Source organism: Martes martes (assembly GCF_963455335.1).
Source record: "Martes martes genome assembly, chromosome: 1".
In the NCBI taxonomy this organism is placed as follows: Eukaryota; Metazoa; Chordata; class Mammalia; order Carnivora; family Mustelidae; genus Martes; species Martes martes.
The window spans coordinates 1,201,180-1,342,088 of NC_137888.1; the positions used below are offsets into that span (position 1 = coordinate 1,201,180).

At 59.5% G+C, this 140,909-nt stretch overlaps 2 protein-coding genes across 2 annotated transcripts in view; one reads left to right on the plus strand and one right to left on the minus strand.

The window, feature by feature from the left end:
- POFUT2 (protein O-fucosyltransferase 2) overlaps positions 1 to 8,185 on the plus strand; it is a 9,554-nt gene extending 1,369 nt beyond the window's left edge. The window contains exons 2-9 of the mRNA XM_080824509.1: positions 1 to 151; positions 2,142 to 2,286; positions 2,831 to 2,941; positions 4,311 to 4,377; positions 5,172 to 5,297; positions 6,010 to 6,190; positions 6,358 to 6,481; positions 7,117 to 8,185. The exon at positions 1 to 151 is cut by the window's left edge and continues 100 nt beyond it. Of these exons, the coding sequence (XP_080680635.1) occupies positions 1 to 151; positions 2,142 to 2,286; positions 2,831 to 2,941; positions 4,311 to 4,377; positions 5,172 to 5,297; positions 6,010 to 6,190; positions 6,358 to 6,481; positions 7,117 to 7,270 (1,059 nt within the window). The 3' untranslated portion in view covers positions 7,271 to 8,185. The remainder of the gene's footprint in view (positions 152 to 2,141; positions 2,287 to 2,830; positions 2,942 to 4,310; positions 4,378 to 5,171; positions 5,298 to 6,009; positions 6,191 to 6,357; positions 6,482 to 7,116) is intronic.
- Positions 8,186 to 34,130: 25,945 nt separating this feature from the next.
- Positions 34,131 to 116,444, minus strand: ADARB1 (adenosine deaminase RNA specific B1). Its single transcript, XM_080828416.1, has 10 exons — positions 116,321 to 116,444; positions 79,364 to 79,438; positions 75,238 to 76,172; positions 71,537 to 71,651; positions 69,400 to 69,568; positions 68,439 to 68,587; positions 67,305 to 67,473; positions 57,779 to 57,960; positions 35,584 to 35,762; positions 34,131 to 34,727 (listed from the first exon to the last, which is right to left on the minus strand). Exons 2-10 carry the CDS (start codon positions 79,389 to 79,391, stop codon positions 34,548 to 34,550), a joined length of 2,106 nt encoding a protein of 701 aa, XP_080684542.1. The 5' UTR covers positions 79,392 to 79,438; positions 116,321 to 116,444; the 3' UTR covers positions 34,131 to 34,547.
- Between the last annotated feature and the right edge of the window lie 24,465 nt (positions 116,445 to 140,909).

The window sequence follows — 140,909 nt, forward strand, 5'->3', positions numbered from 1 at the left end:
GAGTGGGTGCTGGTGCTGCCCCCCTGGGGCCGCCTCTACCACTGGCAGAGCCCGGACATCCACCAGGTGCGCATTCCCTGGTCCGACTTCTTCGACCTTCCGAGTCTCAACAGAAACATCCCGGTCATCGAGTACGAGCAGTTCATTGCAGGTGAGGCGGTGGTCGCGGGCCGTCAGCCGGCTGTCTGCGGCCTGGACGCGCTGACCCTGTGTGCGAGGGGGCCCCGCTGCTGTCTCGCACTCACAGCTCCCCGCCATCCTGCTCTTTCCAGAATTGGTCTAGGGACGCAGATCTGAGGTGTGCGAGCGCGTGCCCTCTGCCTCTGAAGCCTGGGGCGGCGGGTGAGCCCACGCCGGGCGCTCGTAGCGGCGGTGGGGAGGCTGCCCGTGCGGGGGCCAGGCCGTGCGGGGGTCGGGCATGTCCCAGCAGGACGTGCTCCCGTGCGGAGACAGCCTCGCGTCCCCAAGGGAGGGCTGTCCGTGCCCCAGGGGGCGCTGACCTCCCGGCACCTCTCTGCACCGCTGGCCAAGATTCTCGTCATAGTGTGTCTCGTTCCACTCAGTCCTGCTCAGTCTCAGCTTTTTAGAGAGAAGTTGACGATCTTCTTAGAGCGAGGGTGCGCAGAGTTCAGCGTTGTGTTGTTCAGAAGACACACGCTTAAAAGGCCGCGACACGCTTCTGCTGCCCCCTTAGCCTGGAGGAGGGAGGCGGCGACGCGATGCGGAGCTCAGGCCGCAGCCGCGTATCTGCATTTTCCACGTCCTGCTCTCACCGCCCCTTAGTCCCCGTCCCTTTGGGCCGTTCCTGTGGTGGGGTCAGTCCCGTGACGGCTGCAGGCATGGGACGATACGGACAGTACTTCCTAAAACCTCCGTTCGTGGGGAAGAAGCAAACCCTGAGATTTGTGAGAGGCACGTGTGGAGTGCGTCCTTCTGTGACCCGCGGGGAGAGCCGTTGCCGGGCGCCCGGTCTGACCGAGTCTGGGCATCGGCCTCAGCCTTGTCTGAGCCACGGGTCACGGAGCCTCCCGGGGAAACAGCCCTTCACCTCCGCGAGGGGCTGTGGCCAGGGCATTTCCTGACAGGCAGATACGGGGACAAGTGTGAGCCTCAGCCACCGGAGGTGCTCAGCGGCGCACACGGGGTATGCGGCGGGGGGAGCCCGGTCCCCTCCCTGCTGCTCCTGAAGCCTCAAGCCTGTGGCCAGAGCAGCAGCGGCAGAGAAGACGGCCGTCCTGGGTGACATGCTGCGGCGGGCGGACCCGCTTGGCCTCCGCCTGCCCAGCGGTCTCCCTCTACAGAGGGGGAGGGAAGGGAGCCTGTCCTGGGACGGGCTGTCCGGACACGTGCATCAGGGCACCGGGCCTCTTGGCCTTCCTGCGACAGGGGCCTCTGGAGCTCCAGGACCAGACCCCACCCGCAGTGCAGCCCCCGAGGGGGGAGGGGGGAGGAGACACCAGACTTGCACGCGCGGCGGCTTTCGTGGCTGGGCTCTGCTCACCCATCATCATGAACACTGTGCGCGTGGCCGGCAGGTTCTTAGGGGAGGGGGTGCCGTGGGCAGGACGGATGCGGACTGCTGCTCTCTTGGGGCTCCTGTGGGGAGCGGGGAGGCAGAAGCCACGTGACAGGAAGGAGGACCCGGATGGTGAGGAGTGGCTCGGAGAGAATGAGCGTGGGAAGGGGAACGGGCTGGGGGGGTGTCCCGGGAGGTGCGGTTTAAATGGCCTCCTGAGGGGTCAGGGTCAGCCCTGAAGGGAGCAGTCCCCACGAGGCTGGTCCCTGCAGGCAGGGGAGCGTGTGCTGGAGGGCCAGCATGGGGGACGGCGCGTGTGGGGCCCGTGGCGGTCGTGAGGACTGGGGAGTGCGGGGTGGCGAGGGCAGGCCCAGCGGCTGGAGGGGGGGTGCCGGTGAGGAGCCCCTCGGAGCAGCAGGGCCCGGTCGAGCTCTGCCGCCCCAGGCAGCGCCTCTCCGCCTTTTGGGACCTCGTGCCCTGATGTCGCCTGTTGCGTCCCGCGTCTGCCTCCGTGAGCTCTCTGCGGCCCCGCGGGAAGGAGGGTGGTGGCAAACAGAGCGACGGCTCTCGTGCCCGCGCGTCCGTTTCTGGTTCTCGTCACGCGGTCGTCCTTGGCCTCTTCCAGAGTCGGGCGGGCCCTTCATCGACCAGGTGTACGTCCTGCAGAGCTACGCGGAGGGGTGGAAGGAGGGCACTTGGGAAGAGAAGGTGGACGAGCGGCCGTGCCTCGACCCGCTGCTGTACTCGCCGGACAAGCACGAGTACTACAGGTGCGGCTGGGGCGGGCGCCCGGGGGGGGCGGCGGGAGCGCGGGCCTCGCTGCGACAGCCACGGCGCATTCGAGGCTCGTGGACGTGGCCGCGGCCATGGTGGTCAGGTCGCCCGGACCCATCTGCCACCAGGAGACCTGCCCGCGGCGGGCTCTCCCCTTAGCAGCACCCGTGGACCAAGCATCAGGATGACCGGGTTCTCGAAACTCCGTGCTCCGGGAGGTCGTTGACGGGGCGCGGCTGTTTTCGGGCCGTTACTGTCTGGGCTCTGGCCAAGAGGCCGGTTTGTGTCCCGTTCCCGCCCCTCTGCGCGCTCTGCCGGCCAGAGTTCCCCGAGCGGCCCCCCGGCCCCGTGGAATCAGACGGGAGTCGTGGTTTCTTCACAGGATCTCAGGAGAACGTCACCTGCCGGAGTCCCGAGCGGTCACTCTTCCCTGAGAGCAGGGCTGGCTTGTCGGGGCGAAGCCGTCCGCATGCACGCCCGGGCTTAGGTGTCGCGCGGCTGGGAACGGGCTGACGGAGGCGCTGGGCTCTTGTTTTCCAGGGGATGGTTTTGGGGCTACGAAGAAACGAGAGCGTTAAACGTCTCGTGTCTGTCCGTCCAGGGGTCGGCTTCCATCATGGCCCCTGTGCTCCTGAAGAACACGTCGGCGAGGTGAGCGCCGCCGGCTCCGTTGGTGACTGGCCGGCGAGGCAGCGCGTGTGTGCGCGTGCCTGTGTGTGCGCGTGCGCCGTCCTGCTGGCGTCGGGATTCCTCCTGGCTGTGGCCTGTGTGGCAGGCACGGGAGAGGTAAACCTCGTCCCCACCCCACACTCGGGCCACAGTGAGGCGGGGCTGGGAGAGAGGAGGAGGCTGCCCGTGTCCCTGGGGAGAGCCCGGGTTTCGGGGGCTGTCCCCACACTCCGGTCTGTGCAGCGAGGGCCGCTTCCCATGGGGCCGTCCCGCCACTGCTGGGCGGGAATTTACCGGCCGGGGTCTCGTTCTGCTTGTGGGCCGAGGAGTCTGACTCACACCGGGATAGCACGGGGCCCTGTCCGAGGGGGCGGTGGGGCAGGTGTGGAGTCCTGGGGGCGGGGGGTAGTGAGGGCTCAGGCCAGACTGGAAGGGAGCAGCGATCGGAGCTTCCTCGTTCACCGGACCCGGTGATTGCCCCGGTGGCTGACACGGGGTGAGGAGGTGGCCCACTGCAGCCCCCAGCCGCATCACCCCAGGTCCCACCTGCGCTCGCCTCTGCAGGTGGGTCTCTCACTCAGCCTCCTCAGAGCTGGACTTCGGAGTGGTCAGAGGGGTGGCCACGGCCTCCTGCCCGCGCCGTCCCCTCCCTGGCTCCCTGTCCCACTCGGGACACAGGGACAAGGGCAGAGTAGGAGGCCACACACCTCCCCCAGACTCGTGCCCCTGCATCCTACAGGTTTGAGTGGACATGGCCCCTGCTGGTGGGTCCCCTCTGCCCATTCTGATGCTTCGGGCTGTTTGGTCGCCCTGGACGGGGCCTGGCCTGGCCTCGCTTTGCAGGGAAGCGGTTGAGTGCTCTCGAAAGGGGCGAGCCTGCGCCTTGAGCAGCACAGACGGGCTGAGTTCACTTGGGTGATTGCGTGCAGATGGGAAGCAGGTGTCCTCCTGTGTGGTTTTGCGCTTGGGCTCGAGTCTACAAAGTAACGGATCTTCTAGAAAACCGCGTCTGCGCTCCTGCTGGGAGCCCCCTCTGGTGCGGTCTGGCATGCTCCGTATGCTGCCGGGGCCATCTTACTTGTTCGCCTCGTTTTATCTGTTTTTTGTCTGGTGCGGGTTGCCACGGGGCCTTACTGACCCCAGGTCAGTGGCTGGGACGGGAGAGGACCCCCGTCCCCGGATGCTGAGAACTTGCAGCCCCCCCCGGGAGTGTGTTCGGAGCCTCCTCCCTGAGGGGTCCCAGCACCAGCCCGCGTGCGCTCGGGAGGCGCTCAGCTCCGTTCCCAGCACGCCTGCGGCAGCCGATAGCAGCCGTACCGGCAGTTAGACACTCTGTGTTGTTTGAAAACAGGTCGGTGATGCTGGACAGAGCCGAGAACCTTCTGCACGACCACTACGGGGGGAAGGAGTACTGGAACGTGAGTGCCCCACGAGTCTCCCCGGCACGGCTCGGCGCGTCTGTGAACGTCTGAGATGGCGCTGGCTGACCCGCAGTGCGGGGGGGTGCGGCGGGGGGGAAGGGGGGCCACAGCCGCCAGGGTCCACGTGGTCGGCTGGTTGGCATCTCTCGTGGTAGGGCTATTTGTGGCAGCCAATCACTGAAAGAAACGCAGTCTGCTGTGAGCTCCAGCCCCACGCCGCTGCTTGTTGTGGGCGACCGGCTCGTCTGCGTCCCAGGATGCGTGCTTGGCACTGTGGGTCGGGCAGGAGCCTATGGAATCGGGCTTCATGCTCCCTCCTTGCGGCCGCTGGCTTCTGCTTTGGGAGGTCTGCCCTGTCTGAGGGGTGTGGTGCTCTCGTGGGCAGCTGGGCGGGAGGACCCGGGAGAGACCCCGCTCCCTGGACACGTGACATGGGGGCCTCCCGAGTAGGTCATTCCCGAAGCACGGAGGGGCCTTGTCATCACCGCCCGCAGGGCCTGCGCCTCTCACGGGCACTGTGGCCCTGAGCGAGCGGTGAGGACAGTGGCTTCCTTCAGTGGGGATCCTGTCCTTGCGTGTGGGGACCGTCCTGGCGGATCGTTCTGGCAGCTTTCCGGTTGCTGAGCTGTCGCCAGCAGACTGTCAGGAGCGCGTCCGTGTCCAGGCTCCGCGAGTGCCGGGGCGTCCTCCTCGGGATCCCTGTGGCAGTCAGCGGCGCGGGCTGCGGGGCTCCCGTGCAGGGCTGGGGGTGGGGTGGGGTTGCTCAGCAGCGCGGCTCTCTGCGCCCGCAGACCCGGCGGAGCATGGTGTTCGCCAAGCACCTGCGGGCCGTGGGAGACGAGTTCCGAAGCAAGTACCTGAACTCCACGGACGAGGCCGACAGGATCCCCTTCGAGGAGGACTGGACCAAGATGAAGGTAGCGCCTCTTGCTGCTCACAACGCGCACGCGCCCACCCAGGCGCACAGTCGCCGAGTCGGTCTCTGGGCAGCCGCGGACGCCCCTCGGGAGGGTCCCCTTGTGCCCCCCGCAAGCTCAGGGCGACGGCTCGGCTCTGTTTCCCCTCGGCGAGCTGGAGGCGCCGCTCTGGGAGTGAAAGCGGCCGCGGACCCGGGGCTTCCCGTCGGCGCCGTCTGCCCGGTGGCGCGGGAGCCGCAGAGAGTGAGGGAAGGCGGCGATTGCCCAGGCGGACACGGGGTCATCTGTGTCCGTAGAAGTCCCTTCTGAAGGGTCGGGTTTGCACATAACCCCAGCCGGTAACACGCTGCTGTCCCGAGCGGGCGATGTTTCACGACGTTTCCAGTGTCACGGGCGTCCCGGTGAGCCTCCGGGCGCTGGTCCCCTGGGCGCCTTCCAGCACAGCGGAGGGATCCCGCAGCGGTTACGGGGGTGTTCGGATCGCATTTCTGGGGAAAACGCAGAAATAGGTGATTTTTGTCATCTAATTTGCATTTTTTCTAGAGTTGTGTTTACTTGTTGGCACTCAGATAAAGGGTCCACGTGATTAGCCAGTTTTCGGCTCCAAGAGTCCCTGAGATGGGCCCGTGGGCGGGCGCTGCCGTGAGGGAGCTCGCGTTGTCCCGAGGGCCAGCGGCGGTCTGGACACTCAGAGCCGGTCCTCCTCTGCCAGGTCACACTGGGCTCTGCGCTGGGGGGCCCGTACCTCGCGGTTCACCTGAGGAGAAAAGATTTCATCTGGGGCCACAGAGAGGATGTGCCCAGCCTGGATGGGGCCGTGAAGAAGATTCGCAGCCTCATGAAGACCCACCAGCTGGACAGGGTGTTCGTGGCCACGGACGCCATCAGGACGGGTATGCGGCTCCGGCTCTGCCGGCCCCGTCACATCCCGGGCGGGCCCAGGTGCACCTGCGAGCTCGCAGCGTGGCCGGGAGGCAGTGCCGGGTTCCGTGCCCGTGCCTCGGACCTGAGCCGTGGATCCCACGGAGCCCCCAGTCACCGTCTCTCCGTCGCTCTGCAGAGCACGAGGAGCTGAGGAGGCTGCTGCCCGAGATGGTGAGGTTCGAGCCCACGTGGGAGGAGCTGGAGCTGTACAGGGACGGCGGCGTGGCCATCATCGACCAGTGGATCTGCGCGCATGCCAGGTGCCTCTGCCTGTGGTCGGCCCCGCCGTGGTCCGTCCGCCTCCGTGGCAGTTGGTCCCCCGTTGGCTGGGCTGACACGCAACGTCGTCTCAAGGCTGTGCTTCCCACCCGCAGCGTTCTCCCCAGTGCTGCCATGGGGGCGTCCCAGCCGCCCCCGTAGGGACCCCACCCAGGACCCTGCTCCCCTGAGCCCGGCCACAGCCTCCCATCAACGGGTGTCCCCGCGGAGCACAGCTGTGGTCTCCCTCTGTGTGTCATTGTCGCGGGAGGCAGGCCCACCCCAGAGGAGGGCGGGGGGACCAGGCCCAGGAGGAGGCCAGCACGCTTCAAGTGTGGGGACTGGTTCTCCGCATCTGTAGGGTCCCCCAGAGCCCCTGAGCCCGTGCGTGCAGGCTATGGGGCTGGGGTCCTCTCGTCTGATCTCTCTGTCCCCCGATCTCAGCCTGGCTCTCAGCACCCGCCCCTGAGCCCCAGACTTCCAGAATCTGGCAGCGTTCTCAAGCCTCCCCGTGCGGGATCCGCGGCCACTGCTCCCCGCATGTCCGGCCTGGCCTCAGGGCTGCGGGCTGAGGGGTCAGGCCAGTGGGTGCTGGGCCCCTTGCAGCGGCTCTCGTGACCCCTGCTTTCCTTGGCAGGTTCTTCATAGGAACCTCGGTCTCTACGTTCTCTTTTCGGATCCACGAGGAGAGAGAGATCCTCGGGCTCGACCCGCGGACGACGTACAACCGGTTCTGCGGGGACCGGGAGGAGGCGTGCGAGCAGCCCACGCACTGGAGGGTGGCCTACTGAGCCACCGGCTCCTCGTGTGCCCCGTGCCCAGGACGCCCGCACGCGTGGCCTCGTCTTCCTCTGAGCGCCCGTGTGGCCTTGGGGTTATGTTAGCCCCGGCCGGCAGGCAAGACTGCCCCACCATCGCCCTGCAGGGTCACAGTCACCGCTCACAGCCACGTGAGCCATGGCGCATGTCCATTGTCGGTGTTTCCCCGCCGTGGGCTGCCTGGGGCTCCGCTGCTGGCCAGGCCGGTGTGACGTGAGGAGGTGCAGGGGCTCGGTCTCCTGGAGGGCGTCCGGGTGCCCACGGGCCTGCTGCATTTCAGCCTGCCGGTCCCGCTTGTCCTGCACTTTGACCTGCGGGAGGCGCCCCGTGAGTTGGCGGGAAGGCGAACCCCCACCTTGCAGAGCTGGGCCTGAGGCCTGTGTTGGCCGGTGAGGGGCTCTCCGCTCCCCGGCTCGGACACCAGAAGGTTCCTCAGCAGGTCTTTGGGGCTTTGTCGGGTCCGCACAGAGAGGAACCCTGTGGCTGGCTGAGGGGCTGCGGGCGGGCTGCCGGTGAGTGTGGCAGCATCGGGGGTCGGACACCCTGGGCCCTGCCTCGTGGTGGGCGCAGTGGGCTGAGGGGCGAGGGGGCCAGGAGGACGGTCACTCCGGCGTCCGGAGGGCTCGTGCAGCTGCCCGGAAGCCCCTTCTGGGCCTCAGGCGTGGCCACCACCCACCCCTTCTGACCAGGAGCCCCAACTCCGCACGGACTCCCTGGGTGACCTGGGGACGGCTTCTGTCCTTTCCCGAGCTTTGAAAATCCGCCCCAGACCGCGCTCGGCTCCCGTGGTGTCACCGCAGTGTGCGGGGAGATGATGAAGTATTTATTCTCTGCTTATTTGTACCTTCAAATACTATTAATAAAATACGTTTTCTAGAAAACTGAAATTCTAGAAAGTGTGTTTTTCTTACGCCCTTGAATTTTTTTCCAGCTGAAAACGACACAAACGGTCCGGACTGTGATCCTCACTTTGTGTTTCAAGGAGAACGAATGCTTTGTCCTCCGCGTGTGGCCTCCCTTGGGGACCGTGGGGGCAGGGACGGGGAGCGCGCCTTCTCCCATCGTCCGCTGGACGGCTGCTGCCCGGCTGGCGTTGGGAAGAGCTGGGCACGGGGAGAGCAGCAGGTCAGGCACCGGGACGGCCGGTCGTGCCGGGTCCGTTCCCCGCAGCGCCATCCGTGCTAGCGGGCGGCTCAGCTGTGGGTGGCCCTGGGACAGCACGTCCCTGAGCCGCTGTGTGGCCAGAGCTGCTGTGACCACGGCCCGGCCCAGCACCCAGGAGGAGGAGCGTGGGGGGAGGGGTGGAAGGCGTCTCCCGGGACCCCCTGGAGGGACTGAGCAGAGAAGGGGGTGGACAGCCCACAAGCCGCAGGCCAGGTGATGGGACGGGGCCGTCAGCGAGGGCAGGACTCCGGCGGGGACGTGGCAGGTGGGAGGATATGGGGCGGGGTGGGGGGTTAGTGTGGGCGCAAGGAGGAAGCACGGGAGTCGTCCGTCTTCGTGGCCTCGGCCCACCAGGTGGACCATCAGGGCAGCTTGTCTGGTGGAGGCCCCCCGTCGGCGCAGCCGCTGTCGTCCTGCCCCCCGACCTGCGCGCCCACCTCCGAGACGGGCCGGGTCAGCCCCGCACGCGGGAGCGGGGGAGCCGTGCACACGCCTGGAGCCCAGTGGAAACCTGGTGCCTCCCTGGGCCTGGCCGTGCCCCCGATGGGGCAGCTCGGCGTCCCAGCCAGGGCACGCGGGCCGGTGCTCCACGGGGCAGACGGCAGGTGCGCGGCGAGGACCGTGTTCGCAGACTCGTGTGCGTCTGTGCGTTGGCGCCGCTCTGATGGGAGAGGGGGTGCGGCGGCAGACGGGCCCCTTGTGATGCCCTGGCCTCCCGCTCCCGAAGCCCAGGGAGGCCTCCAAGGCCTGCGTTTCACAGACGACCTTTCCTCGCCGTGAAGGTGAACGAAAACCACCCTTCTGTTCAGTAATGACCGAAGTGCCGTTTGCTTCTGGCGAGCCGCGGGTGGGAAGTGATCATGCGGCTGTGTGGCGTGTCCCCCGCACGCAGGTCAGCTGAGGCCATGTGGGGAGTGGGGGGGGTGGGCTGAGCTTACCGGCCCGGCCTGGAGCAGAGGGACCAGGAGGGCTCGTGGGCACGCCCTGCTCCCGGGTTGGAGGCCCCGAGCCCGCTGGCGCTCCCCACGCGGAAAGCACCTGCTGACTCAGAACCGGACACCTGGCCAGTCCCCGCGCCGCACCTGGTGTCCCCGCACCCGTCTCGCCCACGTGCCTCACAGTCGGGACACTGGCTACCACACACCCTTTGTGGCTTGCTGGACAGGATGGGCCCCGGGTCAGAGAGCCGCTCTGCTCCAGCCCGACGGGATCCCTGCCGGCTCGCGAGGCCACGGTGCTGCCCTCTCCGTGAGCCTCTGCCCCAGTCCTTGCCTCCAACAAGGGAGACCCGGGGACACGGCCAGCCCCAGTCCCCACATCTCCTGGCTTTCTTTGTGGGTTTCAACAAGACTGTTCCCTTTGAGCAGGTCGGCAGTTTCCCACGGCACATCCAACTCCCCACTGGGGCCCTGGGTGCGGGGGGTGTCGCTGAGGGCCCAAGGGGCCACGGTGGGGGGACCACTGCTGCCCTCCCTGTGCTGGCGGTGTGCCGGGCACCGCAGGGGGGCAGGGCACTTGAAGAGGCTACGGCTGGGCCTGGGGATCTGGCTGACCTTGCCTCTGACCCCAGCCTGGAGAACCGGAAGCTTCCGGGCACCTCGAAGCCACAGACAGCCATGCCGGAAGGGCTGGGGACGCGGGGCGACTCTGACTGTGGGCTGGGCACTGAGCGAGAGTAGAGGGGCCGGGTCCCCTGGCGACCCAGGCATGCCCCCCACCCTGGCCACAGACCCCGTAGGCCACAGACCCTGACTCCTGACGGCCTCAGGCCTGACTCTGCGTGCCCAGCCGCTGACTGGGCCGGGGGCTGACCTGCCCCAGCCTGTCACCCTTTGCCCCCTGCCCCAGCAGGACAGGCTGTCCGTGGAGAATGGCAGAACAGTGTGGACCATGGAGTATGTCTGCTCGCTCTCACCTTCTCCCCCATTTACAGATGGGGAAACTGAGGCCACTCAGGGCAAAATAAATGGCCAAGGCCACTGCAGGACCGGAAGCCTGAACCAGGCCCAGCCTCTGCGACCTTCCTCCGTGTGGGTCGTGTCTCGGGGGCGGGAAGGGGCTGACGGAGCGCCTGGTCAGGGCACCTCGTGGGTACCCCCCAGCCGACTCTCTTGAGCGACCTCGCACCCCACCCTCTGCCCCCCAGGCTGGGGCTCAGGCACGTGACCTGGGGAAACCCTGTACCACAGGAGCGTTTGGCCCTGGGGCACGGCATCTCCCTGAACCGGGCCTCCCTCGGACCCGGGCCCTGGGGCCGCCAGCCTCTGCGGGCAGGAGTCGCAGTCTGTGCACCCCTCATCCGGCCACAGGGTGCCCTCGCCCTCTCCCCACCTGCTTGGCCAGGGGGAGCCCGGCTCCCCTCGGCAGCAGGGTCGCCCCTGCCGGCTGAAGGCTCGAGTGTGCGCAGGACAAAGTAAACCGTCGGAAGCTCCCTGGTGGACAAAGCAGGAGCCGCGGTCAGAGCCCGTGGGTGAGCCTTGCGAGGTCCCTGTCCCTGCCGTGGAGCGTTCCCGTCACAGGGTTTCCGCCGTGCGCTCCACAGCGAAGCCACGCGCTGCCCGGAAGGTCTGTGTGGCCTGAGCGGGACGCTGGCCGGGGCCACTGCCGGCGACCTGAGTGCAGACAGAGCCCCCCGCCCTGGCCACGGGCTCAGGAGGAGCCTCAGCAGAGCGGAGTGTCATGGGCCCGCGGCCGCGCCCCCTACCCCAACCTCGCCGTCCAGCCCCTCCCGTCGGGGACACTGTTCCCTCAGATACCTTATCCTGTGGGCCCTGTTCCAGGCCTGAGCCCCAGGGAGGAGCCGAGCGTGTCCTTGAAGACACCATCAGGGACACGTGCGGCAAGCAGCCTTTGAACGTCCAAGGGCAGGTCACGATGTGGCCACCACGTGCAGACGCGGCCACGAGATGGGGTTTCAGCTCGCTGGTTTCGAGACCGCTGTAGACGCCCACGAGGTCCCAGTGACAGCTCCAGCCCGTGTGCCCCCTGCGGACGCCCTGACCGGCTCGGCTGCCCACGGAGATGGGTCCCAGGTCTGAGCCTGCACTGGCGTGTGTGTGTGTGAGCACACGTGTGTGTCCGTGTGTGTGCCCATGTGTGCCTGTCCACGTGTATCTGCAGGTGTGTGTCAGCGCGTCTTCACGTGTGCCGTGTGTGCCTGTCCACGCGTGTGTCTGCAGGTGTGTGTGTCAGTGTGTGTCTTCATGTGTGTGTGCACGTGTGTGAGTCTCCACAGTCGAGACAGTCCCTTCTCGAGGGCCCCTACCTGGTTCCCCTGTGCTGCCCCCGTCCATGCCCGGCGGCCACCCCCCAATCCCCGTAGCTGCCATCTGTCACCTTGTGAGGGCAGCGGAGGTGAATCGTGCCATCTGTAGCCTTTGGCGGTTGGCTTTGCTCCCCCAGAGGCCGTCGACCCCTTCGTGTTCGGGGCATTAGCGTCATTTAATGAGCAGCTCGGAACTGACGGAACATTCCAGTCCGCGCAGCTTCTGCGGGCGGGGCCCGTGTCTGCGTGGCGTGTGGGCCGACTCACAGCGGGGCTACTGTGTAAAGCGGGCACGTATTTGTACAGTGTGCACCGTGTTCAGCCTGAGATGCCCTCTGGGCGCACAAGCCCCGCCGCGACCCCGCGCGCCGGAGCAGCCCGGACACCGGGCAGGGGCTGGGACAGCTGCCAGGAACAGCGTTCTCTGGGGTGGACACACAAGAATGCCGTTCAACGGAATCGAGAGCTCGGGGTCCTCTGTGCTAGAAATGGGGCCAGGGAGAGCCGTCCTTTGCCGGGGGGTCAGGGAGCAGCCTTTAGGCGAGCAGGACAACCCCGACCCATAGGGCTGCGTCCAAAATGCGCTTGGAGGCCGCAGATCTAAGGTCAGTGAGGACTCCAGCAGGGGGACTGAGGCACCTGCACCGGGAGGTCTGCCTGACAGGAGAGAGCTGGGCCCCAGCGGGTGGGAGAGCACTGGAGAAGGCGCGCATGCAAAGGCCCTGAGGTGAGCTCAAGTCTGACTTGTTGGAGAAACACAAAGCGGGTTCCAGCCCCAGTACAGTGGTGCTGGGGCACGGCACGGTGCGGGACAGGAAGGCAAGAGCCCCACGGTCGCGGAGCCCCGAGGCCAGTGGCAAAGGGCCTGGGGAGGGAGGCACTGTGCTGTGGTTTCCAGCTGTGGAGAGGGTCCGGGCTGTGGCAGGACGGGGCCCGGAAGGAGCCCCCGCAGTTGGCCAGCTGGGAGCACGAGGAGCAGAACCAGATGCCCGTCGGTCCCTGGTGGGACAGTGGGCAAAGTCCTGAGCCCGGGGGGTCCGATGGGGACGTGATCAGAGCTAGACTGTTGCCCCGAGATGCCCGGGCTGGGTGCCCCTTCTCCTGGGGCCTGGAGGCTATACCTGGCGAATGAGAAGAGGCGTCCCCAGAGCCAAGCCCTTCCCTGGAGGACGGCGGCTTCTCCAGCTGCTTCTGAGGAACACAGGGACCCTCATTCTTCGCCTTTCCTGTTCCAGCCCACGGCCGGAGCGGGACAGCGCGTGCGGACACGGGAGCGTGCAAGGGCTCATGTCCTCACCTGGTGCTGGAGCTGCTGCGGGGACCGGAGAGCGTCTGGAGGGTCACGGAGAGGAGCGCGCGCGAGGACGCGGTTTGCGTTGAGTCCCCAGAGGCGCGAGGCATGACCTGCGCAGTGACCATGTCCACCGCCCTGCTGGGCAGCCGCACCTTCCTGCCTGCGCACATCTCTGTGGGCTCTGGTTCCGCAGGTGGTGCCACGGGCCGTGGACACTCGCTGCTCTGTGGCCGGCACTAGAAAAGCCGCGGACCGTCCTGTGGTCCTTTACAGCCAGAAAGAAAGGTAAATCGTAAGAAATTCAAGGTGTTATTTCAAGACAGACTTTCAGAAATTCTTCTTTTGTTGCTTGTGTGCGTCTCTCTGACCACAGGCCCCTTGGGGTCAACACTGCTGAGGTTTTTGGTGATTTCAAGAAAGTAAGGCATCTCCTCCGTGTGGGACACAGGGCTCGGGGAGGGACTCCCCAACCGAGGGTCCGAGGCCTCCTTGAGGAGATGGATGTGGGTGTCAGAAAGGGGCTGGGCCGTTCTCCGGGGGCCCGGTGGGTCCTGGCCCAGAAGAGCTCCCAGGGGAGATGGGACAGCTGCTGGCCCAGGCCTGTGGCAGCTCTGCCTGGCCCTCTCCGACGGGGCTCCTGCTGCGGGCCGTGTATCCATCAAGACGGCAGAGACCCGCCCAAGCTGCTCCACGGTCAACAAGTACAACTGCGCCACTCAGAGGCCAGGAGTGGCCGCCTTCAGGCACAGCTGGATCCAGGGCACCCATGGGCCCAGCCCCAGGTATGGGTACGGCCCCTCCCAGGCCAGGTGGTGGGGGGAAGGGAAGCCAGCCCCCTCTACCTGAGCACAGCCGCTCTGCCCCTCAGGCCTCGGCCCCCAGTCCCACACGGTAATCTGGGAAACCCTTGTCCGCACTCCCCGTGCACATTTGGGCACTAAACAGGCTGGGGAGACTTGAGGACAGAAGTCGTGCCTTACCTCGTTTCCTTCCTCCTAAGATCACTCTCGTTCTCATTGTGTCTGTCTGCGTCTGCGTCTCAGTCCCTGAGCCTGGGAGCGGAGGGAGCGGAGCCAGCCTCCCCTGCCTGACTCGGCGGCTCTGCGCTGGGTGTCGGGGGGGGGGGGCACCATCCTCCCAGCAGGCGGCGATGCCCAAGCCCCTCAGGAGGCCGCCCACACCACCCCCGTGCCTCTCCCAGGGCCCCCACCCCGCCGCCGTCTGCTGTGCCCCTCCCGCCCCAGGCCGCACCCCACTCGCTGCCACTCTAGGGACAGGCCACCTGTGTTGGGACCAGGCCATGGGTGCTCCCGCCGTGCGGTGGGTCTCACCCTGGAGCGTGAGGTGCCCCAGCTGCCCCCCACACTGGATTTTGCTGCGGGAGTTGATGCCCCCCGCCAGCTGAGGAGCGGGTCTGCCCGCAGGCGCCGCGAGGGAAGTTGAGACGCCAGACAGAAGATGCACACGCGTCTCAGCAGGGACACTGGTGACCATGGCTTCTGGACCGTCCAGGGCAGGCTCAGCTGGGGCCACAGGTAGGCCCTCCCTGACCTGCCCGAGTGCCAGGAGGGAGAGACACGGGGAGCCACACACCTGAGCCTCCCCCAGGACACACCTGAGCCTCCCCCAGGCACACCTGACCCTCCCCCAGGACACACCTGAGCCTCCCCCAGGCACACCTGAGCTCTTGCCTGAGGTTCCCAGGTCTGTGGGGCACAGGAAGAAGCCCCTGGATCCTCGGATGACCGCCGTCCCCAGGGGCCCTGTTGGGGGTTGGCCGTCCAGAACCTCCACGTTCCCCCCAGGCTCTGAGTCTGCTCAGGGCACCAGGCACCAGGACCCTCTCTGCTTCCCCAGGGCCCACCATACATATGTTTATAACCCGGCCTGCAGCCCACCCGGCAGATGGCCATGGACGCCCATCAGGGCTCGGAGAACCAGGAAGGATCAGGAGCGGCACGGCCCCCCCCCCGACGGGCACCGACGGGCACCCGCGGGCAGGTGCCTGGCCTTGCGGCAGAGCCCCTCCTTCAGCGCCCTGGGCCAGGCTCTGAGTCCACCACAGCGTGGGGGGTCAGTGGCCACCTTTCCGTGGCTCCCAGGAAATGCCCTCTGGCCCCTTCTTCCTCCCAGCACTGCAGGGATGGGCTTGTGTCGTCCACCCTGTCGTCCTGCCCGGGGCTCCTGCCAGGACGGCCCAGTGAACTTGGAAACACAGGCCCCAACCCCAGGTGTCCCAGGACCCCAAGACGGCAGGATGAGGAGCCAAGAGGGCCGGGGGAGGGCCTGGGTCCCACTGTCCTGCCTGGACGCATCCCTGACGGGCCCGCACAGGCCCCGCTCCTTCCCCTGCCCAGCCTGATGCTGCCTCCACTCTCTGGCTGAGCCCCATCTCCTCAGGGCGGGGACACTGGTGATGGCCCCCGTGCACTGCTTGACCCCGGCCCACCCTCTGACACCTCACACCCCTGCAGGCCTTGTCAGGGGCTTTGAGCCTATCGGGTGCCGGCCCCACCCCCACCTCCTCCCTGGGAACCTGTGGGTTGACGTCACCACAGGCCCCCCCTTCCCAGGAGTTCCACAGGCTCACCGGCTCCTCCCTCCACCTACAGCCCTGGCCTCGGGCACCCAGAGCTCTCCAGGTTCTCTTGCTCTCAGGGACCCGCCTTGCACCCCTGCAGAGAACCCCCCCCCCCAGCCCACTTCTCTTCCTCTAGCCTCTCTGGGCCTCCCACCACCTGCCTCCGTCCATACCGTATTTGCTCTCACAAGTCGCTGTTAATCCTTCCCGAGGAGGCAGAGGACAAGCTCACTTCCCGGCCCGGGCTCGACCTGCTCTCCCACCTCGTATCTGCGCTGGGTCCCGAGCCCCGTCGGGGGCTCCGCACTGTCGTCCTCGCTGCCGGTCCGGGGGCCCCGCCTCTCGGCCCCCAGCCCCGGGCAGCGGGCCGGCGCTCGGCTGACCTCGCCGAGGGCACTCACAGAAGGTGTGACAGTCGCCGTCCTCTGAGCCGCAGCCCGGGCCGGACTCGCTCACCCACTCCCCTGTTCGGGACCCGAGGCTGTCCACACCCCTCCACGGCCCACGGGGGTGGAAGCCTTCGAGCCGACCCCAGCCCCGTCCCTCCAGGGCTGACCGCTGGCCGGCCTTGCACTTCTGTCTCTGCGGACACTGGCTGTTCGGACTCGCGCCTCTGCCGGGCCGTCCACGTGTCCGGCCCTTGGGCCCGTGGGTCTGAACGGCTCCCCCTCCTCACGTCAGAGACTCCAGTGCAGGGAACACGGCTGCGGAGCGAAGCCCGGGTCCCCACAGGCCCCTGCCGCCAACCCTGCTGTCCCCACCCCAATCCCCCGAGCAGGGAAGCCTCGCCCCTGGCATCTTCGGGCCCCCCGGGGACGGTGGTGCACCCTCCCCTGGCGGACTGGCGCCCAGTGGCCGTCTCCCCACTGCGTCCTGGGGGCGAGCGCCGGCCTCAGGGGGCACAGTGGGGGTGGGGGGCGGGAGGGCCACATGCCCACTGGCGTGGAGGCCCGGCCCTCCCTGGGCGGCTGTAGGTCTCTGCCGGCCATCGTCTTCAGACTGGGCAACCTCCTGACCCTGACCTCTAACCGTGGGCTGACCACCCCCTCACGGGCACCCCGTCCAGCAGCTCCTCCCCTCTCTAAAGCCATCCCAGGCCTTGCGTCTGAGTCTGAGCCCCGTCCACGCGGGTGGCACGGCGGCTGGGGGACCCCAGGACAGGGACCCCAGGACAGGGACCCTGTGGGACGAGTGGCCGAGCTCTCTCTCACCCCGGGACTCCGAACCACCTTGTGCTGGGGCCCCCCCGCCCCGTGGCCAGAGCCAGCGTCTCCCAGCTCCATCCAGTCCTCACCCTGGGCCCCCTGGCTCGGCCTCCGCTCTGACCTGGGCCCCTGGTGCCCACCGCCCGCCGCTGGGGGAACAGAAGCAGGAGACCTCGGGGCCTGGCTTCTTCGAACAGCCCCACCCGTGGAGGCCGCCCACCACCTGCAGAAGGAACCAACCGTCCCGACACCTGCCCCGGCGGCCCCGAAACCCTCGCCGCACCCCCAGGCCGGTCCCAAGCGCCCGAACCTCCCCTTGAACGGCTTCGGATCCTCCAAGAACGCAAGCGGCCTCCTTGTCTCCAGGCGGGCTCGGAGCCTCCACAGGGGACATCAAGGGGTGCAGAGCCCTCGGCCCCTCCCGTTGGGGGCGACAGCTAGGAAGAGGCGTTCCGAACCCTCCCCTGCCCTTGGCCTGCCCTCCGAGGCCGCAGGCCCCAGCCCCCACCCCTGCTCGGCCGCCCGGCCTCGCTTCCTCCACCAGCCCCCTCGCCGCCCCGTGGGAAGGAGAACGTGAAAATGTCACTCTTGGCTCTGGGGACACGGCGATGTTCGCGTGCCGGTCCTGTTTGGGTCCCACCGCCTACAAAGACCCCGCGTCACACACAGAAAGGCCCGGAAGCCCCGGGGACGGCGGCACGTTTGGGACACAGCTTAGCCCCGCAGACCCCTAGCCCCGCGGGAGGCGTGGCCCCGAGAAGCAGAGTGGGTGCCGGGGGCCCCGGGGAGGCCGCAGACGTGCACTCGGAGGTGCGAAGGGATTGGGCTGTGTCCCCAGCAAGGCCCCGGGACGGGTGGAGGAGGCGAGACACACCCTCACCCGGGGGCGTCCAAGCCGCCCTGAGGGGCCCCGGAGGGGGGGGTCTGGCTCCAGCCCGGGGGACCTGGGGTCCCAGCCTTGGCCCAGGGCCTCCGTTCAGAGATTAGAAACGCCGGTGGGCAGGTTGCCTCGTTCAGGTGGGCAATGGGGCCATGGTGCTCCCCCAGACCCGGGGGGGTGGCTACGGGGCCTCCTACACACTCAGCTCCGCAAATCCAGTGAGTCCAAGCCCCACCCCCAGGCCTGAGCCGAGGTCACTTCGCAGTGTTGAAACTCCGGACCTTGCCCTGCACCCGCAGCCCTCACTGGGCCCTGCCGGGACCCTGGGGAGCTGCTCAGGCTCTAGCAAGGGGGCCCGGCTGTCGGCTCTGGGGACGCAAGGGTGACTGATATCGGTGCCCCCACTGAGCTGCACCCACGGAGGGCCGGGGAGAGTAGCAGAGCAGGACAGGACCCAGGGAGCAGGGAGACCCCACCTGCCCGAGCAGGACGGCAGCCCCCACAGGGAGCCAAGGGACAGGAGGCAGCTTGGAGGGCGGGCGAGCTGGCCCTGAGAGAGGGCAAGCCCCGGGCCCGCGGTCACCAGAGGGCCACAGAAACACCGACCCGGGGTCTCAAGTACATTCCGCAGCCCCCCGAGCGCTCCCTCTGCTCCCGACCACACGGCTCCTCGGGGCCCCGGGAAGGGCCCTCCTCCAGCTTCGGGAGCTGCGGCCCTCACCCAAGGCTCCGTCTCGGGGGCCACACGGCCTGTCCCCTGCTGCCGCCCGACCCCACCCCCGCCATCGCCTCCCTCTTGTAGGGCCCCCTGGAGGCGTCAGGGCCCCCGGGAGAAGCCACGGGACAAGCGACGGGACAAGCCACTTCTGCACCCGACTTCCAGCTGCAAAGATCCTTTCCCTTACAAGGTCACCTTCTCAGGCTCCAGGATTGGGGCCTGGTGTTTGGGGCCGGGTCTAACCTCCGCGACCTCCAGTTCAAGACTCGTGGGGTGAAGAGCACCCAGGAAGGCGCCTGAGCCGTCGACCAGAGATGGCGCCCTCTGCACGCGGGGCCCGGACCGCCCGGGGCAGAGGGGACACTGCGGCCCAGGGGGTGGCCTGTCCCACGGGGTTGGAGAGTCACCAGGCTGCAGCCAGGTGACTGGGGACTTCTTCTGGGGACGCAGCAGCCCGACCCCGGCGCACCCCTCCCTGAGGAAACTAACGGAGAGAGACACGTGGCCGCGAGGGGGCTGGAGGGTGGCTGCCTCTCGGCACTGGCAGCCGTCCCCTGGCGCGGGGAGCCCGAGTCACCAGCGGCGAGGAGCACACGGGGCTCCGCCCAAAGCCACGGGCCACAGATGGGCTCCGGGGACCCTCCCAGGGCTGGCATCCTGGGTCCAGGAGGGAGGCAGCCAGGGGGCAAGTGGTGGCCTCGGTCCTGCCCGGCCTCCCCAGCGCCGCCGGGACGGCCTTCGGAGAACTCGAGCCACAGGTGGAGGGAAAAATCCCCTCGTGTCCTTCACCGAATTCAGTTCAAATCAATATTCACGTCCACGTGCAGTGTGACAGCAGGATAACCCAAGAAAGCAGCAGACAGGCGTCCCCGGGCTTGTTTCCACCGGCCACGGCGGGCGGAGCCGTGCCCTCCTCCCGGGACCACAGAAAGTCGCTTCATGTGTGAAATGTCCTCGCGGGTGAGCCTCAGTGATGGGTCTCAGGAGGGCATCGTCCCGGGGTACATCCGGTCCGGGGGTCCCACATCCAGTCCGGGGGCCCCACAGGGAGGAGAGGACGGGAGCCACAGAGAGGGCCACACCACAACCGGGCAGAGACCACGGAGACGCGGCCGCAACCAAGGGCCGCCGCAGCCACCAGGAGCCCAGCTTGGCCGTCCCCCCCGCGGCCGCCAGGAGCAGGGGCTGCGGGCTGGGGCTTCAGGCCTCCGTCTGTGGGCTCTGCTGCGGCGGCCTCAGGACACGCACGGGTCTCGGGCTAACTGCCCGATGTCACTGGACCGTGACCCCGGCTGGCTGTGCCTGGGACGCTCGGGGTGCCGCAGGGCGTCAGCCTTGAGTGTGTGGGCGTGATTACATCTCTGCTGGTCCGCACACTCCAGAGGCAAATCCGGGACCTGCAGGGAGTGGTGGACCAGGCAGGGGGGGACATGGTAAGGAGAGCCGCAGAGGCCCGCCCCTGCTTGGGAGGAAAGTCCTGGAGCCCCCTTCCCCCAGGGCTGGGCCAGACTTCGGGTTTGGGATGGGCCTCCCTGCTCCCACCAGCAAAGCAGGTGCACAGCCCCCGGGGGTGCTGTCCTGCCCACACCTGCCCTCGGCCCGCTCCAACCCTGCCGAGGGGACGGCCAGCTCTACCAGACTTGTCACGAGCCCAGAGCGGGGCGCGCCGGCCAGCCCCTCCGGCTTGGGGTCGTTTGCTCCCTGCCCCACCCACTGCCTTTAAACCCGGCCCCACCGTTGGGGGGGCTACTGACCACGTAACCAGAGCCTGGCTTGTTTACCTGTGACCCCACGAAGCGCCTGGCCTGGCCATTGGGACGGGGACACTCACAAAGCATTATTGTGGCACTCACTGGCCCTCGGCGAGGACAGCAAGCCCCGTAGGGACCCCCGTGCAGGAGGTGAGCCGCAGGCCCGGGCCTTGGTCCCGGCAGAGTTGGGCACGGCCACCGACCCGTCCGCTGCTGCCGAGGCCCAGCTCCCCGGACCCCGGCCAGGTCTCCCCGTGGGCGGCCCCTCCCCCTCCTTCCCGGACGCTCGCCAGCCGCCCCCCAAGCCCCTGGGAGGAAAGCAGGAGACGCCCGGGCTTTCCTCCTGCTTGGAGCTTGCCGCCGTCTGAGAAGAGATCGGTGCTCTGGGCCCATAAAGACCCCGCTGGCCGCACGGTTGGCCACATTGCGTTTGACCCCGGAGCGTCTCCAGGGCTCCGGACACGCACGCAGTCTCCACGTGATGCCCGTGCGGCGGCTGCCACGGGCTGCTCAGCAGGGGACAGGGCACCGCGCGGGGGCGGGGGTGGTACAGAGCATCGAGTGCATCCGACGTCCCCAGACTGAGCTGTTGGAGGGACGGCATGCTCCCGAGAGCAGATGACCGGAAGGGAGGCCCAATTCATGGCACAGTGAGATCCCCGGGGACGCGGGTTTCCTTTCCTTCTTATTTCTGATGATGCGCGTGCCCTCCGCCTCTCTCCCCGTCTCTCCCCGTCTCTCCCTGTGTCCCTCTGTCCCTCCCCATCTCTCATTTCTCACTGTCCCCCCCGCTTCTCCCCTGCTCACCCAGGAGCCGCCCCTGATCACCCCTGAGAGGCGCCCGTGGCGAATTCCTCCAACACCCACTGAGAGAGCCCGAAATCAGATCCAGCTCAGGGGACACCAAGGGGACACAGCCCTGGCCCAGCGGACACTCAGGTCCCAACCCACAAATTCTGGAGGACAAAGGCTGGTGTGGCCAAGTTTGGGGGTGATTTGCTGTGCAACAGGTGTTCATGAGCTCACAGAGGGAGCCAAGAGCACAGAGGAGATTTGAAGGTGACGACCAGGTCACTCCGGGGCTCAGACCCGTGGGCACGTGGCCCAGGCAGCCGGCTTCCGGGCTTTTCTCCGGCGCCGGCCTGCAGCTTTGGTGGCCTTCGCTCTACGGCTGTGGAGCGGGTCGCTGTGGCCTGGGGCCCGTGGCCTGACCTCCCAGAAAACACGAGGCAAGTGGAGATTCGGGCTCGTTGGAGAGAAACGTCCCTCTGGTGGTGGTGACAGGGGCTGCCCATCTTGCACAGCAGTGTCTTCTGCCCTGAGGCCCAGAACATTCTCAGCAGCCCTCCCAGCATGGGCAGCCGTGAGTCCCCAGAAGCAGCCTTCCGCCCCCGTGGCCGGCCTGCCTGTCAGTCCTGCGCCCGAGCCTGGCTCCTGGAGCCCCACGGACGGCTGACCGGGGTCCCTCGCGGGGAGCAGACCCCGCAGGAGGGAGCACTGGGTGGGCGGGGAGGAGGCCGACCAGGAAGGCGCCCGTGTCCGGATCCCAGGCCGAGGCTGCAGGGAGGGGGGCTGGCCGGAGCCGGGCTGTGGGGCTCTCTAGCCAGGTGCTAGTGGGGTTGGCCTGACGCACACTCCTCTGGGCCCTGAGCCATCTGTGCCCGCAGCTGGCTGGCCCAGGGCCCTCGCGCCACGTGAGTTAACTGATGAGGCCTGGACATACATGAAACAGCCCGTCGCAGACTCAGTGTCCTGTTTCTGTTAAAAGGTCTTTTCAGGACAAACTAGGGCGGCTCCATGTCCCCGAGGCCTCTCTCCCCTGTGCTGTGCCATGGACGAGCCCGTGGCGGGGTGGGGGGTAGCGATGTCATCTGTGCGTGTCCCGGAACAGGCAGGACCAGGTCCTCTGCCCCCTATGGCCCCTGCCCGCCGACACTCCTGTGCACAAACCGGCTGCAGGCAGGGGCCCTCCCCACGGCTGCCTCCACCCTGCCCCAGCCAGCCGGCCGTCACCGCTGTCCCCAACCTGTTGGGGCCCCAAGCACGATGCAGGAGGAAAACAATCAGTGGGCCAAATTCAAAGAAAACTTGCCTGAAAACAAAGAAATTGCAAGATGCCAAACAGGGAACTCAAGAACCCCAGGAGACAAGCCGGTGAAACCCTCTTCCGTACCTGGGGTTTCCACAGAGTCTGACAGACCTGGGCAGCGCTGACAAGCACAAGGGCTGGGTGAGAGGGTCTCCCGAGGCAGGGCACACGGACAGGGACCCTTCGTGAAGCCAGGACTTCACGGGATGAACAAAAACCTGCATGCGGAAACGTGCGGAGACCCCAGTGTTCCCGTCTCAGCCCTGACACTGAGGAAGGAAAGGGACTCGCCTGAGTGCTCAGGATCTCCAGACAGACCTCAGCACAGAGGGTGGTCCGAACGCAGGCAGACGCCGTGGCCCACATTTCAAGCTGATTATTTGCAAAAGCGTCCCACTGGGGCATTCCCCCAGGTGACAGAAGCAAACACAAATCTTTTGGGGGAGAATGAAGTCAAGAACTCAAAGCATTACAACCCAATATACTTCCGAGTCAAACAAGACGTTGGTGATCAAAAGTCCTAAGAACAAAGGAAACAAGTCACCATGCGATTCGATGTCGAAGCAACAGGTTAGATGCAGCTGAAGAGGGGAACAGTGACCCAGAAGACAGAGCCAGCGGAGCTCCAGCAGAATCCGTCCAGAGGAGCAGAGACGGGAAACTACGAAAGGTACGGAAGGTGGAGCAGAGGCGTTTGATGGATCTAGTGAGGTCACATCTAATAAGGTTTCTGGAAGGAAACGGTGGGACAAAGAAGAGGCAGTATTTCAAGAGATGACGGCTGAGTGGTTTTCAGGTCATTTTCAGGGAGCCAGAAGATTCAGGGCGCCCAAAACGTCCAAAGGAGAATGAATCAAAACACATTTATATCTAAATACGTCATAGGGAAACTTCAGAAACCGAGAAAAAAGAAAAGATATTTAAAAGCAGGCAAAACCATAGATTATTTACAAAGGAACGAAAATCAGATTTTTGATTTCCCATCCGTGTCATCGGCAGCCAGAAAACAGTATAATAACTTAGTCTTCAATGTACCACGAGACAGTAACAACCCAGAGTTGTAGAAACAACCATACTATAATGAGGGTTAATTTTTTTCAAACAAAAAGGAAATGTGAGAGTTTACTACCAAAAATACTGTTAACAATGAAAAAAAAAAACCACTGTTAACAATGAAAGCATTCTGGCTGCGTTGTCTAATATTGTGGCCCTTACTTGCACGGGGCTCTTTAAACGTAAATCAAATACAAGTTCAGCCCCTCCTCCCGGTGTGTTGTTTCGGCAGCACCCGAGGGCAGGGGTGTGGTGCAGCCGTGCCGTGTGCCCCGCCAGGCCACAGGCCTGTCCCCCCCCCCCCGCCGGTGCCCTGGGACCGTCTCCACGCAGGTCCGTGCAGGACACCCCACAGGAGCCGCAAGACCTCCGGGCCGGCCCCAGCTCAGCACCGCATCCTCGCAGCTTCTCCACCGGGGCTCCTCCCACGGTGCGGGCTGGCCCGATGCCCGTCCCCCGCACGCGCCCGTCTCTTCGGATCCCAGGCTCCTGGTTGGCCTGTGACCGCGGCATTCCCAGGGGCCCGGGAGAGCTGGCTCTTGTTGCAAGGGGACAGTGACATCGCTGTAGCTGCCTCGGTCCCTGGGCAGAAGCGGTCACCTCGCTGCCTCTCCCGGGCACCTAGGACTTCGGGGCACGGGTCTGCAGCTCGTCTCTGTCCACGGCTGCTGGAAGTGACACAGTCGGGTTTTTGCTCGTGTTACGCCTGTGTCCGAAAGTCACAGGCTCTGCTTCGACGGCTCTGGGACCTCCCTAACGTCACTGAGATGCCGTCTTGACGTGGCCCCTCTGGGCTTCTGGAGAAGAGGGTGCGTGGCAGCCGCGCTGTCTACGCCTGCGTCTGGGACCCCAGACTGTCGACGGCGGGTGTCAGCAGCAGTGGTTTCGGCCTCACGGGCTTCTGGGCTCACGGCTGTCCCTCGACCCTGCACCTTCCATGTCGCTGGGCTCGCCCGTCCTGCTCGGCGCTGTCGGAAGCTCCGGAGATCTTCGTGCCTGTTTCCAAGGCTTTATGCTTCTGAAAAGGTGTTCAGGCATTCGTCCACTTTTTCCTTCTTCTGTCCTTGCATTTTCAAAAAACGCTGTCTCACCCACGTGCTGCCTCACTTCTGCTGGAACCTGTGCGTGGTCTCCCGCAAGGAGCTCCTGGCCGTCCCGGCTCTCGGAAGGGGGTCATTTCTGCATCCGCTGTTTCTGAAAACAGTGTGGGCCGCAGGGCCCTCTGCCTGCCTCGGCCTCCCCACTGGGCGCCCCTGCCCCAGCACACACTCCCGTCCAGGAAGGGGAGCCGCCAGCCGAGCACCCACGGGGCCCCCTGCTCCTATCTGCTGTCCCAGCTCTGCAGCCCCCTCCCCCCCACTGCACGCTGCCATCCTGCCCCTTCGCTCCAGCCACACACAGACGGGAGGTGTTGGCCGCGCCGCCGCTGCCCCCGTTTGCCCAAGGGCAGGCTGAAGGGGAGACAGGATCCTGGGACCAGAGGTTCCCCCCGAGGCCTCCGATCCCAGACCAGGTCCCTCCAGCGCCACCTGCTTCCCCTGGTGCAGGGTCCCTCTGGAAGGTCCCTCCCTTCCCACCACATTGTCCCCGTCCCTGAAGCTCGTTGCCTCTCAAGAGCCCTGGGTCCTGGTGGTGTCCCCCCCCCCCCCCCGCCGCTTGTCCAGGCACAGGCTAGCCCCAAGGGACTCAGGAGGTCCCCGGGACCACCAGGGGGCTGGGAGAGACAGTGACGAGGCAGGGAGAATGGGTGGCCCCTTGTGGCTGCAGACACGCCGGCCACTTGTGCGCTGTGTGACCACGTCGCCCAGAGAATTTTGATCTGGATTCGAATGAATTCCTCTGTTCTTTAAACCACGGCCAGCCCGGCCCAGCTCCCAGCGTCTGCGGCGACCCCCACCTGCTTTCCCCTTGGTCCTGCTGTGGGAGGGGCACGGAGGCCGGGGCAGCGAACGGTGACAACAATGGATTTGGAAATGCAGCCTCGTCCCTTTTATTGTCAGGATCCAGGCCACCTCTGTCCCCAGGAATCGGCTGTGCCCCGGTGACGGCTCCTGTTTGAACAGACGGGGACTGTCTGGCGCTCGCTCTCTCCCGACTGCCGAAGCCCGTGGCCGGCCGCCGACGGGAAGCCACTCGCAGACCCCAGACGGCGGATGGAAGGGACCAGGCCGGCCGCTCTCTGCCCGGCGGGTGACAACATTCAGCGGCAGTTAGCATTTCTGCGGAGAACAGTTAAGAACAGGCGATTTGACCAACTCCAGGACGGAGACCCTCCCTGCTTTGCCCCTTTCAGGACCAAGCACGAGCCTCAGCGGGAGAAGCTTCGAGACACGCTCCGGGTTCTGCGGGCAGATGGTGTTTGCCTCGCACAGAAGGTCAGCCCTGACGGCAGCAGGTCCCGTCCCCGGGGGGGCGCGGGCTGCCCCGGGAGCTGATGAGTTCTGGGCGAAGGGAGAAAGACAGACACTGGTTGGAGGGCGGCCCTCCTCTCACTTGGCTTAGAAACACTCCGGGTCCAAACCAGCCTTCTCCGTCACGCTCTGTCCAAATGCACGGTCTGCTCTCTCCCCAGAAGGAGGCTCGGGACACACAGCAGGACACCCCGCTGACCCCGACTCCAACCCCTGCCCGAGGGCAGCCCAGGGAGGGGGCCTGCATGCCTGGGAACCGAGGGCCGGCGCAGCAGACTGTGCCGGGAGCCGACCCAGGGACCCCGGGGGTGGGCTGACCACGTCTCTGCGGACAGGCCGGAGCGAAGGGCGCCCAGCATGCAAGGCTGGGCTGGGAGGGGCTGGTAGAGAAGACCCGAGGCTTGGGGTTGGCTCCCATGCTGGGAAAACCTACACCCCCCCTTTTTTTTTTTTTTAAAGATTTTATTTATTTATTTGACAGACAGAGATCACAAGTAGGCAGAGAGGCAGGCAGAGAGAGAGGAGGAAGCAGGTTCCCTGCCGAGCAGAGAGCCCGATGCAGGGCTCGATCCCAGGACCCTGGGATCATGACCTGAGCCGAAGGCAGAGGCTTTAACTCACTGAGCCACCCAGGTTCCCAACCTACACCCTTTTAAAATACTTTTACTCCATAGCTTAATCTTTCAATTGCGAGTTTTTACAAAAGGTGGTTTCTGGCCTATTGTAAATATTAACGTGTTAAAGTAAACCCTTCCACTCCTCCCTCACGTGGAGGCACTTGCAACCCAGCAACCTTGGCTCCAGCCCTACTATGCGCCCAGCTCATGCACCCCTGCGCTTGTGGGCCCCACCCCCCGCCCCGTGTCCCTGCTGCACCTTGATTCAAACCTCCTGAACCCCGCTCTAGCCTACAGCCACGTCCCGTCACCAGCTCCCCGGGTCCTCGGCACCCCCGTTGCCTCTACTGCCCAAACACCCCAGAGACAGCGAGACCCTCAACAGGACGGCCAGGACCCGGGACCCACGTTTAATATCCTTCCCCCTTCCACCGTGAACTGTCCACCTCCCGCCTCCACCGTCTACGCCCGCATAACACTTCGGGATCAGAAGGTCGTCTGGAAAAGACGTTCATAGAAATTATGTAATTATCAACTGTCGATTCGACTAGGCTTTTGTTAGTGTTTGGAAAGCAAAGGGTGTAAACCACCCGGCCTGTGAAAGCCGTCGCTATCTGTCACTGTGAGTTCCGGGGCACCGGCAGCTCTGCCCACACACATCAAGGGACTGTCGTTGGTCCGTGGCCCCCCCGTCAGGGGTCACGAGTACTACCTAGTTTCTTTCCTCCTAGACATGCCAAGGGGAGCTGCGGACGTCGAAGCGTTAATTTCATTGCTTTTATGCCAACTCGACATTTTAAAATAAAAGTCTTCTGTCATTCCGTTATCTTAAGTGTTTTTTCACCCAAACTCAGAGCTGCCGATTGAATTCGTTCTATTCATGGCCCACGTCCTGCCTGTGATCTCATTCTTCTTGTCAAACCATCGAACCAAATTAGACTGATTTTCTGTCAAGAAAGGTCTGACCCACTTTTTCAATTGCAATAAGGGAATTAACACACTTTCCCAAGGATGTTCCAAAAGAAAAACACTGAGAAATGAAACTGTAGAAGACACGCTATGAAGTAAGTTCCCGGAGGCGGTAAACATTGACACAAAACCCACGTTACAACAGGCCATGAAAAGAGGAAGTGCTACATGATGCTTCCCTTTGTAAGAAACTCACAAATTTAAATAAATACGTAGGTAAATGCCCAGGCTGTCCAGTGAGTGAGGGGAATGATAAAATCTGTGTGTTCGTGTGTTTGTTGAATATTACTACCCCTCAGGAGCTAAAGACGAAATGAGAACTAAACGTAAAAACCGTTTCTAAAACGTCCCTCCTTCGCCAATTCTCTCGCGCATGAGGATCTGCGTTTCCTTCGTGTTTGATGAGAGAGAGACGCGCACACGCGGCCACGAGTGAGTTAGTCTGGCCGCCGGCGCACGGCGAGCTGCCGGCCGTGGGACCCCGCGCTGACCACTGTCCCCCCAGACGCTCTTGTGCGGGTCCTGGGATCCCGGGTCTCACCTGAGCATCTCGCAGAAGCCGCCGTCGGTGCGGGTCCTCGTGGGAAGGCTGTGGGGCCGTGAACCCGTACCGGTTCGTGCGCCTCCAGGCTCTACATCACGGGAGACTCAGGCAAGTGGCAGGATGGCCACGAGCAAACCCGCACCTCTGGCTGCCCGCTGTCCCCGTGTCCCGGGGACGGATGAAGCAGCGTAAACGTTAGGAAGAGAGCATGCGGGGAGCCGGACGTCGGTTCCGGGGACGGTGGAGCGTGAGTACGTGCCTTAGGAGACGCTGTCAGTGGCTCCCATTTATGAACCTTCCTGGGCGCCCGGCTGCTCTGTTGGTGCGGGGTCATGAGTTCGAGCCCCACGTTGGACGTAGAGATGACTTAAAAAAACAAAAAACCCTTCCTGATAGTTCCCTTAATTTTTTTTAAACTTGGGGAATTTACATTCGATGGCATTTTGTTTTTTCTGTGTACATTACCTGTGTTTATGTAAAAACAAATCCATGAGCCCTTACATTCTACCATAAAAATGGAATTTTTAAAAAAGTCTGTTCAGGGGCGCCTGGGTGGCTCAGTCGGTTACACAACTGCCTCCGGCTCAGGTCACGATCCGAGGTCCTCGGATGGAGTCCCGCATCGGGCTCCCTGCTCAGCAGGGACTCTGCTCCCCCCCGCCCCTCCCCCTGCTTGTGCACTCTCTCACTCTCTCTCTCTGCCAAGTAAATAAATAAACTCTTAAAGAAAGGAAGTCCCAGCCAGGTCACCTGCTGCAGCTCGGCTGTGACCCTCGCCTACGTGGGAAGGTCGGTGTGTGGCCGGGTCACCCGGTCGGCCGGGTGTCAGCAGTTGCCATCAGCCCCCAAACGTCTCGGGACATCCTAGTCTTTGTCCGTTGCGTCGTCCCAGCCGACTTCACCCGTCCGTCAGCTCATCTACTGTGCTCGTGGCTTCCAATTCTTGTTTTCTTGTCCATTCTTACAACTTTTACCAAGTTCATTTTAAACTCTGGGGTCTGCTCTGAAACATCGGCATGCATCCTTACTGAGTCTAATCCAACACCAACCATTTGGATTTTCCTGGTTGTGCTTTTCAAACATCTCATCTCCCCGAGGAGGGTTGTCGCCTGCTCCAACAGCGTGTTCGGGACCTCAGTGTGACCCCAGGGTGCTGAGGGGCAGAATAGGTGGGGAGCCCCAGGAAGAGGGCCCAGACTCAGGGCACGCCGGAGCCCCCGGATGCTGTGGCCCTGCGGGTGGGATCAGGCAGGCGGGGAAGCACGGGGCCCCCCACAGGGCACAGGGCCTTTGCACGGCCCTGACTGCTGCGGGGGACGTGCCCACGGCCCCCACCCCATGGCATGTGCGCGCCTGTGGTCGTAGCCCAGCCCAAAAGCTGAACCGCAACAGCCCTGCGTGCCCCACGGAGCAGCCGGCTGGGGTCTCCGCTGAGCCTCCGTGCGCAGGGCTGCACAGGGTGGCCGCGGGCACGGTTTCGGGGCTCCGTCGTGCGCGGCTGCTCCGCAGTTGTGGGACCCGTGCTCCCCGCAGGGTCATGGGGGGGGCGCACGGTGCCTGCAGGCGCCCATGGGGGCTTGGGCGCTGCGACGTGGGGGCGCGGGGGGCAGGTATGGGCTCTCCGCGGGGCGGGGGAGCGTGGGCCCAGCAAGCGGTGAGGTGCGACTGACTCTGAGCTCCGCTCCCGGATTCCCGCTCCTGCCACAGCGTCCGACCTGCGAGCTCGCCGGGCCTGTTGCCTCTGCTCCTACTAAATATTTGCTTTAATTATTTAAACATTTAATTATGTCACTAATATTAAAGCTTATTAAATAACTGCTCCTCCCTCCAGCGAGGCCCCGCCTGGAGCCAGCACCCGGCTCTGTCTGACCACCCCCCTCCCTCACGCCTTCCCTTCCCGTGGGGGCTGCGGGCGGGCACTTCCAGCGACCTTCCCCGGGAGGCTCAGCCTGCGCCGTGGCCTCTGCGGTGCCAGCACCTGGGCGGGCGGGTCACGGTGACAGGTCCCCAGCCTCACGGCCACCAGGTGAGCGCCTCGAGGCACAGCCAGCAGCCCCCCCACCATGAACTGGCAGGGGGCTTGCTGTCCCTGTCCTTTCTCAGAAGCTTAATGTGTCTTTTTAGGCTACATATTTTCATTTTATCTAATTTTTTTAAAAGATTGATTTGAGGGGGGAGGGGCAGAGGGAGAGACAGAGACTCTCAGGCAGCCTCCCTGCTGAGCTCGATCCCAGGACCCTGAGCTCACCACCTGTGCAGAAACCGAGTCATTCGCTCAACCAACCGAGCCCCCCAGGAGCCCCACGTATTTAATGTTGCTTTTATTGTGGGAAAATAACAGAATCAAATTGATGCAAAACAGAGCAAATCATTTGTCAACAGTACGTTTTATTTGTGTGGGGATTTTTACTTTTAAAAACATTTTCCTGGTTATTTTTCTCTGAATTGTAAGAACATCAGACAAATGGGTAAGCTTTAAAAGAGTAAAATTAAATTAAAATCACGCCGAATCCTCAATCACTCACAGGGGACTGGGCTGTCCCATGTACGCGTGTACGGAAAGCGTCGGCATTTCTTTACCGCTAAATGCAAACGGTGGTAAAACAGTGCGATTAGCAAATGGTGGGTTTGGAGCATTTGTTAATTACCCGCTACCTGATTCGTTAATTACCAATCTCTGGTAATTGGTCTCCGCAGCCGGTTTCACCCGGTTTATTATGAACGTCCTGCAGAAACGTGAGCCCTGAATAGTAAAGCTCCCCCTGCCCCGCAACTTAGCGGCTGGGCCGTCTCCCCGCACCTGACAGTCCCCGCCCAGCGGCCACTGGCGTCCGCGCCCTTCCTGTGTCTCCCCGCTCATGCCGCCCTCACACAGCCCGGCAGGTCAGTGGGGACGACACCGTCGTCCCTTCTTACCCGCAGGCTCTCGCCCGGGGGCCGCTGTTTCACGGTCCTCTACACAACTTCCACGTGGGAGTGGGCGTGATGCGTGCTCAGGAAGGCAGCGCGGGACCCACGGGTCCCAGGGGCTCAGAGGAACCGTCCTGAGTCGGGCAAATGTGCTGAGCACGGGGGCGGCGCGCAGGGGACAAGCCCGGCGGGCGGCTCTCAGCCGGTGCTTACGCACCCCTGCCAATTATACTCATCAGGACGGACTGCGAGGGGACCGAGGGGAGAACTAGCAAGGAGAGAAAAGCCAGCCACACGGAACGGTGGAACACTGTGTCTTTTATTGAGAACATCTCCAGTCCTTTGTCTACAGGACAGCGACTCATGCTTGGTTCCGGCTGGTCTCGGTGCGAGGGGAAGCTCATGCGGGTTGCACGTGTGGTATATACATCAGTATACATACAGAGGACACCGGGGCCTGGGTCTTAGCGACAGGGCTCTTGGCTGAATTACATTCATAGAAAAGTGTCCAAATTCTAAAATAAAACACAATAAAAGCACATCACCCAGTATCTGGAGAAGCCAACGGCTTCCAGGCTCACTCGACACACATTCCACAGCCTGCCTTGGAACACTGGTGGTGGCGTCCAGAAGGACGGGCGTCGGCTCCCGATGTCCCGTCGGCCCACGGCAGGCCGAGCTGCATGTTCTTGGGGCTGGGGCTCGTCCCTGCATCGTGAGCGAGCGCACACAGCGGCTCCAGAGGACAGCGACGCGTCCGGATCGAGCCAGACCCTGGCCTCGCTGGCCCCAAGGACGTGACTGGCCGCGTGGCTAGAGAGGGGGGTCACAGGACACGCCAGGGGACAAGGACAGACAACACTGGACACGCACATGGTCACAAATACTCTGCCCTTCCCGCTTACATAGTTGGGGGGTTGATAACGAGGACTCTTTTGAGAGACTCTCTAACTTCGTAGATTTTAGGGATGGGAAAGTCAGCCGATTTTACTTTTGCTAGAACAAATTTACGGTTGGGGTAGACCCTGTATTTTGGTGTAAAATGTTTCAGAAATAAAAAAAAAAAAATCTGGTATTTGTGTTTTGAGAAAAAGCGGCGGGGCGTGCAGCCCTCCCCCACAGCGTTCACTGAGCCCACCCTCAGGTCTGCCCGAGAGCGGCACCCGCCCCAGCGTCACTGCATGAAAGCACGAGAAACACTGTTTTTACAAAGAAAGTGGCGATCCCGTCGTCTGGGCAGCAGGGAGATCATGGGAATAAAAACACATCCCAGGAAAATGAATGCCGGGTGAGATGTTGGCTTGTACATTTTAAAATAAAGTAACTGTTTCTGATTAAATGAGTCAAGCACACTCTGATTCAGAATCAGAATCGCGCTCTGTGGCATCTGACCTGCGAAGAGGGGACGCCGGCCTGGCTGACCCGGGCGGCGGGAAGAGACCCGCCGGGGACACCGCTGTGACTCAGGCCTTCCTCTAGCAGGATAGTGGCCCGCGGCTGGTGTCTTCATGGAATTAATAGGTTTAGCGAACAAAACAGAAGAGAACCCTCCCAACCCCCTGGTCAAAATGTCCTCAAAATTGAACATCTTTCTCAAAAACCCAAGTTCTTGGCTGTGTCAAATTGTCTAAGCCTCTAGAATCCTGATTAAGGGCACCGTATGCCAAGTGACGCCTGGGGAGACAGGGTCGTGCACAATGAGCCTCGGAAGGGACCCTTTCAAAGGCCGAGTCTCCTGACCCGGCGCCTGGAGGAGTTCACGTTTCTGCTTGTTCTGCTCCAGCCGTCCGACCTGGGGGCCGCCCGGGGTCCCAGGTGGACGGGGCTCCCTTCCTCCCTCCCGACCCACCTGTGGGGCCTGGACACTCGCACAGCTGGGGGTCCGCCGGGACCGGCACACAGGACAGCCACGCACTCGGAGCGGGGACACCGCGCTCGCCTCAGCGGTTAGCGGGAGGGAGGGAGTCAGACATACTGGGTCGTGTTTGTATGTATATGCAATATATTTCCACTGAACTTTTCATCAAAATCCACATATTTTTTTTTTAAAAACTAAGTCCATCTCCCAATCCCCATTAGAAAAAATACCATTTATCGAGAGAATAAAAACGCAGGGCTCTCGGATGTTCTGTGTGTGGCAGCACCTGCTTGGGGAGGGCGGCGACACCAGCTGACACCCTTCCTGCCACAGCGGAGAGAAGGCCGCGGCCCCTGAGCCAAACCACACCCCTGGGTCCCTGCCGCACGCCAGCCCCCCCCCCGCCCCCCAGGGACCGCTCGCGACAGGGGCAGGCACAGCGCTTCTGGTCCGAGTCTCCTGCGCTGAGCACGTGGGGGCCGGGCCGAGGTGACCGTGGCCGCCCTGCTCCTGTTCTGCGTTTCCACAGTCCGGCCAGGTGAGGCGGGGTCTCCCGGCTCTGCCTACAGCCTCCACAGCCGCCCCCGCCCACTTGCGCAGAAAGGCCCTGACGCAGCAGGGGCAGGACGCCCCCCGGGCTCCTGTCTGATCCTGAGTGGAAGCAACAAGGCAATTGGTGCAAATCTCTGAGCTCAGGTCCAGGTGCCCCAGGACCCTTGCCCGCACTCCTGACTGTCTGCTGGCTCAGCCCGGGGCCACCCGGGGGGCTGGGGGGTTGCGGCAGCGCCCCTGGGCCACCCCGGGCACCAGCAGCACCCCTTCCCTGCCGTGACCGTCAACGTCCAGACCCTGGTGGGGACGACGCCCGCGGCACGCTGCCTCACCGGCTTCCAGCCTGAATACTGACTTTCAAACGTGTCTTTGATAAAGCTGGAAAGAAGAATTTAAAAATACGCCTTAGTGGCATTTTCTAAGAACGAGTCTATCTACTTAATTAGTCCTATTTCCTTCCTGTGAAGATGTCGGAGAGTCGTCCGTCTCCGTGGGATTCGGAGACAGGGAGGGGGGTCTTAGGCTGACTTGCGCACGGGCCCCTACGGCTTCCTCCTATCCCTGAAAGTCAGACACTGTTGAGAACCTCACGAGAAGGGCCAGGATCACGGCCCCGTGTCGTCTCTGGTTACTGAGAAGTAAACCAACACACGTTTTCCATGATGTGATCCCAGGAGGAGCACAGAAGCTTCTAGGGGACTGAAGGCTCTGGGGGTCTGGGCTGCGCCCCCTCGGGCACACGCCGTCACGGCGCGGGGGACCCGGGGGAGCGCAGGGCCGGGCCCCTCCCGCGGCTCTTCTGCGCTGGGACGACCCGCCGAGGGATCCGGGGGACCTGCCCGCGGCGCGGCTGCGAGGCTTCTCCTCCTGCCTCTACTTCCTCACCTTCCCCACAGATAGATGCTCTTCTGCAATTAAAAGAACGTGGCCTAAGAGTGACTGGATATAATTACTTTATAAACCACGTTCCTAACTCTGAATAAATTATTTATTCAAAAATTTCACACAAAGTAATTTCTATTTTCCTAAACTTAAGGAAGCCCTACTCAGTAGAACTCAATTTCTAAACGTAAACGGAGATGGAAAGCAGTCACTGGGTCATTCCGGGGGTAACGGTGTTGTAGAGGGAGACGCTGGACCCCACACCCTCCCTGCCCGGCACCCCGCGTCCCCACACCCCTGCCCCCAGTTCGGACGTGAGGCTCCGGAGACGGCGCCGGACGCCCAGCACCCCGCGTCCCCACACCCCTGCCCCCAGTTCGGACGTGAGGCTCCGGAGACGGCGCCGGACGCCCGGCACCCCGCGTCCCCACACCCCTGCCCCCAGTTCGGACGTGAGGCTCCGGAGACGGCGCCGGGCGCGGGCAGCCTCGGCCCCGCGCCGCCGGTCAGGCCGTGAGAGAGAACTGATCCTGCTCCGTGGGCTTCTCCACCCAGGCGCCCAGCCCCGCCTTGATGAACGCTTTGAACAGACACGCCTTGGCGGCCTGGTACTCCTTGGCCACCAGCTTGGAGTCGTGGTACATGTTGGGCTTAGTGATCCTGGAGCGCAGCAGGCTGGTGGGAGCCTGTGAAGAGTTCAAACACAAGCACAAGTGTGGAAGCAGCCGGAGCAGAAACCGAAGCTCAGTAAGACATTCAAAACCTGGGGTGTCCCATGCAGGCTTCCGGGGGGACGACACCTGCCGGAAGGCGCCTGCCTCCCAGGGCTGCATCGCGGGGGCGGAGCGCGAGCCCCGGGGCGGTCTGTGAACTGTCCCCACACAGGGTCCAGGCCAAACAGGCGTTTTCGGACCCCAGGCTCTAAAGAGGCACTTCCGCGGGGAGCTGATTCTCATTCCAAGGTGAGTGTTTTCAGCCATTCACAACCCAGCCCCTGACTGGCCACTTGGTCGCGCGCGAGGACTCGGGGGCGCTGCCCCGCGGCTGCCTGACTCGTGCTGGTGCCGATCGTGAGAGTAAACGCAGTGCAAGCCCTCGGCCCGGGCGCCCGTCCTGTAGGACCAGGGCCCGAACTCGGTGGCTCCTGTCCACATGGCCACGCCGAGGGCACCGCCTGCTCTGTAACAAACACCCGCCACCACCGATGAAGGGGAACCAGGAAAATGCCCGTTGACCGGAGGAGACTTTATCGGGGGAAACGGACTCCGCCCTCCAGCAGGAAACAGGCCCAGCGCCTTCTAAGGGCTGCGGGAGCCCTGGCTCTCCCTCCTCCGGGTGGGGCCAGGCGGAGACTTCCCAGGGGGATGCAGGGGCGGGGCGGGAGGAGCTGCGCAGGAGGCTTTACTGGGGAGATCCGGGGCCACACTCTCAGGCTGGAGGAGAAGAGCCCGGAAGGCTGGGGAGTGGCTGCGCGGGAGGCGCGGGGCGTCAGGGGGGCGGCTGCGGGGAGGGGGGGCGGCTGCGGGGAGGTGGGGCCGGTACCTTGCCGTGCACACGCATCCAGCGACAGTACAAGGCGTGCTTACACAGGCGGGACGCACGGCCCAGCTCGTCCTTCCCTGTCGTGGCGTTGATGACCTCGATGGCCGTGTCGCCCACCGTCCAGTTGACGCTGAAGTTGGGCGCCTTCCCCGGCTGCCGCGCTTCCGCGTTGCTGATGCCTGGAGCGGAGAGACACGGGTGAGGGACGAGGAGCCCACGGCGCGCCTGAGGGGTGTGAGCGGCCCAGGTGCACTCACCCCTGCCCAGGGCCCCCTGCCGCCGCCCCGGAGCGGCCTTGACTGTGCTCAGGAGGTGGGCAGGGCCCGCAGACACCCAGAGCCCGTCGGACGTCACAGCACCGCTGAGCGCCCTCGGATCAACCGCTCCGAGCGCGGGCGCGCGAGCCCCTTCTGGGGCTGAGTCGGGTCCCGCAAGGTTGTGCGGGTGAGCGCGGCCCTCACGCGCACGCCCCGAGCGCCCCACATGCCAGGGCGGGGCACGGACAGGCTACCCGCCCCCCCCGGCACTGTACCCACGACACGGGAAGCAGCACAGACACGGCCTCTCGTACGGACGGACAGACACGTTCTCTCACCACACGGACGCGGTCTTGTCGCAGCGACCCGAGCCTCACGTGGTGGGGCGGGGAGATTTTTAAAGGACACTCAGGTGACTGGGAGCGGGGCGCTCACCTCCCCTCATCGGGGCCGCGGGCGCGACCGTCCACACCTCGGGGGGACACGGGCCACCCTGGCACGGAGCGCGTCTTCAGGACACAGCCCCAACGGCGGCCGGCCGGGCGCGGGGCCCGGAGGAGGAGCTCGGCCCCAGCACGGGCTGCCTGCCGCTCCCTGACCGCCGGGCCGGCGAGCTCCGCGGGGCGCCCACCCCGGGGCCCTCGCGCCGTCTCTGCTCCGCACGACGGTGGCCCCCGCCCCCGAACAGGAAGCCAACACCACAGGTGGGCCAGCAGGGAAGCTTCATCGCGGAGGAGCCCCAGTTCTTCAGGCAAAGCAGCCGCCTGCGTCAGAGCAGGGTGAAAAGTCCTCCTCGAAAGCCACCCGCGTCTGCGACGGCTGCCACTCCAGAGGGCCCTCGGCCGGGGGGCAGAACGCTCCCGTGGCGGCACCAGGACGTGGCGGCACTCAGGACGCCGGGAGCCCCGGCCCTCTCCTGCAGGCTCCTCTGCTCCTCACCACAAGGCCGGCCACGGCCGGTGCCAGCTCGAGCCGTCTGCGCGCCCGGGAAGCTCCTCCCGCAGTCCGTGCAAAGGCCCGGGGGCTGCCTTGTGACCTGCTTCTGAGGAAGAAGTCAGGATCGTGCGCGTCACTCTCTCGTGCCAACACCCGGGCAGTGAGCGCTTCTACTTCCCAGAGGCCTCTTCACTGACGTGTCCCAGACCACGAGGGCACGGCCTCAGGAATTTTCACAAAGGGAGCACACCCGTCACCAGCGTCCCAGCAGCCGGTCACCAACCAGGGCCCACTTGTCTGGGAGCTCTCCTGCCTCATGACCAGTCCTGCCCTGCGTGGGTCATCACGGCACTGACCCCAGCACGCTGGCCGGGGCTGCCCGCTGGGAGCCTTGCCTTTGTGGGGCCATTTACACACACGGACTCCCGTGCGCCGCACCCTTCGCTCGAGGTCACGTGTGGGAGTCACACACCCCGCGACAGAGCTGCCACCTGCCCCGCCTTTGCACCTGGGACCCCGCTGGGGGACATGCCACTGGAGGCTTCCTCACTCTGTTGTTCTTCTAGTACTTGGCTATTCTGAAGACTGTGTGTGAGCATTCCTGACCAGGTTTCGGCAACACAAGGCCAGGTGTCTGACGGATACACACCAGGCACGCAACGGCCGGGTATGTGTGCGCAATGTCACACGGAAGCGTTGAAAATACCAGGCAGACCAGGTCAAGCTGGCTAGAGATGTTTCCTACTTGTCACCTGGAAACGCTACAGGGAACCACGAAACGGAGCGGCAGTGTCTGCTGGTGAGCAGCGCGCGGTCCACCACTCAGTCGACTCACCCCACAGTTCAAGAAGCCACTCGAAACACAGGAAAATCAACTGAAATTACAAATCGATTCAACAAAATTACCTTCCTAGAAAGAAACCCCACTGGCTGGGGCAGTCCCTGAACTTCCGCGCAGCGACGAGCTCACGTTCTCGCGAAGCACACGGTCACACAGGGCGCTGGTGCTGTCCCACGGCCCGCGCTGCTCACGCGGCCCCTGGTATCTACGGCACCTGCTTCTTTTTCCACTTGTCGAGATTAAACACAATTTTAAAGGTTCTGGGTGGGATATCACTCACAGCTTTTGGTTAGATTTTGATAAAACCGTCCTGTCGGTAAGCGAAGGGCCATGAGGAGCCTCAGTCCACCCACCCGAGAGGCCAGAGCCGACCAGATTACGGGGAACCGCGGCCCGTGGGCCATCAGCAGTGAGACATACGGCCTGCCTACGGCTCTTTTCCAGCACAAAAAGAATCAGGAAGACGGGGCCAGAATCTGTTTTTTTAAAGGCTTTAAACAAACGCTGATCTTGCGGAGACAGAAAATGCGATGTGTGTAGCCCACCTTCCTGGGACGTGATGGCGGCAGGGCTCAACCTGACACCCCAGTCACACCCCCTCCATCACAGGGCTGTGGGTCTCCATACACAAGCTCCCCGGCCGGCCACAGCAGACGGGCCGCGGACAGCACAGTTCTGGTGTGCCACACAGCCCGCAGGCCCCCAGTCAGGGCTCGCAGGGCAGGAGCAGCCCTCTGTGGGCACAGCTACACGGGCAGCTTCTCCTGCAGTAAAGCCACCTTTCCCGTCAGACTTGCCCTCTCATCTACCCTGCTGCTCGGAGCTCACGCTTCCCAAGTAAAGCACTTTAACTTCTCCCCTCAGTCTCTGCTGTCCAGGGAACGCAGACCAAGACCTGGAGATGTCACCCCAACTTCCAACCAAAACCAGCCCCGGACGTCCAGCTGGCTCAGATGACCAGGCGCACAGTCAGGGCTACATTGCAAACGCCTCTACTTTGGAAGAGGAACACAGAAAGGACCGGTGTTTAAGAATGGGCATTCTGTGATTTAAATATAGGTTCAGACTTTCATTTCTGGGTGAGACGGAGTATGAGCTGCTGGATTTACCCTCCGTACTAAAATAGTAGCAAACCAGACAAAATACATCAAACACCAGCCTTCAAGACCCTGGACATTAAGGGTCCTTCCTAAGCAAGGAAGGGCAGTGGTTTCTGAGAGACAGGAGACTTATGAGGTGAACCCCATGAGTGCTCCAGGCTGCAGTCCTGACAGCGTCCAGGCAGCAGTGTGGCAAGAAGGAGCCGAGGCAGAGCCTGCAGACCCCCTGAACTGAGAGCTCGGGAAACTGAGGTGGCCAGGCGGTGGCCAGGAGGGTGCAGAGGCCAGAGAGATGCAGAGGGTCCCCTGAGCATCTGATAAGAGCACACACACTCCTCAAAACTGGGCAAGAACTGCCTGGAAGGGTCAGAGAACATGCCCGATGGTCACAGAGAGACATGAAGAGTTTAGGTACACACTTGAAGTCATCAACCACCACACAGAAAGATCTAGAACAGAAAAAAAGATGAGTGAACTTAAAGATACAATAACAGAAACTATTCAAAATGAAACACACAGGAAAGAGACGGGGGAAAAAGAAAACCCAGCAAATCAGTGCGTTGTTAGACAAGTCTGTCAGCCTGACACACATGTGACTCAGTTCCTGAAGGAGGGGAGGCAGAAGGGGGTACAGAAAACATGAAGAAAAAATGAGACAAATTTTCTGAGATCAATAAACGCACAGATCTAAGAATCTAAATGAAGCCCAAGCATGAGAAATGTGCAGAAGGCGACACCAAGCACATCGTGACCCACTGCTCCACGCCGGTATAGAGAGAAAATGTCAAGCCCGGGCAGAGGAAAAGCACCACATACGGAGGGACAAAGATGAGACGGCAGATTTCTTACTGCAAATAGTGCGCACAGCACGACAGGGAACAACATCGTCAAAGTGCTAAAAGGAGAAGAAAAGAAAACACTGCCATTTCAGCAAAAATATATTTGCCCAGAAATATATATTTTAAAAAGGAATGCAAACTAAAGGCTTTTCCAGACACACTGAAGCTGAGAGAATTCATCACCAGAAGACTCGCACACAAAAATGTAAAAGGAGGTCCTTCAGGCAGGAGGCCATGGTAACGAGAGAGAAATGAGGGTCTACTTAGGGGAATGAAGGGCACCAGGAGTGGCAAATCTCTTTAGAAGCTGACTGGTCGTCAATATAACACTGTCAACTACACTGGAATTAACATAAAAAACTTAACTAAAAAAAAAAGCTAACTGTTGAAACAAAAGTAATAGTATAGTATGGGATTGTTACCATATGCAAATGTTAAATGTACAACAATATCAGAAACACCAGGAGAGGAGAAATGGAAGATGCTTATACTACACATCAGTGGTATAACATCACTGCAGGGCAGACTGTGATAAGTTAAGCATGTATGCTGTAAAACCCTAAAGCCATCACTAAATTAACAAAACAAAAAGGTATAGCCAAAGGTCAAGAAGGAGTTAAAATGGAATCATAAGACATAATGAATATAAAGAGAAAAAGAGTAAGGGAGGGACAAAGATAATATAGAACAAATAAAAAGTAAGTGCCAAGATGACAGATTTAAACCTCACCATATCAATATCATAATAAATGTAAATGTCCTAAGCACCCGAATGAAAAGGCAGAGACTGTCAGTCGGGGAGAGGGAAAAAGCAGGTCCAAACATGCTGGCTACAAGAAACATATTTTAAATATAAAAAAATATAAAACAACTTAAAAATCAAAGGATGTTAAAAAATACACTATGCTAGTATTAATTGAAAGAAAGGAGGAGAGGATCTACTAATGCCAGACAAAAGAGATTTCAGAATGCAGAATAGTAACAGAGATAGAGATAATTTTAAAACGACAAAGGGGGCCAATTTATGAAAAGGAACTCACAATCCTAATTACAGAACTACAAAATACATGAAGTAAAAACTGATAAAAAAAACCTTGAGAAATACACAAAAGCACAATTATAGTCAAGAGATTTTTAATCTTCTTCTCTCCTGATAGACCAAGAAGAAGATCAGTAAAGTCATAAAAGACACACACAACACAATCAACCAACTCACAGACCATTCTTCACAAGTAGCAGGGATACACTCTTTTCAAGTTTTCATGGAACGCCAACAAACATCACATCCTGGTCTGTAAAATAAACGTAAATGTAAAGGACTCAAGTTAGAAAATGAAACTAAATTAGAAATGAACAACAGAATCACCTCTGCAAAGTCCCCTAATGTTCTGAAACTAAACAGCAGACTTCTACATAGCACATGGAACAAAGTGCTTTGAAAGGAGTGAAAGTAATAACACGACACGTCAAAATTTGTGAAATGTTGTGGAAGAAAGAAAGGTCTCAAAACAACGGCATCTGCTGGTACCTTAAAAACTAAAAAAAAGAAGAGCAACTGAAACAAAGTAAGCGGACAAAAATGACAAGATCAGAGCAGAAATTGTTCTTTTAAAAAAGATTTTTACTTATTTGTTTATTTATTTGAGAGAGAGAGTGAGAGACCTTGAGATGGGAGAAGGTCAGAGGGAGAAGCAGACTCCCCGTGGAGCCGGGAGCCCGAGGCGGGACTCGATCCTGGGACTTCAGGATCACGACCTGAATGGAAGGCGGTCGCTTAACCAACGGAGCCACCCAGGCGCCCCAGAAATTGTTTTTTAAAAGAAGCCAGAAAACTGAAAAACAAACAAACCCCAAACCCATAAAACCAAAAGTTGGTTCTCTAGAGGGAAACCCATGAAACTGAGACCTCTGGGTAGACGGATGAGGAAAGAGAAGACAGAGCAGCGGAATCAGGAGCGAAAGGCACAGCCTCCCTAGAGACGCTCAGATGTCACAAGAATAACAAAGGAACGTCATGAACACTTTCAAGCCAATAAATTTGACAACTAAGGTGCAACAGATAAATGTTCCTGAGAGACATGAATTACCAAAGTTCACTGGAGAAAAAAAATACAGAGTCACACAATGAGCCCGTATCTACCCTGTTACAGAGCACGAATGCGTAGACACTTTCTCACAGAGAAAACCTCAGGCAAGATGGCTTCACTGGTGAGTTCTACCAATGTTTAAGAAAAAACTGGTATCGAATCTAAACCAGTTCTTCCAGAAAACTGAAGAGGAGGAAATGGTTCTCTGCTCATTTTATGAGGCCAGTATTACCTCGATGCCAAGAAACCTGACAAAGATACTCAAAGACAACTACAGACCAACACCACTACAGGCCACTGAACCAGGGAGACAAACATTCTAAGCAAAATTATAGCACATTTCAAAAGACTAATATAAAATGACTATACAAGGTTTATCCCAGGAACACAAGGTTGGTTTAATATTTAAATAACTCAATGTCACCATATTCCGAACAAAACATTAACAAACTAAAAAAGACCCAAATGATCAGCTCCACTGAGAGTAGAAAAAATGCCTGACAAAATCCAACATTCATTCCTGACGAAAGGCCCCTTCGCAAACTGGAAATTGAAGGCCCCTTAAGCGGAGAGAGGCATCTGTGAAACCCCACAGCCGGCCACACTTACCGGAGAAAGGCTGACCCTCTCCCCGTGAGCGCACACAAGACAAGCGTGTGTGTGCTCAGTGCCGTGCTCCACGTTCTCCTGGAGGCCCAGCTGGGCACCACGGGGGAGGGCAGAACTCACGGCCTCTCGACTACAGGGCAGAACTGAGACATACACATCTCGACCATCTACAAAGAAAATTCGATGAAATTCATAAAACAGCTATTGAAACTAATGTCTCTCTACATCAGAAATGAACTGGAGTCTGAAACAGAAATATAACATCTAAAGCAGCGTCAAAAGTACAAAACACTTAAAGATGAACCCGACAAAAGACGTGTCAGAGGCACACTGAGAAGTGCAGGGCACGGTTGAGAAACGTGAGTGGCTAACGGGGTGGAGGGCGTCTGTGCTCGTCCCCGAGAGGTTCAAGTCCTTAAGATGTCAGTTTTCCCCGAGCTGATCTGCATGTTCAAAGCAAACTTAATCAAAATCCTAACAGGGTTTTATGTAGAAGCTGATAAACTGGTTATAAAATTGCTATGGGGGCACCTGGGTGGCTCGGTCACTCAGCATCCAGATCTCGATTACAGCTCAGGTCACGGTTTCGGGGTCACGAGATCGAGCCCCGTGTCAGCCCCACATCAGGCTCCACGCTCAGCGCCAAGCAAAGTCCGCTTGTCCCTCTGCCTCTGCTTCCCACCTCCCTCATGCTCTCAAATAAACAAAATCTTTAAAATTGCTATGAAATGCAAAAAGGGCCTATGTAGCCAAAACCACTTTGAGAAAGAAGAACAAAGTTGGAGATCTAATTCTACCTGATTTCAAAACTTACAAGACTAGTAATCATGACAGTGTGATACTGGCATCAAGACAGACAGACAGTCTGGAGGTTCCTCTACCCTATGACCCAGCAACTGCACTACCTATGATCTGAAGGGGCCCCTGCCCCCCCGCCAGTGTTCACAGCGGCGACGCCCACGACGGCCGGACCGCGGGAAGAGCCCGGACGGCCGTCGGCAGGTGAACGGACAGAGAAGACGGGGTTCGTCTACACAGCGGAATGTGCCTCGGCCGTCAGAAAGGGAGACGTCCTGCCCTTTGCATCGGCGTGGGTGGGCCTGGAGGGGATTGTGCTGAGTGAAATAAGTCAGTTAGAGAAAGACAATTATCATATGTTTTCACTCGTATGTGGGATTCAGGAAACAAAACAGAATCATAGGAGAAACAAGGTAAAAGAAGAGAAGACGAAACCAGAGAGAGAAACAGACCATAAGACAACTCTCTCATCTCTGGGAAACCGAGCGCTGCTGGACGGGGGGGGGGGGGGGGGGGGGGGATGGGGTGACTGGGCGACGGGCATTCGGGAGGGCACGGGATGGGACGAGCCCTGGGTGCTGCATGCAGCTGGGACTCCCTGACCTCCACCTCTGGAACTAATGATACACTGCACGTTAACTAAACTGAATTTAAATTTAATTTAATTTAATTAAAAAAAAAAAAAAGACAGTAGGGGCGCCTGGGTGGCTCAGCTGGCTAAGCAGCTGCCTTCGGCTCAGGTCATGATCCTAAGATCCTGGAACTGAGGCCCACACCGGGCTCCCTGCTCAGTGGGGAGCCTGCTTCCCCCGCCCACCCCCCCGGCCGGCCACTTGTGCTCATTTTCTCCTCTGATTAAAAAAAGAGAAAAAGATCCATGGAAGACATTAGTATCCAGAAGCAGGCCTCCATGTGTGTATGCAAACTGATTTTTAATAAAGATGCAAAAGAATTCAGTGGGGCAAGGATGAGCTTTTCCACAGATGGTGCTGGGCTGACTGGGGATACGTAAAACAAATGAACTTCCGTTCACCGCACGCGTCCTGCGCACACGCGCGCTCGGGATGGGGTGCAGTCCCAAGTTCAAGCACTGAGCTGTAGGTCTTCTAAGAACACAACAGAGGAGAAAACCTCTGTGACGCTGACTTAGAAACAGGTTTTAGAACATCAAAAACACGACTTAACAAAGAAAAGTTGATAAATAAGATTTTACCAAAACTAGAATTATTTGGGCTCTGAAAGCCACGGCTGAGAGAACGGAAAGAAAAACATTTTCAAATCGTGTATCTGAGAAAGATCTTATAAGCAGAACAGGTAAGTAGGTCTCAAACTCAGTAAGAGATTAAACGACTCAGTGAGAAGTGAGGCGAGTTTTGAACGGTTCACCGAGGACAGCACTCGGAGAGCAAGAGAGCAAGAGAGCTCACAAAGATGCTCGACTTCCTCGGTCGCTGGGGAAATGCAAACTGAACGCCCACGGAGACCTCCCTCCGCCCCGTCAGAAAGCCTGGAGGGGCTCCTTACTCGGCGCTGGTGAGAATGAGCACAAACGGAGGCTCGCACACCCCCGGTGGGCGTGGGAAGGGGCACAACCCCTCTGGAAAGGTGTGACAGTGTTCCGAGAAACACGACCTGCACCTGTCTTCAGACCCACCCTGCACACTGCTCGGTGTCGACCCAAGTGGAGAGGAAAGGCATGTCCGTGCAACGGCGTGTGCGTGACGTTCTAGGCACTTCCTTTGTAGCAGTAAAAGACTGGACACACCCCAAATGTCATCAACGGTCGGACGGACGCACAAGCTGCGGTTTGTCCGTACAACCCATCATGACTTAGCCATGAGAAGTAATGACCTGCTGATAAACTCCACAAACATGGATGAATCGAGAACAGTCATCCTGAATGAAATACGCCAGACAAAACAGTACGTATCTCACGATTTTTGTAAAATCCTAGAAAATGCAAACCAATCTCTATCGGCAGATCAACGGTCGCATGGGGACGGGACGGAGGAAGGGCAGCCGGGAGGGGGGTGGGTGGGCTTATTACCCCCCTGCGGGGAGGGCTGCAGGCAAACAGAGTTCAACACTCACCAAACTGTATCTTTTAAATACACAGTTTATGCCAATTATACCTCAATGAAGCTTTGAAAGAACACTGCAAGGTAATTTAAAAAGAAAAAAATTGTTCTCATTAAAAACTAACACTTGCTCATTGCGGGAAATTTCAAACATTTACACAAACCTGGAAGATTAAAGCTACGACCCACAGAGTCGCCGTCGTAACAATCGGAGTGGCTCTCAAGCCGATAGAAGCTTCTTTCCAAGAAACTTCAAAGCGTGAGCGCACGTGTGTCCCGCCTCCGAGACCCTGACTGGGTAGGTTTGTGCGTGGCTCTGGCCGCTGGAACCTCCCGAGGACTCTACAAAGGTTCCTAAATCCCCTCCCCGCCAAGAATTCCTCCTTCCCAGATGAGAATCGCCACGTTAATCCCTATCCTTCGGCCGCGCATCCGCACGCCCGAGAGGACACGTGCACGTGTGCTCCGCGGGCTCCCTTCTGCCACGCACCGATCCTCTCATGATCTACTCACAGATGAGCGGTGCTGATAGTTGTAAAATTAAGCTACACCTCGCTTTCTGGGTCTGTCGCTAAACTTGATTTCCAGTATTTCATTCAGGAGTTTTGCGTCTTTAGTCATAGGTGATGCTGTCTGTGATTTTCTTTTTGTTTGTGCCTCTCTGTCCAGTTTTGGAATTAGGTCAACCGTTCTTTCCTACGACCTGGAAAGCTCACACAGAGGTGGAATGATATGTTTTCTGGCAGACTGATGAAACTCTGAACTTATGGGAAGGTCATGTGTTGATAATATTTTCGAAGTCTTTGCTGGAAATTTCCTTTGCCAGATTTTTGCATTTCCGTTGGGGTAAATTTTGGCAATTTACAACTCGCTTGTCCTTTCCAAATTTATCAGTATTACCATTGAATAAAGAATTATTTTAAAATTCTGCTGCCCACCTCCATATCTGTAGGTACAGCGAATCCGACCGTCACTCTCGTTGTGTCTGACATTATGACTTTTATCTGATGGTGGTAGATCTCGTTCACGGTTCTTTCAAATCAACGCATTTTACTTTTACTGAGGGCCTGTACTCTTCTCGCTCGTTCCGACCCTCCCCTTTGCTTTCTGCCTGTTTGATTTTCTTCCCTCCTCCTGCAGTCAGCGTCTTATTTAGCTCCGCTGTAGTTTTCCTCCTCAGTTCTGGGCCAAATGCTTAGCTCGCGGTTTCTCATTCATTCGTTCGGGGCCATGCACGATTCTGCCGAGTGAAGCCGTGGCTCTGTCTCGTCATTTTTGGTCTGTGCATTCTAGGGATCCAGCGCAAGGACTGGGCTCTTCTCTGACTGAGGATTACTGACGAGAGTCTAACCTCCCAGTGGCTGAGGACTTTGGGTTTTAATATCAGCTTTTTATAGCTAACTTTGAGTTTTGAGGTCTGCGGTAAGAGGTCACCTGTACAGTTAATGAGTCTGGATTTAATTACCTGTGACCGTGACTGTGTGAGGCCCGGCAGAGCTGAGGAGCGTGACAGACTCGAGAAGACAGTGCTCACCCTGTTCATACGTCCAAACGACTTCCAGGAGACCCTTTCAAGCACCCACTTGAAGCGGACTCTGTCCCATCTCACACCAAGTCCTCAAAACCATCCCAGGGCTAGGTTAAAGCCTGGCAGTGGTGCTCAGTCTGAGCCCAAAGGCCTGGCGACCGGGGCCGACGGGGTAAATCCCAGTCCGACGGCAGGAGAAGGCCGCGCCCCGGCTCCTCCGTGAGGTGGGAAAAAAGAAGTAAATTCCGCGCTCCTCCACTTCTGTGCTACTTTGTGTTCGCGTCCTTGGTTCCTCGGCTAGAAGATGTCCACCCACAGCGGGAGATGCTAATTCTCGCAAACACCCTCCCGGACGAAAACAGTGTCTAATCCGGGTGCCTGCGGCAACCCCACTTGACACGTGGTGTCCATCGTCACAACTGGACACATGCTGTCGCCACCGTGTCGCGGTCCACCCTTCCTTTCCTAAATAGCTTTTTTGTGTTTCCCAGAGTTTCCATTTTCCTTTTTTTTTTTTTTTTTAAACTGTTAACACCTACTTTCACATTATTGCAAAGACCATTTACGATAGTTACGGTAGTTTCTTAGGCTACTTGTTAAAACGCATTCACTTTTTTCGGAAAAAAACATTCTTTTGAGAGTCTCCTGATACGATTCTCCATTCTCACATGGAACTGTTACATTTCAGTCTTGCTGACAACTTACCGATCTCGCGGTATTCTTAGATGCACAAAGTCCTCTTTCTTGGACTTCACGTTTCTCTCTTTCTTAGATGCCTGTTTCGTTCTGCTAGAGTATCTTTGCTTTTTTTTCCTCAAAAAAATATATATTGGAAAGAAACCCTCTGAACCCTTGAATACCTGAACATTATCACTTTGTCCTAATGCTTAATATTTGCTTAAATAAGAAATTCTACGAAAACCGTTTTCTCTTCAGCTCTGGCTTCCAGTGTCCCTGGTAAGGGTTACATAAACCTGATACTTACTCTAGTTAATTCGGGAGCTTTCGGCATCTTCTCTTTACACCTCCACTGGTCTGAAATTCATAAGGATGTGCTAGGAATGGATTTTTAAAAATTAGTTCTGCTCTCTCCCCAGTGCATACTTTCCACGGCAGTACTCGTGCTTTTCTTCAGCACCCAAATTTTCTACTGGCATCTCCTCCTCGGCCTTGTTTCTGAAACGCTGCCGAAGGACGCTGGATTAGCTCTCCACATCTCCTGACTCTTTACATTTAACACTTTTCTGCTCTGCGTCTCCGGAGACACACTGGACGTGCCTTCCTCTCCGCTCATGAGAACTACAGTCTGGGGGGAGGGTTTTGTTCTGCTCACTATCATCCCAACACAGAACACTGCCTATGACACACTTAACTGGTGTATTTGTTGAAGGCCTTCCAGACCTCCTTCAAACTGATCCTTGCTTTCCACACTCACAAAGTACTCGACGTGGACTCACAAGGTTTGTTACTTATATTCTCTTCTTTTCCCTGAGTTAGGATTGTTTCCTCTCGGTTGTTCAATTTTCTCACACAGAACATTCACGTTTGTGCTGTTTATTTCCCTCAAATGACAATGGTTATCCATTCATGTTTGTGAATAAAAATCCTGGTTGATTAATCTGGGGAGCTGGCACGGTTTCTCCCGCCGGTTTCCTGCCTGTGTATGTGACTGGAGGGAGAGCCTCGAGGGAAAGCCATGTCCAGCCGGGACCCATTATCGCCTTCTAGACCAAGACTCCAGAGGTCCGGCCCAGTCACCGCTTGGCTGCTGGGATGGTCAGGGGACTCCAACCACTTACGGAGCAGCCCCACCACGGGTGGGCTCCCTCAGGGGAAACAGCTGGCCTCTCCCTAGATGTCACAAGACCACGGGACATCAAGGCACCGTCAGGCGTTAAACACAGTCCCGACACCACCTTTTTCTTTCACTGATTCTCTGTTATCAGGAACACCCCCCGGCCCCGCATGCTCTGGAGTTCTGCCAGGGTCCCCGGGTCTTTGATAGGGTCCCTCGCGCACCTGTCCTCTCTCTGGCACCTGCCTGGCATGGTGTCTGCCAGGGTCCCCGGGTCTTTGATAGGGTCCCTCGCGCACCTGTCCTCTCTCTGGCACCTGCCTGGCATGGTGTCTGCCAGGGTCCCCGGGTCTTTGATAGGGTCCCTCGCGCACCTGTCCTCTCTCTGGCACCTGCCTGGCATGGTGTCTGCCAGGGTCCCCGGGTCTTTGATAGGGTCCCTCGCGCACCTGTCCTCTCTCTGGCACCTGCCTGGCATGGTGTCTGCCAGGGTCCCCGGGTCTTTGATAGGGTCCCTCGCGCACCTGTCCTCTCTCTGGCACCTGCCTGGCATGGTGTCTGCCAGGGTCCCCGGGTCTTTGATAGGGTCCCTCGCGCACCTGTCCTCTCTCTGGCGCCTGCCTGGCATGGTGTCTGCCAGGGTCCCCGGGTCTTTGATAGGGTCCCTCGCGCACCTGTCCTCTCTCTGGCGCCTGCCTGGCATGGTGTCTGCCAGGGTCCCCGGGTCTTTGATAGGGTCCCTCGCGCACCTGTCCTCTCTCTGGCACCTGCCTGGCATGGTGTCTGCCAGGGTCCCCGGGTCTTTGATAGGGTCCCTCGCGCACCTGCCCTCTCTCTGGCACCTGCCTGGCATGGTGTCTGCCAGGGTCCCCGGGTCTTTGATAGGGTCCCTCGCGCACCTGCCCTCTCTCTGGCACCTGCCTGGCATGGTGTCTGCCAGGGTCCCCGGGTCTTTGATAGGGTCCCTCGCGCACCTGCCCTCTCTCTGGCACCTGCCTGGCATGGTGTCTGCCAGGGTCCCCGGGTCTTTGATAGGGTCCCTCGCGCACCTGCCCTCTCTCTGGCACCTGCCTGGCATGGTGTCTGCCAGGGTCCCCGGGTCTTTGATAGGGTCCCTCGCGCACCTGTCCTCTCTCTGGCACCTGCCTGGCATGGTGTCTGCCAGGGTCCCCGGGTCTTTGATAGGGTCCCTCGCGCACCTGTCCTCTCTCTGGCACCTGCCTGGCATGGTGTCTGCCAGGGTCCCCGGGTCTTTGATAGGGTCCCTCGCGCACCTGTCCTCTCTCTGGCACCTGCCTGGCATGGTGTCTGCCAGGGTCCCCGGGTCTTTGATAGGGTCCCTCGCGCACCTGCCCTCTCTCTGGCACCTGCCTGGCATGGTGTCTGCCAGGGTCCCCGGGTCTTTGATAGGGTCCCTCGCGCACCTGCCCTCTCTCTGGCACCTGCCTGGCATGGTGTCTGCCAGGGTCCCCGGGTCTTTGATAGGGTCCCTCGCGCACCTGCCCTCTCTCTGGCACCTGCCTGGCATGGTGTCTGCCAGGGTCCCCGGGTCTTTGATAGGGTCCCTCGCGCACCTGCCCTCTCTCTGGCACCTGCCTGGCATGGTGTCTGCCAGGGTCCCCGGGTCTTTGATAGGGTCCCTCGCGCACCTGCCCTCTCTCTGGCACCTGCCTGGCATGGTGTCTGCCAGGGTCCCCGGGTCTTTGATAGGGTCCCTCGCGCACCTGCCCTCTCTCTGGCACCTGCCTGGCATGGTGTCTGCCAGGGTCCCCGGGTCTTTGATAGGGTCCCTCGCGCACCTGTCCTCTCTCTGGCACCTGCCTGGCATGGTGTCTGCCAGGGTCCCCGGGTCTTTGATAGGGTCCCTCGCGCACCTGCCCTCTCTCTGGCACCTGCCTGGCATGGTGTCTGCCAGGGTCCCCGGGTCTTTGATAGGGTCCCTCGCGCACCTGCCCTCTCTCTGGCACCTGCCTGGCATGGTGTCTGCCAGGGTCCCCGGGTCTTTGATAGGGTCCCTCGCGCACCTGTCCTCTCTCTGGCACCTGCCTGGCATGGTGTCTGCCAGGGTCCCCGGGTCTTTGATAGGGTCCCTCGCGCACCTGTCCTCTCTCTGGCACCTGCCTGGCATGGTGTCTGCCAGGGTCCCCGGGTCTTTGATAGGGTCCCTCGCGCACCTGTCCTCTCTCTGGCACCTGCCTGGCATGGTGTCTGCCAGGGTCCCCGGGTCTTTGATAGGGTCCCTCGCGCACCTGTCCTCTCTCTGGCACCTGCCTGGCATGGTGTCTGCCAGGGTCCCCGGGTCTTTGATAGGGTCCCTCGCGCACCTGCCCTCTCTCTGGCACCTGCCTGGCATGGTGTCTGCCAGGGTCCCCGGGTCTTTGATAGGGTCCCTCGCGCACCTGCCCTCTCTCTGGCACCTGCCTGGCATGGTGTCTGCCAGGGTCCCCGGGTCTTTGATAGGGTCCCTCGCGCACCTGCCCTCTCTCTGGCACCTGCCTGGCATGGTGTCTGCCAGGGTCCCCGGGTCTTTGATAGGGTCCCTCGCGCACCTGCCCTCTCTCTGGCACCTGCCTGGCATGGTGTCTGCCAGGGTCCCCGGGTCTTTGATAGGGTCCCTCGCGCACCTGCCCTCTCTCTGGCACCTGCCTGGCATGGTGTCTGCCAGGGTCCCCGGGTCTTTGATAGGGTCCCTCGCGCACCTGTCCTCTCTCTGGCACCTGCCTGGCATGGTGTCTGCCAGGGTCCCCGGGTCTTTGATAGGGTCCCTCGCGCACCTGCCCTCTCTCTGGCACCTGCCTGGCATGGTGTCTGCCAGGGTCCCCGGGTCTTTGATAGGGTCCCTCGCGCACCTGTCCTCTCTCTGGCACCTGCCTGGCATGGTGTCTGCCAGGGTCCCCGGGTCTTTGATAGGGTCCCTCGCGCACCTGCCCTCTCTCTGGCACCTGCCTGGCATGGTGTCTGCCAGGGTCCCCGGGTCTTTGATAGGGTCCCTCGCGCACCTGCCCTCTCTCTGGCACCTGCCTGGCGTGGTGTCTGCCAGGGTCCCCGGGTCTTTGATAGGGTCCCTCGCGCACCTGTCCTCTCTCTGGCACCTGCCTGGCGTGGTGTCTGCCAGGGTCCCCGGGTCTTTGATAGGGTCCCTCGCGCACCTGTCCTCTCTCTGGCACCTGCCTGGCGTGGTGTCTGCCAGGGTCCCCGGGTCTTTGATAGGGTCCCTCGCGCACCTGTCCTCTCTCTGGCACCTGCCTGGCATGGTGTCTGCCAGGGTCCCCGGGTCTTTGATAGGGTCCCTCGCGCACCTGCCCTCTCTCTGGCACCTGCCTGGCATGGTGTCTGCCAGGGTCCCCGGGTCTTTGATAGGGTCCCTCGCGCACCTGCCCTCTCTCTGGCACCTGCCTGGCATGGTGTCTGCCAGGGTCCCCGGGTCTTTGATAGGGTCCCTCGCGCACCTGCCCTCTCTCTGGCACCTGCCTGGCATGGTGTCTGCCAGGGTCCCCGGGTCTTTGATAGGGTCCCTCGCGCACCTGCCCTCTCTCTGGCACCTGCCTGGCGTGGTGTCTGCCAGGGTCCCCGGGTCTTTGATAGGGTCCCTCGCGCACCTGCCCTCTCTCTGGCACCTGCCTGGCGTGGTGTCTGCCAGGGTCCCCGGGTCTTTGATAGGGTCCCTCGCGCACCTGTCCTCTCTCTGGCACCTGCCTGGCGTGGTGTCTGCCAGGGTCCCCGGGTCTTTGATAGGGTCCCTCGCGCACCTGTCCTCTCTCTGGCACCTGCCTGGCGTGGTGTCTGCTTCAGGCCACTGAGCTCATTCAAGGGCGCAGCCTTTCAAGTAGACAGAACCAGGGAGGGTTTCCTGGGGTCCTGAGTGCAGGTGGGGGCCTGTTCAGGAACAGCTGGTGGGGACTCTACCACAATGGATTGAATCTCCCATGAATAAACGGGTAATGCTTATATGATCTTCCTCTAGAATCCCATTACTTGTTTACAATAAGATCGAAATAAAGGATTATTTTTAATGATACTTAAACCTTAGAAGTACAACATTTCACATATTAAAACTAGAGTTAATGAGAAAAATAAGACTTTAAAGTACAAATCATTTTTATATTTTCAGCTAAATAAAGTGCCATCCTTAGCAAAAATGAGAAAATAAGGCAAAAAGAAATAGTTGCCTGAAGGTTCAATGCAAACCAGATGCTTTTTCTGGGGCAGAAAGCTCTCAAATGGTCACAAGAGTGTATGTATGTCTATGAGTCCCCGGGGCCACCACCACTGTGGGGACAGACACTAATGAGGAGCTTGTGTTTCTGGGGCCACGGAGCGAGAACTAGGGTAATGAGTCAATCATGGGCCGTGGTGCAGAAACCAATAAAAGCAGGTGCGGCTCGGCTGGCAATGGGCGCCCCCCGCCCCCCGCCACTGTGAAGTAGGTGTGCTGAATCCGAACTTTCGGAGCAAAACTACAGACTGGAAGCCGGCCTGACGACTGACGCCGTGTGCCACTGAGAGCTCTGGGCGGCACTGGTACGGCTGCGGTCCCTTCCTCAGACTGTTTTCTACGGTTCCTCACGCACTGATGGGTCCTCAAAAGTGACGTAGGTATGGGGTGGTTGGTGACAGATATTTAGGGCCACGACGGGTTCCCGTTACAGAAACTGTTCGCCACTTGCTGGCTGACCAGAAAAATGTATAGTTTACGATCTTGGTGGAGGTGGCCTCTGTTCTGCCAACAGCCCACGACCCGTGAAGGCGTCCGTACAGACACCGAGCGTGTGGCCTCCCGCAGCGATGCCCCCCGAGCCTGGGCCTGTGTCTGCAGACGTTTCCGCTGGCAGCAGAGCACCCGCGAGACGGCCATTCTGATGTTTGTTAAGGAAGATGACGTCTGAGCTGTCAGGGAAGTGAACGAGGCCTGCGGGGCAGTGAGGCTCGGGCTCTTCCTGGCCTGGGCACCGCGTCGTCTTCCTGGGTGGCCACTAACCCCGGCCACATCCCTTCACACCAGCACCTCTGGCCAAACAACACTTCTTCTTGGAACCGGGCCTTGGGGTTTTACGGCACTGACTTCGGGGAAGAGCCCGGGCGCTCTAGTCCAGAGAGACAAGCATGACGCTGGCGGCCTGGGCTGGGGGAGAGCCCGTCACACAGACCCAGGGGCACAGGCAGGATTCTCACTGGACTCTGCGCTCCTGAGGCAATACGGGGCTGCGTGCGTTGCGTTCTAAAGTCTCCACCAGCCAGCAGGCCGTGGGCGCGACAGAAGGGGCTCTGACTTTGGATGCGGGAGGAAGGACGCCAGCAGCGCGGCTGTCCGTTGTGTATCTGTGCAGGGTGGGGCGGCGCGGGGATGCAGCTCGCCCCATCCCGAGGGGAGATGGGAGCCAGGCTGTATGTGCCCCAGGACCTGGTTTGAAAGCAGCACTCCATCAAGTATTACAATTTATCTCGAAAAATCTTCAACGACATCAATTAAGTAAGTAAATACTTTACCACCAAAGACCCCAACGCAGAGAATTTCTGAAAAACAACATGCAGACCACGTCCGCGGGACTTAAGAGTTTAGAAGACACTGGCAGGTTGTCTCGCTGGCCTCCCACCAGAAGCTGCCGTCACCGTGTCCCCTGCAGGCACTGGGGTCATCCAGCGCGAGCACCTGCTGCTACCAGGGGCTGAGCTCTGGTCCGGAAACTCTGGCGGAGGCCGTTCCAGCCCCTTGCGCCTGCTTCTGCCTGGAAAACAGTCCCACGGACCCTCTTGTGCTCCGGGAGAGAGGCGGACACGGGCTCCTCCAACCCTGGTGAATGGGTACGTGGCCTTCCACTGGCGGAAGGGGCGCGTGTCTCACCCAGCAGGCCAGCAGCGCCCCTGCCTTCCTTCTGCCGCACGTCCCAGAGGCCCCCACGGACTGGACTCACGAGAACCTACCCGCTCCTGGCGTTGCCCTGATGGTCACGCCCTGTGTCCACACTGACAGCGCAGCCGGCCACGACCGCAGGGCCTCGGGAAGGTTCAGACCGTGGGCCTTTCTTCCCGAGGTCTCTGCGTGCACCCGGACGGCAGCCCGGGCCAGCACAGAAGCTCAGACTCGGGGGCAGACAGATGCGAGCCGGAGGCCAGAGGCGCTCTACAGCCTGCAGGGGCCGGACTGGAAACGAATCCGGAAACGAGATCCGAGAGCTCAAGGAGCTTCCACGTCCGAAGCGTCAGGGAAGGGCGTCGCGCGCGTGCCCGTGGCCCCATGGGAGCAGCTCGCCACCGAGAAGTGCTTCTTCTCGTAAAAATCTACTTTCCGTGCTGAAAGGAAAATGATTCATCTGTCCTTGGGGGCACCAAGGAAGCCAGCCCGGAGCGACACCTTCCAGCGAAGTCCGCCTGGGTCTGCTCTGGTCTCTGCTGAACAGGCCGGTCCCTGTGCGGCGCCGACGGCCACCCCGTTCCTCCCCCGGATGCCCTGGACCTCGGCACTGCCGCGCCGTCCTTCTCCCTGAACCCAGGCACCCTCTGTGAGACAATAGGAGGTGAGGGGGCAGGACAAACGCCCAGGAACTTTAACAAATGCACGCACACCCCTATGCACGGGGCCCGAGGGCAACAACTCCAGCATCCCGGCTGTACCACCGTCCGGGCCCCTTGTTCAGCACAAGGCTTCCCTTGCAAGAAAGTCTGCAGGGCTCGGCCGTGGGGCCCACCTCATAGGAGTGTCACCTCCCAAACGTGTGACATCAACAGTCTCTGCTCTAGACTCCCCGTGCTCGAGTGCTTCTGTCCATGGCCGCACCTGCCACGTCGTCAGCCCAGACTGCGGGACGGGCCATGGGCCCACGGAGCGGCGGCCGCGCCCCCTCCTGCGGTGCTGGTGCCCCCCCGCCCCCAGCGTGCGGCCCCTGACGGCCACGCGAGGACTCCAGGGCCCGACGACGTCTCCAGAGCTGTTTGCTGCACAGACCTCGGCCCTCCTCGGGCTAAAGCAGCGGCACAGCCTCCGAATACGGCCTCGCCCAAGGTGAACTGCTGCAAGGAGTCTGTGTTCTGAGACGGACTTTGCCGGCAGAGTGACGCTGCCCAGCGGGCCAGCGTCGGAGAAACACTTTGCCTCCCGCACCCCAGTGCCGCCCCCGGATTTCCCAGACGGGTCGTGCGGGCACCGGCCTGGCCCTGTCATGGGGAAGGCCAGGAACCAGGCGATCCAAGCCGCCGATGAGGCGGCAGCAGCCGGCCACCCCGACCCCTCGGGAGGCCCTTGGCACCCACGGGCACCGTCCACCAAACCGCCCGGGAGCGGAAGCGACGCCGGGAGAGAGTGAAGAGCAGACCGTTCCTGTGCGACAGACTCGGTCTCTGTAGCGAGACACAGAGGACGACTTCGCGCTCTCCATCTCGCAAATGCTGTTTCACCATCTTTGCACAGGTACGTGCACACCTTGCACACACACGCTGTGATAAGAACACTCCTGACTGTCACAAATGAGCTTCCTTCCAGGGCCTTAGAACATCCCCTCAGCAACAGGACCCTGGGCGCAGTCCTGGCCAACACGGCGCTGGTCAAGCCACGCCCGAGCACCTGTCCTGTGCCCGGCGTCGCAGACGGCTGGCCGCTGAAATGAAACAGACCGTGGAGGCCATGTGGGGAAAGCGATTTTCTGCGTCATGGGAAATGCGCGTCCTAACATGCGACAGGACACTGACGCGTGTCCCCTCTCTCCCAGGGCAGGCTCCACGCGTGCGGACACTCGGGGGCCCTCACCACCAAGTTTTAGCAGAGTCAGCATTTTTTCGTAAAAGATAAAGGTTAAAGTCAGAAAGCCATAAAATGTGATCAGAAACAACCACTGGTTTTCTCCATTTTGCATAATTTACGTGCTCTAACAGACATGCCTTCAACTCAAACACCGTGCTGCTCTCCTTCAGCTAAGGGCGAGCTAGTAGCCAGCACCACAAACCAGGGAGCGTGCACACGACGCCAAGAAACACATGTGTTAGTTTGGGGTTACGGTTTTAGTTCTGAGCTTTAAAAAAGTGAGCAAAATGATATTTTCAAAAGGATAAAAATACCTTAATTGTGTCCCTTAAAGAGAGGTGAACTGAGAAGTTAGGACCCTTGCACTCGAGAGCTCCTGCTCCCCTCACCGGTCACCACTGAGCTGCTAAAGGGAACACGGCAAACAAGTCTGTGACCACGGGCGCTCAGGACCGGCCGCCGCCGCCCGCCGCCCCGTCCCGGGGGCACACAACTCCATCCCCAGCCTCCCTCTACAGGAGGCAGCTCGGCATCCCTGAGTCTCTCCCTCTGACATGGGACGTGAATATGTACATACAAGGCAAAGAAAGACGGTGGGTGCCAAGTCCAGGCTGTAATTTATCTACAAAGGCTTTTAGTCCGTAAAGAGAGGAACGAGGACCCACTTCAGTGGCCTAGAGGCCCTGAGACACAGCCTCCCGCTCTCTGTTCTGACAGAGAAGAGCTTCCCTACAGCGTTTTCACAGGTGAGACCCCGACGTGGCCCGGCCGGGTCACAGGAACACGGAGCCTGAGATCCCGACACGGCCCGGCCAGGTCATAGGAACACAGAGCCTGAGAGCCCGACACGGCCCTGTAACAGTCACAGGACACCGACACAGCCGCGCGGCCCAGCCTGGTCCCGGGAACATGGAGCCTGAGAGCCCGACGTGGCCCGGTCACGGTCACAGTCACGGGAACACGGAGCCTGAGAGCCCGATGCGGCCCGGTCACGGGAACACGGAGCCTGAGAGCCCGACGTGGCCCGGTCACGGTCACAGTCACGGGAACACGGAGCCTGAGAGCCCGACGCAGCCCGGTCACGGTCACGGTCACGGGAACACGGAGCCTGAGAGCCCGACGCGGCCCGGTCACGGTCACGGGAACACGGAGCCTGAGAGCCCGACGCGGCCCAGTCACGGTCACGGTCACGGTCACGGGAACACGAAGCCTGAGAGCCCGACGCGGCCCGGTCACGGTCACGGGAACACGGAGCCTGAGAGCCCGACGTGGCCCGGTCACGGTCACGGGAACACGGAGCCTGAGAGCCCGACGCGGCCCGGTCACAGTCACAGTCACGGGAACACGGAGCCTGAGAGCCCGACGCGGCCCGGTCACGGTCACGGGAACACGGAGCCTGAGAGCCCGACGTGGCCCGGTCACGGTCACGGGAACACGGAGCCCGACGCGGCCCGGTCACGGTCACGGGAACACGGAGCCTGAGAGCCCGACGCGGCCCGGTCACGGTCACGGGAACACGGAGCCTGAGAGCCCGACGCGGTCACAGTCACAGTCACGGGACACCGACGCAGCCACGCGGCGCAGGCACTTGCCACTGAGCAGGGGCTTGTTGAGCACGTAGAGCGGGGGCAGGTCCTCTATGCCGCAGAGCCGCTGGTACATGGCCCTGGAGAGGTGGTCGCCGTGGTAGAGGCTGCCCAGGATGATACTCGAGAAGTAGATGGGCTCCACGAAGATGCTGAGCAGGGACCCCTGCACGCCCACCACGTTCCACCTGCGGGCAGAGGGGGCACACTGTGAGTGGAGGGGCTCCGTGCCGGGCGACACCACAGCCCTGCGCGGCACAGCTGCCTGCACACAGACGTCCTTCCCGGTGAGCAGACCGCACAACCGGGAAGAGGCGGCACCCAGGAGTGACACCGAGCGAGCCTGCTCCGCAGTTCTTCAGGACTGTGCCGTGGCCTCTGGCCACTCTACCTCCTGCAACGCGTTCCTGAGGCTCAGTGCTGGGGAGGGGTCCACGAGCCACATTTCTTGGGAGAAAAACCAAAAGAGCAAGTACGTTTTTCTTACTTCCAATAAAAGCAATGGCAGAGGAGATCTTGAAAACCTCAAACTGGCCGCTTGCTGCTCCCTGGTGACAAGGTTTGAGATGCTGGGGGAGGCTAGGGCGGGAGGGGAGGGCGAGCTCCCCGCCGCCCTGGGTCACGAGTCACGGCGCCATTCCCGTCGCTGGCAACCTAGGCCTTCTGCTCCCGCGCACCTGCCCGCTCACCGGCAGGCCGTCCTCCTTCCTGAGTCCCACAAACAGCAAGAAGCCCGTGGTGCTGGGTGCCGAGGCCACGGCGACAGGGAAGGCCCCGCCCCGTGTTCCTGGGGTCAGGGGCCGTCTGGACCGAGGGCAGGAACAAGACAAGACACGTGATCAAGAACATAACCAGAGACGAGATTGATTGGAGAGAAAGCGGGATTCCAAGGAGAAGACACGGGGGTGCCGACCTCAGGGAAGGCTCCCGAGGGGAACCCTGACGCTCAGGCCCAGGAGGGACCCCCGAGAGGGGCCCCGTCAGACCCCAGAGGGGGCCACAGTGGCAGCGGGAGGAAGACCAGGGGAAAGCGGGCCAGGCCCAACGGCCGCCGCCCGAGAGCCGCCGGGAGCCACGAAGGACTCCGGGCAAGGCAGCAGCACCGTGTGACTTCGCGGGAAGATTTCTGGAGACGACTCCCCTGCACGCCGCTCGGGGAGGCAGGAGCTACGGGGGGAGGCTGTTGGGGGCAAAACTGACAGGAAGGGAGGCCCATGGGCTCAGGTTCGGGGCTGAGGGTCTGGGCAGGCTGGGGGGGGGCTGGGGTGCCGAGCCCCTCTCCGCTCCCTGCGCTGCCCTCACCGCGAGGCCACTGTGGCCGCACCGTGCTTGTACTTCGGGCCCAAGTCCAGTGGCCCCCCGGCCCTTGTGGAAAGGGGCAGAGGGCAGTGCCCAGTGGGTCACCACCGGCAACTGGTGGTGGCACAGGGCCCACGGCCCACACTCCTGACCCACCCAGCTCCATGCTCCGCGCTGGGGCCAGAGCTGCAGAGTCACGGGTGGGCGCCTAGCAGAGCTGGCGACCCCCTGTCAGAACGGACCCAGGAGGCGCCATCTTGCCATCGCCCCTGCTGGACCACAGATCTCAAGTCGCAGGTCCCCACCTGCTCCACCGCTGTCTCCCACAGAGACCACGGCTCCCACCCTCAGTGGCCCGTCCCAGGAGAGCCGCCGTGGGACCCTGTGAACACAGGCCAGGCCAGCCCACGCCTGTGCACAAACCCTCCAACACTCCCGTCTTCCCCCTAGAAATCACGGTCATTTCAAAGGCCCCTCCACCCCATCTGGCCTGGCTGCCCTCCCCCACCATTCCCCTCCCAGGCGTGGGCCACCAGGGGTAAGGGGGCTTCTGACCCCTCCTCCCAGGCCCTCCAGCCTGGAGCCCGTCCCCAGCAGTCTCCGGGCCACAGTGCCCGCACCTCCCGGTCTCTGCAGGAGTCCGTCTCCGCGGGGGGCCTCCACCCGCCACAGTGGACTTCCCACCCCCGCCCCGGGGCTCTGGTCCTCATTATCTGTCTCCACTCCCACCTCCAGCGTGCAAGCTCCAGGAGGGACGCGCGGGCTTCCGTCTCCCTCACTGAGACCGCGGGGCACCGGAACCGCGTACCTAATAAAACCCGCTGACGGGATGGACCCCAGTCCCCCACGTTCCTCCCACCCCCTGGAAAGGAAGTTCAAACACAGATTTTCCCACCTTCCAAGAAAAAGCGTGAAATGGCTCCATGCTAACAAAAACCACAGGGCACCCCTTCTTATGTGAATCCAAGCCTCTACGGGGTTTAGACCATCTCGAGCGGAATCCAGCTTCCCAGGGCAAACCCTGAAGCGTGATCCTGCGGAACCCTGCGATTGTGCCGAGTCAGTAATCCTGAACACATGCTCCGTGAAGAATTCTAGCAGCCACGATGGCTCTGTGGAGGCCCCGGGCGGGGACGCGTGGGACGCCGGCACGTCTGCAGACGGGCTCTGCCAACGCGCCTCACGGAGCATGCGGAGGGCCGGGAGGGCGGAGGCAGCCGGGCTCCCGATGTCGCCAAGCAAACCTCTGCAAAGACGCGGGCCAGGTGTGCCCACCCGCCTACGCCTTGGGGCCTGCTCAACCCCCCCCCCCCGAGGGCGCCAGGGTCTCCAGCGGAGAGCTGGCTGATACTGGGAAGAACCCGCAGGTGTCCGGGTAAAACGGCCTCTCCCCACCCCACCCCGCCCAAAGTGATTTCTCCGAGGCCAGGGCTCACAGCTCTGTTGCCCTGGGTCCCCTCTCCTCTCCACTGCCCTGCTACCCAGCAGAGTGGAGGGCACCCGCCTCAGGTAGGAGGTCCCTGCTTCCTCCCCCCTTCCCTCCATGCAGCTGAGGGCACGAAGGTTGTGGTCGTGGGAACCGAGCCCCCGCTCCTTCTGGATAGGACTCGCTGTGCGTCTCCCCTGGCCCCGTGGCTACCCTCTCATCACGGGCCCCCACCAGACAGACAGACGGCACCTGGTGACCCCCAGAGGCAGGGCTCCTCCTGCCTCCTCACGCCCAGCCTGCCCACTGCCCCAATCCCGTGCTCTTCTGTCCCGTCCAACGGGGACGTCTGTGGCCCGGGGTGATGGCCCTCTGTAAGGGACATGGGCAGTCTCGCCTTCCAGAGGGGCCACCCGGGATGCTCTCACTCCCTCGGGGCAGGGACAGGACAGCAGCCGGCTGGCAACACCCTGGCCGCCACAGCATTTCTGAACGACCTTCTAGCCGCCCGGCCCGTGCTGCTCCCTTCAAGCCTACCTGAGTCTATGCTGTTGAGGTGACCCCAAGAGGGTGGGGGCCGGTCCGGGAGACTGGAGGGCTGGGCCACCCAGCCCCACCCCCGCACCCCACCCCCACTCCTGGGGAGGGCAGAGGGCTGGAGCTCCCGTCAGGCACCAGGGACCAAGGACTTTTTCTCTGTTGTCTTCCAAAATAGTTTCTTTACTGTTTCCTTCTTTCGATGTATTGGGATTTGTTCTCTCTGTAAGTGAGCAGCCGTGGGGCTTTCTGTGATCTGCTTACAGTCATTTTCTAATTTCCACTGTGGTTCCTTCTGGGAGTCACGGAGCTGCGGCGGACATACATACCGCGCATGGTAAGGCACACACGGGGTAAAAGGTGTGTGTTTGCTTGTTTTGAAGCAGGCTCCAAGCCCAGCACAGGGCCCAGCGGAGGGCTCGAACTCACGACCCTAAGATCGAGACCTGAGCTGAGATCAAGAGTCGGACCCTTAACCAAGCCTGAGCCACCCAGATGTCCCAAGAGGTGATCTGTGTGTGTGCTCTTGAGATCATCACCCCCAAAGCCCTCTCAGACCTTGTCCTGCGCCTGCTCCGCTGCGCCCCCACCTCCGGCCCCTCCCTGGGCAACCCTGGCCTGCCTTCTGTCGTGGGGGGTTGGTGCACACTCTCTAGGCGGTCTGCACATGGAACCACCCAGCAAGCACTCCTGTCTGGTTTCTCGCACTTTGCATCATCATTCTGAGCATAGCCGAGGCGCACAGGGCGTCACTGCTCATTCTCCTCCCCAAGGAGTAGCCCACGGCACGGACACACCAGCACACGTTCATCTACCTCCCTACAGACGGCCGTCCGGGTTGTTCACACTTCTGACTACAAGGACAGCCGCTAGGCACGCACACGTGTGACTCTGGACGTGCGCTAGACACATCTTTAACTTTTAAGACACCGCTGAACTCTGCACGAGTGCTTGTGCCACCTGTATGCCCGCCCTCGGCGGCTAAGGGCACGGGTCCCCGGCATCGCCGTCCACACCGCATCCACTCAGAGTTCTGGCGGGTGTGTTTTGTGTCTCGCGTGCGTTCCCAGTGAGGATGGGGCTGATGGTCCCCTTGACGTCTTCTTTGATGAAGTGTCCATTCAGATGTTTTGCCCATTTTAAAATTGCTTTTCCCCCATGTTGAGTTTTGAGGGTCTAAATTTTAATAATGCAAACAGGCCCTTTATCAGATACCTGATTTGTGAATATTTTCTCCCAGTCAGTGACTTTATTTCTCATTCTTTCGATGGTGTGTTTAAAAGAGTCTGGGGCATCTGGGTGGCTCAGTCGTTTAAGCGTCTGCCTTCGGCTCAGGTCATGATCCCAGTTCCTGGGATCGAGCCCCATGTCAGGCTCCCTGCTCCGCGGGGAGCCTGCTTCTCCCTCTCCCACTCCCCCTGCTTGTGTTCCCTCTCTTGCTGTCTTTCTCTATCAAAAGTTAAATAAAATCTTTCTAAAAAATTAAAAATACAGAAGAGAAATAATTTTAATCTGATGAAGTTGAGTGCTTTTGGTACTTTATGTAAGAAGGCGCCTACCCCAACTGCAGGCCCCTTGCTTTCTTCTACAACTTTTACACATCTCAGTCTGTGATCCATCTGGAGTTAACTTTTATGTGTGGTGCAGAGTATGAAGTTCATTTGTTTGTTTTTACATATGGATATCTAATTTTCCCAGCACCGCTTGTTAAATAAAAAGACTTTTTTCCACACTGAATTAGCACCGCACTTGGGTCAAAAGTCAGTGCGACTAACACGGACAAGTGGAATCTGAAATCACACACAAGCCCATTTACACTACTGGCATCAACAGTTAAATACTTAGGCATGAAGCTAACAAAACACATACAAGATCTATATGAGGAAAACTACCAAACTCTGATAAAAGGATCAGAGAAATAAGTGGGGGAGATATTCCATGTTCATGGATAGGTATATATACCCAACACGTCAGGATGTCGGCTCCTCCCAACTCCACACAGATTCAACGAGTCCCAGTCAAAGGATTTTGCAGGTACTGACAAATGGATTCTGAAGTTCAAGTGGAGGCAAAAGACCCAGAAAAACCAACACGGACAGCACAGGAGGAGAACGACGCTGAGCCCAAGACTGCAGCTTCACGACCGACGATAAAGCTACAGCAATGGTGATGCTGTGATTCCTAAGAACCGTATCTGGCCTGACGTATACTTGGTCTCCATTCCTGCTTCCCAGCTCATGGCTCCTAAAGCCCTTGGGATTTCCCGAGTGAGGAGAGCACTTAGCGGTGTCTTTTGCTACGTGAATGAGGTAAGTTTTAGAAGCTCTTGAGGACGAGGGTGGAACCTCTAGCCCCATCCCCCGATCTCCCAGGTGCAGAGAGGGGCTAGAGACCGAGTTAATCACCAACGGCCAATGATCTGGGGCACCTGGCTGGTGCAGCTGGTAGAGCCTGCGCCTCTTGATCTTGGGGTCATGAGTTTGAACCCAACGTTGGGTGTAAAGATTATTTAAGAAATTTAAAAAAATTTTTTAGAAATCACCAATGGCCAATGATTTAATGAATGGTGCCTGTGTAATGAAGCTTCCATAAAAACCCCAAAGGACAGAGCTTGAAGCCTCCGGGTTGGTGGACACGTGGATGTGAGGAGAGCAAAGCACCCGGAGAGAGCTCGTAAGCTCCCTCCGAGGCCACGTAAGACCCTCTCCCCGTGCCCTGCCCTCCGTGTCTCTTCATCTGCCTGTTCTGAGTTAATCCTTTTCTAATAAGCTGGTGATTAATGAGGAAAATGTTTCTCTGAGATCTGTGAGCTGCTCCAGCAAACTAATCGGACCCAAGGAGGAGGGCCTTGAGATCCCCAACTTACAGCTGGCCTGTCAGAAGTGCAGGCGAGTCGCAGGACACCCAGCGGGTGCCGAGGACTCCTTGTCAGATGTGAGGGACTGACCCTCCCCCATACACACCAGAACGGATTCAAAATCCAAACGGTATGACGGTGTAGTGCGGCAGAACAGCAGACAAACGAACCCCGGCAACAGAACGGAGCCCAGAGACAGACCCGCAGAGATGCAGTGAACGATCCTTGATGAAGACACGAAGGCAACACGAGGAGGCCACCAGAGCGTCTTCAGCAAGTGTGGCCCAGCGACCGACCACCCACGCGCAAACACGGATCCCGACACAGACCTAACGCCCCTCCCGACTCACTCACAGCAGGTCACAGACCTAAACGTAGAATGCAAAACTGGAAAACTCCTTGAAAAGACCTCAGGAGACAATCTGGACGACCCCAGGTCTGGTGATGACTTTTCTAAGCACCAGAAAGGCACAACCCATGAAAGAAACACTGACAGGCTGGACTGCCTTAAAATTCAAGACTTCAGTTACACACAGTATCCACGGAATGAGAAGACAGGCCACCGAAAATTCTGCAAAAGATACGTCTCATAAAGGATTGTTACTTAAAATATACGGAAAAAACTCCTAAAACCCCAAAAGAAAACAAACTACCCCATTAAAAAATGGGTGAAAGGTCTTAACAGACAGATCACCATGTTTGTAGCTCTTGTGAGCTAAAGTGAGCGTGGGCGAGGGTGGGCGACGTGGGCGGCGTGGGCGAGCGTGGGCGAGGGTGGGCGACGTGGGCGAGCAAGGATCTCTGGGAGACCCGGCTCTCAGGTCTTCGGGGCAAATCCCCAGAAGGGGAATCACGGGGTCACACCGTAATTATATGTTTAACTTCTTAAGGAGCCAATATTCCTGGATGGATCGATTTAACTTTATGTTAATTCTTTCCATTTCCACCCATGATTTCACAAGTCCACACAAAATCTAAGCAAGACATCTGGTGACACTTGACGAGCAGATTCTAAAACATTCTCGGAAGGACAGAGGTGCGTCAAAAGACTCGGATGACGGAAGAGCAAACGACGACAGCGCTACCCAGCGAGGCCTGCACACACCCCGAAATGCCAGAAGGGTAAACACTGTGGGGTCTGTACAGTCACGCCTGACTATGAGCTAACAGTGATCCGAGAGGCTGGGAACAGACCCGTCTCTGGAGCACAGTTCCGCACGCAAGAGAAATGCCTTCACGGATCAACGAGGAAAACGAGGCCAATAATTCAACAAATAGTATCTGGGAAACAGATTCGCTGTATTAAAATAACAAAGCCAAATTGTGACTTACAGTACAAACATGTTATGGGCCTGAATTTGAAAGTAAAATGATAAAAATCTCAGAAAAAGGTATGGAAGAACATTTTTATGTCCTTAATTTGAGAAGGAATTTCTTAAATAAGATCCTGAAAGTGCAAATCACGGGGTGAAACATTGATGCATCAGGTATAACAACATGAAGGGTTTCCGTTCAGTAAGAGCACGGCACGGACCAAGACAAGACATGGGTTTGGACTGGAGAAGACACGGAACTTTCTTTTTCCCAAAGATTTTATTTATCCATTTGAGAGAGAGAGAGAGCGAGCATGAGACGGGAGAGGTCAGAGGGAGGAGCAGACTCTCCATGGAGCTGGGAGCCGGATCTGGGACTCGATCCCGGGACTCTGGGATCTGACCTGAGCCAAAGGCAGTCACTTAACCAACTGAGCCCCCCACGTGCCCCGACACGGAACTTCTGAAACCGTCAAGGACGGCAGTACAAACCGCACGAGGAACGTCTGCAGACCAAGAGGGAAAAAGCACGAGATCCCAAAGACGAATGGGCAGAGGGTATCGCCAGGCAAGTCTGATGAGAAAACTGCCACCCCACGCGCCCAGCAGACACCAGTTTTCAGATGAGGAGGAGACTGGTGTCGCACACAGACGGTGGAGGTGTGAACCGTGTGAGCTCTGGGGCGCGTCTGCTATCGTCTGAGAAGTTCCCCACGAGTGCAGCAGAGATCCTGGATGGCAAAGGTCTAGAATGAGCTACACTCACGGAAACTCAAGGCTGATCCAGAGGAGAGTCAGGGCAGACCCAAGGCTGGTCGGTGAGGGAACAGACAGGGCACGGTCCATGACAACGACAGGGTCTTTGCAGAGCTGAGAAGTGATCAGCCCACTACTCATTACAGCATCGGGGACAGTCCCCGAACACTGGCTTGAGTGAAACTGTGAGACGCAGAACAGCATTTAAAGCCGAATTCCGGGGGCGCCTGGGTGGCTCCGTGGGTCAAGCCTCTGCCTTCGGCTCAGGTCATGGTCTCAGGGTCCTGGGATCGAGCCCCGCATCAGGCTCTCTGCTCAGCGGGGAGCCTGCTTCCCCCCTCTCTCTGCCTGCCTCTCTGCCTACTTGTGATCTCTCCCTGTGTATCAAATAAATAAATAAAATCTTCAAAAAAAAAACCAAACTCAATTCTATCTCTAAAGATTACAACATACGCATAAATACCCCAGCATGACATGTGCTTTTCATGCTGCACACACACACACACACACGCACACGCGCACGTGCACGTGGACGTGAAAGTGAACGGAGAGCAGACACGAAGGGCACGTGATAGCAAAGGTGTCATGGTGGGCGCAGTGGGCACCTGCGCGTGGGGGGCAGCGGCCGCGCGTGAGGAGTCAGGTTCCAGGCCTGAAGTTCCGTGACAAGGTCCACTCAAGAAAACCCGCCCGGGAGGCTCACAGACCACCGAGAGGGGCGCGGTGGGTACACGCACGCGGGGCCGACCGCTCTGGAAGGGCAGACGGGAACACGCTCGCGGCGGGCGGCACAGCAGGGATGGGAAGACGGACGAGATCTTAGCCTCACGGGCTCTGTACCGTTAACTCTCTGCCATCCACCTACCATCGACCTATGTTACTTTGTTTTTCTTCCAAGTAGACATTGGTTAAAAACTAAGACCTACTGGAACTAACGCCAGCATCGGAGGAAGTGATCACCCGGCCTGGACATCTGTCACACGAAGGTGAACAGTGTGTCTGCGGCAGCCCAGCCTCGCCCGCAGCCACCCCCGGCCCGGACACTAGGGACACCTGCACTCCCAGTAACCCCAAGCGGAGGTCAGCAGCAAGCAGGACCGCTTTGGTGGCACCCGGGAGGAATGAGGACACCGTCCCCTCAGACGGTGGCAGACGGTTGTAAAGTCACCGTCTGTAGCCCCTGGACTCCGCAGAACCCGCACGTGTGAACACAGACGCAAAGCAGCGCGAGCGGCCCGGGGCCTCCGGCACGCGGGGCCCAGCTCGATCCCCGCCAGGGAGGAGCCCCAGGCCTGCAGAGAGCGCGGCGGGCCGGAGCCAGGAGCCCGCGGCCGGGGGCCTTACCGTGCCATCTTGTCGCTGCAGGACATGGTGAGCAGCCTCTCGCCCTGCAGCACCCCGTCCCACGTCTGCAGGCTCGCGCTGGATCGCACAGGAATCGTGCCTTCGCCAGACTCTATTTTCGTCCGCAGCTGTCCTCTGGCCTTGCGGTTTGGGTGTCTGTCCGCTGGTTCTAGGAGAGGGAGGCCGGGTGAGTGTCCTCGCGGGCAGCAGCCCCGGGACGGCTGACGTCAGCTCGCAGCCCTGTGCACGTGCTTCCGTCTCTCCGACACGGACGTACGCGGCAGCGAGAACTGGGCAGGACAGGCTGCACTACAGACCGAATCCGTGACACTGGCCTCTCCAGGGGTTAGGGAGAAAGGGCTTCCATTTGAACCAAAACGATTTCTCTCATTAAAAAGGAGCTGGCGCAGAGAGGACAATGCGAAAGTGTGCTAACGTAGAAGACGGGTGCTTGAGCGCCACGTCCTCTCCCTGCATCTTTAAACTTTCAAAAACAAATCACAGCGATGCTGCAACGATGATGCGGTGAGAGGAAGCGGGCACGCACAGCCACCTAACGTGGTATCTCTGGGTTACGTGAACACGGGCGCCCAGAATGTTTCCTTACATTGTACGACATGCAGCAATTTCCCATAGTGGGCACGTGTTTCCTTGGTAATCAAGGAGGATGACGACCTCAGATGCTGACCTGGAGTTGCCTCCGCTTAGGAGAAGGGACCAACGAGGACACAAGTTACTCCACAACGGAAGCACGGACCTGGCGCGACGACGCACCAGGGCCCCCTTGTCGCTCGCGTGTGCTGCTTCTGACGTGCCCGCCACAGCCCGCAGGTACACGCGCACCAGACCACAGCGCGCCCGAAGCCCAGAGGCGGAGAACGGACGGCTCGAATTTAAATACGAGTCTGACTGAGCAGCCTCGCTCTAACCCGTTAGCGCACCGAGGGCGCCGCTCGGGTTTCCTCGTCCGATTATTCCTTGAAAAGAGAAACCTCGTGCTTTTATATATCCCGTCAGAGCCACGCTCGAAGCCAGAAATTTCAACAAAAAGAAGAGAAGGACGCTAACGGAGGTCTGCTCTGCTGTCACCCCGTAACCCGAGCCTCCCGGAGACGCGCCGGCCGAGCCCCGTACCTTCCAGGATGGGCTCGTGCGGCGAGAAGATCCTGGCGTCCCCGCAGGGCGACGTGCTGATGTACAGGTGGAACTGAACGCTGTCCCTGAGCTTCAGGCCTCCGCGCTCCGACTTCTGAAAGATGGACCGCTTCTGATCGTCTTTGCTACTAGAAGGAAGAGTTGCAAAAATCAACTTTAAAGCCGCTCACAGCCGAACTTTTGTCCGTCGTAAACGTACGACGACTGTCAGAGGCCACTGCTTTCAACGGGGTACGGATGCGCTCGGACTGGGACGCTTCCGTGTTGATGAGCGCAACACAGCTAATGACCGAGTCCGCCAACAAAGAAGCCGTCGGAACGGCATGAGCGTCCCTTCTCCCCATTCAGAACCTCGACACGGACAGGCGGCACGTAAGGAGCGGCTCGGTAAAGAAAAGCAGCTCAGACGGGACTAGGACGAAGGGCCCCGGGCCCCAGGCGGCTCGGCTCTGCTCAGGCTCCCGCTGCGCCCAGAAGCTCGCCGCCCCGAGCACAGACCCCAGACCGACGGCCGCAGAGCCGCGAGCACATGGGCGCACACGCGTGTGTTCGCCCCCTGGACTCGGAAGCCGGAGCATCACGGGAAAACAGGACCCAGCCTCCTCCTTGCCGATAAAGTCACTATTTTAAGAATTTTTCAGAGATTACAGAAACGAAGGTTTTGCAATACACTCTGACGGGGGGCAGGGTTTTTAAAAACTGCTTCCTCGGAGCGCCTGGGTGGCTCCGTGGGTTAAAGCCTCTGCCTTCAGCTTAGGTCATGGTCCCAGGGTCCTGGGATCGGGCCCCGCGTCGGGCTCTCTGCTCAGCGGGGAGCCTGCTCCCCCCCCCCGCCCCCGCCTGCCTCTCTGCCTGCTTGTGATCTCTCCCTGTCAAATAAATAAATAAAATCTTAAAAAAACAAAGCCGTTTCCTCTCGTCTCGTGCTGCGGGAACTCACTTTAGGTAGAGCTCGAGCTGCGTGTAGAGGAAACGGAGCAGGGCGCGCCGCGCTATGATCTCCGCGTGGCAGTCGTTGAGCGCGAGGCCGCGGTCGCTCATGTACTCGCCGTTGATGCACTTGGTCCCCGTGGAGACGCTTATCACCTTGGCGTCTTTCACGTCTGTGCCTGGAGAACAGCATGAGAGGACGCCTCGTGCCCCACCCCTCCCGGCTCTGCGGCGCCCCCGCTGCCTGCGCTCCCGGGGGAGAGGTCCCTGCCCACCGCTGGCACCTGCGCAAACTCAGGCTCCGGAAACAGCCCCCCCCCCCGCCCCCCGAGGACTCATGGCGCGACGCTTCTGGACGCAAACCTCCCTCGCCCGTTAGTCTACAGGCTCTGACCCCAAGGCAGGTGTTTCCTCTGGGGCAGCCCGGTCTTCTCCTGAACGTTCCCCGTTGGCCCCCGGGAAGCAGGCCCAGGTACAGGCCGACTAACGGGTCCACCGAAGCGTCGCGAGGCTACGGGGAAGGGCGTGCAGCCACCAGAGGGACAAGAGGGAACGAGAGAGAGGACGTGGCCCGCGGGGTGCTGGGAACGGCCCTGGGAGCGCAGCCACTGATGGGACGTCTGCTGACAGATCACGCGCTGCAGACACAGGGCAAGACGTGGACACGGCCCCTCGGTAACCTCCCTCACCGCCCGCTACATGCACGGCGCGCCCCGAGCAGCAGGTGCAGCGCCGGCCCGCAGGGCAGGGTCTCCGCTTCATTCCCACACACGCCCGCAGGGGCACGCGGTCCATCTCTGTTTAGCAGATAAGGACGCACGGGGCCACGGCCTGCCCAAAGTCGCTCGACCAGCAGGAGCCCAACCTGAACCCGCCATCCGACGCCAGGGCCACAGGCCACGGGCTGGGTGGCACTATCTGCAAGGGAACAGGGTGGCCCTGAGAGAGAGGTCCCCAGGGAGACGCATGGCGAGGGCACCACAGCCCGGGAGCCAGTCCGCGCCCTCCGGGTCGGAGAGAAGAGCTGCCCGGGACGACCCTCCAGCCGCTCACTCCCGCCGCTGGCCGGGGCACAGAGCCTCGCCAGGGAATACGTCGTCCTGGGAGCCGAAGTGTCTCCCTTTCGTCATGGGACAGACAGCAGCAAAGGGAGGGGCGGGACAGCCTGGGCATCTATCTGCAGAGTTACACGGAAACCCCAGGGAACGTCCAGAGCACGTCCTCGGGCCGCAGACACACCATCAGCTGCGCCGAAGTGAAGACATGGTGCGGGAAAAGCCGTCATTAAAACGGCACTCAGGTGTCCTCGACCATCAAGGGGCTGGCCAACACTGGGGACCATGGACTCACGTCCGGACCACGACGGGAGAGAGAGCTACCTTGGAAGAAAGGACGGTGCGTTCGCCCACACAGAGGACAGAGGTTTTCTCCCTGACCAGCAGGTGTAGACAGACAAGGCGTTCCCAGCTCGCTTGTTCACTCTCCGGCCCTCGGGGGCTTTCTGCGCACGGCCCCCCGGGCTCAGCCGGCCAGCGGGGGGCCGAGTGGAGGCCCCGGGGCCGAGGGCCCCACAGGAGCAGGGATCCCCACCGGGGCCACCACTGTGGTCTCCTGTCCCTGGGAGCGGTCCCCGGGCAGAGCTCAGCGTCCTCACCCCTGGGGTGCAGGAAAGGACTCGGGGTACCACCTCGGTGGGAACTTCTGGGTAAATTTAACGGGGCTCCTTCCGCCGCCCCGAGGTGTGCTTTTTACCTGTGCACTCCCCGTTCTTGCTAGAGCTGCCCGTCCCCCACAGAAACTAGCCGTCAGGGTCACTCCTGGTTAAGTCAGATGTGACCCACTGGCAAATGAAGCAGGAAGGGGGAGGTGCCATTTTGCTGGACTTTTCCAGAGTCAATCAAGACCGCTCACGTGGGATTATGGGAGTCAGACACAGACACAGCTTTCTCCCAGTAAGAAAACGTAGGTGAAAGCAATGAACACGTAGGAGAAAAGTTTTGCAAGTGCGGTTCCTACGGTTCCTACGTGCGCGTGTGGCGGGGCCGCTGAAGCACTGGGAGAACCGCCCCGTCAGTGTCACCTGAGGGCACGTCCTCTCTCTGTTCTGAGAGAAGCAAGGCAAGGTGGAGCACAGCGCAGCGGTTTACCTGTTGTCATGACGACGCCGGCTAGAACTTTCCTGCGAGCATGAGGAGAGGAGAAGTTGTCCGTCAGGTCGCCGAACTTATCCAGCACCAGGCGGGCCACGGCATCGGCTAACACCTGAGGACCACAGCAGGGGGTCAGGGGTGCAACCGGCCCCTGCCCCGTGCACACCGACAAGGCTGTCCCTTCAGAGTGGCCTTACAGACGGCTTCTCTTCTGGAAAACCACACGGCAAATCTGGCAAACAGGCACGTGTCTGTGCGTGCGCGTGCGCGCTTTTTTCTCCCTCCAAAACACTCCCTGGAAACAGAGGCCCCAGGAGCATGGGAGGCTCTGGGTGGAATTCTTCAAGAGTCTCATGGATGGGGACAGTCCAGAGCCCGTGCCACCCCTCTGGTCCTCCCAATACCCCAGCCCTCCCCACGGATGAGGAAGCTGAGGCGGGCCCCAGCCAGAGTGGCCTCCCCAGGCCACCCGCCTCACACCCTCCACGGCTCTGCACCCAGCTCTCCCAGCCTCTAAGGCCACATGCCCTGGAGTGACAGGGCTTTCGGAGGAAGTGAAAGTGCTCCTTTTCCTGAGTGCAGGAGGGGTGGCCGTCCACTCGGGGGCTGACCGGGCCACGGAACACTCCCGCGAGTGTGACCCACAACAACAGGGCAAGAGAAGGGGCCGCGTGATGAACGCCCAGGAGGAGAGGCACACGGCCGTGCTCAGCCTCCGCCCGGGGCACCTGCCGCACGGTCTGGGAGCAGCGCGGACGAGAGCCTGCGAGGGCCCCTGCCACAGACCCAGCACCCCGCAGACAGCACGGACGGCCACGCTCCCCGGGGACGGGGTGACGGGTGGCTGGTCCACCGCCAGACCCGTCGGCCTGCCCTGGAGGCAGCGCTTCCAGGAGTGAACACAGCGGTGGTCTTATCTTCACAGTTTACAATGTATCTCGGATACAAGTGTTTCTGGGAAATGAGGCCTGACGGGACGTGCGTGTGGGCGGCGTGTCCTCCCAATCTCACACTTGCCGTGAGTATCAAACAGCTACGTCTAGTGTCCCCAGCTTGGCCTGTAATAAAACACTCCCCAAACGGACGGAAACGTCCATCATCCTAAATGATGACTTATTCTGAAAAAAACAAAAGTCACCAGGATTTCTTCCTCCTGCCGTTGCCCCAGTAAGTACCAAAGAGCCCCCAGAAGACTGCGCTCACGTCGGGGGCGAGGAGCACGGACAGAAGACCGGGGCAACAAGCCCCCCCGCAGCCCGGGCAGAGGCCTCAGTGCCAGATGCGCGGGGGCAGGCGACACGGTGGGAAGGGACCAAAGATGAAGGGTCACGCGTTCCAACGTACGTAAGAGAGAACGTCTTGAGAGGCTAAGAATAAGCCACAGAAAGAAAAGCTTCCGTTTCGTGGAAGGTCCAGCTGATCTCCAAACCGCAAGCTCAGAGACCCTCAGAGGAGGTCAGGCCCTTGTGCGGACACTTACTGGTCAGAGGCGGGCACTGTCAGCACCGGGACTGTTCCTCCAGCCCCTCGGAGACTGCAGGTAAGGAAGCGAGTCTCTACATGCTGGGGGCGACGTAACCGGGAGAGTCACGCCTGCGCCCCCAGCCCCGGGTGTCCCTGCAACAGCCCCAGGTGCTGAGAGGCTCCGGCTCAGAGCTGGACTGGGGCCGACGGCCAGGTTCTGCTGCTCTCACAGAACCCACTAGAGACCGAGGGCTCTGCACGCCTCCATGGCCCATGACGTCTGGGTTTAAACCCTGGAATGCCACTATGGACACGATGACGGCAGCAAGTCCCACGACCAGGGACTCAAGGGCCACTCCAGGCAAATGGTGCGGATGCTCAGCACTCCAGAAGGCGAGCCTGGAGACTTCCAGGGAAAGACAGCGGAGCCCAGAAATCCAGCTGCGAGGGCTGAGTCTGCAGGGGCCACCCCAGGGCCTCCAAGGAAAGCGTGGCCACCTCGAGCTCCCGTGGGGGCCCCAGAGATACCGCGGTGGGAGGCAGTGCGCAGACACGGGACAGAAGATACCCCGGTTGGGGCACAGTGCGCAGACACGGGACAGACGGCTCCGCGGCCACAGAGGTTCAGAAACGAGCACTGGGCGCCCGCAGAACCCAGGCAAGCGGCCGGGGGCAGGGCTGACATGACCCCTGCCTGCCTCCCCCCTCCCTTAGGTGGGATTCCCAGACGCCCCTCCTGGTGAGGCCCCACGCGGCCCCTAGCGGAGCTCTGGTCTCCGCTCCCGCAGAAGTCCAAGCCCAGGCTAGGACCCCCGCCTGCCTCCTGCCACGCTGGGACCCCTCCACCCTGCACAACCCAGGCATCAGGGGTTCCCAGCGTTTGACAGGATTCCAACGGCCTCACGTGCGACTCTGCTGATGCTAAGGGAAGTCAGGTGGCAGCAGACTGTCGTGAACTCAAGCTGGAAAACACGCAGCAAACAGCAGACCTGAAAATAGGAAACCTCCAGGGAACTAGTGCCACCGACGTGTGAAATGGTAAGTGGACTGACGTCCTTCTGACAAACGTTCATAACAGGTTAATGTGGGACGTATTACCGGGTTCGTTAACTGCCCGTAGGACGTTCTGAACACGCTACTTTTTACATGATGCTGTATTTGGCTCAGCTTTAGGCAAAAGTTTCTTCTTCTAAACCCTAGCAGTACTGGTCACCTCGGGCAACGGCACGGAGAAGTTACTCTAATTGTGTTCAAAGGCACCAGAGAAGCCACGACCTTCCGAATTCTTCTATGAGAAATACAAGCGGTCCATCCACCGACCTGAGTCCCCTCGTTCTCTCGTCAAACCAGTACACAACTTATCTTCAACATCGGTACTATTTCAACAAAAAGGAACAGAGAAGGGTAATCGATTTTTTCTCTAAAAGAAAATTTTTACCCTCGGCCAGAAAACTGGATTTCCAAGAAGAGAAGCGACACATGAACGGTTCTAGGGTCTAGAGATGCCAGCCACCTGCTATCCCCCCCCTTTGTGCTTCCCCTTTTGTGTGTAAGCCACAAGCCCACCTGAAATTCTGTCTTCATCCTGGTCTTATAGGGGCGCCGTCCAAGCCCAAACAAGAGTGGACGCCTACCTCCGGCCGAGCAGCAGGGAGGCCGACATGGACCGCACCTAGGACATTCCAGGTACGGATGCCCAGGCGCCATGAGGGCCACTGGAGGGTCCCCTTCCATCCCTCGCCCCTCCAAGAGGCTCATGCCTGTCATGGGCACCTTCAGCCCGGCCGGCCCCTCAGCCGTCAGCCCTGCTGGAGCTGGGAGACACCCACTCCCACCCACACTAGGGTTTCAGCTGCTGGCCGGCCGGGCTCTCTTATGTGCTCGGGATTCCCCGGGCAGACTTTGCGGGAAACCGCTGAGCTGCTCCTGTCACAGGCTGCTACGGGACGTGGGTCCCCACAGGGGAGGCCTATGGGGGAAGGGAGCCACGGGCTGCCACGGGGCACGGGGCACGGCTCGGCCTGGAGGCCGCTGACAGCGCTGCTCCGGTGGATGGGGCTCTCATGGCCCTGGAGAGGCCGCCCGGCACGAGCCACCCGGGCAGGCAGGATGCCCAGAGCCAGACTTACCAGTGACGCTCCGATGGGACATCAACAGGGACCAGGAGAGGGAGCCCTGTCTGAAAGCACTGTCAAGACACGGCCACCGTTTCCGGCAGCGGCGCGTTTCCTCACCTGCGGCAAGTGCAACTGCAGACCCTCGCTGGGGATGGGCTGGCGAGACGGCGTTTGATCCAAGTGCAAGTTAAAAATGGTCGCCAGGGCGGACTGCGCGGCCCGGGCCTTGGCGAGCTTCTTGTTCCTGCCCGAGCCCTCGAAGAACTGGCCGTCCACCACCACGGACATGACGAAGCTCTTGGCGTGGCTCTCCCCGCTCTCCGACAGGAAGTCGTACTTCAGCCCGGGCCGCAGCTCGTTCAGGATCATCACGGGGTTCTTGCCGCTCGGTGGCGGGAACGGCGGGGGGCCGGGGAGGGGGGGCTGCGCGAGGCTCGCGGGCGCGGGGGACGCCGCCAAGCTTAGGTCCCCGCTGGAGCTGAAGGAGTCGTCCCCGTTGGAGCCCAGGTAGAAGGGCACCTCCGACCGGTCTGGGGTCTCGAAGCCGTTGAAGAGCGTGTCGGGGAAGTCGGCCTGGTCGGACGTGAAGTCCGTGTTGGCGGACAGGGTCCTCCCCATGGCCAGGTGCGCCTCGGAGGCGTTGGGGAACTGCACGAAGGACCGCAGCGCCTTCTCGGCGGCGTGCAGCTTGGCCTTCTTCTTGGTGGGGCCGGAGCCCTCGAACACCTGCCCGTTCACTTCCACGGACATGACGAACAAGGGCGCGTGCACGGGGCCCGTCTGCGAGAGCAGCGCGTACTGCAGGCCGGGCTTGATCTCGTTCAGCTGCATCAGGGCGTTCTTCGGCAGCGCGGGCCCCGGCGGCCGCCTCCTCTTCTTCAGGCGGAACTTGGCGTGGCCGTTGCTGCCCTCCTCCAGGGGCCGCTTCCGGCCGGCGCCGCCGCTGCCCCCGTTGGAGAGCGGGGCGCCCTCGCCGGGCCCGGGCGCGCTGCCGTCCTTGGGGGGCACGCTGTCCAGGCCGCAGCTGTCCTTAACATCTGTGCTGCTCGAACCTGCGGTGCCCAGAAAGAGTAACTTACAACGCCTTCGTTGTAGGATCTTGTAAATGCAAAATTTATAGATTCCTTCGTCTCTCTTTGTAACTGGGTAAGTGATGTGTGCTTATCCCTCCGTTCCCCGCTGGGCGTGCGGACAGCCGCCCGGGCCACCCACGGACTATCGCCCCGCCACCACCGCTAGTCAGAATCACCGGCTGCTTTGCATGAAAAGGGGAGTCTTCGAACTTTCTCCTACAAGAATATTCTGAGGCGTCTAAAGATGCGCTGCTCAGGCTTCTCAAACTGCAAACGAATCCCGGAAACCTCCCGTCAGCGCGCACACGCCCTCCTCCCTGATGCCCCTGCTCTGGGGCTCTCGGGCTCTAAACAGCAGCGCTTCCCACAAGAGGTGACAGGACTTCAAGCAGGCAATCCGAGCTCATCAGCGTTCAGGCTCTGAATATTGGCATCAGGTGTGCAGTGCCTAGATTTAGTCCTGAATCGATCTCAGGGGACGCCTTGCGAGTCCTGGGAAGCGCTCTGGCTAGTGGGGGACCCTGAGGGGGCGGCTGCACTTCCAGTACGTGCTTCCACTCTTTCCACGCCGCGTGGGGACAGTTCCCCTGCGAACCCTTACTACATTCCACGGCAGGGAAAAAGTATGTAAAAAAAAGACGTAAGACTGAAGCTGCAAACGGCCTACAACTTCCTAACGTTCTAAGTAAAGCCAGTGATTTTGTCTTTTTTTTTTTTTTTAACAAATATTTGATGGCCTTACAGAATAGTTTGGTCATTCTACCTTTTAAAGGTAGTTTCTGTTTACAATTAATAAGGATAATTTAAAAACTCTTAAAGTTCGTGGCAAAATAAATATAATTTTAATTTCAAAAAGGGGAACAGGAAAGTATTCACTCTTTAAGTTTATCAAGACTAAAAAAAAAAACCAGAAAAATCCCATGTTTTCCAGGTTCATTTTCAGAGGCTGCCTGCCGAGAGGCTAAACGGGACCGTCCGGGCTGCTGGCCACCTCGGGACAGTCCGGGCTGCTGGCCACCAATCCCCAAAGTTCAAGTTCTTGAGCTTCCCGAGCTGAGATGCAAAGACTAATGCCCTGGAAACAGCCGAGGTCGAGAGGAGGGAGCCGAGACGGCTCTCTGACAACGGCAAGTACTCCCCGGGGCTCCCAACACACACACCACTTCTCCCAGTTAACAAAGCTGACGGAACGGACACTAAATTTTCATTTATAACATCCTCCAGCAAAAGCTCGATAGGTTACTCCTTTCGGTGCTCAAAGGAAACAAAGGTTAAAAGGGGCAGAGTGAGACAAAATTTAGATCCACGAGTGAGCAAGAGAGACACGCGCCACCTGACCGCGTACAGCTGGGCTGGTGCAGAGAAGCCCCCAGCACGAGGGCCGGGCCACGGCCGCGCGAGCACGCGGGCATGCAGTCACGCACACGGCCTCGGACACAGAGGCTGGCTGTGCACGCGTAGAACAACCAGTACTGGGGCGACAGACAAACTTGAGATTGTCAGAAAAGGGCGCTTCCTGGGATACAGATCACACAGATTCCCGGCTGGGACTGGCTTCGGGGCGCTCAGATACGGCCCCACTTCCGTCCGCCCAGAAGGGCTACTACGTAAAGGAAAACAGCATTAGAGGGAGAAGAGGAAGCTCCTGTCCCAGCTCCTACACACGCGCAGCGCGGCTTTATTTCACAGATGTGAACACGACCGCGATAAGCTCTTTGGTCGCCTCTGAAACAACAGAAGATCGAGGACCCGCCACCTCCCGCTCGGGAACCAGCGTCCGTGTCTCCCGCAGACTCACTCAGGAGACTCCTTCATCTTGGCGAGTCACCACAGGGTCTACACACACGCGACGTTTCTACCCAGACCCACGGCTGCCGCTGTGGATGACAGCCCACGGGCCCGAGAAAAGGAGGCTTGGGGGACAGGTGCTCACATGTCCCCATGTGTGTGAGGGAGCGCACAGGCAAAAGTGGCCACGGCGAGCGGAACGGACCTCCCGAGGGGGCTCTGACGGGGGCCGCAGCCTGTAGGAAGCAGGAGAGGCAGAGCTCGGGTCTCGCTGCTGAAAAGCAACTGCTCCCGCTTTCTCACGCCCCCGACCACCAAAGAGAGCACTTCCCATGTGGCTCGGGTAACAAAGGCCCGGCCCGTGGCACATTCCCCACCGCAGAGCCCATGGAGTGGCCTGTGGGGCAGCAGGCCCAAGGGTAAGGCCTTGGAGGGCCGGTTTTGGGTGAAGTCACGGGGAGACGGACTGGACTCCGCTCTAGTCACGGGTGACCACTCTCAGTAAAAGGTCTCTCATCATTTCGACCTGCACGGTCTTCCTTGGGAACCACCAAACACAGACAAGTGAGAATGTACACATGTACATATATCAGAAAAAAACATTGTGTACATATATCGCAAAATGTGCTTTGCTGTAATTTCCCCACTAAAAGCTCCCAACTTCTGTGGGAGCCTTTAAACCTTACTCAAATGCAAGGCTATCTGGGAATAAAGATAAAACAGAGCACAGGTGTTCAGGGAACTTCTTCTCACGGAGGACACCGCTGCGGGAGGGAAGCCGTGCGCCCCTGAGGCTCGCCAGCCTGCACCCCAGAGAGGACAGTGTGGGACGCGGAACAGGCCCAAGAGTGAGCTCTGGTCCACAGCGCCCAAAGGCTCGTGGAAGTCTGGAAACGAGATCAGCAGCCTCATGAGAGCCCCCTTCCCTCAAAGCACGAGGAGAAGCCATCGTATTTACAGGGAAAAATCTGGGTAATGTTATCCTAGATGAGCAAGTATTTAAATTAATCTCAAAGGGTATTTTGGATTGGAACAGATGAAAATCCGGCCACCTGTGGGAGACCAGGCTGTGACGTCTGATGAAGCCGGGCAGCTCCGTGGCCAGCGCATCTGGAGGCCTGTATTTGCCTATAGGGACACACACGGCGGCCGAGGGTGACAGACGGTCCCACACACGGCCGTAGGGAAAGGCCCACACCAGGTACCAACACCTACTGTAGAGAATACATCAGAGACTTCCAACAGGCCACCGTCGATGGCGTCGGAAACACTGTAGGAGAGAATCACTTTTCCCAAATTAGTCTCATTAGAAAGACTGACAAGAACACCAGGGTTTGAACGGAGAGTGAGCTACTTGTGCCACATGACAGGCCGGGTCTTACTCGTGTTCTCTTCATCTTCTGTGTCCATGGCACGGGACTTCTGAGGGCTTCTTGACCGGCGGAGACGGTTTCTGTCTGAAAGACAGCAAGGAAAGGATGTTCAGTGTGCCCGCCACGGGGGCGGATGGGGTCAGCCTGCTCCGTGGGAACGGGCACGACGTCACGACACGCTGAAGAAGGGAGTCACAAACAAGGATGGTTAGGTCTGCTGCCCGGGACGGGACATCTGCACGGCCAAGGACACCGAATGACCCAGGGCTGTGCCATCAGGAAGCGCTGGCAGGAAGGGGCCACCCCGCAACACCAGGGCCACTCCGAGGAGGGCGGCCCTGCGGCAGGGGCTGGGTCCCAGAGGACAGCGAGGACAAGGATGTGTCAGAGGGAGCTCTCCCACAGCGCGAACGAAGACGCGCCAGGTACACGCCGGTCCCCCCGGCGCTTGCTCGCTGCTCGCGGGACTCTGGCCCAGGACATAAACTACAGGCGCAAGCAGGAGTGCCCGGGGCCGCACCGTGTGGCTCTTCTTCACCCGGGGGGGTCTCGGGGGGATGCGGCTGAAGAGCACAGGCCTATTCAAAGCGGATCTAACCCCTGAGCAACCTGCAACTGCTAATCCCGTGGGCGGGAACCACAGGAGGTCCCCTGAGAACGATCACTCATAGGGTCTCCTCTCAACAAGGTGACAGTCTCCTCTTCCCAGACACTGTACTGAGGCATCATCTGCAACGCAGGACCCATCACACTGCGAGCCAGGAAGAGAGCACTGCACATGTCTAGCCGCGTTTGCTTTGTACACAAGCAAAACTTATCTCGTAAGTCACTGAGAGGCAATTCAGTTCCTTTAGGAAAATGGTGACTAAAATGCGCCCAATCATGCATATGTTATAAATCTCTCGTCTATCTAAAATGCACATAGTCTTCATGACAATCATTTGTTAACGATGTTGGATCTCAATGCATACGTGCCAAATTTGGAGCTAAAAGTTAAATAAGTTTCTATTTAGAATCCTTCATTCAAGGGGCACCTGGGTGGCTCAGTTGGTTAAGCATGACTCCTGGTTTCGGCTCAAGTTGTGATCTCAGGGTCGTGAGATCGACCCCAGGTCGGGCTTCATGCTCAGTGGGGGGTCTGCTTGGGACTCGTCCCCCACCCCTGCCCTGTCCCTGTTCTCTCTCTCAAATACATAAATAAATCTTTTTTTTTTTTTTTTTAAAGAATCCTTGGGGCACCTGGGTGGCTTAGTTGGTGAAGCGTCTGCCTTCGGCTCAGGTCATGATCCTGGGTCCCAGGATCGAGTCCCGCATCGGGCTCCCTGCTTGGCGGGGAGTCTGCTTCTCCCTCCGGCCCTCCCTCCTCTCATGCTCTCTCTCTTTCTCCAATAAATAAAATCTTCTTTAAAAAACGATCCTCTAAGAAAGTCTTCCACATAGCTGTAAAAGCATTTTTACTTTATTTTACTTTTTAAGCATTTTATTTTATATAAGTTAATTACTTCAAGATATAGTTTCTGAAAATGTACTACTTGCAAATCACAGTGAGGATAGCACAAAACCTAAATAAATCAGATGGGTTCTGCCACTGAGAAATTTAAACATAAATGTTATCTGGGGACGCCTGGGTGGCGCAGTCAGTCAAGCACCCGACTCTAGGTTTCGGCACGTCATGAGTTCAGGGTCGTGCGGCCGAGTCCCGCGTCGGGCTCCGTGCGCGGCGGGGGGTCTGCTGCAGATTCTCTCTTCCTCCTTCTGCCCCTCCCCACCGCGCTCGAGCCCGCTCTCTCTCTCTAGTAAATCAGTGAATACTTTAAAAATATATTATTTGAATAGCTGATTGAATTAAGAAGTTATTAGTCATTTTCGGTGTGGAAATAGTACTTAAGTTTTAGTGACATATACTTCAGTATTTAAAGTTGAAATGAGAACATCTGAGATGGGTTCTTATAAACTAACACGGCATGGGGGGGGCGGAACGCAGATGCTGTGTGGATGAAACGGGGCTGAAGGCCGGTACGCTCACGCCGGCCCACGGGCATGTGGGTGTTCTTACGCACTTCTGTATCTGCATGTGTTTCAATATCCCCATTATGGCAAGTTTTAACAGAAAAGTCACTCCCTTGGGTTCCAAAGTGGGAGGGAAGACACAGTCACAAGGGGGGAAGTCCCACACGCCCTCAGTGAGACACAGGTGCTCTGGGGAGTCCCTCGGCGGGACGACAGGTGCACGGGTGCCGACCGGAGCCTGGAGGTCAGGCCGGCTGAGGCGCACCCCGAAGACGGGACGCGGGTGTCAGAGAGGAAAGCACAGAGCTGGTGTGAGGCTGACCATCACAAAGCACTTCAGAGCAACCCAAACTGTTACAAATACAGCAAACGTCACAGGGCTCTGAAGGGTGGAGGGAGGACGGCGGACTAGCCGGGGACCAGGAGAGCACGGCAGGGCGGGCCCTGCCTCTGCTTCGGCATCACCGGCCTAGGAGCCGAGGAAGTCCGGGAGCGACGCTGGCGATGGGCACAGACGCACACAAAACGAGAACTGTTCTTTCGGTCAAAGGTCCAGGAGAGGGAGCTGCTGGCTACACGGGCAAAGTGGGAAAGACCCCACTCCAGCCGGAGGCCACCGTCCCGGCCTCGGTGCAGAGTCGGGGGACACTCGGGGAGCCGGCCGTGAGGGGCTGAGGTGCCCATCTCATCCCCACTGGGGCTGCCAGGAGACCACAGAAGAGGAGCAAACTTGCAAGCTGTCGGCAGAGGCCCGGTGGGAAGCGGACCCCCCCAGCGAGAGAGCGGCGTGAGGGGCAGTCACCTAGCACACAAGGTTCAGGTAAGAGTCAGGTCCTGGAACATACGATGCTCAGGTTTCAATAAAAATCATTCCTCATACTGACAGCCACGAAGATCCCAAACTGAATGAAAATAGACAACCAGGAGACGCTGTCCAGAGATGTCAGACTCACTGGAGGAAAACTTCCAAGCAGCCATCATAACATACTTACTAGACAGCTTGAGTCACCGGGACGGTGTGGAATGGGTGTGGGACAGACAAGCAGGTCGCAGCGGGCGGAAGGAAGGACCTGCGGAGAAGCTCTCACCAGCACACCGGGCAGGTCAGCACGGGAAGGACAGACAGCCTTGTCAGCAAACTATGCCGGAGCGGTGCGGCCACTGCCCACACGGCAGTCCACCGGCAACGGGCCAGGGGCTTCAACGTAAAACACAAACCGTAACACCTTTAGGAAATTCATAGGAGAAAACCCTCCGGATCCAGAACGAAGCAAAGACTTTGCAGACTCTTTTGCAGATCAAAAGCGTGATCTATGACAGAAAAGACTGATGAAGTGGACCTCATCGACATGAAACACTTCTGCCGAAGACCCTACTGAAAAGGTGAAAAGACAAGCTACAGAGAGAAAATCTTTGGAAGCCACATAGCCAACAAACAGCATATGTGAGAAATTCTCAAAGCCAGACACTAAAACAAGCCAATTAGAAACTGGGCAGAAGACATGAAGAGCGACATCACCGAGGGTGCGCGGACGGCAAATGAGCCGGTGAGACGGTGCCCGACGCCGTCACCCCTCAGGGAGATGAGCCTCAGGCCACATGCGGCACCAGCACACACCCGTGAGAACGGCTATGAGGGAAAACCGCGGCCACCCCACACGCTGGCGAGGATGCGGAGAAGCGGGTCACACACTCGGCCGGCGGGGCACCTAGCAGGTGCAGCCACGCCGGAGAACAGTCTCGCGGTGTCTTAAAAACGAAACACGCGCATTCATTTAGAGAAATGAAGACATGTTCATATAAAAAATGGGTACATGGGGATGCCTGGTGGGTTCGGTGGAGCGTGTGACTCTTGATCTCGGGTTGTGAGTTCAAGCCCCACGTTGGGGTAGACGGGCCTTTTTTACATAGACAGAAACTTTTACATACATACATGAGTGCTCACAGCCACCTGGTTCACAATAACCCAAAACTGGGAAAACCCGGGTTCAACAGCCGAACGATGAACTACATACCATACGGTCCACCCGCACCACGGAACGCTGCGTGGCAATAAAAGGGAACAGACTGTTGATACACACAACCACCTGGGTAGATTTCCAGAGAACGAGAGTGAGCGGAAAACCCCGATCTTGTGGTCCATTGTATGGACCTGTGCGCAGCCCACGATGCGCACCACCGCGGAAATGAGAAAACTGCAGGTGGAGAACAGGTCAGGGCCACCGGGGCTGAGGAGGAGGTTGGTGTGGCTATAAAAGGGCAGCAGGAGGGACCCCTGCGGGGCTAGAATGTTCTGTATCTTGACCGTATGGAGGTCAACATCCTTGTCGTAACAGTGCTCCGTGTAAAGCAAGCAGGGCTCTTGTGTTATGTCTAACAGCTGCCTGTGAACTGTCAAGAGCCCAACATGAGAAGTTAAACTAGAAGCAGACACAGGCACACGCGATCATGAACCAGTAACTGGTCCACAGAGAGGGCCGGCTTCTCTGCAGGTCCGGCACGAGGAAGACGGCACGTGCAGTGATGGGGATGGTGAGTCTGCACCCCGGGACAGGCTTGGCCCTCGTGGAGTTCACCTGACTTGGGGAGCTCACCTCGTTTACCTGCTCTCACATACTGAATTCTAAAACAGGACACAGGAAACATCTCACAGTAGAAAGTAATCAGGCTATGCACGGTGGCGGGTGGGTACATGCATATTAAGAACAGACGCCAGAAATCTCTTGCAGAGCAGAAGCCAACATTTCCAGCATCTACAGATGCCAACTCTGGTACCGAAGGTTATAAAACAAACCAAAATAATAAAGCAAGCACTGCAGGGCATTTCACAGAACCATTTTTCTTTCATTCGCAAAAGCACTTCTTATGGCCTGAACGGTAAACAAGTAAGAAAACCCTGTAAAAAAACCGCATATCGAACAAAATTCCAGAAATGGCCAATTAAAGAATAGCTTTCTTTGACAGCAATATTCAAATAATCTCCCTAATGCAACAGGAAGTAAGCTAAAGGGGGGGCACTGAAGCGTGAAAAGACCCTTCAAGTTGGCATCAAAAGACCCGGATTGAAGTTTAAGTGGCTCCAGGTACAACTGCTTCCTCCCTTTGTTGAGCAGCACGGGGCGAGCTGGATCCAGAGTTTATGTGGAAAAAGGAACAGTGTGAACAGTCGTGTCGTGATGAGGCCGGGCTAGCCCTCCCGGACTGGACACGATGGAACGCCAGCGCCCAGGACTACACGCGCGGTTCACACTGACCGCCAGGGTGACGGCTGCGAAGCCAGAGTGGCAGCGAGCACACTCGGAAGTCCGCGGTGTGGCCACAGTGGTGGCCCGCGTCAGGGACGGGCACTTCCTAACAAACTGGACTGGACGCTGGGTGACCGCACACAACAACTGACTTCAAATAACACAAGTCAACCGGCAGTGTGCTCGTTCCTAAGTGGACGGTGCTACTACTCACACCTTTGTAGATGCTCATGTTGTAATAAGACGGCGTAACCGCGGCAGCGCCCTTTTCTCGCCAAGAGGGTGAAGTTGTGTCCGCGCCTACCCTTTCACGCCCTGCCCCTCCCTTAGTGAAGAAAGATATTCTGGAATGAAATATAAAGAACATGACTTACTTGTATTGAAAATGTGTCAGAACTTGAATATTTTCTATTGTGCTGCTGAAAATCCTAGCATTAGGAATTCACTAAACACGTAGATTAAAAAGTGTTTAAGGGGCGCCTGGGTGGCTCAGTGGGTTAAGCCTCTGCCTTCGGCTCAGGTCATGATCTCAGGGTCCTGGGATCAAGCCCCGCATCGGGCTCTCTGCTCAGTGGGGAGCCTGCTTCCTCCTCTCTCTCTGCCTGCCTCTCTGCCTGCTTGTGATCTCTGTCTGTTAAATAAATAAAAAAAATCTTTAAAAAAAAATAAAAATAAAAAGTGTTTAAGACAAGCAGTAAACTTAGTTAAGATTACTAGCAATTATTACTAGCTTTTATCCATTTTATTCTCAAAACAGAATGGCTTTAAGAAAAGTTTTACATATTATTTGCAGCTGTTACGGGTTTTATCTTTAACAGCCATACACAGCAAATTTTTAAACACAGAAGTGTTAAGATGGAGATTATTTGTGTTGATACTTTACTACAAATCAAGCAACTTGCTAAAGTCTAGATTAATTTTTTAGCCATAGCAAAAAAGCCAAATGATGATTTGGCTATTTAACAAAAGTAACTGAAATATATAATTCTTGCATCATTTGAAAGAAAATAATCTGAAATTCAACAACTTAATCCAGCACCTTTAGAGAATAAACCTCACGATTTATATTTTCCTTTCACCATTATATGAACAAAATAATATCCTTGGAGAAGGAACAGACGACGAGAGCCATGGGACAGTACAGAGCGCCCCGAAACACAGCCACACGCACACTGCCCAAGGCACGAGGCCACCCGTGTCTTCAACAAGCGGGGCGGGAACAACTGCACGTCCACACACAAAAAGTGAATCTAGACACAGACCTCACGCTCTCGACGATTCACTCACAACGGATCGCAGACTCGATGCGGAATGCGAAACGCTCAAACTTCGAGAAGACAACACAGGAGAAATCCTGGGGGACCCTGCAGAGGGGGTGACTTTTTACACACAGCACCAAAGGCACGATCTAAGAAAGAGAGGACGGGTGAGCTGACTTCGTTAACACGTCAAACTCGTGTTCTGAGAAAGACCGTGTCAGGAGAGTGAGAAGACGAGCCACAGCCTGGGAGGAAGCATTTGCCAACACCACCTCCGATAAAGGACAGTTACCTGCAATATATAAAGAGCTCTGAAAACTCAACAATGAAACAAACGACCTTTTAGAAATAGACAAAAGACCTCACCAGAGAAGACACACAGATGGCCGATCAGTAAAGCTGCTCCACGTCCCCGGTCACCGGGGAGATGAAAACTCAAACAGTGGCGACACGGCCGCACACCTCTGAGAGCGGCCACGGGCCGGCGAGGACGGGAGCGCCCGGAGCGCTCGGTCGCGGCTGCTGGGAAAGCAGGGGGGCCGCCACCTTGGAAGGAGGTTTGGTGGTTTCCCCCAAGACGAAACCTGCTCTTCCCATCCGACCCGGCGATCCCGCTCCCTGAGGTCCCCCCACGGCGGACGGGACCACACGTCCCCACAGAAACCCGCACACGAGGGCGGCGGCAGCTCCGGGCGTAACTGCCAACCCTTGGAGGCCACCCAGGGGCCCTTCCGCGGGGGGACGGACGCGGGAACTGTCCCTCCAGCCGTGGGAGGGTGTTCAGCGCGAAGAGGACACGAGCCATCCCGCCATGAGGGGACGCGGAGGGACCGTGGTGCGTGTCACTGAGGGACAGGAGCTGGTCTGAGAAGGCTGCGGCCCGTGTGATCCCAGCGACGGGACTCTCTGGCGAAGGCACAGCGGTGGGGCCGGTGACGGGTCGTGTTGCGGGGGCGGGGGGAGCAGGGTGGTGGGGATGAATGAGTAGACCACAGAGGCTGTTTAGGGCCGTGAAAACAAGGTGTGTGGCGCTGGAGGGGTGGCTGCGGGCTGTCCCATACGTGTGCACAGCCACGATCAGCCGGGGTGGTAACGGTGTGCGAGTGCAGCCTTATCCGCTGTGACACACACACCACTCCGGGGGCGGAGAGACACGGGCGGTCTCCCCGGTTCTGCTGGGAACCTAACAGTGCTCTAAAACACGAAGTCCTCATTTTTTAAAAAAAGCATCCCAGTGCACAATGACACTCGTTACGCTACTGGGAAAGGCTGATGAGAAGGGAATCTACTGGAGCAGAGGACAATGCTGGGAAGACGACGGGCAGCGGGCACGCACATGGAAATAGCGGGCTCGGCGTGCGGGTACAGGTCGCCAACAGCTGGTAGACGAGCCAGCAGGAGCAAACGCTACGGACAACTACTCTTTTGCCATCAGACAAATGCAGGGAGCTGGCCACGTTGTTGAGCCGTGGGTCTGGCTCCCCCTCATGAAGGAGCTGCAGGCTGAGCGCAGGGGCACGTGGACGCAGAGCTTGCAGGGACCGCGCTGGGGAGGGGCAGGGCGCAGGAGACCGCGCTCATGGGCAGCCTGGCGGGGGCCTCCGGCCCCTTCCGGACGGGCTGCAGGTCTGGTCGTGATCCCATCAGTGCAAGTGTGTGTGAGTCTGTACCCTCGCTTGCCCCGCCAGCTCCCGCACACGCACAACGGGAGCTCCAGCCCACCAGCCCCCGCCTCTGTGTGGCCGTGCTCGCCACGCATCTGGGGCCGGGCGCCCGTGTGACCTGCCCATGACGTGGCCACGCCCCCACACGGGAGCCGGCCTCTTCCCCAGGTGACCGGGAAGTCCTCCCACGCACAAGCACGGCACGCAGAACCACACCCGCAGGCTTCCCCACAGCCCCCAGGAGCCGGGAGGCCGCCTCCCCCCACATAGGGGACCTCCCTGGCCCCGCCGTCACTGTGCCCGACCCAGGGCCTTCCTCAGTGCTCTCCCAACTGCTCTTCTGCGTGGGGCCCTGTGCTCTTGGGTCACCGGGCCTGCCGTGCTCCTGCCCCCATGCCCCCCACCCCGTCCCTGCAGGCTGCACCTCCTGGGAGAGGTTCTGCCACTGTCCTACCCAGGGCGTCCCCCTCCACCTCCCTCCACTCACTGAGGCTTATGATGTGCAGCCCGTCCCCCTGCTGGTCACCAGTCGCCCCCACGCCCCCACTGGGCCTCCGGGCCTCCTCGCCCCTGGTTGCCCAGCACCTGCCCATGCCTGCGGGGACAGGTCCAACAGGTGAGCCCGAGCTCCTCCGGCTCCAGCTCCGTCTCCGAAGGCCCGGGTCTGTGCCAGACAAGCCTGGCCTCCGCTCAGACAAGCCGCACAAGCTCACAGCTGGTTACGTGTCCCTGCCTCCAGCTCCCGCCCCCGGCCCGGAGTCTCTACTTGTTGCCACAGCTCTTTTCCCCAAAACAAGCCGTGCTGGGCTCTGAGAACCACACGCACCCGGGACCCCACCCGACCCCGGGCCGGCGGATTCCACTCCCTTCAGAGCTGCTCTAACGAGGGCATGTGGTGATCTGTGCTGGAAGGAAAGACGTAGGAGTTTATCCATTTTTCCTAATTTATGATTTTTACTGAAACGTGCCAACTAGATGTCAACTTGCGCAAACACAGAGGAGCTACTGTTAACAATCCAGACCTGATTAGAGGACACAAAGCCCGAGCCGCTGAGCTGGGCCCGATCCAGCGTGGTGGCCTCGGGACACGGCTGCCCCAGGAGCTCCCCCGCCCGGGTGCCCTGAGCGGAAACCAGGCCGGCAACAAGTCGGCGGACACAAAGCAGACAGTAAGCATGCACACAGCCATGGCCAAGATCAGAGTCCCAAACCTCCAACACGACTCTGCTTACTGGCTTCCACTCACCAATAAACACCCACTATCTCGGGCTTTCCTGACATGGCTAAGATAATGCCCCCTGCACGTGTGACTTCTCCTCCCGGATGAGCTCTTCCCCTCCACGGTGGCACACTCCTGGGCTCGTGACGGCTGGAGCCAGGGGTGCCACGGGCCTCGGAAGCCCCGGCCGGGGCTCTGGCCGTCCAACCGCCAAGGAGGCCGCAGCTCCCCCTAGGAGCTCCTCTATGGCCAGACCAGCCTCCCTCCCAGCAGGCCTCAGAGCTGACGGTCCCTGCTTGCGACCCTCCGGCGGGCGGCGCTCAGCCAAGCGCGGCTCGCTGGGGAGGATGGCGCCTGCAGCACCTCCCTCTCCCTGGCCACATCTCGACGGCTGCCTGAGGCCCTCCGAGCAGCTGTCTCTGAAACGCGTCTAAGCTGAAACACACCCCCTTACCCCTCGAGTCCTTAAACCCGAAGCAGCTATAAGCAGAGCAGCCGTAGCTTGGTCACCGTGGACATGAGAGGACAGTTCACGAGGAAGAAATGTCTTCCCGGCAGCCACGACTTCGCTCTTAGATGGGCTGTCAACGCCTTGCGGGAGGCCACGCTCCCCAGAACCCACTTGCTCGTGGCCCGCAGGACGCCACTCGCTGGGGTGACCGGCCCCCTGCGCCTGTTTCAGGTTCCAGCTCTGCGGCCTCAGGCAAGGGTCTGCTGGTCAGTGACACGCACAGCCCGCGGCCTGCGTGCGGCGAGCCCCGAGAGCACCGCTGGCGGCATCCGGACGCAGCGGCACGGCCAGGCCCTCCCACCCTCCTGCTTGTCCCCGTGCCGGCGCCCGAGGCTGCTGCTGGTGACTCCACACCACAGGAGACAGACAGTCACTGAAACACCAGATACCGTGACAACAGCAGACAAATGCAGGGTCGATTCTGTCTGTGCTACAAGTCCCACGGCAGACGGGAGAATCCTCGATTATTGGTAATCTCCGGGGAACCAAGAAATGTATTTTCAAAGTCACGTCTCAACTTAACCTTCCCGGAGCAACCCCTGAACTCCGTGTCTGACACCTCTGTGACTGCAAGGCCAGAGGGGTGAGGCCAGAGCCAGGCAGACACCAGCCCCAACTAAGCCACCAGCAGCCAACAAAACCCAATCTTATGATGAAAGCCCCTAACATTAGGAGTTCAAGTCCCACCCAGAAAGATTTCCAGCCAACCAGGGTTCTAGACACATGAACTCTACACTCTCCCCCTTCCAGGTAACCAATTCCCTAGGCTGAGCGCTGGGGAACCCGCACAGAGGAGAGCAGCTGCGACCGTCCACAGCGGCCACGGTCAGCAAGCCCACACCGCCCGGGGCCACCACCATGTCGGAGGAAGCGAGTGGGTACGCTGCGGTGCCCGCAAACACAGAACACCGAGGCAACTTGCTCTGGGGCTCCCACAGCTGAGCCCCGGTGCTCCCCAGCCGCGGCTCCTCGGCCTGCAGGCGGTGGGTGTGGCGGCCGGCGCCAGCGGGCCAGCGCCTCCAGGAAAAGCTGACCTCTCCATCCGCTCTTGCCGAGTCCCCTGGACACATGGCCGTGCATCTCCCTGCACACCCAGGCACTTGGAGCCCCGGGGCCAGAAGGCAACACCTTCTCGATGAGATGACCTGAAGCCTCAGTGACCTCCCTGTGCCAGCCTACCCGAAAGTAAGAAGCGCGTCTCCTCGGGCCGTCCCTCAGTAGCCTGCTACGGTCAGTAACACGAGGACGAACCCCTAATTTAAGAAAAGGTACGTGAACAGGAACAGAACCTACAAAAGGACAGACGTAGACGCGCTCTCATAAGCTTTCCAGTTTCGCCTGGTTCGTCGTAAGCACCAGAAGACGTCCGCTGCCGACCTGTCCGGGAGCACGAAAGGCACAGGCCGGCTGAGCTACGGGGAAGCGGTCCCCGTACGGTGACCGGAAAGCGGTGGCCCCCACGAAGGCCAAGGCCGCGCCTGCTGCAGGAGGCATCGGCCCCCACGCTGGTGTCCAGAGAACAGCACCCTCCCAGGATGCGGCAGGGACTGGGTGCGAGCGAGCCGGGGGCCGTAAGAAATGCTTCGAGCAGGGCGCCTGGGTGGCTCAGTGGGTTGAGCCTCTGCCTTCGGCTCAGGTCATGATCCCAGGGTCCTGGGATCGAGCCCCGCATCGGACTCTCGGCTCAGCAGGGAGCCTGCTTCCTCCTCTCTCTCTCTGCCTGCCTCTCTGCCTACCTGTGATCTCTGTCTGTCAAATAAATAAATAAATAAATCATTTAAAAAAGTGTTTAAAAAAAAAAGAAATGCTTCGAGCACTGGAGTCGGGAGGGGGTCTGCGAGAGGGCGCCAGCCTCCCCAGCGGCTGCTGGGAGGGCCCAAGGCACAGTCGGCATCACTCGGCTCCCACCATAACGACACAACACAAAGGTTCAAGCGCCACGAGCCTTCGCACTCTGAGCCCAGTTCTAACAACTGGAGGAAACTATTAAGACTTACCCTCACGTTCAAAGATTTAGTTACGAGAATTACTGCCTTTGCTTTTTTATAAAGTTCATTTTGCGTCTGTACTTCCTAATTCCTACAATAAACATTGCTTCTGTAATGAGAAAAGCAGAATTTTTATTCTAGGCCGACCTCCTACACACACGCGTGCACACACGCACACATGTACACGCGTGCACGCACGTGTGCACATGCCTTACTCCACAGACTCTGCAAGTGGGCTAGGAAGCGGCAGACCGCCGTCCGAGCCAGCGGGCTCCCTCCCTGCAGCCCCCCCCGCCGCCGCCGCTGACGGACACATGCCTTTCCCGCTCGGGTTCAGCAGGTAGTGGACGCCCTGCGGGCTTCGGCCTCACGTCAGAGCTCAGAGGGACAGTGCGGAGCCGAACTACGGGCAGAACAGAACCTGCTCGGAAGAGGACAAGCCGACGGGCTGTGGGACCGCCGGGGAAGGAGCGACCACTCTGGCTACCTGGGGGCACGGCGGGGCGGGGGGCTGCTCAGCGACTTTGGGCAGGCCGCCCAGCTCACCAAGAGCCTCCGTAAAGTGATGTCACTAGTACAGGGGACCAAAGGATTCTAAACCCGGAACAACGCCGTAAGTCTGAGGCACTTATTCCATTCGAGATCACCGTTACACACACTGTTCTAAACACGCCTATTCTACTCCCAGCAAATACACAGAAACGAGTTTGCCCAAGATTAGATTTTGTGGTTCGTGAGGCCCCCAGCAAACCGTTCAGATGGTCGCCGGCTCTCACACGGCCCTCGCCCACGTCAGGTGGGGCCCTAGAGGACAGGCAAGAACCCCGGGACGGAGCCGGCGGCTGGGGCATGACGACCCCCTCGGAACACGCTGGGGCAGAGGGCATGAACCCGACCAGGCAAGACTTCCCCAGCAGTGGTCCCAGGCTACCCGCCCCGGGTAGGCCGTGTGAAGTGGCAAAGACGGGGGTGTCTCGCCCCGGGCAGCTGCTGCACTCTCCGTGCCGTGGCCATGCTTCCCGGCCTGGCCACATGGCCTCCTGCGCGCTTCCCCGAACTCCTGCTCATCTTTCTCTGCGGGACTGGGGTGGCGGTGACCCCCCAGGGTGACTCCAGAACCTTCTGTCCAAGAAGGAAAGGAGCCTGAGTCCTTGAGTGCCTGCCAGGGCCAGCTGTGTCTGAGCACTGGGCTGGCCCGTCCCACGGTCAGTGCCCTCCAGCCACACCCCTCACCCGCACGTGCGAGTGTGTGCACGCTCACGCACACGGACCTCCGTGCCCTCCCCTGCCCTTGGCTGCCTCACCTGATCCTCAACACGGCGACAGCAGCCTCAAGGAGGGCATACACCTTGCTGAAGCCGGATTCCAGAACCACAAAGTAACATCACCGGCTCAGAACCGAGAGGAAGGAAGAGAAACCTTCACAAGCACTGTTTTTACGACCATTCTTCGTCCTTCAAAGCGGACACACGGTAACACGGCCTCTGCAATCCTGTCTGTTTGCTCTGTCTACCACGGCATAAATAAAGCCCCGGTGATTTGAAAACGACACTGGATTTCCCGGAATCAAAGGGAAAGCGGACATGAAGGCGGGCTGCGTTTTCAGCGTGAACAGCGACAACGACACGAGGAAGGAGCACTGTTGAGATCCGGTCCACTTTCCACAGTACCTCGAGAACAACCTCACATACCTTAGCCTGGGTTTTGCTTTACGATGTCTACTGCCAGCCTGGCGCGGCTCTATCTCCGAAGGTCTCCGCTCGCCGAAGCAGCCCCTTCCAGCGAGCGCGGCCCCCTCTTGTGCTGGGAAGCCCCTCAGCGTGAAAGCCGCGAAACACACCCAGACGTCTGGCACGACAGGTTCCCGGAAACCTGGGCCTTCGACCCGTCACTGCTGCTCACTAGTGGGGGGGCGGGGCTCAGCAACGGTCCTGCCGTGTGTCCTTCTCCTGGCAGACACGGGGACGTCCACTCTGGCCGGAGACTGGGAAGGTCCGTCCCTTCCTCCCGGATGCACAGCAGAGCAGCCACGCATCACAAATGCACCCTCGTCGTCCACCACGGCCCATTCCAGAGCAGGTCCCAAGCCTCAACACCGGGCTGTCCTTCTGCCGCTGCCATCCTAGCACCTACACCTGCCCTGTGCATGCCCCAATCCCCGGTGCCAGCACACAAAAGGCTCTAATGGGCACCCGCCGGATGGATGGATGGATGGATGGACGGATGGAAGGAGGGGTGGGCGGGTGGGAGGGTAGGTATGGAGAGAGAAGGAAGGAAGGTTGGATGGACAGATGGATGGATGCACAGAGAGATGAGGGGATGAGTGAGGAGACGAGTGGATGAACAGGGGGACAGATGGACAGGTCGACGGACGGCTGACGTGGGAAGACAGATCATGGACGGATAGACGGGGATGGACGGATGGGTCAACAGATGGCTGACATGGGAAGACGGATGATGGACGGATAGACAGGGGGACGGGTGGACGGGTCGACGGACAGCTGACGTGGGAGGACGGATGATGGATGGATAGGCGGGGACGGACGGATGAGTCAACAGATGGCTGACATGGGAAGACGGATGATGGACGGATAGACAGGGGGACGGGTGGACGGGTCGACGGACAGCTGACGTGGGAGGACGGATGATGGATGGATAGGCGGGGACGGACGGATGGGTCAACAGATGGCTGACGTGGGAAGATGGATGATGGACGGATAGACAGGGGGACGGATGGACGGGTCGACGGACGGCTGACGTGGGAAGACAGATCATGGACGGATAGACGGGGGATGGATGGGTGAGCAGACGGATGAATGAATGGGTAGAGGATGGATGGGTCGATGATGCCCGGATGGATAAAAGAACAGATGGGCAGACGGATGGATGAACCAGTAGATGGGCGGACGGGTGGACGACTGAACAGATGGGAGGATGGGTGGATAATGGATGAGTCAACGGGCAGATGGACGGATGGTAGATGGACATATGGACGGATGGTAGATGGACAGATGGACGGATGGTAGATGGACAGATGGACGGATGGTAGATGGACAGATGGACGGATGGAGGAGTACATGAGCAGACTGGTGGATGGGTGTGCGGGCCACCAGACGGCAGACGATGGCTGACGGAGGTGTAGACGGATGGTGAACGGGTAGATGGTAAGTAGATGGGTGGACGGATGGGTGGATGGACAGATGGATGAACAAATGCCATCCCACCCTGTATCTCAAGCTGTCAAGTGCTTTGCACCTTACGAAGAGGCACGTTCTCAGCAAGGTGAAGCCAGGGCTGCAACGAGGGAAGAAGCCCGGCACGCTCTCTCGGGTCCCGCCCGCATCACCCCACAACCGGCCGCACCTCCTCGCTCTGAGAAGGCCAGAGGGCAGGGAGGCTTCCGTGCCCTGTTCTCCAGCAGCGCTCAGGGAGCACACCTCTGCGGGTGTGGGTCTCCGCTTCGGCACGAGGCGCCCACACCCTGCTTCCTCCTCCACCCTGGGAATGTGGGAGAGCCCAGCTCCGACTAGCGCAGCGCAGAGCTGCTGCCCGTGTGACAGTGGTCGTCAGATGGCATGCAGAATGCCTGCGCCCAGGTAGGGCGTTCTCACACTTGAGACAAAATGCTCCCCGAGAAAGCCTTTGATCCAGAACACAGAGCTCGTTCACACAATGATGGGGGGCAAGGGGCTCTGGGGGCTCCCCCCGACCCACCCGCCCCCAACGTGTCTTTACTCAGCAGCTGTGCCAGCACTGGAACGAAGGCAGCAGACGCCGTCACCGGGACTGGCCGGGGCCCAGGGAGGGTGGTGTGCGGGGCCTACCTGTCCCAGCAGCATCTGCTTTGCGGAGGGCCCGGTCAGCACTTAAGCTGCACGTTGTTCCCTTCCAGCCGTAATTTTCTGATGACTCCTCTAACCCGTCTGAGCCTCACCCAGTCAACAGCCAATGCCCTGCCCTAGAGGAGGTAGTAACTCCCTGGGTCATTGAGAAGCCACGAAAAATCCCTGAAATCTTAGCATTCCTGAAGCCAGCAAGTAACCCGCGGCCGTTGTTCTCAAAAAATAATTCCATTTGAAAAAGCTGGGCCTGGAGCCTGCTTGAAATTTTCTCTCTGCCTCTCCCTCTGCCCCTCCCCCTGCCTCTCTAAAATATATATATATATATATTTGAAAAAGCTCACCTTATACCAGTCTTAGGAAAAATCCAACACACATGATTGGGAGCACCTTAAAATTACATAATACTAAGAGACGATGCTGTACGTCTTGGAAAACTTGGTTCCTCTGGAATAAATGGAATGGCTAAGCTTAAAAATACTGATTTTTATTTTTATTTTTTCAAGGTTTACTCATTTATTTTGAGAGAATGAGAGCGAGCGAGCACGTGGGAGCAGGAGAAAGGGCAGAGGGAGAGGGAGGATCTCAGCAGGTTCCGACTTCCCGCCAGGCACGAAGCCTGACACGGGGCTCGATCTCAGGTCCCGGAGATCATGACCTGAGCTGAACCCCAGAGTCCAACACTCGCCCGGGCTCGCCCAGATGCCGAGACTGATCGTTTTTAACGGCAGGAGGGCTGCCACCACATGCCGCGCCGCTCAGCGCCAGTCACAGCGAATGTACGCGCGCGGGAGCGCCCGGCGAACGCAGCCCGTTCGATGCAGCGGCCGCAGGGCCGTGCCGTGTGGCGCGCTCGGTCTCCCAGGACGCCGGCCTGAAGGAGCGGCCTATTTGGGGTGATTTTCCTACTGAAGAAGGTGGTTCTAGAACGCATGAAGGAAACATTTTAACAAACTGTTTGAATTACAGCAAGTTCCCCCCAAACCAATTATTCCTGTAGTTTTCAATATTTTCCCCAACTAAACGTTTAGTGATGAAGGGCCACGGAGAAAACAGTGGCCTAGACGTAGGGCGTTTGGTCAAAATTTCTCGTAGCTTCTGCTTTTGCCTTTGTCGTCCTCCAGGGCTCGTGTTAAGGACATTCGGCTTCCGACGCTTAACTCGGGAACAGAGAGCAACCCGGCAGCCTGAGGCAAGGGTCTGGGACGGCCGCACCGAAGACGCGCGTCCCCCGGGGACGGCGCCGTGTGTCCCGGATGCACACGGAGGCACAGCACCGCTGAGGTCGGCAGATCGCAAGGCCCTCGCTGCGCCCAGACACAGAGCCCTGCGGGACGCAAGCGTCTTCGTAGACTCAGCAGGATGCCGTCATCTCAGATCGCGACTCCCAAACCGGTTTCTTCCTCTCTTCTCGGGGACGCCCCACTGAAAACTGGCTCACCTCATTCCCTGAAGGGCCGACGGTCTCTGGCCACAGAACAGCCCCAGGGTGCTGCGGCAGTGACAGCTGGGTCCTGGCCCTACCCGTGGGTGGCAGGAAGGAGACGGCCAGAGAGAGAGGCTCCCTGGACAGCGGGCGATTCCCTCGCCAGAAGCCTCTTTACCCCGGAGACACACTGTGTCAGGTAACTCGGGGCACACGAGGACGGCGCCCTCTCGACACCCTTCATCGCGACGACGCGCCCCGCGCCAGCGCGGTGTGATCTTCACGGCCACGGACAACGTTTAAGTCCGGTGTCAAGAAAGATACAGAGATTTTCGATGTTTTGAAACATCAAGTTGAACTGGAGGCTACAACGACCCGGTGTTGAATGCAAGGAAGTTGTTCTCCGTGTTGTCAAAAGCAATTTTAACAACGGCTGCCGCAGCCTTATTTCCACAGCTTGAAGAGTAGTTTTAAGGTTAGAAAAGTTACGAACGAGGGACGGCAGCAAAGGGGAAGGCGTGGCAAGGCGCCTGTCTCAGGAGGAACGATCTTTAACACCCGAAGCCACAGACGTCTAAGGCTTCATAAATATCTTCCTTAAAACATACCCCAAACGCCGGAGCTAAGATGACTTCTATCTGGGTCTTTTAAAACCTTCGCATTTAAACTAGCCCCCCATCCTCTAAAAGCCGGCGCGGAAAGCAGAGGCGCATCAGAGGCGCTGCCGGGCAGCGGCTGGCACCAGGGAGACGAGCCCCCGGCGAAGCGACCGCCCCAGAAAGCGTCTCCGAGTGGCTCCGAGCTCCCGCGCTTCCCGTTCCAGAATAAAAGCGAAACGAGTTACCTTTCCTCTCAGAGCGCTTCCTGCGCCTCCGTTTCCAGCGACGCCCCGCGGTGCTGAAGGAGGTCCCCGTGGTCCAAGTCCCGGCAATGAGCGAGGCCATACAGAGGAGCGAAACCAGCCCGGGCCGGCCCCAGGCTTGTCCCTGCCCCCGGCCCCCGCCTCCGGGCCCGCCAAGCGGCAGCACCCGCGGCCGGCCCCCCTGCGGCTCGGGGAAGCAGCCCCTCCTCCGTCCCGGGCTCATCGCTCCAACTGCGGATTTAGGGCTTCGCGGACACCACAATGCCTTCGGAGCACACCACCCAGCGGTGACGTGTGACAGTTAACCCTTCCGCGCACTCCCGGACACGCCACCGTGGGAAGGAGTGAAAGACGGGCCGGGACTCCTTCAGGGGAACAGGAATCCCCGCAGAAACACACCAAGTCTTGCCCTAGAAAGGCTTCTGTCACCTTGAAAGCAGACGGAGCTCGCGAGGCAATGAGGGAAGCCTCCAGGCAAGGAGCCCAGTGCACAAAACACGGCTGTGGGAAGCCCGGGGCAGCGCCCGGCGCAGAGGCTCCGTGGCCAGCCGCCGCAGGGACCCACGGAAGTGCCCGCGAAGCGCGTGGGTGCCCAGAGGAGCCCCGGGTCAGGGGCCACTCCTCCTCCCTGCTGTGCCCACCAGACGGCCCACATGCTGCTGTCTCCTCCGCTGGGGAACAGGTTGCCCCCCCCCCCCGCAGGCTCAGCACCCCGGGCGGGCAGACATTGAGCCTTCACGGTGTCCCCCGCGCCCAGGGGACTGTGTCCGGGACCCAGCGTTTAGGGCTGACACAGCACAACCCACAGCCCCAACCTCCTCCTGTCCGACACAGACGGATCAGGCCCCGGGGGGACACTATCCCAGATCAGGGCTCTGTGTCCTTGGAACAAAAGACAACGGCATCCGAAAGCCAGCCGGTCAGGGGCTGTCCCGGGAGGAGCCAGGACGGGGCGGGGGGGGGGGACGTCTGTGGTTAGAGCACTGGGTGAGGGGAAAGACAATGAAGTCGCCCAGGTCCTCTCTCTTGCAGAACCAAGCCCCTTTCCAGGAACGCCCAGCACCCGTCTGCCTCCGCGCTCCTCCAAAGGCCCGCACGCTCGCTCGTGCAGGTCCCAGCAGAAGCGCACGGGGCGGCCCTCCTGAGACAGGAGCGCTCTCCCCCACGAAGCAGTCCCTCTCCCCACGTGTGCGCTGAAGCCCGGACCGCTCGGGGTGACCAGAATCACCACAAGTTTCATTCTTCATAAAATTATTCATAGGATTTAACTAAATTTTCAAAGTACTGAATTAAAAATCCAGCTTTCTTTAAATACTTTTGTCTTAAAAACTTGATATCGACGGTAACTTATATTATGTAACTTACTTTTAATAGATAACTGTGAAAAGACATTTTCTGAAAACATGAAAAAATTACTGTTTTGTTGTTTAGCAAAATTTGCATTTTTGACAGAAATATATTCAAATTTTATATATTTTAAACTTGATTATGTATTTTATTTTGAATCCTTTGGCTCAAAGACCAGATAGTGTTTCAGACTTGGTGGCCGATGTTTCTATCGCTTGCAAACCCATGGAGGTGGTGGTCATGGCCTTGGGGTTGGGACCAGGAGAGAAGCTTCTGGCAAAGGCTTCCCCCACGCATGGCGCACATTCTTCGGCAAAGCAGAGCACTCTCGGCTTGGGAGCTGGGTGTGGGAGGGAGGGGGGCAGGGAGACACTGCACGGTGGTGGGCCGGCCTCCAGGCCAGCCGCACTCAGGGAGTCGGGGAAGGTCCGGGACAGAGAGGAGCCACGGGAAGGAAGCTGGGGCAGGACGAGGAAAGGCTAGCCTGCGATCGGGCGAGGGGAGCAGGCGTGGGGCCCCGGGATGTCGGGTCTGGGCACCGTCTGTGTCTGTGCCCAGACGGCTCCCGTGACAAGTGTGAGGGCCCAGTGCACGGGCAGGAGTGCTGGGGCCCGGTGCCCGCCAGGCTGGGATGTGCCCCCTCTCCAACGGCTCTGCATTTCTCATGCCCGCAAAGGCCTGGCCCGAAATACCCGCGACAGCTTGTTGCGGTAGAACAAGATCCAACAGCCTCCCTCTCTCCGGCCGGACGCCACAGGCTTCACTGCTTCCCGCGACGGGCTGCCTTGGGGGGAGTCCCCGCCAGCACCGCGCACCCGGCCGGCCGGCCTGCCACCCGGGACTCGGGGGCTCGGAGCCTCTGCTGAGTTCGGATGCAGTCCATCCCCGACGGAGGAATCCTAAAGCAACCCGGGGGACTGAGAACCAAGAAACCACGGAGGAAACCACGAAAAGGAAAACGTAAACATTCTTCAATTATTTTAAATAAAAAACAAGAAAATTTCTTTGGACCTATTTTAAAATATGAAGTTACTTACTGTATTTAAAATCTGTTTGGGTATTTCTTCCATGAGTTTCTTTGTTCATTATTCCCTTGCCACACATCGAAACAAGTTAGTGTCTAACCCTGAAAATGGTCACGCGCTGTGAGTAACTGGGCTGCAGACGCCGAGGACGAGCCGGAGCACACTGGCGCAGGCGGGTCTACACAGCTATGGGCGCGGGACCCAGGGGTCTCCTGACGGGAGCTGAACCAAGGAAGCAAGATTGGAGAACAGAGCCGGAGCTTCTAGAGCCCTCCGAACCACGAGAAAGAGCTCAACACTATCAGAGTCTTGAAGAGTCCAGATCAAATCAGACACAAACTGTTTTTATAAAAGGTAAGTGATAAGGAGCTGTCTGGACACCATATCCCTTAGGACGAGACCATCTGGGGAAACAATGCTCAAAGAAGTCAGGTAAAAACGAGGAGTGCGTCCCCAGCTGTCAGAGACACTCCCATTTTTAATGTTTTCTCTTTCTGCCTCAGCGTTCTCATTGGGATCTGGTCTCCCCGGGGAAGCCGAGCTCGGTGGGAGACCCGCCCTGCCCCGGCACAGGCACAGCCCTGGTGAGGCCACCTCAGGGCCAGAACAAACCGGCACAGGCTTCTTCTCTACACCCTGGAAAGGAGAAAATTTTAATTTCTCCATCTCCATCACAACCCTGACCTAAAGGAGACAAAACTGTTTCACACCACGACACACCACAACTCATAACAAGTATATTCATAAAAAGAGAGACTTGCAAAGTGAAAAGCTTGCAAACACTCCTAGATCTAAAGTTCCCAGAGCACGAATCAGGGCGATCTGAAACCATAAAGCCGGGAAGTCGGGGGCTGGCGTGCAAGGCCGGCTGCCCTGACCAGAATGCCCCCAGTGAGCACGGGGCCAGCAGTGCGTACAGGCCCAACGGCACAACTGCCAAAAACCTAGCCCATGTGCAGCTTCTAGCTGCACTAGACCCTAGCAAGTGGAAACACACCAAACCACAACCCAGGAGATCTGCCATCATTAAAAATGAATTTGGAGGGGCGCCTGGGTGGCTCAGTGGGTTAAAGCCTCTGCCTTTGGCTCAGGTCATGATCTCGGGGTCCTGGGATCGAGCCCCCCATCGGGCTCTCTGCTCGGCGGGGAGCCTGCTTCCCCCCCTTCTCTCTGCCTGCCCCTCCGCCTGCTTATGACCTCGGTCTGTCAAATAAATAAATAAAATATTTAAAAAAAATGAATTTGGAAATGAGAGTTGACACGATGAAAGACACAGTGGTGGGTTTGCCGGGAGACCCTCTGCTGGTACCATCTGGATGTCTGGACGTCTGTGTGCCCTGGTGTCCTGGGTCAGGTGTGCCGGGTTGTCAGTGGGGGTTGCTGTTCTACCTGCTGTCTTAGAGGCTGTATTTGTCTTGTTGGCACACATTCGTCACTGGGAAAGTCATATCTCCTATATTTTCTGTCTCTTGTTGCTCTAGCATAGGGGAGCCTTCCAGACCCAGGGAGAGACCACCCCCACCCCAGGGTTCAGCCAGGACTGCATCCTTCCTACGTACACGACCCCCTCGCTTCCTCTTGTAACTGTCACGTCAAGCCAGGGTTGCCCTTGCCCTAAATCATTCCAGGGCCAGGTACCAGGCAACCAGACCATGCAGAGCCCAGACCCTGCCACAGTTCTTCAAACTGCCGGTCGCAAGCCGTCTCCGGGCCCCGCCCTGCCCTTCCTGTGGGAACCCCAAGAAGGCTCTGGCCTACCTCGGCCTTCCCCTCACTCCTTTCTGCTTCCAGACCAGGACCAATGCGCCCTGTGTGGCCCTGCACGGCCCTGCGTGGTGCGACCCCTCCTCCAGGAAAATGTGAGTAGTAAAATCTTTCGATGGCACGGGCCTCCCTCCCCATGATGTCATCAACTACCTTCCCGTGGGGACAGGTGGGACAGCAGTACCGCTCTCGAGACTGGCATGGTTGGACAATACCAAGTCTGCCTCATTCCCTTCTAACTGAAGGGCACATACAGGCTATGAAACGAAAGGCCAGCCGGCCCCCGACCACCGCCCTGCACGGTCTTCTCCCGCACCCGCTCTGCGCGCTCACGACGCGCTCGATGCGACGGCAGTCGCCCTCGGTCTCCCCCCGCCCCACACACTCATCACGGTTCCCGCCTCACGGGACACAGCCCAGCGCCCAGCAGAGCTTCCCGCCGTGACAAGTGCCGTGTCTTCTGCCTTCCTGAAAGCCAGAGAAGCCGAGAATCCGCGAGCATGACCAGGCCCACAGCGCCCCAGCCTCGGGGGCCCCGCACGGCCGCCGGAGAACGAGCCCCGTCGGGGCGCTCCCAGAGTCGACTGAGGTCCCAGCTCCGCGCCTCTCAGTTGCTTCTTCCTTCTTCCCGATTCTTTCTACCTTTAGGATCATTAAGAAAAGCATAAAAAAAGCACACCTACGCTCGCCAGCATCAAAAAGTTCGCGGCAGAACGGCAGGGATCCGGCGCCCCAGACACGGTCTCTGCAATGACTGAACTGACAGTTCATAATTTAAAGAGATACTTGGAAGATCTTTTCTCCAACTGTAAAAGTACATCCATTTCTTTTTTTAAAATTTAATTTTTGTGTGTGTTCCAGACTGTGTATGCAGCCCACCCCGTGCTGCATGCAGTCCGTGCCCTCCACAATACCCACCACCGGGCTCACCCAGCCCCCATCCCCACCCCTCCAGGACCCTCAGTTAGTTCCTCAGGGTCCACAGTCTCTCGTGGTTCGTCTCCCCCCCCGATTCCCCCCAACTCCCTTCTCCTCTCCCTCTCCCCACGTCCTCCGTGTTATTCCTCGTGCTCCACGAGTACATCCGTTTCTGACTTCAGCTGCCGTATCTTTGCGAGTTAACAGTACTGAATTCTAGGAGAACGTCATAAAGAGCCCTCCACCCTGTAGCATCTGACGTTCCTGGTATCTCATTAATTTTATTTTTATCCATGTCCTCAGAGTAAAGACTCCAAAGTTTAATGTTCCTAGAACATTCATTTATGAAAAAAACTCTTAACAACGATTTTTCTCTTATAAGAGAAGAAGGAGTTGATTCCATTAGAACTCTAAAGTCTGTGAAATGAGTCTGTTATCACCACGTAGAATCAACACATGGGAAACTGTAGCACTACTTAATATCAAAGTGCCTCAGAACGATCTGTTAGCATGAAAGTTCCTTCAACTAACAGTGAGCACCGGCTAAGCGAGGGCCAGGCCTGAGCAGGTGCTGGCGACACACCAGGGAACAAAAGCAGCTTCTGCTCGCGGAGGGAAGACAGACAGGCGACAACGGGCCCCACAAGCCATCGACTGGCCTCGTATGTCAGGGGGGTAGGTGTTACCCCGGAAGGTGACTGGGCGCGGGAGCGCAACGGTCTCTCCTGGTCTGGAGGACAACGGCAGTGAAGCACACACGTGACAGCCCGAGGAACCGGGAGGAGGCACCTGGAAGACGGTGTCGAGGAGCACAGGCAAAGGCTCTGTGGCAGCAGCGGGCACGGCCCAGGAACAGCCAGGAGGCCAGGCGGGCAGAGGTGAAAACCAGGAGGTCCAAAGGCCAGCTCCGGGGACTCTGGGCCAGTGCAAGGACCTGGCAGTCCCTCTGCCCAGGAGCTTTAGCCTGGTTCTAGCCTCAGGCCACTGGTGAGGAACAGATGCGGGGTGAGGGCTAATGCAGGGGGACAGTCAGGAGGCCGGTGCAGACACACCCGATGGCTCAGGGCACATGATGGCACAGGCAAGAAATAACCAACCCGGACACGAGCTAAGGGACAGCAGACAGATGGCCTAGAAGGGAACAGAAGACACAGGATGGCCAGGGCTTGTGGCCTGAGAGTCTGGAGAGACGGGAAGACTTCGGGTGGGGTCAAGAACCGGGGGTCCGGTTTGCTGACTGAAGTCAGAGACAATGCGGATGCCCAGGAAGAGACGGCGGGCAGACCCAGGGTCCGAGGCCGAGAGAAGTGCATGTGGCTGACACGCCAGGTCACGAGTACAGACAGAGCCCAGGAGAAGCCAGGACTGGGCCACGAAGGCACCACTGCTGGCAGTGACGGGACGGGAAGGGTGGGCAGAAGCTTACAAGGGAGCAGCCACGAAGGCAGAGCGTGGAGGACGAGTTTACCAGGAACTGTCACCTCCCAGATACCACACACGGGTCAGCTCACTTACACCCCACCAATGCCAGCCTCTGAACTGCCTGCACAAGGGGCAGCGTAGAAAAGGCCACCATCTGTTTTACAGCCGTCAAGGATGTCACTCAAGTCTTTGCGTGGAGCTGTGCAGTGCACAGTCCATACAGCTGTACAGTGTGACCATGATGACGGCCCGGCAGTAACCAGCACAAAGCCCACAACAGGTCTGTCTGGTCCAAGGCCCACCCTACGCCCCACTAGCCAGGGAACCTTGGGCAAGTTCTCACCCTCCTGGTTCCTCAGACTCCTCAGTACAACACAGAAGGCAGTGATGGCGCCCGCCCCAGGCTCGCTCGGGGGTCAAGAGAAGACGGTGCAGGACACGGTGCCCGGCTGGGCTCTGGCCGCTCTCGTTCCATCAGCACTGCTGCTTTATAAAAAGGAGCCCTTCGGCCACAGGGCAGAGCAGCTCACCCAGTGTCACACACACCGTGGAAGCGGCAGAATCCGGGACCCTTGGAACTCGGCGCCCGAGCTCTTCACTGCAGTGCCGCCCGGTTAAAGCAAAGACATGACTGCTCGATTCTACTTCTTTATATGTTATGATTCCTCACAACTTTAAGTCAAAATAACACATACATGTGTCTTTAAATTAACACATCTCTATTTCCTAGATGAAAATGGGTTCAAACAGATGGAGATAAGCATAGTTTACGTCTGGCCGCAAAATTCCTCCGCTCAATTAAGATCGTAAATTCAATTAAGCTTTTTCCATTTTCTTTTACAGTAACTCTATCAAGGAATTTTAAATTAAAATCAGAACATACATTTCTCAAATAAGTACAGCAGATGTTGGATTTGGCAGGGGAAAAAACGGCATTTAAATTGAAGGCCCTAAAATTAGCTCCCGAAGCCTAGAGCAACGTGGAGCGAAGGAAGCAGCCACGGGTGGGGGCCCGCGGGCGGGCCGGGTGGCCCGTGGACGGATGCTGGGGACAGGGAACTACCGTCCGGCAGGCCCAGGGCTGCCGGGGAGAGCTCTGAGCCCGGGCTACGCACCGAAGAAAACTCAGAAAGAAACGCTATGATCAAGTCTCAACAGAAATCTGAAACTAAACTGGCATGTGCAATGGGTAGCCGTGGTTCAAACGGGTAGTTCTTTAAAGATGAGTTTTTGAAGCAGCCTTTAAAAATAACGCTTATTATTACCAAACCTGAGAAAACAAAACAAAACACAAACCTCTCGAAATATAAAGTAGAACTGGTTGGTCCCTCAAAGAAGACAAAGTGACTTTACTCAATCTGGGGTAGAGAACCTCTGGCCAACCTCGCGTCCTCGCGGATGACGTCGGGCGGCTTCTAACTCGGACGTGCGCGCAGGAAGGAAGTAGCACGAACCCCAGCACGGACAAGAAACGGACGACAGGGGCAAAAGTGTTCGGTCTGACTGAAAACTCAAACGAGAGTGAACGGAGAAGAAAACCGTAACAAGGGGATCAGAGACACGATGGCCTGGACCCACGGAGCACAGAACCAAAGCCACACAGCCGGTGGGTCTGCAGACCAGAACACGCCAGCCAGGAAAACACTTGTTAGGATGGAAGAAGACGTCCGAGAAATAAAAACCCGAATCGGCCACTGGAAGACGGCCCCGCGTGTGGAAAAGGTGATAAAAAGCAAAGAAAACTCACATTTTTCTCAGCAACATCCCTGAAATCCACGAAAAAAGAATTCTAAGGACGTCTAGACCAGGAGAACTTAATTATTGAGGAGCTAAAGTCAGGCCAGAGGACAGTGAGGGGGGACATCCACGTTCTGGGAAAAGGGCAGTGTGACCCCTAAGTTGAGTTTTGAGACGCTGCTCAAACAGAACAGGTGGGGGTGGGGGTCTCGCGAGACCCTGACATGTGTCATCAGCACCTCCACTACCAAGTCCAGGGTCCTGGGGCAGGCGGCCCCCGGGCCTCACGTCCTGTCTGTACAGACGCAGGTGCACACGGCCCTTGAGGACCCACAGCCACCTCTAAGCCACGAGGCCCGTGGTGGGCAGGAAGGGGGCCCATCACCCTGAGCCTGCAGAGTGGGGTGCACCCTGGACCAACACTGGGGGGGGTCTGTGGCAGTCTCCCCCAACCCTCTGCCCAGAGACAACTCTACACACTGGACCTCCCCCCCGTCTAGAACTCCAGAATTCTGTGCCTTGTGGGCAGAATCTGAGCCAGAACTCTTTCGCCCCTGGATGACGTCCCAGATGTTAGCAGTTGCCTGGCCAGGCCGGCCCCCCGGCCCCGGCCCCTGCTGCTGCCCCACCAGAGAAGAAGGAGCACGTGCAGAAGGGCAGGACGGCAGAGGGGGACCGGGGCTGACCTTCGGCCCGTGGAGGTCGAGTGGGTGCAAGACCAGGCTCACAGAACGGAGAGCTGAAAACTCAAATGCCGACATGACTCCGCAGCGCACGTCAGACACACACGTCCACAAACCGTTCTCACCTTACGAGAACCGGCAACCTGTCAGCACAAGTAAAAACAAGACACCCGGCCCCAAAATGGACAGGCTCAGCCTGAGCTGCAGGTCACCAAACTGAGACGTCACCTAATCACATCCACGGCCTCGCCCAGAAGTGGGAGCCCGGCGTCCGTCAGGAGTCACCGGGCGGGCACGAGCGAGGTCCTCTGTCCGGCAGGCCCCGCAGTCCCCTGAAGGAGCGTAGCCTTGCCCAACCAGCCCCTGCTCTCCTGGGATGGCGTCCTCGTCCCGCTCCCTCCTGCCCACAGGGTCTCTCGTCTGTGCGGCTCCCTGGCTCCGGGGCTCCTTCAGGGGTCGCTGGACGAAGCCGTCAGACCTTCAAAACGGACTCTGCTGGGTTTTACCGCCACACATTCAGAGCTTGGCGGTACAAGCTTTTGGCATTTTATCTTGCCTATTCTAAAATAGTAGAACCACAACATTATGTTACACGTAAACTGCACAAAGTACTGATTTTCTAAATACTGGAACAGATTTGTGTCTTCCAGGCCCCTCCACAGACTCAATTAATTACTATTAAATGTATAAACTGATAAAATCTAATTTACAAATCCTACCACTCACTGAACCAAATCAGCTACAAATGCTCCATACCCCGACCTCCTGGGTTCTTTAAAACGGTCCTAATATAGCCATTAAGCAGAGTCTTTTCGGAAGGAGCCCGACATCAGGGTTCACAGAGGAAATGCCTGGAAAACCGGAGATCAGAGCTTGCTCTCCGCGGCCGCGCTCGGCGTCCCGGCGCGATCCCACAGCACCGCCTAGTGGTGAGTCGTCCGCTGGCGGGGCCGGCGCCTGGGGGGGTCACAGGAGCCCGCTCTGCTCCCAGGACGCCCACCCAGACCAGGCCCCACTGGGGCCATGAACAACCGAGACCCCCGGGGGGGCGGGGCAGGGCCCATGTCTTGGCTGCGGCGGGGGCTGTGCTAACCACACACATTCGTCAGAACACAGCAAACTGTGCCCTTAAAACGGGCGATTTTTATCATATGTAAATCATACCTCAGTTAGTGCAGCTTGAGAACACAGAAACCCGGTCTTGGTTTGAGATAAGACAGAAAACACGCAGACTTCAGGAAGAAGGAAGGAATGTACTCCAGCAAACAGAACGAGCCGGACAAGGCTGAGAGTACAGGAGCGCGCGGTGCCTCACCCGACGAGGAAACGACACGAGCTCCACGGGCAACCATGCCCAGACCAGCCCCTGAGTGCCCGTGGCCACTGCGGCACCCCCGCCACCCCCAGCGCACAGACCAGGACACTGGGCGGGGAGGCCGAGCAGGGGGCCTGGGGACGCAGGGCTGCCACGGGGAGGGCCACGCTCCTCCCCACTTTGTCCCACCGGCCGCAGCGACGTGAGCTTCAGGAAAAGGAAACATGCACCGGAAAGGCACAATCCATCCAATTATAAGGTAAGTTCAAGTGTGGCACGACATTCCACCATGAGCAGAGCAAGCCAAAGGAGGAGTCACTTTAACATTTTCCTGTGTGCACACGGCAGCGAGGGCACGGGGATGACGGAGAAGGGAGTACGATCACACACATTTTACTTGACTCTAATGAACAACATTTACTCCTCGTAATCATATAAACACCACTTGCGAATTGGAAACGGACTGACGCATGGTGACAGAACAGAAAATAAAGTTTTCTGCTTTGATTATGTAAAAGAAGGAAAGAGGGAGGGACCCAGACCTGCCGAGCAGCGGAGTGAGAAGGAGGTGACGGGCAGGGCAGGTGTCTGCATGCGCCTGACGCAGCGGGCCGCTGGGAGACAGCCTGAGCTCCAGGGTTAAGAACCGCTTCCTCGGGCAAGCAGTACAAGAGCATGGCTGCCAGTCTGGGCTGCCCGGCCTCGTGCTCCCCGCCTTCAACAGGGGCGCTGTAAGAGTCAGACACTCATGTTCTCAGGGTCCCTTGGGACAACAGCTGGCCACAGGACACAGTGCTAGACAGTGAGCTATAAATGAAAGTATGATAGAGGTTTCTGGAATGCCCTGGTGAAAAGGACAGATATGGGCCATGCTGCCTGACCATTCCCAGTTATTGCTGCGTTGACTACAAATGTGATGGCTGGAGCTTCAGCAGCCACAGTGCACCATGAGAGAAGGGTTAGGAGAAACACTGAGACACAGATGCAGACCTCTGACACGGCTGCGCTATCAACCAACTCCAGCAAAAACCTGCCTTTGCATATTCTTTACTATGAAGTAAATGAATAAACCCCCACTCCGTAAGGCACTGCAGGTCATGCATTCTGGGACTTTCAGCCAAAAGCATTCCCAAATAACACAACAAAGAAGGGCAAAAAAAGTGTGACGTGAGCTCAAGCTGCTGGTATCTGAACTGAACGTCAACGGGTAATGTCTAAAATATATAAATCACAAACCAGCCAAGTTATTACTTAGAAACGAAAGTACGGCAGGGACTGCCATCTTCATCCCAACATCCACTCCCTCCTTCCTCTGAGGCAGAGCACCCACGTGGTGCGTCACCAAGAACGACACTCCCAGCCCCCCTGTGACTGGTCGTGGTCATGGGACTGAAGTCGTGTCTGCTGGGATGAGCACAGAAGTGTCACGGGGAGGCTTCTGGGAACCTCCTCGAGACGGCATTCACGCACGCTTTGTCACAGTAGGGGAGCAGCAGGTGAGCTCACGTGTGACAAGCCACACACAGCAGAGTCGGGCCTGGACAGCTAGGACCGCATTCCAGCCCGTGTGCCTGAGCACCACCGCTGTGCGGGGCAGCCCTCTCTCCTGGAGGGCCCCTTGCACTGTGGCTCTATCATGGGCAGCAGGTCCTAACACTGACCAACCCCGAGGTATAAATATCTACAACCTTTTAAAAACATCAGAGGAAAGCGAAGGATATGGACGTCCAATTTTCATCAAAAGCCTGAATTAGGTGACCTGCCTATGAAGGCATCACTTGGATAAGAACTGATGTAACAGACCGGCGTGGGCGCTGCGGGACAGGCACCCACCCAGGCCCTGCCCTGCCTTTCCACACTCCCATCCTCTCCCTCCGCTCTACTCCCCCCACCACGCCCCTGCCCCAGCTCCCCTCCCACAGAAAACAGCACCGTCCTGTCCCCGTCCCCGTCCCAGTGGGATCCTCCGCAGCCCAGGAACAAGCCACCTCCCGCCTGGGCAACAAGCCACCTCCCTCTCGCCCCCACTTTTGTCACGGCAGCAGCAGATACCACTGTCCCGCTAGGTCCCAGCCCCCCTCCCAGGCCTCCAAACCAGCTCTGCCGTGAACACGGCCCCGTCCCCTGTCAAGACGCCCAGAAGGGAAGCCACCCTCGGTCCTCCCATGCTCCGGCCCGCAGATCCAGAAGCGGGAGGGAGTCCCGGGGCGCCCGCGCTCTCCGCGCGGCTGCAGCGGGGGCGCCCGGCACCGGCGGGAACCTGCGCTTGGGCGCGGGTCTGGCAAGGGGCCCAGACCCCACCCGCTCGCCGTCCCTCCGTTCAGGGTGACGCGGCCACAGGGCGCCGGTGGCCCTGCGAGCGCCGCCCTGGGAAGAGCCCCGCAGGAAGCGGCGGGAGAGCGCAGGGAGCCCCGGACCTTCCCGCGCCCACAAGCGCGTCCGTGAGCGCCTGGACGCGAATCCCCAGCAGCCGGGCCGGAGCGCCGCAGCGCGAAGAAAACCGCCCCCGGCTCCCGGGGTTGTCGGCCGGCGCGTCCAGCAGCGCGCGTCCAGCGAGCGAGCGTCGCTCCCCACGCCCGCGTCTGCGGTCAGTCGTGTAGTCTGTTGTCCGTCGGGACACCGAAGTCCACCGCACAAGAAAACTGGGAGCACCACCGTTTTATAGGAACTTCTCACACTCGATACTGTTTGAACCGAGTTTTCAATTTTCCACTTTCTGGACGGAAAATGACCCCAAACCGCGACTCCCTGCCCCACCCCACCCGGGTGCTCCCGCAGCCCCTGCGGGCGGCCGCCTCCCCCGGCCTGCGGCTGCCCAGGGCTCTGCAGGGAAGCGGCCGGGAGCCCCCGCGGGCTCTGCGCTCAGACACGACCCCAGAGGCCGCCAGCCGTCCCTCCGGCGTCCCTGCCCGGCGCCGGCCGCTCCCACCAGGCGTCGGCGCCACGGGCCGTCCAGCCTGCGCCCCGCCACCCCAAGGGCCGTGGCCCGCCGCCGCCCGCACCCGGCCCGGCCCGGCGAACCGCCCCGGCCCGGCCGCAGCTCTGCCTCCCCGGCGCCCCCAGCCGCTGCGGGCGGCCCGGCTTCACCCGGCCCCGCGCGGCGCACCACGGGCAGCCGCGCCCCGGGCAGCGCGGGGCGGTCACGCCAGCCGGTGTCCCTCAGCCGCAGCCGGTCCCCGCGGGCTCCGCACGGCCGCTGGCCTTGAGCTCCGGAGCGGCTCGGAGAGGAGCCTCCGCTCCCGGGGCCGCCGCGGAAGAGGCGACGGCGGCGGGCAGGGACGGGCGGCCTCGGAGGCCCCGGAGCGCTGCCCGCGCGCACAGCCGCGCTGCCCGCCCCGTGCTCAGCAGCCGGGGCTCCGCGGGGACAGAGCGGGAAGCGGGAGCGGCCAAGACCTCGGCGCCCGCGCTCTGCCCCCTCCGCGCCCCTGCTCCCCGCGGCCGCCGCCCGCCTCCCGCGCCCCTGCTCCCCGCGGCCGCCGCCCGCCTCCCGCGCCCCTGCTCCCCGCGGCCGCCGCCCCCTCCGCGCCCCTGCTCCCCGCGGCCGCCGCCCGCCTCCCGCGCCCCTGCTCCCCGCGGCCGCCGCCCCCTCCGCCTCCCCGCGCGGTGCTCGGCTTCCCGCCGCCGGCCCAGGCACGGGGCTCCGGCCGCGTCCCCCCGCGGTCGTCCTGGGGCGCACGAGCGCGGGCGGCAGGGGGCGCGGCCGAGGAAGCCCGGCGGCCCGTGCAGCGGCCCCGGCTCGGGTCCACGGACGGTCGCGGGCGCGTCCCGCCCCTGCCCGCTCGCTAGGCCCCCCCGGAGCCGTGGGACCGCCCCGCGCAGGCCCCTAGCCCGCGTCCCGGCGCACGGCGGCCGCCTGCAGGCCCCGGCCGGCCGGCGCGGACAGAGAGGCCGCCCGCTGCCCACGCCCCCAGCCGCCGCGGGGCTCCGACTCCGCAGGCCGGCCCTGCTCGCCGCGGGAACGAGCGCGACTTACGAGCTCATCGGCCGCCCGGACGGCATCTTCGTGGAGACCCGCGAGTGTCCGGCGCCCGACTCGGCCGCGCGGCCCTGCCTCTCTGACCCGCCGGCCGCTGCGCGTGTCGGACCCGGGAGCAGCCGGGCCTCTGCCCACTGGCGACCCGTCAGGCACACGCCGCTGGGGACACGTGCCGCGGGCAGTACCTACGCGTCAGGCTCCCGCCCCCGTCAGGTGTCCGGGATCCGTCCGGTCAGGGGCGCTACTCCGCCAGGTACGCGTCCCCCTCGGGTGCGGGGGCAGCGACTTCCCTCCGCACTCGGTGTGGGACCTGCGGCCCAGCCGTCCCCCTCCCTCCACGTCCACACCCTGGACAGTCCCCTCCCCGTGACAGGGGCAGAGCTCCGGGTGTGAGGGCGACACTGCAAGATACAGCAAAGGGGAAGGGATTTTACAGACAGAATCACGGTCCCTTTCAGCTGCCTCTGAGCCCCGGGGGCGGCCGAAGGCCGGAGAAGGCAGCGATGGCGGGCAGAGGAGGCAGCCCCGCGCCTGGATGCGGAGCGCGGTGGGGGTGGCGGACACAGCGGGGGTCCCTCGGGCGGGCTGGGCTCCAAGCACCGAGCGGGATCCGCCCGCCGCCCGCGAGCTCTGGAACATGCCCCAGACGTGGGAGGACGTGGCGGCCACCGAGCCCCTGTGCGGGACCCCGATGGCCTGTGTCCTGCAAACGGCGATGGCGAGGTCCTGGTGACTCGTGATGCGGCAACAGAACGCCAGTCCCCAGACGCCTCAACTGTAGACACCTCGAGGGACGCGCCAGGGGCCACACCTCTGAGTGGAGGCCGAGGCCGCGGGGCCACTGTGCAGTCCTGCAGGGCCACGAGGCGGGACTGGTGGCCGGCGTGCTGGGGATCCCGTGTCTACACAGACAAGGGCGCACAACCGGGGGGTGACGGGGTGCATAGGGGCCTCTCTATGCCGCCCGCTGCGGGCGCTCTCATCCAAGCTCCGTCTTCTTGGGGGCCCAGAAGCCCCGCTGCCCACACGTCTGACGGTGCCTCCCCGCCACCGAAGCGCCGTCCCACTGGCTTCGCCCGCCCGAGCGGGGCCGGCGGCCGCCCACCAAGCCCCGCGCCTCTCCTGGGACCGCATCGCATGGGGCGGCCGCGCCAGCCTCCGCCGGGAGCGCCTGCCCCGGGGCGCGGGTTCCCCACGGGCCTTCCCGGTCGCGGGAAGCTCGGCTCTGTCTGCGGGGCCATCGTGCCCCGGGAAGAAGCTCTGCCTCCCGCCCCACGCCCAGGACGGGCCATGGCCCCCGGAACGGGCCATCCAAGCCGAGGCCGCGACTGCCCGAGTGGAGCTTCACCCCCGCGGGCCGCATCCACTCCTGCTCCCCAGTTCCACAGCACAAGAGCCCACGAGCCCCAGCGATGCGGCTGGAAGAGCATCCCCGCGGCGGGAGCTCCGGGCCGGACGCGTCTCCCACCGCAGCCGCTGCCCTGGGTCTGAGCTCGCAGTGCCGCAGAGACACCGACACCTCTTGTCCGGCGAAGGCCCGTGAGCCCGGCCGGACCCACAGAGACACCTTCTTGGGGACAGTGACCGATGCCAGAGAAACAGAATCACGGCTCATTCGCAGCCAGACTCTGTCCGGGAAAGTTCAGGAACGCTTCTCAACAGAGGCGTCATCTGTGCCCAACAGTTCCTCAACCTCGAGACCACTTTAAAGGAAAAAAGGTAGAGCTGTTGCCATGATCCATGAAGATCCGAAGCTCGTGGCGCCTGGGTGGCTCCGTGGGCTGGGCCACTGCCTTCAGCTCGGGTCATGGTCCCGGGGTCCTGGGATCGAATCCCGGGTCGAGCTCTCTGCTCTGCGGGGAGCCTGCCTCTCCCCCCTGCCCCTCTGCCTGCCTCTCTGCCTGCTTGTGATCTCTGTCAAATAAATGTATAAAATCTTAAAAAAAAATCCAAAGCTCAGTGCCACTGCAGCGTTAACCTTCACCGCAACAACCCTCGTTGATGGGACAGGCCACCTGGATTACTGTCACGTGGATACCCGCGTCACTCGCTCCCCAGGAGCCCGCTGCCACCTCCGCCATGAGCTGGAGACAGCGCGGGAGGCCCTGCGGGACAGCCCCGTGGGACAGCCATCCGGGACACCAGCCGGTACTGCCGCTGACTCTGTGGGCCCAAGGCTCCCAGGGAATACCCTCCTGCCGGGCCACTCACCACCGTGCTGGGTGCTTCCGGCGCTCTGCGGGCGAGGGCGCCACGGGGACACGCAGGGCGGTCCCAGAAACAGAGAGGCCTCCTGCATGAAAGGACTGATGCGGTGGGGAAGGCAGCCCCCCAGCCCCCAGCCCAGACCCCCACTGGGTCTTACATGGAAGCACGAGGCATTTCTCTGGTCTGCAACGCACACCTGACCGTGCAAACATGGAACGGCCATGTGGGGACAGGGAAGAGCGGGCCAGTGTCCTTTGGAACTGCCCCGGGCTGCGGGCGTGGCCTGAGGTGAGCCACCAGCCGCGGGTGCCGGCACCACAGGGCATGCCTCGGTGTCCCCGGCCAGCGGCTGCGCCTGAGTACCGGGTGCCGCGCACCGGATGACTCAAGGGGCCTTATTATGTGCTCATAATTTCTCCTTTACTCGGCATGGGCACTACATGCCTTTTTAAAACTGTGTGGTGAGAATGATACAAAGTAGCACCTTCTGTCATCCTCACTCAGAGTACCACGGGGGAGCTCAGAAATATCTGTTCCAGAAAAGTGTCCCGGTGTAGTGGTGATGAGAAGCACAAGCGTCGCGGCTCCCTGGCCCCTCTCGTGAGGGAGCCCCCGGGGAGACACTGCAGGGGTCCTCAGGCGCAACCCCAGCTGCCCCAACCGTGGCAGACACTCATGTGCAAGACACAAGAAACAGGGCACCAGGGGGGCTCCGTCGGTGAAGCCTCTGCCTGCAGCTCAGGTCACGATCCCGGGGTCCTGGGATCGAGCCCCGCGTCGTCGTGGTGGGGCTCCCCGCTCAGCGGGAAGCCTGCTTCTCCCTCTCCCTCCGCACCCCCCACCTGCCGGCTTATGCGCGCTCTCTCTCTGCCAAATAAATAAAATTTTAAAAAAATTTTAAAACAGAAGACACAAGAAAGAACTCCTTCTCTTCGAGGAAGGCAAAAGCAGTGAGCACACATGGGACTAAATGAAGCCACGTGCTGTGGGGCCGCCGGGTCCCCCGGGCTTCTGGGGAAGCCGCAGGGCCTGGTGGGCTGTCAGGGAGCGGCACACCCAGGCAAAGGCTCGGGCTGGCCAGAAGCTTTCGTGCTTACTTTTCTTCCCAAACCACCCTGGAAAACGAAAGGTATCATACATCAGACTATGTGTTGCCAAAATTAGCTTTCATGTTATGGGAGAAATACGACATTTCTACTGGGCGGCTGGAAGAGCCACGGAGGGGGCGCTCGCGGGAGGAGGGGGCGTCCGCGGGAGGAGGGGGCGTCTGCGGGAGGAGGGGCTCTCCGAGTCGCTGGTCACCGCTCGGCCCCTCACGCTGCACCACGTGCTCCTTCGGGCCTCGTGACTGCTCGTGTGCCTTTAAGGACAATATTTATTTCTGCGGAGGATCACGAATAATTCACTTCCCCAGTGCACGCTTCACGAGACAGAAATACTTGCCGTTTGGCATGCGGGACACAGAGACCGCGGCACTCGCTGCCTCGGCACGACATGCAGGTTGTCGCCGACTGCACGGCCCCCAGCGACACGGACGGACGGTGTTGTCTGCAGACTCCGCCGCTCGGTGCCACTCACCACCTGTCCACACCCTCTAGTTACAGGGACGCTGATTTCATGCCACTAATCCGGCTAACAGAAGAGCTGGGGCTGAAGACAGCCCCCACCGGTGCGGCAGAAGAAAATAACCAGAACTTCACCCCTCCCACACTCTCAGGGCTCTTGGGCCAGAAGGGGCGGGGGTCGGGGCCCGTGGTTAGAGAGTAAACCTTCCCTTCCAGGTGTCCCTGGGAGCTCGTTGCCTCAGGCTCCCGACACGTCTAGACTCCTAAACGACCAGCAGATGTGGGTGCACCTGCACTCCCCCGAGAGGGCGGGCACCCCCTGCCCACCGCGAGCTCAGCGCCCACTCCTGCGGCAGTCGCCCGAGTCGCCGGGCACCTGTCAGCCTCTGCGGAACGGGGGAGCCAGCACGGGCGTCCCGCAGCCCTCCGCCGACGACTTCCTCGTGCTTCTTCCCCACCACAAGTCCTCTTGGATGTTGAAAACCCAACGTCCTCAAATTAGTCACTCCACAGCCGCAAATTCATCTTAGGATTAACTTCATCGGGACTTTAAATTTGCCTCAATTTCTCTCAAAAGCAGATGCTGAATCACGTAATCGTCAACAAACAATTAAGTACTACATAAATTTTCCTTTAATCACCTCAAAGGAACTAACATACGGTAAAAAGCTTTCAGCAAGTGTAACTCGGTGCCAGGCCGGAGGCACGGCGGCACCCGGCTGAGCCGGGATGCCGGGGCCGCTCTTGGCCACACAGCCACTGGGGGGCAGCAGCGCACCGACCCGGAGCCGCGCGGGGACCCGCACGGAGTCTGGACCCCAGGGGAGGACGAGAGAATTCCCAGTAACAAGCAATCTGGGCTGGAGGTTACTAAGAAAACGCACTTGCGAAGGCAAACAGCCTTAATTCGTCAGTTCACGTCAAGCAAGAGGTATTTCTTAGTCCATCAGACGTCAGCAGGATTTTGCAAGCTTGTACCTTACCTTTAGATTTGTGTAGTGTCTGTGTTTGCTCGGACCCTGGGCAGAGCTGCCCGGGTGCAGGCGGGGCCGAGGGACCCGTCTCCTTCAGTTGCTCCCGGAGCTCGCCATGCCCGGCTGGAGAGACTTCACTCTGTGTAAGAGAAAGACCCAATCACTTTGCCTGTTCAACACCTGAGATGAGAGTTCTAATAATAAACTCTGTTAATTAAAAGTCCTCTTTCTAAATAGAAGCTCGAGTCGTTTTTAGTACACTCCGCACATTCCTAAAGCAGGTGCACAATCACGAGCCTCACCTCCACCCTGCCGCTCACGAGAGGCAGGTGCACACACCCGCGCCGTCCGATCTGGCCTCCCGAGTCCGAATGCAAGCGCGCGCCGACCCACAAGCTGCGGAGGGAGGCCTCCGGGGAAACCCCCCGTGCACCTGCCATCTTCGGGAAGATAAAAGGCCACATGCACACCCGCGGCACGCGCCCACGCATGCGTACAGACAGACATGAGAAACGCACGGGCGCAGGCCTCCTCTGCCCTTCCCGCCCGGACTTGGAAGACACAGGCCACGCGTGCGTCTGTGGGCAGAGCGTGTGAAACATCGCCACGCCACTTCCTCTCGGCACAGATGTGCTTTCAACTCACAGCTCATTAAAGGGAGCATTTCAACGTGCTTATATACTGACAAAGCCTAAACACGCAATGTCAACATTTTCTTTTAGAGAAACAACCCGATATCCACATGAGGGGAAAGTCCAGAGTGGGGCTCCCCCGGCGCAGAGCTGCTAGCTGGCATCCACAGGGAAGAGTGAGTAAGTCCCCGAGTGGGCGCCCGGAAGACCGGCAGCGAGTGTAGACAGGTGCATCTCCGAACATGGAGGGGCAGATTTAGTCCAGTCACCACGAACCTCCTGGGGCCATGTGCCCTGGCTGGGGGCCTCCAGGGTTAGAAGTGACCAGTCTCTAAGCCCCACATCTCTCAGCTGTGACTCAGTTCATCGGTAACACACGTCAGCAGGTCTGCGAGGACGGGTCTAAGACACGGTCCCCACGTCCTGTGCTGCCGTCACCCGGACTAACAGTGACTGACGACAATGGCCTCTCAGCCTGGGCTCGTCCCATCCAGCACAGAGGCTTCGGGGCCGAGCACAGAGGTCTGCGCACACTGTCACTGAGCCGTCAGCGCCCCACCGGTCCTGTCTCCACACCCGGCTGAGGAGAATAAAGGAAGCGGCAGTGCGGTGCCCCCGCCCCGTCCTCCACGCCACCCCCATCTGGTCGGGAATCTGGCCGGCAGCTCCTGCCCTGGCTGGAGGGTGTGCAGGAGACACAGGGAGCCCCTGCAACAAGGCACAAAGGGCAGGACCCGGAGCCTCCACAGCCCAAGGAAGGACGATGCGTGAAAGAATTCAGATGTCACTGCACCAACCAAGGTCCACCGACGGCACAGAGAAGGGAACCAGCAGGAAGAACACGACCGTGACTCGCAGAAGCCGGTTCTAGTGCCCACGCCGTGACCCGCTGGCCCAGAGTGAGGGCAGAAGTCGGAGCCCTGATGTCAGCCGGAGGGACCAGGCCCAGGACAGCCCAGCACAGCTGCCCCGGGGGAGCTGGCCTCACACGGGGATGGCTTCTGCCAACTTCAAAGTGTCAGCAGGACGAACAGGAATGGGGCAGTGGGAGCTGCCACACAGCCTGGGGACTGTAGAGCTGTGGGTTCGGTCGGCAAGAGGGCGGCCTTGGGATGTCGCCCAGCTCCGCAGCTGCAGGAGTGGGGCGGCCTCCAGGTCCTGGCGGCCACGCGGAGGATCGTGCCCCATACGGCACCACGAGGACTGAATGGAGTCACAGACGTGGAGGGCGGGGCCCAGGGACACTGACAGTGACAGCGGGAGCGTGACAGAAGGGAGGCAAAGACGGAGAAGGCTGTGGTCGTGGGGGCCGTAGAGGACAGCAGCTGACAGCAGGGAGCAGCACCAGGCACACGGAGGCCTGTGTCCCGAACGGACGCGCCGGGACGCGCCTAGCGAACGGCGGGCCCCGGGGGCGGGGGTCCGCTCACGGCCCCCCACCGCGCCACGCACAGCGTCCCGTGCAAAGATAACTAGAGAGGCCTCCATGCGCTTGTGAGTTAGGCAGTGTTCTTCGGAGGCATCCACAGTTGAAATGATCACAGCAGAAACCAGAAAATATTTAAACTTAAGAACAAAAGAGATTCCATTTGGAAACGTGTGGCACGCAGGTAAGGCAGCACACCAGAGGGAAATGCGTAGCCTAACGCTCACACTTTTAGAAAAGGGGGGACAATCATGAATCCCCACCTCAGTACAAAAATAAGCCCAGAAGAACAAAATAAGTGCAAAATAAGCCCAAAGAAAATGGGAGGGGAAAGGAAGAAATTAAACCTGTATTAATCACACAGACTAGCAGCCACACACGGACAGACACTGGCCAGGCTAATCCCAACACACAGAGAAGAGAGAAGAGGCCCTGGAAACAGGGTAGTGGAGAGCCGGGTGCCCACCTTTATGGGACACCCCTGCCGTGGAGCAAAGTGGTCCTTTTGAGGCATCCCCGAGAGGCTCAGCTGGCCCTGGGCCCACCACGGTGGGTCGGGCGGACACGGAAGGGTGGCTGCGTGCTGGGCCCGTGCCTTCTGGGGCTGCAGGCTGCAAGGACTCTCTGTGCAGGAAGCCGGTTCTGCGGCTGAGCCCACCTAGCTGTGCATCTATGCCGAGGGACGAGCCCGCATCAGCCCCAGGCAGGTGCCCGCCGTGTCACTCAGGAAGCCGCCTCAGACAAGATGGACAAGATGCTGACTGCCGGGACTGACGATGCAGACACACGGCCACTTCCGGTCACCCGAGGGACCCCTGCGGAGGTCCCAGTCCCACGGAGCACAGACAAACCGTCCCTGCTACACCCTGCCCCCATCCCTACCCCACAACGTCACCACCAAAACCAAACGGTGGTTGTTCCAGCCACTGAGCTGTGCTTTATCTGGGGGGCAGGGAGGACGTTAGGCAACAAGAGACACCAGGACAGAATGATCATGCCAAATTCTCACATTAAAAATATAATAAGAGGGTATTAGGAACTTTGTTTCAAAAATTTTGTAAACTTAGGTATAATGAGCAAGTTCTAAGAAAAATACAATTTATCAAAACTGACTCAGGAAGAAATAGAAAATCTGACTCAACTACAAAGAACAAGAATCAGGAAACAAAAATCACGCCCAGAGTATCAGCCAAACTGACCCATGAATGCAAACGTAAAAATCCTAAAGATCCGCAAACTCAATCCAACAATCTTTTGAAAAGCTGTTATATGATCCAGATGGATTCACTCCGGGAATGTAGAATCGAGTCGGTGTATGAAAATCAACGAATGTCACCTGCCCCACTAATGAACCGAGAGAGGCATGGAGGGCACCCACGACGCCACTGGCAGGTGACACCGAGGATGACTGCGTAGGGACACATGCCCCCGCGGCCAGACAGGGGAGCAGGGCCATGTGCGCTGGAGCGCAGGCAGCGGGGAGGCCACGGTCGAGCAGCACGAGGGAGGCTCTGACCTACGGTGTCTGCTATGTCTCCGCTCCTGGGTGCCAGGGACAGGAACACGTAAGGAAAACCATCCTTCACACACTCACTCTTCTGTAGGAACGACAGAACTCACGACAAACATGCGCTAGGAAACCCCCAGGCAACAGGACCCAGAAACAGCCAACGGTGACCACTGTCCTTACCGAGGACAGTCTACCACGACCAAACCAAGCGGTGGCCATGCCGTTACTGACGTGCAGCAAGTGACCGACCGACACCACCGGCAGCCGACTGTCGGCAGCAGGGAAGGTAGGAGCTAGGGCACCAGGGGTGCCAACCGCCACCAGCCTGGGGGAAGCTGGTGAGGCAGGGAGAGGTCTCAAGGGAGAAACCCAGGAGGGAGAAGCACAGGGAGACGCACCCTCCAGACAAGGAGTGAGTTACCAAAACCTCAATCTGCTCGGAGCCACCCCAAGAAACAGCAGGCCCTGGGGTGGCCCGAGGACCTGGACGGGGGCATGGAGGTCGTGTGAGACCACCACGGTGGCCGCTCTGGGGCCTCCAGCTCCTGCCACGCTCGAGGGCAACAGCCCAGCTCAGCCCACACCACCGCCTTTCTGGAGCCTTCTCCCAGTGCGCGCTCCTGGGCTCCCTGAAAGCAGGGCCGAGCTGCGGCGGTCTCCACGCCATCTGCGTGCCCAACTCCCTGCTACCACGAGGAGACTCGGCGCCACAGCGCTGCCCACGACACAGGGCTCACACGGGGCTTCCCAGCCCAGCGCCGACAGCAGGACAGGACTAGTCCCGCTCACAGACACGTAACACCCAGCACTCGATGGACGTGGGGTGCCGGTAGTAACTGCACTAAGTAAAACCACTGCATTTCCTCTAACGTGAAAGTTATCACCATAATTTAATTAGACCATGGAAATTAGGGCTTTCCTCTGCCAAGAAGTAAGTACTGTCATTGTCCATCTTGTAGACACGTAACTAGACCACACAGCGAAACAGAGATGTTCGGCGGCTACTCGGGCTCTCGTGTCTAGAGACAAGAATTATTTCAAGATAGGAAGGCTCGATACGCTCAAGACACGTGAAGGAGATAAGCCGCGGATGGAAGATGCTCAGAGAAACCAGCCTCCTTCCTAGTTTTCAACAGCGTCTTCCACGTTAAGTGCTTGGTCAGTCCTAAGAATCGGTACCCAAGAGAAGGACCGGAAGCCGGTGGGAACGGAGAGCAGGGCCACGGTGGGGCCTGAGTCACGAGCCCAGAGGCCCCAGAAGGACACGGTTCCTCAGCTGAGACGAGCACAGAGGCCTGTCAAGGTACTTCTGGGGAGGGCGGGGGCGGCCCCACGGCAGAGGCACCGAACACGCACTTTGGTAAGAAAGCGACCTGGCCTGTCTTCAGAAGGATGGCTCTCCGGGCTCCGGGGGCCACGGCTGGAGGCTGGGAGGACAGCCAGGGACAGAGGGACGGCGGCGGGGCGAGTGCCCCCAGTGGGCGGCTCCAAGGATCCATGCTGTCAAAGGGGTGATGGAATTTTCAATAACCAACATGAGAAAATCGAAAGAAAAGAGGAAACTTTAGAAGAAAGGCATTTTTCGGTTGTCTTCAACTATAAAAACCTTCAAAGTACGTGAACTACAGTCATCGATACTTCGACGTCAACAATGCCCAGCCGGCCCCGGCTACCACGTTTCCGAAGGAACAAGTCCGTTCTGCGTTAGGGACCACGGGCAGGGGTAAGGTCTTCACGTGGTACGGAATCAATGAGCACTTACGAGGCGAGAGCACCGCCACGGGGGACCAAACCCACCGGGCAGCGCAGGCCGCGGGCGCACCGTCAGGAACCCCGCGTTAATCAAGAGGCCGGGAGGAGGGCGCAGGCCCCCCCTCCTCGGTGCTTCTAGGAAGGAGGAGAAACGCAAGAGGAGAGAGTCTGGAAGCCCTGGTTGCGTCTAGATTCTTCTATATTATTTAAATTCCACTTAGGAAGTGGTGTGCAGAGCACATTCTGTTCTGTGACCCTGGAGAACTGCCACCTCGTCGGGCTCCGAGCGTGGCCCAGCTCAGGCGGAGGACACTCGCTCTCCCCGGTGCGGAGCGTGGGATCCGCTCAGTCTGGAGGCCTCGACTCGACGCCGCGACCGCCACTTAGACCGCGAAGCCTGTGCTCTTCACTCTACTTCCCCGGTGTCCTGGTCTTAACAGAACCACCAAGATGGACTTTGTCATCCCTTCTACTTACTGAATTCAGCATATTCCGTTTTCTTAGCAAGTAAGAAGAATGTATTTCGCCTCGTTAGAAGGACTGGTTTAGAATGAACCGTGACGTACGGCACAGATGCATCTCGAAGCAGTAACGGGGAGTGCAACAAGCCAGACGGAAGTACCCACTGTCTGACCCTATTGACATAAAACTCTAGAAAATGCAAAGGGACCTATGGTGACAGCAAAGAGAGGGGCAGCGGCCGGGGGCGGGGAGAGGGTGGGGGGCGGGGGGCCTTCAAAGGCCAAGGGCAGGCTCACCACCTTCACTGTGCCAACCGCCTCACCGGCGTCTCAAAACTTACCAAGCTGCACGAGTTAAAATATGTGCCGTTTTGGCATGTCAATTACCCCTCCAAAAAGCTGGCTTTAAAAAAGACTACTTTGCTTTGTATTTCAAAACCTCTCATTTTATTTTCTGAAATGAATTAGTAAACATTGCTGAAAATATTTGTGTGACCTGAGGGGAAACGTGATTTTTTTAAACTCTGAATAATCTAATGTTTTATGGGACATTAAAGCTTGCTGCAAACATTAAAACACCTCACTAAATAGGCCAGGGAGTCCTCCCCCTCCAGCCACACTCCGCTGTTGCGTAATCGCTCCCAGAGGGACCCGTGCTCCCGGCACTAGGCACGAGCTCTGCTCTCCACAGACACAAGGCACATGCGGGTAGAGACAGCGGGACAGACAAAGGAGGGAGGGAGCACTGAGGTCAAGCAGGCGAGTGACCCCGGGTGTAGCCGGTGACACCCGCGTCATTCCAGCCCGAAGACCAGTGTCTCAGGTCACGGCACGGGGGGACGGCCTCAGCCACCGCGATGTCAGGTGGGGAAGGACGGTCAGAAGGACGTGGGAGGGGCTCTGAGCCCTCCCTGCCCTCGGCACCTGCTCCCTTCAGGACAATTGTCCACCCTTTGGCCACATACGTCAGAACAACCCAGAAAGGCCGACAGGCCAGGAGAGGGGGCTGCGCTACAGGGGGGCAGGCAGGCGCGGCAGCAGTGCCGCACACAGGGACCTCCCGTCCTGGTCCACGCCACCCGCTGCAGACCGGCTTGTGTTCTTGGGCAGCGGGAAGCAGGGGCTGCCTCCTGGGAGTCCACACCTCCTTTTTTTTTTTTTTAAATTCTATTTGGTTACATACAGTATATTATTAGGAGTCAACACCTCTCACGGGCGGGACTTGAGGCCTTGGTCTCCCACGATGAATAGGGTCGTGCCAGAGATCCCCTACACTAACAGAGATGATCAGCCACATTGCTTTTATTATGACTTTCCCCCCTTGTTTTAGGGAGTGATTTTTCATAAAAATGAGGACTGATTTTGCCCAATCACTGCTAGCAAACAAACATGACCCACAGAAAAGCACTTCAGGCCCCAGCCCCCAGTGGAGCATGAGAGCCACGGGCCCGAGGCCCGCCCCCGTGTCTGCAGTGCACACGCACACGCAGGGGACACAAGGCCACAGACGCTGGTCGACCACCTTCTCCCGTAAGAAACTCGGGCTGGATTACACCAAGAACAAAGCAAGACAGGCGACAACCTCTCCACAGACAAAGGCAAAGCCAAGTAAGAAAAAGAGAGTGGACGGAAAGACAATTCTGAGAGCCCTTCTAAGATGGGGGGCGTAGACCCGTCCGGCCGAGCACGGGGGGCACCGCAGCCCCGGGCGGGTGGGCAGCTCCAAGACCCCCACCAGACTTCAAGGTCTAGAACAGTCCACAAACCCTAAGCTTCCCGAGGGACGTGTGGCCACGGGCCTCCTCGGTCATCGTGCACCTGCAGGTTCCATAAACTGCAACATTCCCAACTGCTCTCGTCACACTCATGTCAAACTAACAGTTTCACAAGTTCCTAATTCAAAGCCAAACAAATACGACGTCTGTATTTAAGTGACATTATAATTTTAAGAGGATTTAGGTTATTTATCAAACACTAAAATTTAGTGTAATATTATCCACTGTAAGAAGACAAATTGCCTAAAAACCACCTTTTAATATTTTACAGAAATCTCTCAGAGATCTTACTCTCTTATACGATACTAACTGTAAGTTTTTAACCAGAGGATGCCAACTCCTCCTCTCTTTGGTGAACAAAGGCAGGGAGCGGAAGGTCGCTGGTAAGGTGCGTCATAAGTCGATCTCCCAAGCCCCAAATCACAGCACCCGGATGCCCCGAGACGTAACCAAAGGGACCCGAGGAAAAGCCTTCCCCAGACGAGGGGTCCACAGACACGTGGCAGAAACAAAGGCAAATCGTCTCTGGAGAAACGCACCCTCATCGGAGGCCTCGAAGGATTCATACAACTCGTTTTCCAGGAAAACGAGCCGCTGAGAGCAAAAATGATGATCCCACAGGAAGCAAGGCCTGAAGGAAAAACAGCGCGACCAAGAGACGAGAGAAACGGACCTGCAGGTGCACCCCAGCCTGCACGGCCTCTGCTCGTTCCCCGCGCGCGGGCCACAGCCTGGGTGACTGCCCCGGGCAGAGAAACAGCCGCTTCACACACGGGTCCGGAGCAGGTAACCCTCGAGGCTTCACACCCGTGAAAAAGGCAAAATTGTGTACAAAATGGTGTTTCCAAGCCCACGTGCATCTTTCTAACGGCAACGTCCACAGCTTTAACGGGACGCTCAGAAGGGCCTCTGGCAGACAAAGCCGCCCTCCCCGAGGACCCCGAACGGACCGAGACCCAGTCCTCTCCTGGGCACCGAACCGGCAACACTTCACGGCCCTTTTTTTTCCCACATGGCGGTGGCTCGTCAACGGTGACCTACAGAGTGAGGTGTTGGGGCAGTAACAGTGGGATCTGTGACCCAAACCAGAAGCGTCACCAGAGCTTACAGGGCTCCAGCTCAGTTCTAAGCCACGCGGCTCCCACACACAGCGGCAGAGGGCCACACGCCCGCAGCCCCGACGGCAGTGACCAGCCCTCACCGCCCTAAGTGACCGTGGGCTCCGACGATGACCACGCCCGCTTCTATAATGTAAAGTTTGCTTCACTTCGGTGTAATATGGGTTATTTGTGTCCACAGTGATGGAAATTTCATCAGGTTTTTAAGCATCTTTTTTTAATAACGAAACTTCTCGGTGTCGGAATCATCTCCAAGCTCGTTTCAAAACAGACGTACAGAACCCCCCCAATTTTGATAAGGCAGTGACACTCCCTTCACTGGCAACCTTCGGTCTCTGAGTGCGAACTCTGACATGACACACACGACAAGGTAAGCGGGACGGCTACCCTGCTATGCTGAAGTGGACGGACGGCCCTTACGCACTATGAAACGACAGGTGGAAAGCACAACAGAGCTCATCAAGAACTTACACATGCTGCTGACAGACTTCCTGGGCTGGCTCACTTCATCCCTAACCAATTCTTTGATAATGTTGAGCGATTTTTCCACTAGAAAGAAAACCACCACTCTCATAGATGTTCAAGGTGTGGAGTCTTGCCATTAAGGATGATCTAAAGAGGTTTGGGGGGCGCCTGAGTGACTTAGTCAGTTGCGCATCCGACTGGATTTCAGCTCAGGTCTCGGGGTTGTGAGACGGAGCCCCACGCTGGGCTCCGCACCGCGCGTGGAGTCTCCCCACTCGCTCTCTTAAAAAAAAAAACTTAAAAAAAAGATTAAAAGGCTTTTTATTGAAAATGGTGAGAAAGTACATATCTTCTTTCTTCTCTTCCCAAAACCCCATCAAAATGGCAAAAAAGGTACTTCTTGGCAATGAACCATGAGAGGAATGAAACATGATGAAGCCGGCTCAGCCACACACAAGGGACTCCAGTACGTGGTCAAGGCACGAAGACGGAATCAGGTCGACCTGAAGGAGCCGCGGGAACCACAGAGCAAGACAGCTGCACACGGGGCTCCGAAGAGAAAGGAGCCTCGGGCAGTCCTCTCACTTCCAGGCTGAGCTGGAGAATTCCGGCTGGGGCTTTCCAAAGGGGGGGATCCAAACGTGGCCCGTTGGTCTTGGAAGAGAAGCCGCTCAGAGCACAGGGCGATCCCACATCAAAGCACCAGCGCCAGGGGCGCGGGGGAACGCGGAAGACACAGACCTGTGAAGGACGAGAACCAAGCTGACGGCCGACTTCTCCTCGGCAACACCAGACTGTGGAAAAGAACAGAAATGTTCTCTGAGTTTGAAGGGAAGATTTTCAGAACCTGGAATTCTGGACCTCGCCAAAGGATCCGTCAAGTGTGGGAACACAGTATCTGCGCACAAGAACCCAACACGTCTCTCAGCCTCGCACTCCGTAAAGAAACAGATTACGGACGCGCTCCAGCAAAACCAAAGCCGAATCCAGAAGCAAAGGGGACGTGACTCGAGAGACCACGGCACCTGACGCAGCTCAGAAATGTGAGAAGAACCGGGGGTTCCGGTCAAACACGCTCCTTCCCTGGGCAAGAGTCCTGGGGCAGAGACTACACTTTCTGCTTCTCCCGTCAGAGTGCTCGGCTCTGCGGTGAAATTCACACGGTCGCGATCCTACAGATGTGGTCCCCCTCCTGTTACCACGTGTGGACTAACGCTGCGGGACAGACACAGAAAGCCCACACGGAGACGAGAAAGACGGCAAATCCAAAACTGTAGCTCACGGACGCCAAGACCTGCGAGACCCGGCCCGCGGCCCGCGTGAGCTAACAAACACGAGTGGGAGAGCGGACTGACACACACCAGAGACTGGTCACCCCTGGGAAGAGGGGACGGAAAGAAACAACATTTAACGGGACGGACTCGCAATGGCGGGCGGGAATATGTCCTAACACCACATGCTGGTATCATCTCAAGATGTTTTGAAAACAGTTCAATGAAAGGGCAGCGCATCAGTCAGGCATCTACAGGACCAGACAACATGCCCTTGTGTAGTCAGAGGCAGTTATGGGCACTGATCTCGATCCCACAACCCAGGCGGCCTCCCACAACCCTCAGGTCACAACCTGCGCCGAAATCAGGAGTCAGACATTCAACCGACTAAGCCACCCTGGTGCCCCTAAACTCAGAATTTTTTTTAAAATGATTTTTTACTCTGGAAGAAAACAGACAAAGCGCATCAGTCCTACGAAGAGGGAGAGACCATTGTACTAACATGTCCAGGGTGCGACGAAGACAGGCGGTGCAGAGTGAAGTTAGCCCACAGAGAACAGAAATCCCATACACATCAGAAGTCCTATATATACCAGAAGTCCTTGTACTCAATAGAGAAATTCCACAAATGCACGCAGCAGGAATCCCACACGCACGGCAGAACCTGGTGTTCACAGGCACCACGCGCACGCTCCCCACACGGAGCGCCTTCCGCTGGCCTAGCGCCGAGCACAAGCGTGACGAGGGCGAGCCGGAAGGCCGGAAGGCCACCCCCGTGGGAGCGGAGCGGGGCAGCGGGCACGGGCCGCCGCGGAGACGAGCGTGGGACGGAACCGCGCTCCAGCAGAGCCGCATCCCCTCCCTCCGTCCCCAGAGGAAGAAAGCCAAGAAACCCAGCAGTGTGGCGACCACACACGGCGTCCTCCCCGCACGCACACAACACGTGCTGGACAATCTCTATTCACACAGCGAGAGGGAAAGCAGAAACCATCTGTCCACGCGCCAGCTGGTCGTCTACATCCCCCCGGGCCACGCCCCGTTCCGGTGACATGAACAGTGACGGCCGTCGCTCGGCTGAGCTTTGGGGATAAAGAAGGTATTTGCCCAGGAAAACAGACGCAAACAGACTCCCCTGAGCGACGTCACCAACGCCTGCGGTGGGGCAGTGGGGCCCTTCGTCCTGTCTGCACCTCTGCAAAGTCCACGCAGCTCCCGGGAGTGGTTCGTTTTCAAATACGGTGCAAACTGCCCTAAAAGAAACTCACAAACGCAGGAAGTGTTCTTCGAAGACGCCGCCAGGGGGCGCAGGCTCGGGTCCACCCGGAGCCGTCCCTCGGCCAAGGCTGCTTCCCGGTCTCGTCCTGTCATTCGATGGAACTAGCCCCGGGCCCCGGGGCCACACAGCCAGCCGTGGCCATCTGACCCCACGTCCCCGGAAGCACCTGTCTTTCCCGCAGGGCCCGCCCTCAGGGTGAGAATGCGGCACACGGTTCCCGACGCAGAGACGCCATCCGGGCGGTCACTGATGAGCGAACACGTCGCTCATCGGCTTTTGGTTCTGCAGAAAATAAAACAGGGCCCCTAGAGCACAAGCCCTCGTCCTCCGTTTCAGGCGGTGACCGTCCTCGCCCCAGACCTCGGGCAAGACGCTGGGCCCTCTGCGCAAGGCCGGGGCCCTTGGACTTGACGCTGCGGCCACGCGACGCACAGCGGACTGCACGGCGGGGTGTGAGAGCAAAGCCCCCACCGCGCACACGTGCGAGACGCGAGCAGAAAGGGCCTGCGGCTTCGAGAACCAAGACGAGTAAAAACCGAATCTCGCTCTTACACTCACACAGTGAACGCGTGACGTTCAAAGCCCGAGGACGCAGAAAAAGGGGCAGACTCTGCCGAAGTCAAAGACGTGTGCCCCAGAAGTCACCGCCACGCGGGAACGTTCAACCCCTCTGAACTCTGCACGGGCCCCGGGGCTCGCTCTGCCGGTGGGGAGCACCCAGAGCCATCACAGAAGCTGTCCACGACCCTGGCACCTGAGTGCCCAATGAGGACACAGCTGGCCCAGAGCTTCGTACGTGAGCACAGGGCCCCAAGCTCCACTCAGTCCGCGGCCCACAGCCAGAGAGCAGGACGAAAGCGGGTCACCTCCTCCTGACCACGAACAGGTGGGATCAACCGTGCAAAACCATGTATTTTTGCATTTCTGGGAAGAGGGTACAAAACTCAGTCCACAATACCGTCTATCGCCAGATGACTGGCGCTTGGACTACCCGCCCTGCCCTCAGCAAGCGTGTCCGCGAGCCACCGTCCCGAGTGGGAGCTCCAGCCCCGCTCCCCGGCGAGCCCCGGCCTCCGCACACGAGAGTGGGCCCTACGAGCCCGGAGGGAGGGGCACAGTGGGGAGGCCGCCTGCTCGAGAACCCAGCTCCCAAGTCCCGGGCGCCGCGCACGTTCCCGCCCGGAGCCCGGGGTTAGCAGCAGTACCCCCCGCACGCGGCACGGCCAACGACTGGATGAGACGATCAGACTGAGCTGCCCACACACTCGCCCGATCCCCAGAAATTCAGTGACGGTGAACAGTTTCCCCATTGTTTCAGGGCCATCGAAGCTTTAAAACGATGTTCCGCTGCAGCCCCACGTCCTCCGTGAAGACCCTGCAGACGCAGAGCTCTCCCATGAGGGAGGAGCCCCTCTGCCCGCGGGCAGCCACACGCCTCAGGGACTAAACCCAGCGCCGCCCTGACACGGGCCCCAGGGCTGCCACGGCCCCACGGAGAAGGCCGGCAGCGCAGATCTCCCACGCCTGCCACCGGCAGGGCGGTGCCCCCGCGTCCTCCTGACGTCCCTGACAAGCTCTGCTTCCTTCTGCTGTGACCCGTGCGGGCCCGCGGGCCCCCGCAGAAGGGCTGACCATGTACGGCGGAGCCAGCACCGCCTGGCCGCACCCTCAGGCCCGAGCCCCACACAAGCGAGCGCTCGTCCCACAGGCGGGGACCCGACCAGTGCACGGGCCGCGTCGGCCACTGACGCTCGCCGGACTGAAACGTGACGCCACACCTGTGTCAGATCACGCGGAGCTCCTCGATTTATGGAAGGACTCCAGCCCGGCGGCAGCTGTTTAGAAGTACTTGAAGCAAACTAAACACTCCCCTTCTCCTCCGTGATGTGTGTACATGACTAGTCATAACAGTGGGCTGCTTACAGAAGGACGAGCCGACGGGGACTGCCAACTGGAAGTCTGTGACAGATTCATAAAGGGGCTAAGCTAAACTGCCCTTTGCCCTTGGCTAGGAAGGCCTGGCAGGGCCGCAACCAAGTCGGGCGCGAGGAGCTCGTTCACACGGTGACGAATGGGGACGGCCTCTTGGGGAGTCAGCGTGCCAGGCAGGCAGGAGCCGCGGAGGCGAGACCTGCCGGCCGCCCGCCGCCCCAGCGCCACGGTCCCCGCACCTTCCTCGGCAGAATCAAGGACACCAGCCGGAGGAGAGCAAGTTCGAGAGGCCCTTCCAAGACCCATTAAAAAAAAGAGTTGAAGACAAAATCAGTAATCACATTCTACAAAATATTTTTAAGTTTTATTATCACATTTTATTCCCCCAACTAGCCCTAAGGAAAAGGATTCAAGCAAGATGAACAGATTCCCTTTTCCATGAACGAATAAAACTAAACATTAAAAGATGACGTGAGGGGCGCCTGGGTGGCTCCGTGGGTTAAAGCCTCTGCCTTCGGCTCGGGTCATGATCTCGGGGTCCTGGGATCAAGCCCCGCATCGGGCTCTCTGCTCAGCGGGGAGCCTGCTTCCCTCTCACTCTCTCTGCCTGCCTCTCTGCCTACTTGTGATCTCTGTCAAATAAATAAATAAAATCTCTTAAAAAAAAAAAAAAGATGATGTGAGAAATACTTAGAAACACTTAGAAATTCTGCCTCCAACACCAGATCTTCCCACGGCCCCGACAGGCTCCATCTGGCTGTGGTTCAGAAAATACACAGGACCCCCGAGAGTCCCCTCTGGGCATGGCCCCGGGACACCCAGGACCCCTTACAATGCACGGTGGACCCCCTTCCGCCTCCTGCTGACCCTGTGGGCCTCTGGATGGCAATTCTGGGATCACGACCCCATGGGCCCAGGACATCCAGATCACCATGCCCTCTATGGTAGTTCCTAACCGCAGGCCCTTGGCTCTCAAAAGCTGGCACCATCCCAGCAGTAAACTGCCTGCCCAGCTACTTTAACACAAGCCTGTTCCCCGAACCAGAGGGGACAGTGAGGGTCTGCAGAGGACCGCTGGCTACCCAACTCCCCTCACAGCAGGCGGACCAAGCAAGAGATATCTGGAGACCCAGGTCCCCTCACCTCTTATTTCCACCCCGCGGCACTGACAACAGAAGGAGTATCTCCCAGAGCAGCTGTGCGTGGAGATACGTTGAGATCAGGGCTTGCGAGCTGGGCCTGGCCCGTGCCCAGGCAGCCCAGGGAGTGGGAGGAGGCCCTAGATGGAGTCCCAGAAGCACAGAGAAGGAGAGGCCCTGCCAGAAGCTCCCGTTATCTCCAGGGAACCGGCCACATGCGTAGCAAGGCTATCAAGTATTCATGCCTTTCTTAAAACTAAATACAACCGGCAGCTCCAGGAAAGACAGTGGAGACAGAACTCAGGAAGGATGAGCCAATTTCTTTAACTTACGAGGGAAACGGGGTTTGCCTGTTTTTAGGAAGAGATGTAGGCACGACAGGAGCTGCGGCCGCGACCCCCACCCCAGCCCCGCTATCTTCCCTGGGGCAGAGGTGTGAGCTGTGCACTTTCACCAGCAGCCAACAGAGAGCCCAGGGGCACCTGGTCCGGCACCTGACTCTGGATTCCAGCTCAGGTCACGATCTCAGGGTCATGGGTCCAGCCCCGTGTCCGGCTCAGCGGGGAGTCCGCTTAAGACTCCCTCTCCCTCTGCACCTCCTGCTCATTCTCTCTCTCTCTCTCTCAAATAAATAAAATCTTTAAGAAAAGAAGGAGGGAGGGAGGGAGGGAGGGAGGGAAGCCCCCACAATCACTCAACACAGGACAGAAGTACTTGGTCTCATCGGCATCCGGGACTGAAATCTACAGCTGCAGGGAGACCCTCCGAGCAGCGTCGGGAGCAGTAAGGACTGCGAGGGCAGCCGATGCCCCGGGGCAGTGTGGAGAAAACGGACGGCCGCCGACGTCCAAGTACGCCCGCCGAGGGCCCAGGCCCAGGAAGACGGGCCTCCTGTACAAACAGCGCGTCGGAAGGGTCCGGCGGCGGTGCTCGTACCGGCTGCAGAGCGCCATCGCGAGGTGAGGGAGCGGACGCCGCGGTGCGCAGAGGACTGGCTCAGACGGCACGAAACCCCCGCCGCCAGCCCAGCCTCTCACACACAGCCCGGAACCAAGGGAAACAGACACAAAGATGCATTCTGTATTTATACGAAAAACTTTAAACCAACAAGCAGGCCGGCAGGCAGACCTACGGCCCAGACCTACAGGCCAGGAGCTCCGGTGACACACCTGTCACCCAGACATCTGGGGGCCGGCTGCGCCCCACGGCTGGTCCTGGGCAGCGGCTCCACGGGTGCATGCTCTGGGACAGCTCACGGGGGACACACCGCGCTCCGTGCGCTGCTCCTCGGGCGGTGACACCGCCAAGCGCCATCACAGCTGCCGCGGCTGGGCAGGAAGAGTGGGGAGCAAGGGCTGTGGCCGGGGACATGCGGGACCCCTGAGCGTCCCCTCTGGGCTGTGGCCTGGGGACACCCGTGGGAAGCAGAGGGCGTCCAGGTGCCGGATATGGGAACAGCGGTCTCAGCCGCACACCCACAAGCACCCGCCAGGAGAATGACGGTAGACGCAAGCCCGTGTTTATGCAGCATGAGAGGAACCTGTTTTGAAACACTGTACGCGAGATGCTACTGAATGTGTTTACGTATTAGCCTTTAAGGTAATTAAAATATTAACAATAAACAAGCACATGTCCCGGGGACTGGCGCGTGCCGCCCCCCTTCTCTCCCCCGGTGCCTTTCCTGGTGTGTCTGCCACTCCGTCACTCCGTCACTCCATCACTCCGTCTCCGTCACTCCGTCTCCGTCACTCCGTCACTCCGTCACTCTGCTTTCCTTGCTCAGAATAACGGGACCCTGACAACAACCAGCAGTACTAAAGGCACAGCAACGCCAGCCACTCCTGCACCATCAGAACTTCCGAAGGGGTCGGCACGTGCTTAAATACACTAGGATCCTCCTCAAGGGGCTCCTGGGGGGGGGGGTTGATCTCCCAGAATTCCAGTAGGTTCCCGCCAGTGACAAGTGTTCAGTTCAATTCCTAAAGAAAACAAAATGAATAAAAACCCAAAGCGTGAACAAATTCTCTGCTGTGTCGCCTCACCTGGTTCTCAGACAAAACGACCCCGCACGCAGCCCGCCCCACGCCCCTGGGTCTCGAAAGCCTGCCAGCCCGCTGGGGGCACAACCGTTCCTTGGGAGACACGTGTACCGTGTTCCAAATGAGTTGGAATTAAAAATTATTTCATAGCCTAAACTGACGAGCATCTGAAAGTTCGTTTCATGAATGGAAGATACGAGACGTGCTAGCCTGGGGCTAACTTCACCACCTTCAGAAGAAAATTGTGCAGGAAGGGACTCTCACATTTTCTTCTCAAAATTCAGAAGTGAAAAGGTCAAGTAAAAATAAATACAAAGCAAACTAATTTGAGCTCCTCTTCAGCTCGCAGAGCAGAAAGCTCAAGTTAAAAATAAAAGAAGTCTGAGCTTTCTGGAGCAAGGGCTGTGGGGTAAAGTGTGCGCTCACATCCGGCTTCCAGCCGAGACAGGACCGGGCGGCAGCGCCCAGCTCCGCCCCGCTCTCCCCGGATGCTCTACTAAAGCCAGAAGGAAACAGAGAGACAAACTTCTCATGGGAGAGCTGAAAACCCAGTACTGACGAGCTCATTCCTGGAATGGTCAGGGAAACCCAAAGGAAAGTTTCAGGAGTAAAAACACTGTTTTTACTTAAAAAACTAGTTTGTGTTGGCGTCTCTATCGCGTGCAGCGAAAACGTGAGCAAACCCGGACACCAGAAGGCACACGACGAGGCTGGAAACACCGTGGTCACCCACTCACCCTCCACCAGATGGCCAGGGCCACGCTGGGAGGACACCCACGGCACGGAGGGGAGGACAGGCGCCGCGAGAACTCGACGTCCGGAGGGGATGGCAGGGGGACACCGCACAGCCCCTGAAACAGCTCCCAGAGCGGGAATGCGCTCCCATGGGGGGTGCTGCAGAGGGCACGCCCGCGCTCTCGGAGGGCAGCGGGGCAGATTAGCGGCTCACACGTGCACTCCGAGCCCCGGGGACCGCCCCGCACCAGCGCCACCACCACAGCCGTGCGTCCTGGGCAGCGGCGGCATCTGTGGCCGCGGTTCCTCGGCTGTTCGCGAGTAGGTCAGCAGACCTCGCTCCCTGCGGCTGCGGGAGGCCAACCACTGAACAGAGCGACCCCCGAGCCTGGGGACACCCGCGTCTACACATGCACGTGTGTGCATGCACGTGTATACACACACGAAGACACCTCCCAGCCTGGGGACGGAGCTTATCCCGTGGGGAGACCACGGCTCTCAACGCTTTCCCTTGTCTCCACCGTCTGCACGTTCTGAGACAAAGCCTACGGTTTGTTAAGAGAAGAACATGCCCAGGAGAGGCGCGAGGGGGACAGCAGGTGGGCCACACGCACCGCTCCCCGGGACCTGTGCTCGCTCAGCTCCCTGCCCCCGAGCTGTCCCTGCTCTGATCAACCACCTCACTAGTTGCGGAGGTGGAGGTCACGCAGTTACCAGCTGCATACAGCACCCAGTTTTCGTCCCATCCCGTGCCCTCCTGAATGCCCGTCCCCCCGTTACCACCCCCCCCGAACCTTCCCTCCGTAACCCTCAGTTTGTCTCCGATGGTTGAAAGTGTCACGGTTTGTCTCCCTCTCTGATTTCATGTTGTGTCACGTTCCCCCCCTCCTCTATGCTTCTCTGTTGTGTTTATCTTAATCCCACATGAGTGAAAACAGGATAATTGTCTTTCTCTGACTGACTTATTTCCCTCAGCACAATACCCCCCAGTTCCATCTGCGTCGTTGCAAATGGCAAGATTTTTTTTTCTTTTTTGGTGGCTGAGTAATATTCCAGTGTGTGTGTGTGTGTGTGTGTGTGTGTGTGCGTGTGTGTGTGCGTGCACAGTCTGGCCGTCGTGGGCGTCGCTGCTGTGAACACTGGGGCGCACGTGCCCCTTCGGATCCCTCCAGCTGCATCTTTGGGGTAAACACCAGGAGTGCGATGGCTGGGTCCTAGGGCAGCCACTTTCAACTCCTTGAGGAGCCTTGGGACTGTTCTCCAGACAACACTGAAGTGTGAATTTGACTCTTCAAGCAGCTTAAGGAGGCGGGTGGGGTCTCCAAGCCGCAAGCAAGGGTCTCCAAGCACCTGTCTGCAGTCGGTCCCTGTGGCCCACGCACCACGAGCGGGAAGACGGCGGCCTGTGGGGCTGCGACACCGCCGAGCCGCTTTGACGGAGGGCTGGTGCTGCTGCCGGGCCGCCCGGCCCCGCGGGCCTCAAGGACCAGACCAAGGCCGTGTAGCCAGGGCACGGCTCGGGACACCACAGCCTTCAAAGGGTGACACCTGCCTGAGGCAAAGCTGCTCCCCACGCCACGTGAGAACCGGCGCCTTGCGAGCCCCCAGCCGCCGGCAGGACGGACACGGGCCCTCCTGTCCACCCAGCACGGAGTGAGTGAGCACTGCCTGGGGGGTCCTTGGCCTGGGTCTCCGCTCCTGCCCCACTGGGCACACGAGGACCAGAAGCAGAACTGGTACTCGGTGTGCGTCATCCCCCCTGCCAGGCCGTGTTCTCCGTGCAGAAGGCACCAAGCAGAGGAAAGACCGTGTGGTCTTAGGTCTACACTGGGAGCTACACAATTAGGTTTTCAATCAAAACAACAATTCAGCCTTTAACAAAAACCCAGGGAGAGAACACGGTCTCCTGTCAACAGAGGGTGTTTGTTGTAAGGTGGCGGTGGGAGGGCCAGGCCTGTGGTTCGGGAACGGAAGGTTCCAGCACACCCCAGAGCAGACGTTCTGCCCTTCGGGAAGCTGTGTGGGTCTCCAAGTCCTCCTCTCCGTGTCCTTCCTCTTCTCCATCGGACTTCTTCAGCTCGAATCCCCAAGACAGACTCCAGCCTCGTGACACCAACATTCTCAGCGCCGCGTGCACAGAGCTCGTCTCGCCACCGAGGATGGGTTGCACCGAGTGGCCCAGCCATGCTGGTGCAGTGGGGCCACGGCCACACAGAGCCCTGCCTCCTCCCCGGGCTCCCCTCTGCCTCAGACCCCTCCGCAACTAATGAGGTACTGTATGTTGGTTGGTCAGAGCAGGGACAGCTCGGGGGCAGGGAGCTGAGCGAGCACAGGTCCCAGGGAGCAGTGTGTGCGGCCCACCTGCTGTCCCCCTCGTGCCTCTCCTGGCCGTGTTCTTCTCTTAACAAACCGTAGGCTTTGTCACAGAACGTGCAGACGGTGGAGACAAGGGAAAGCGTCGAGAGCTGTGGTCTCCCCACGGGATAAGCTCCATCCCCAGGCTGGGAGGTGTCAGAACAAAGACCCAGGACCACGAGGAAACCAGACGAAACAGCAAAGCGGCTGATCTCAGCCGGAGCGCCTAGACACGGGCGCGCTGTAGAGAGAAAACTCACCCAAGTTCAAAAGCCTGGACACGGTGGGTTTCTTGGTACTCAGCGGACGGGCGAGCCAGGACTTCAGGTCCCACAACCTCTCCACGGCACCATTCGCTTACTCCAAGAGCCCAGTTCCGGAAACACGCCTACGGCGCACGTGTGCACACTCACGCCAGGTTAAGTCTGTAAGCCGGCACGGGAACGACACCGTTAGCAAGCTTTCGTCCGCGCGCGGCTCAGACGACTCCGGGGTTCCTTACGCCTAACTCTTAAGGGCGGTCTCATTCATACTTTCATACTTTCAGTTGGGGCGCCTGGGGGGCTCCGTCGTTAAGTGTCTGCCTTCGGCTCAGGTCATGATCCCAGGGTCCTTCGATCGAGTCCCACATCGGGCTCCCTGCTCCGCGGGGAGTCTGCTTGTCCCTCTTCCCCTCCCCCTACCTGTGTTCCCTCTCACTGTGTCTCCTTCTGTCAAATAAATAAATAAAATCTTAAAAAAAAAAATTTTTTTTTCAGTTCATTGTGACCTGAGAACCGGCGAGACTGCAAGGGGGCATCGGAAGAAAATGGAGAAACCATGCCATCTACCTCCTTTATCAAACTTAAAAGGCCAAAATGAAACCAGATCTCTAAAAAATCACAAGTGACAAAGTCAAATATCAAAAAAGCAAGGGATCAAAGACGCCCTGAAAACACAACAAAATCACCTCAGAAGTGAACGCAGCACCCACATCACCTCGCTTTGTCCCCACGCTAACCCTGGATCCAGCTCAACACTCAGAAGGCGCGGGCTTCATCCGGGACTATTTCCCCTCAAGAGAAATGCCAGCTTTGCATTAATGTCATAAAAACCACGACCCCTTGCAGCCAGCTGTCCCCCCAAGGAGACCTGCAGGGTAAGTACGGGGCAGTGTGCTGCGCCAGGACCCCCAGACTGGCTAACAGGAGCTCACCAGGCCAGGAGGTGGCACTTCCAACCCCACGGGCTGCCGCCGCTGCAGGGCGGGGGCCCCGCTCTCAAAATCCCCACTCGCCACTCCGGACACTTCCTCTGCCTCAAGCCCCCCGTGGTGTCCCCTGCAACACTGTGTCTGTTCACTGGGCCAAGCAGACCATCTCAACTTTGCTGGAGTTGACCGCCGGCCAGCCGGACCGGAGCATCATCTCAAAGCTCCTTGAGAACACCTCCTTTCCTGGTCCATCCCCCACGCTCAACCCCGTCCGACTCCCAACAGCAGTCGGGGCCGGCCCCTGCCCCCATCTTCCGTGTTCTTTCTGGAGTCTAACTCTCCCCCAGGGGTCCCAAGGTAAATGGGCGCAGTGGGCAATGGCCCCTCCCATCCTCCCATCTGGCCCTACTCCTTTACCCCGCGCCCCGCTCCCACACCGCATGGGATGACTACAGGATCCAAGGTTACAACACCGGGCAGCACCCGAGTCTTCCCAGAAGTGACCACACCCACGTGCGTGTATCCCGTTAGACCCAAGCTAAATGCAGCCCAACGTGACTTCCTCTCGGCCAGCTCAGGAAGAAGCCCAAGCCGTCCACGGCCTCCCGGGACAGGGGATGGGCAAGAGAGAAGGCGGGGGACAAGGAGGCAGCAGGCCCGGTGACTCCAGCTAAAAGATCGCACTCTTGAGAGATGCAAAGCGTGTGTGGACACCGGCCAGGAGGGACCTCCACGAACGAAGCCCCGGCCACGCCCTGGGCCCCACTGGCCATAGAACCATTTCCTGTTTAGGGGAGTCTGGGCCGGCAAAACCAACGGATACGCTGCTCAGAACCACCAAAGTGATAAATCCACAAGGGAAACCGGGGAGCAATTAACTCAAAAGTCAATGGGACTTAGGGCAGAGGATGAGAACACAAAAGGAACGTCTGGGAAATTATTACATTTTTAAAAAACATTATTTTTTAAAAATAGACTTTATTTTTTAAAACCATTTTAGATTTAAAGAACGAGTGAGATGACGGTAAAGAGGTTTCCCACATACTCACACCTGGTTTCCCCTTTATAAACATCTCACATCGTTGCGGTACATTTGTTACAATTAACAGACCAATATTAACATGTTATTGTTAACTAAGCGATCAGATTTCCTCAGTCCCCCCAATGTCCGGTTCTGTCCCAGGATCCCGTCCAGGACACCACATGACATCGATCACGTCCCTTTCCGTCTCCTCTTGGCTGTGACCGTCCCTCCGAGGACCCCTAGCGTTAGGAGGAGAGGCCCAGCCAGGCATCTGGGGAGACGCCCCTCCTTGGGATTCCCATGGTGGTTCCTCATGGGTGGTTCCTCAAGGGTCAGGGGCTGTTGTGGGGAAGACCGCAGAGTAGAAATGTCCGTCTCCTCCCATCCGCACCGCGCAGAGGGGGACCGGGCGCTGGGGGCACGTGTCACCGCTCATGCGGGCCGTGGTCCCCTGGCGGAGGTGGGTCTGCAGGGTGTCCCCACCCCACGTGGCTCCTTCCCTTCCCTGCACCGTCCCCTGGGGCACAGCCCACACCTAAGGAGGGGGAGGCACACTCCACTCCCCGAGGACAGAGCGGCTGTGCAGACACCGGGGGGTTCTCCTTCGGAGGAGAGAAATACCGTTTCGGTACCAGCGCGCGGGAGCCGCTGACCGATGTCCGTGCGCACTCGTGCGTAGTTCCGTACAGTGCGGGCTGTGACCCAGCACGACCTCACTCTGTGGCTGGCACTGGTCCAGCTCTGGCCACGGGAGCCCCTTCAGGTGGCTCCTCTGTCCCTCTGACACGCCCATCAGGGTGGGGGCTCCAGGCCCCCCGGGGCAGGTCCCGCCGCGCCCTGGGAAGGAGCCCCTGCTCTTTATTTCTTACACGCTCTTCCACAAAGCATACAGTTACACGCTTGAAAAACACACTTACGGAAGAAGCTAGTTGACCCCAAATCCATCTTCCGGCCTCGGCTACAGCACCACATTTGTTCTAAGGAGACGGACTCCCCGGGGCTACCGACCGGGTGGACCTACGGAAGGGGCTACCTGCAGCGACTGGGGGCGGGCGTGGGGGGGCCGAACCCTTCCATTTTGAGGTCCTTGCACACTTATTTCCAAAGACGTGCACACTTTTAAACTCAAAAACACGCAGAATCATTTCACACCCTCGCGTGGACCGCGCGCAGACACCCGTCGCGGTGCGGAAGACGCACCAACAGCTCCTCCGGAGAGGAGTAGGCACAGAGCGCGCTCCCTGGGCCCGGACGCCGGGAAACGCGGTCCGGCAAAGCACGGAGCGGCCGCGACCGAGTCCCCGCGGCTCGCCCCCGCCCGGCAGCCGCGCAGACCCAGGTTCTCCCGGGCATTCAGAACGTCCGGACGTCGGGGCGCACCGGCCGGCTCAGCGGGAACAGCAGGGGACGCTTGACCCTGGGGTCATGAGTTTGAGCACCACACCGGGTGGAGAGTGACTAAAAAAGATAAAATAAATAAATACGTAAAATTTAAAAATTCAAGTGTCCATATAGTAAGTGTCCAGCACTCGGAAATTTTCGCAAGAGCTCTGCGGGGGCCCAAACGCTGCAGCTCCGCGGACGGCTGCGCCCGTCACAATTTCCAGAAGCCGGAGAGTCCCGGTTGACGGAGAAATAAGTGAACCCGTTCAAAGTGCAGTCCAGGAAGCGAGCGGACACGAGTAAATCCTGGAGAGGCCCTAACAGAACAGTTTTCTCCACATCACAGGCACATTTAAGAAAAGCGTACCATAACCTCGAGGTTTTTAAAACAAAAGCTCTGTGCGCCCGCTGCAGGAGGCAAGGTTCCCCAAGTTCCCTGAAACTGCTCCACCCACGGACGGGCGGAGGGTGGTGCGGGGCCGCCGGCCTGCTGGGAGCCCCTGCTTAGCACCTTTGCGGCCAGGGCTGGGCGCTGCCGGACTCGGGCGCTGGGGGCACCGCGCGGAGGGGGCCGGGGTCCTGGGGGCACCGCGCGGAGGGGGAGGTGGGAGCACCGCGCGGAGGGGGCCGGGGCGCTGGGGGCACCGCGCGGAGGGGGAGGTGGGAGCACCACGTGGCGGGGGCCGGGGCGCTGGGGGCACCACGCGGAGGGGGAGGTGGGAGCACCGCGCGGAGGGGGCCGGGGTCCTGGGGACACCGCACGGAGGGGGAGGTGGGAGCATCGCGCGGAGGGGGCCGGGGTCCTGGGGGGCACCACGCGGAGGGGGAGGTGGGAGCACCGCGCGGAGGGGGCCGGGGTCCTGGGGGCACCGCGCGGAGGGGGAGGTGGGAGCACCGCGTGGCGGGGGCCGGGGCGCTGGGGGCACCACGCGGAGGGGGAGGTGGGAGCACCGCGCGGAGGGGGAGGTGGGAGCACCGCGCGGAGGGGCCGGGGCACTGGGGGCACAGCGTGGAGGGGGCCGGGGCGCTGGGGGCATCGCGCGGGGGGGGGCCGGGGCGCTGGGGGCACCGCGCGGAGGGGGAGGTGGGAGCACCGCGCGGAGGGGGCCGAGG

What these genes read in the sequence shown, in the direction of transcription:
- ADARB1 (XM_080828416.1), bottom strand. Translation starts at nt 79,391, where the DNA reads ATGGACACAGAAGATGAAGAGAACACGA. An exon ending in CGGCGTCGTCATGACAACAG is followed by an intron (nt 69,569 to 71,536) that starts GTAAACCGCTGC and finishes GCTGTTCTCCAG; the next exon opens with GCACAGACGTGAAAGACGCC. An exon ending in CAGCTCGAGCTCTACCTAAA is followed by an intron (nt 68,588 to 69,399) that starts GTGAGTTCCCGC and finishes TCTTCCTTCTAG; the next exon opens with TAGCAAAGACGATCAGAAGC.